This window comes from Equus asinus, chromosome 26, assembly GCF_041296235.1.
Source record: "Equus asinus isolate D_3611 breed Donkey chromosome 26, EquAss-T2T_v2, whole genome shotgun sequence".
In the NCBI taxonomy this organism is placed as follows: Eukaryota; Metazoa; Chordata; class Mammalia; order Perissodactyla; family Equidae; genus Equus; species Equus asinus.
The window spans coordinates 33400681-33521125 of NC_091815.1; the positions used below are offsets into that span (position 1 = coordinate 33400681).

General features: G+C 51.4%; 7 protein-coding genes across 13 annotated transcripts; 4 read left to right on the top strand and 3 right to left on the bottom strand.

Annotated features, from left to right (window-relative positions):
- The first annotated feature begins 1816 nt into the window (after positions 1-1816).
- SNRNP70 (small nuclear ribonucleoprotein U1 subunit 70) lies at positions 1817-17185 on the top strand. Of its 4 annotated transcripts, none has more exons than XM_014852271.3 (10): positions 1817-2289; positions 3016-3172; positions 4788-4850; positions 4961-5015; positions 9300-9364; positions 9531-9593; positions 10253-10334; positions 13499-13600; positions 16207-16294; positions 16404-17185. In XM_014852271.3, exons 2-10 carry the CDS (start codon positions 3026-3028, stop codon positions 17026-17028), a joined length of 1290 nt encoding a protein of 429 aa, XP_014707757.1. In that variant the 5' UTR covers positions 1817-2289; positions 3016-3025; the 3' UTR covers positions 17029-17185. The 4 variants fall into 4 exon arrangements, with proteins under 4 accessions (XP_014707757.1, XP_014707755.1, XP_070355614.1 ...); XM_014852269.3 differs by having other exon boundaries at positions 1998-2289; positions 16377-17185; XM_070499513.1 differs by having other exon boundaries at positions 2054-2289; positions 2983-3172.
- A 4490-nt stretch (positions 17186-21675) lies between these two features.
- LIN7B (lin-7 homolog B, crumbs cell polarity complex component) lies at positions 21676-26227 on the top strand. Its single transcript, XM_044759650.2, has 6 exons — positions 21676-22085; positions 22505-22623; positions 22900-22971; positions 24326-24535; positions 25605-25768; positions 26118-26227. Exons 1-6 carry the CDS (start codon positions 21788-21790, stop codon positions 26137-26139), a joined length of 885 nt encoding a protein of 294 aa, XP_044615585.2. The 5' UTR covers positions 21676-21787; the 3' UTR covers positions 26140-26227.
- Positions 26228-26261: 34 nt separating this feature from the next.
- C26H19orf73 (chromosome 26 C19orf73 homolog) lies at positions 26262-27067 on the bottom strand. The gene is given in 3 exon segments (XM_014852272.3): positions 26262-26520; positions 26523-26696; positions 26698-27067. Coding segments are annotated over 3 exon segments (525 nt in total). The 5' UTR covers positions 26923-27067; the 3' UTR covers positions 26262-26394.
- Positions 27068-27347: 280 nt separating this feature from the next.
- Positions 27348-48732, top strand: PPFIA3 (PTPRF interacting protein alpha 3). 2 transcript variants are annotated; one of them, XM_044759654.2, is made up of 31 exons: positions 27348-27489; positions 31061-31137; positions 31641-31895; positions 32165-32266; positions 32564-32728; positions 33094-33168; positions 33653-33727; positions 34046-34267; positions 35230-35376; positions 35467-35601; positions 36028-36111; positions 36264-36395; positions 37103-37165; positions 37303-37382; positions 37659-37803; positions 38375-38562; positions 39561-39783; positions 40438-40601; positions 40720-40847; positions 41617-41710; positions 42041-42122; positions 42869-43069; positions 44386-44448; positions 44611-44637; positions 45716-45891; positions 46300-46397; positions 46626-46801; positions 46889-46957; positions 47176-47347; positions 47777-47848; positions 47934-48732. In XM_044759654.2, the coding sequence occupies exons 3-30, from the start codon at positions 31656-31658 to the stop codon at positions 47833-47835; spliced, it is 3585 nt and encodes a 1194-aa protein (XP_044615589.1). In that variant the 5' UTR covers positions 27348-27489; positions 31061-31137; positions 31641-31655; the 3' UTR covers positions 47836-47848; positions 47934-48732. The 2 variants fall into 2 exon arrangements, with proteins under 2 accessions (XP_044615589.1, XP_070355599.1); XM_070499498.1 differs by lacking the exon at positions 44611-44637.
- A 151-nt stretch (positions 48733-48883) lies between these two features.
- On the bottom strand, positions 48884-52783 carry HRC (histidine rich calcium binding protein). Its single transcript, XM_044759656.2, has 6 exons — positions 50747-52783; positions 50598-50668; positions 49996-50064; positions 49704-49758; positions 49207-49243; positions 48884-49022 (listed from the first exon to the last, which is right to left on the bottom strand). The coding sequence occupies exons 1-6, from the start codon at positions 52536-52538 to the stop codon at positions 48986-48988; spliced, it is 2061 nt and encodes a 686-aa protein (XP_044615591.2). The 5' UTR covers positions 52539-52783; the 3' UTR covers positions 48884-48985.
- A 1363-nt stretch (positions 52784-54146) lies between these two features.
- On the top strand, positions 54147-94925 carry TRPM4 (transient receptor potential cation channel subfamily M member 4). 3 transcript variants are annotated; one of them, XM_044759651.2, is made up of 25 exons: positions 54147-54303; positions 54614-54681; positions 58731-58905; positions 59241-59421; positions 59629-59792; positions 60285-60468; positions 64769-64830; positions 64948-65139; positions 65621-65720; positions 70617-70729; positions 71028-71381; positions 71548-71682; positions 76390-76519; positions 76667-76812; positions 77795-77907; positions 78266-78343; positions 81868-82296; positions 87226-87358; positions 87674-87848; positions 88085-88262; positions 93281-93468; positions 93747-93879; positions 94057-94129; positions 94220-94325; positions 94550-94925. In XM_044759651.2, exons 1-25 carry the CDS (start codon positions 54280-54282, stop codon positions 94552-94554), a joined length of 3639 nt encoding a protein of 1212 aa, XP_044615586.1. In that variant the 5' UTR covers positions 54147-54279; the 3' UTR covers positions 94555-94925. The 3 variants fall into 3 exon arrangements, with proteins under 3 accessions (XP_044615586.1, XP_070355601.1, XP_070355600.1); XM_070499500.1 differs by lacking the exons at positions 58731-58905; positions 59241-59421 and having other exon boundaries at positions 54233-54303; XM_070499499.1 differs by lacking the exons at positions 54147-54303; positions 54614-54681; positions 59241-59421 and having other exon boundaries at positions 58767-58905.
- Positions 94926-104161: 9236 nt separating this feature from the next.
- LOC106838313 (orphan sodium- and chloride-dependent neurotransmitter transporter NTT5-like) lies at positions 104162-119366 on the bottom strand. Its single transcript, XM_070499545.1, has 12 exons — positions 119144-119366; positions 118806-118963; positions 118573-118699; positions 118271-118437; positions 116950-117060; positions 116508-116749; positions 108408-108594; positions 107820-108015; positions 107519-107678; positions 106893-107058; positions 106370-106676; positions 104162-104229 (listed from the first exon to the last, which is right to left on the bottom strand). Exons 1-12 carry the CDS (start codon positions 119364-119366, stop codon positions 104162-104164), a joined length of 2112 nt encoding a protein of 703 aa, XP_070355646.1.
- Positions 119367-120445: the final 1079 nt, after the last annotated feature.

Consider the following 120445-nt stretch of genomic DNA (forward strand, 5'->3'; position numbering starts at 1 on the left):
CCATCCCTGTAGTTTTGCTTTTTCCAGAATGTCAAATAAATGAAATCATGCAATATGTAGCCTTTTGAATCTGCCTCCTCTGCTTAGCATAATGCACTGAAGATTCACTCCTGTTGTGTGTGTTAATGGTTCTTTCCTTCTTAACACTCAGTGCTGTTCCAAAGCCTGATGTACGCCCATTTGTTTATACATTCACTGTATATGAGAGACATTTGAATTACATTTCATTTTTGGCGGTTACAAATAAAGATGCTATAAAAATCCATGTACACGCTTTTGTGTGAACATAAGTTTTCAGGTCTCTTGAATAAGTAGCTAAGAGTGGGTTTTCTGGGTTGTAGGATAAGTCCATGCTTAACTTTTTGTGTGTGTGAGGAAGATTGGCCCTGAGCTAACATCTACTGCTAATCTTCCTCTTTTTGCTTGAAGAAGATTGTCGCTAACATCTGTGCCCATCTTCCTCTATTTTGTATGTGGGATGCTGCCATAGTGTGGCTTGATGAGCAGTCCTAGGTCGGTACCTGGGATCCCAACCAGCGAACCCCAGTAATACGGTGCATATACTGCGTATTATATAAAACCTGCGTGGGAGCCAGCCCCGTGGCATTGTGGCTAAGTTTAGTCCTCTACTTCCCTGGCTTGGGGTTCGTGGCCCCCATCTTGGGCGCGGACCTATGCACCACTCATCAAGCCCCGCTGTGGCGACATCCCACATACAAGATAGAGGAAGACTGGCACAGATGTTAGCTCAGGGCCAATCTTCCTCCCAAAAACAACAACAACAAAACAACACATTATGAAGGCAGGTTTAGCTTTGTTTATTTCCTTTAAACTTTGTATTTTGAAAGAATTTTAGAATTACAGAAAAGCTCCAAAAAATAGTGGAGTTCCCACGTGTACATAAACAAAGCAAATATGTCCAAATATTTTTTAAAGTACGTGCTTTTATACCACGTTTCTTGAAACGTGAAATTAGTCATTTACATTTTGTAATAATTTCTGTAATTATTAAACAGGCAAGTGGATCTATCCGAAAAACTTAAAATACAATACTTAACTCCTGATAGGTCTGCAGAGCCCTAACTAACAGGGCTGCTGACTCTGATCTCAGGGCCAACATGGGGTTCCTGTCATCCGTCCTAAAACAGGCCCTTTGCACTTGCTGTTAACCCTGCCCGGATCTCTCTTCCATCAGGCCTCTGTTCAAATGTCACCTCTTCAGCAGAGCGTTTCATCATCTTCCTTTCCTTTTTCTTTTTTAAGATTTTATTTTTCCTTCTTCTCCCAAAGCCCCCTGGTACATAGTACATAGTGTATTTTTAGTTGTGGGTCCTTCTAGCTGTGGGCTATGTGTGACACCGCCTGAACATGGCATGATGAGCAGTGCCACGTCCGTGCCCAGGATTCGAACCTGCGAAACCCTGGGCCGCTAGAACGCGCGAACTTAACCACTCGGCCACGGGGCCAGCTCCGCCCTCCTCCTCCACCTTTGTAAAGTACCCCGCTCTCACCCTCCATCCTCTTATTCTGCCTTATTTTCCTCTACTGTGCAGACCACTATCCTAAATTATATTTATCCTTTTAAATGCCTTGTCTCCCCCAGTACAATGTGAGCTCCAAAAAAGAAAAGATTTTACTTTAGTCACGTGCTACATCCCCAGAACCCAAACAGTGCGTTCGCTGAATAGCTGTAGATTTAACACGTTAGACACCTACGTAATCACACTATTCACGGAGGGACTCTTTGCCAGCGGCGGAAGGGTATATCACAGCGCACAACGAAACACGCATGCGCGGAAGATCCGGGAAGTGTGTTAGGGAAAGGGGCGGAGCATCGAGAAGAGTCTCGCGGACAGAGGCGGTTGGAGGCCCGAGCGCGAGGCGGAGGGGGAACGCTTGGTGAGGAACGCGCGTGCGCACTGCTGCCTCTAGCCTGCCGCGGCAGAGTTTAAGGTGCCCGAAGGCGGGGGTAGTGACCTCGCGCCTGCGCAGTGTCCGCGGCGGCGCCAGGTCCCTGTGTGTGGGTTGGCCTCGACTCGCGCGGCGCGTGCGCAGTGCCGACGGCGGAGGGATTTGAGGCCGGTTCCACCCCTTGCCCCTGTCGCGAGCCGAGGCCGCGCGGGCTCGTGAGCAGCGGCCTGGTTCGCGCGCTAGGTGGGAGACGGAGGCGGACGGGCGCAGACGCCACCGGAGTCTAAGCCAGAGTACGAGTCCTTGCTGCTGAGGGGCCGCCGCAGCCGCTGCGAGCCCTCGGACCGTCGCCAGGCCGAGGAGGGCGCCGCGCGGCGGGTGAGTGTGACTGAGTGGCCTTACCGGGTGCGGGGCCGCTACCCACAAGCCCCCGCGGTGGGCCCCAGTCCCTTCCCCGCGGCCGGGCCCCCTTCCCGCGCCGCCGCCACAGCGCCTTTCTGCATCCCTTACCCCGAGTCCCCTGGGCATTCAGGCCCTCTTCCCGCAACTCCCCCGCGGTCCCTTACCCACAGGCCCTTGCGGTGTGTTGCCTTTTTTTTTTCCTTCGTTTCCGCGGCGTCCTGGACCCTTACCCACAATTCCTTTCGCCTCTGGGGGCCTAGGTCTGTTACCCACAAGCCCCTGGCTTGAGGGGTTTGTTGCTTATGACCCTCTCCCGTTGTTCGGAGACTTACTGCGACCCTTGCCTTCTAACCTGTTCCCCAAAGTCTGGGACCTCCAGCCGCCCCTGCTCTGGATGTCCCTCGTAAGGGCCCTTGATTGCCCCACCAGCCCCCAGGGAACCTCTCGCCCCACAGTTCCTTGCGCAGGACTCAGACTTTGCTCAGAAACCCTTTTTCCATCTTTGTTTCCCTTACCGGCCTTGCCCCACCCTCGCACAGCCCTCCCCGAGAACTTGCTTTCTCATTCGGGTCTGCTCCTTTCCCCCGTGACATAGGATCCCTCTGAGCCCTGTTTCCCTCTTTTCTTGGGAGTCAAGGAATGACAGGGCCTTCCTCTCTCCCCGCCCAGCCTCACCCACGGCTGTCTTGCTTCTGCTCCCAGACTTGGCAAGATGACCCAGTTCCTGCCGCCCAACCTTCTGGCCCTCTTTGCCCCCCGTGACCCCATCCCGTACCTGCCACCCCTGGAGAAGCTGCCCCATGAAAAACACCACAATCAACCTTACTGTGGCATTGCGCCCTACATCCGAGAGTTTGAGGTGAGTTCCCTACGCAGACTTGGAAGGGTTTGGGTTTTACGGGCCGGGGGGCTTGATTTGGGAGTCTAGCCTCTGGCTGTTTTCTAGCAGTGTGATTTAGGCAGGTGACGTACTCTTTGTGATTCTCAGTTTTCTTGTCTTAAATGGGATTGACAAAACATGCCTTATAGGGTTTTTGTGAAAACTCAGTAACTAGCAGTTGGGAATGCAGGCGGGCTCTGGAGTCAGGTAGTCCTTGGCGCTTGCCGTTGATCAGCTGCGTGACCTTGGGCAGGTGGTGTATACTCTTAGTGCGTCGATTTCTTCATCTTTAGCAGGGGATGGTAGAGTTTTCCTCATAACATTGATGGGGAATTAACTGCAAAATTAGTGTTGCGGGGCCTGGCCCCAGTCAGTCAGCAGATGCCCACGTGCATTACTGTATTTACTGTTTTTGTGATGTTCATGAAGGATTAGCACCGTGTGAGGGGGTGCTTAAGACCATCGGCTTGAGAATTTCTGCTCTGCTCCTGCAGGGTAAACACGAATACACGAGTTAGGCTCCAGGGCCTCAGTTTTTTCATCCGTGAAATTGTGAGAACAGCATTCATCTCCTAAGGTGCCTCCGAGCCCACCTGGGAAATGCTGGCCCACAGCCAGCAGCCAGGAGAGGGAAGTTGTGGCCTGGAGGTGGAGGGAGTCACGGAGCAGGAGTAGCAGAGAGAACAGAAGATTGGCCCTTTAGTGGGATTTGCCTTCCTCAGTGAACCATTAAACTAATTTAGCGGCTGCAGGCCGGTGGCACTCCGTGACAACGTGGTCATGGGCCAGTTACTGCTGCGGGAGCAGCTGGTGAGACGTTCCAGGACGGACGGCCCTCAGAGAGCATTCGCTTGTTTGCCTCTGAGCCCTGCGCTCTCAGCTGCTTTTGCCTCAGGCCTGATCCCGATTCCTCTCTGTGATAAAGGACAAAGCTGGTGTAGATTGTGCCTTTGGTAAACACAAAAGAAGTCATTTTATTTTCCTAGTATTTTTAAAGAAAAACTGTAAAGTTAAAAGATTGAATTTCTTTGGGGCTGACCCGGTGGTACAGCGGTTAAGTGTGCACGCTCTGCTTTGGTGGCCCGGGGTTTGCTGGTTCGGATCCCGGGTGTGGACATGGCACTGCTTGGCAAGCCATGCTGTGGCAGTATCCCACATATAAAGTAGAGGAAGATGGGCGTGGATCTTAGCTCAGGGCCAGTCTTCCTCAGCAAAAAGATGAGGATTGGCAGATGTTAGCTCAGGGCTAATCTTCCTCAAAAAAAAAAAAAAAAGATTGAATTTCTGTTATTGAATTCAGTGGGTATAAAAACTGTCAGATGTTGTACAAGTTTGTGAACACTTAGTCCTGATTTCTTTGCTTTTCTTGTCACAGACCAGTAACAGTTTTCACATAGCATCGGTCCCAGGACCACACTTTGATCTGCACCACTCCCCTGCCTCTGCTGGTGGCGGAGCTGTCCATGTTTGTTTGCTTGTGTGGGGGGTTGGGGTCGGGGGATGCATGGCTGAGGTGCCTATTATTTACGGGATGGGTGTCCCTTGCCATTTCCCCCAGTCCCTCCTACGCTGTCACCTCTCTCTCTGTTCCCAGGATCCTCGAGATGCTCCTCCCCCAACTCGAGCAGAAACCCGGGAGGAACGCATGGAGAGGAAGGTATGTATTTTTTGCCTCCTGCCTCCGAGTCTTTTTTACCTCTTTCTCCAGGATGTTCCCTGGCATCAGGGCTTCTGTCTGCATTCACTTGTCCACCTTTCTCCTGACAGAGACGGGAAAAAATTGAGCGGCGACAGCAGGAGGTGGAGACAGAGCTAAAAATGTGTAAGTCTCTCCTTCCTCCTCTCACCTGTCTTTTCCTTCAAACTCTCCTGCATTTCTTTCCCTCAACCTCAGAATCCTATTTTGGGAAAGTGAGGTTGTTAGTTCACTTTTTTAGCCCCCACTGTTTGCCAAGTGCTGTGTTTGGCATTAAGCAGGAGGACGCAGAGTAGGAGTGGGTAGAAGGGAAGCCTGGAGCCTCAGGCTGCGTCCTGCAGGGCGGTGCACTCGGAGGGGCCACCAAAGCCCGGCCGGGTCTCACAGGCTGAGGCAGTGAGGTCCGGGTTAGTGAGGCGCTTCTGGCTCCGCCTTAGCTCCCTGGCCCTTTGGCTGGGGATGTTCCATCCCTTCCAGGTACAGGAGGAATTGGAGTGCAGGACAGGTATGCTGTAGCCATTAACCAGACTTCACAAGATGGTCTCCTGTCAGCCTCAGCTGGCCCTTTCTTGTTAGAGCGGGGGCCTTGGAGTCGGAAGACTTGGCTTTTCCTCCTACCCCCAAAAGGCTGGGGTGAATCACTTCACTCTGAACCTTATTCCCGGAGTGGCGCATTTTCCCGGACTGCTTGTGCAGATGCCTGACGCCTGAATCCGGGGCATCTAGCTGAGCACACTCTTGAGCCCTGACTTTTCACCTCAGCTGCCTTCCTGTCTTGTCTCCAACTCCTCGAAGGCATCTGAGACTCGTGTCCAAACCGCAGTCAAGCCCCCCCCGCCTGGGTCTGATGTCCTTTGGGTGTTTCCTTCCTTGGGACGTGGCCATCCTGCTTTGCAAGCTGTGACCTCAGTTGTTGCCATCCAGTTTGTTTAACATTACCTTTCTTTTTTGCCCTTTCCCCAGCCTGTCGCTGATTCTCTGTCTCTGCCAAGTCCTGTGGGTCTTTTCTAAGTACCTTTCTGTGTTAACAGCTTCCTTTTGCTCTCAGCATAAAGCCCAGAGTCCCTTCCCTGCCCGCTGTTCCAGACTCGTCATGCACTGTGCTCCCTTCCCCTCCGGCCTTTGCCACACTGACCTCTTCTCATGCCTCATCCTTTCCGGATGGTCTCCTGTCATTGGGCCTTTGCCCAGGCTGATCCCCCAGTTTCTGATGGTACCTTGGTTTATGAGTAACGGCCCTTTGGATCTCTGTGCAGCTGTCACTCCTCAGGGAGGCCTTTCCTGACTTGCTTGCTCAGGTCAAGTCCCCTTGTACGCTGAGAGCCCTGAGTTCTGTGGGGTGATCGCTTCGGTCTGCAGGGGGGATTTGCTGGTAAATACCCATCTCTACGTGGGAGGGTCACGCTTGCTCTGAGAGGGCAGGTTTGGGTGGGATTTCCTCAGCACCGTGGCCCCAGCTCCTGTAGGACCTGGCACACGAAATTCTTGGTAGCACTTAACTTGGGAACTCCTTCAGCTCTGTTGCTAGGGCACAGGCCTTGTGGTCTGACCCACCTGAGTGTTAATCCTGCCTCTGCCACTTACAGCCGTGTCACCTTGGATAAGTCACTGCTCCCCTTGGATGTTGTTTTCCACACTTTAAAAATGGGATTCTGGCACGTTAAACACCGTGAGGATGCAATCAGCCAAATTCGAAGTGTGGGAAATCGTGTAGGACAGATTTGTGACGCAGTTTCTCAACATAGGACAAAGACAAAAGGACGGCAGGGAGTGGACCGTGTGTATTAAAGAGTTGAAAGACACATCAACCAAATGATAAGTGTGGAGCTTGTTTGGATCCTGATTTAAATGAGCTAACTATAGGGGCCGGCCCGGTCGCGCAGCGGTTAAGTGCGCATGCTCTGCTTCGGTGGCCCGGGGTTCACGGGTTTGGATCCCGGGTGTGGACATGGCGCTGCTTGGCAAAATCCATGCTGCGGCAGGCATCCCACGTATAAAGTAGAGGAAGATGGGCATGGATGTTAGCTCAGGGCCAGTCTTCCTCGGCAAAAAGAGAAGGATTGGCAGCAGTTAGCTCAGGACTAATCTTTCTCAAAATAAAATAAATGAGCTAACTATAAAAATCTAGTTTTGAAACAATTGAGGACTTTTGGACACTGGGTCTTGGTGAGGCTAAGGAATTAATGTTAACTTTTAAGGTGTAATAACGGGTTCTAGTTTTTTAAAAGTCCTTGTCTGTTGGAGACTAAAATGGTGCATCTGGGGTTTGATTTAGAATACTCTGGTGGGGTGGGGGTGGGTATGAAACAGATGGCCGCGCCTTGATAGTTGTAGCTGGTTCACAGGGCTTCGTCGTGCTGTCTCTACCTCTTGAAGTGTTTGAGCTTCTCCGTAATGAAAACAAGGAAGGAAGGACTGGGTCGAGTGCAGTAGTGCTCCTGTGCCTGAGAGCCTCGAGCTGCGGAAGCTTGCTGTGCCTTGTCACACTTCACAGCTGCCGTTCAGGGCCGCGCCGTTTGCCGAGTACTTGCTGTCCTTCGTGTTACTGGCTTCTCACAGCTCCCAAGTGGGGTGTGGGGCGCTACTCCCGTTTTTAACAGGAAGAAAATGGAGGTGTGTCAAGGCCGAGTCTGCTTACCCAGAGAGAGTTCTGACATGTTTTCTCCACCCCCTAAAAGCCCAGTGAGGTTTCCCAGCGCCACAGTGCAGTCCTTTGAGCTCCTGCTCTGGGCTGCCACCTAGATGATCCCTGTAACCAAGGACTTCCCGGGGGCAGGATGGAGTGTGGTGGCGGAGTGTGTGTGCTCACTGGTGAAGTGCTGACTGACTTGGGTTCTCTGCCACCCTCTTTCAGCTGATGTGTTCTTTCTTCAGATACGTAGGTACTGTTGGGTTGACTGCACCAGCTTTTAACTTGTCACACTGCTGGGCCTCTAGGGGGCAAGAGCCACAGAGACTCATGCAGCGTGCCTGAGGTGGCTTCCCCTTTGACTTGCTGGGCCGCTCCGGGCCGCCTGGCTGGAAGCTCCGCTCTCCGCTGTTTGCGCTTCATGCAGTGCCCCAGGCGGCAGTCGTGGGCCTTCTCTGGAGGCTGCAGTGTCCTGCAGTACTGTTAGACCGCCCGCTGCCTGGTGTCGGCGAGGCATGTTTCCTGTTGCTGCTGTGACACCTCCGGGTCTCCCCTTAATTTCTTATTAGATTCCCTTAATTAGTTATTCCCTTAAATTTGGGCTTAGTCTTCTGCTTTTTAAGAAATTCCCTAAAGTCATCTTGATCTTCATTTATTTGCAGCCAAACCCTCTCACAGGAAATGGATCTGTGACTTTGTCTCTGGCTTCTTGCAACACCCAGACTATCTTCCTGAGAAGCTGGTGCCTGGGGGTTTAGTGTGGGAATGTGGTAGTCGGACCACCTGGGCTGAGACCTTGGGCTGGGAGGCAAAGCCCAGCTTGGCCTCTGCTCCTCTGACACCTCCCCTCTTCCGTGCCTTGAGGCTTGGCTTTCTTTCCATTTGCAAAACAGTGGTGAATAATTCTCAGCGTCCAGCGCAGTGTGTGTGGGGGGCCTAATTATGCATTCTGTAAATTATTAATATTAGCTTTCTTATATTCTCCCGGAATGTGGCAAGTCCTCCTGAGGGTTACACTGTATTGTAGAGAAGCTGCCTCTGCGGTGCAATGGGCAGGATGCCTTTGGGGCCTGGTAGGAGACAAGGGCCGTGGTGTGTGCTGAGGCCACCACACTTGGTGACAAGGACTGCTTCCCAGGCTGGACCCATCAGAATCACCCACAGAATTGGTTTTGTAATAGATTCTGGCTCCTTTCTCTGGAGGTAGTTACTCCTCAGTGGCCTTGTGATAGTAAGGCTGGGAGTAAGAATCTGATCAGCCGCTGGCCAGCTCCAGCACCAGCCCTGGGTTCCTCCCTGAGGCCATGGGGCAGAGGAAAGAAAGCAGGGCTTGGCCCCTGCTCCCAGCCTCAGGGTTTGATCTCAGCTTTCCCTGCGGGCTGTTGTTGCAGGCCATGCCAGTGGGGGGCAGTGTGGCCCTGCAGTTGAGGGAGGAAGCTCAGCATACCCAGGGACGAGGCTGCCTCTCCAGAGATGCCTAGCTGATCACTCACACCTGGAGGGACCAAGGTCGTAGGATATGTAGGTCTGAAATGGCAGTTGGGCCAGCCCCCGTCCTGTTGCCTTAAAGTCAGCCTTATCCCCTCTTGCCAACTCTGCCTAAATGGGTCACTCAGATAGAGGCCACTGTGCTTCAGGGAACCAGAGCTCAGAGAGGGTATGCTCAAGGTCACCAGGTCAGCAACAGTTTTCTTCTAATGGGCATCTGCTTGCCTGTCTGTGTCTGTTTGGCTGCATGAGACTATGGACACCTACTTACAAATTCTCTTCTTCCTGCACAGGGGACCCTCACAATGATCCCAATGCTCAGGGTGATGCCTTCAAGACTCTCTTTGTGGCTAGAGTGGTGAGTCCCCAGCTCCCCTTCCCCGGAGCCTCAGAGGAGTCTGGAACCCTGGGCTGTGGAGAGCTTGAGTGTGGGACACAGGACAATAGGCTAGGTCCCGGGAATGTTCTGAGGGCTTTGGGATGGCTCACTTCTCCCACTTAACTTCATATCTGTCTCCTTGTAGAACTATGACACAACAGAATCTAAACTCCGGAGAGAGTTTGAAGTGTACGGACCCATCAAAAGAGTGAGTGGGTGTGGCAGGGGGTATGTGGATCGGGGGTGCGGGTAGGCAGAAGGAAGGCTGACTCCCAGCCTTGAGGACGAATCGCGTCATTTCAGAGTCCATGGCCTGGCTTTACGTCCTGACTCCACTTCCATGCAGCAGGCTTTGGGTAGCAGAAATAAAAGTAAGAAGCAGTGATTGCTCGTTGTTGATTTATTTTTAGAGCAGGGGTTGGCAGACCGAAAACTTCCTGTTTGTCAATAAAGTTTTGTTGGTATCCGGCCAGGCCCATTTGTTTAGCACTGTCTTTTTGTAAGGCAGCGTCAGGTAGTTGCGACAGACACTGTGTGGCCCTCAGAGCTGAAAGCGTCTGCTGCTGGCCCTTACAGAAAACAAACGCTGACTCCTCTTTGAGGGCAAGGCTTTATGTTAACTGAGATTGCTTCATTTGATTTAAAAGCTAGTTAAATGCTCTGGGCAGTAGCGAGGTCATCAAGCACATAAACTGCTAAGACCACTGCCATTTGAGCATCAGTCACTCTGGGCTCTTGAAGGGCACAACGAGGGTCGGAGGCCATGTGTCGCTGGCATCACCCAGCACGGGGCCTGGCACACAGGCTGTGTGATGGACGGGGTGGCATTTCTGAGTCTTAGAGCTAACCTCTGCCCGCTGCCCCCAGATACACATGGTCTACAGTAAGCGGTCAGGAAAGCCCCGGGGTTACGCCTTCATCGAGTACGAGCACGAGCGAGACATGCACTGTGAGTACCCGCCGGAGCCCTGCCTGCTGACCCTCCTCTCTGCGCCCCAGCCCCTCCCGGCGGCTGTCCCCACCCCCACCCTGCCAAACCTGACATTAGCCATGTCTCTTCTCCTCCTCCCTCTGTTTCTGATATATCTTTTTTTTTTTTATATACGTGTTTTTTAAAAAACAAAAACCAAAATCCCCTACAACGTGTGTGTGTGTGTGAACCCGGGGAGGTAAGTGTCACACGTTGAACCTTAGGGGCAAGGAGGGAACTGGGTGGGGGCTGGGGCCACTGGAGGTGGGGGAGGGGTCGGATTTTTGGGGAGCCTCTCCCCATTCCCCCCACCGGAGTTGGGGGCGGCCAGGTTGGAATGAGGACTGGCTTTTGAACCTGCCCTCTCTTACTCCCAGCAGAGCTGGGGCTGGGCCACCCGACCCTCCACCTCCCCACCCCTGGCGCCCCACCCTGTTCCTCAGCAGGCAGTGGGCTGGTAGGCGTGTTCAGCGCCTGCCCCCCTATCTCCAAAGCCCCCTTTGAGGCTGCGGCGGCGTTCACATGGGCAGGGATGGGTGGGTGGGGGCGGGCAGGGCTGCGGCGTGTCCAGGGGCCGCCGTATTAATTGACTGTTCTTATTGTCACTGCAGCCACCACGCAGCTGGCTTGCAGCTGATGCTTACGCTCCCCTTACAACACCTCAGTGTATGGTTGGTATAAGGGTTTGTATCATGGGTAAGATCACTCAGCACCGCACACCAGCCCAGCTTAGCCAGGCAGCTCAGGAGCAGCGAGGTGTCCCTCCTCCCGCCCCCAGTCACCCCTCAGTCTCCCCGCACCCAGGACCCTTTCCTTGTTTGGGTGCCCTTTGTCCCTCCTGCCCTCCGATCCATATGCTCTCTGATGATCTTACTGATCCCAGGAGGAGAGGGAGGAACCCTGATGGGAAAGGCAGCTGGCCTCTCCAGTTGGGCTCCACCCAGACCCCGACTTACCTGTCTTCATGATGTCAGCGGCAAGGTGGCGGGAATACTGAAGATGGGGTGCGCTAGGGCCAGGGCTCCATGTGGAACCCTTCACCCTTCGCTCACCTGCCCCCGTGCCTTCTGTGGGGCTGTCACTGGTGACCCTGGAGAATCTTTTTTGGTCGCTAGATTCGGGGTGCTCTGCCCCCCTTTCCGTCTGCCTTATCACGGTCGAGGCCTCCTGAGGGGCTGTGGTGCCAGCCGCTCTCCAGAGTGCATGGAATTGGGAATTGGGATGTGGGAGGGATCAAGTGACAGGCTGCAAACTGCTGAAGGTGTTGTAGAATTTACTGAAGACCCTTCCACTGTCTAGAGACCTAAGAGAGGGAGAGAGAGAGAAGCCTAGAAGTACACACGTCACATGTTTTCTTTGCTGTTACTCCCGGGTTGGGCATCTTTTGGGGTTTGGGACACTGAACCAGAGCAGGGTTCCTTTGCTTGACTGTGTTCCCGGTCCTTAAAATTCCTTTCCCCACTACCCTCCTCTGGGTTCAGGGGCCAAGTGGCCCCTCCTCTGATCATGGGCAGCACTCCATCTCCTGGACCCCCGAGGCTGTCACCTTGTGTGCCAGCCTTTGGCTGAAGCAGATGGTGGGAGGGAGCGTGGAGGTCGAGGTGGAAAAGTCACTGTCTGTACTGAGAGGGGGTGGGGCGTGTGCCTAGGTTAGCGTGGACTTTACTGGGGAAAGGTGAGGGCCGACAGGTTTGCTAAGGCCTCCCCAGCCTTCTTTTCAAATTCAAACAAGGCAGTCCCAGGGCTTTCCAGCTCCCAGACTTAATGTTGATTCTTGTCTCCCCCTTTTTCAAGGCCTCCGTGAGGTTTCTTTGGGGTCCACCACTTCCTCTGCCTGTCTCCAGGTGGTGCAGGAGATGTGGTTCCTCTCCCTGTCTGGGGCTCCCTAGGACCCCCCCATTTCCCCTCCCTGTAGCATTAGCTGACCTTACGGTGGTGGGTGTGGGGTCTGTGCGCGTGCTCAGGTAAGCTTGGGGGCTCCAGGTAAGCGGTCCCGTGTCCCCCCCCGGGAAGCCCGCCTCCTCGCCAGGCCCCCAGGAGTTGCCGAGCCCCCCCATTCCCGCTCGGTTTGGACACCCGCAAGGCCGGCATCGGTAAATGGCACCTTTTTCTCTTCCTCTGGTTGTTATTTGGGTGGGGAGTGGGCTGGGGCGGGGCAGGGTATTGTGGTTGGTCGACGACAACCCCCTAGGCCAGGGCTGGGGGTGGGAAACAGGGACTTTTTGGGCCTTCCCCACAGCCCCGTGTGAGACAGGCCAGGGGATTGGGCCTGCCCTTCGCTGTGCCCTGCCCAAGAGCAGGAACGCGCTTCTGCCCGCATCTCCCCCTCTACTCCTCCCCCTTCCCCACGCTCAGGCTGGGGTGGGCTCCCGGCCTGTGTTGCGCTGGGGGTGTGGAGGGAGAGACGGGCTAGGGGCTGGGGCTGGGTGGCAGTCAGTCATCTCAGGTAAGGCAGGCATTTTCAGTAGCACCGCACGTCTCCCAGGCCTCCCTCCACTTTCCCTCTCTCCCACCTGCTGTCGGGGGCCGCTCCAGGCCCCCTGGGAGCCCCATACCCTGCCCTTCTGCTCCCTGCCATCTCCTGAAGATGTCTCCCATCCCCTCTGGTTCATTTTCTGTTCTGATGTCTGTTCCTGCCACGCTCACCCTGCCCCCCCAAAAAACAGAAAAAGAAAACTGGTGTGAACTGGGGTGCGGAGGGGCCCAGTTGGGCCTCCTCCCCCAGCATGATGTTTTAGGGTGCATGCCTGGGGTTGTGGAGGAGCCCTCCCCCACAGCAGAGTCCAGCCTTAAGTTAACCTCCAGTTTCTTTGCAGCGACTTTGGCCGCCTTGGCGGGAGGGGGCTGCTCTATCAAACGGGTGTAGCAAGGGCCTGGAAGCCCCAGGGGATGGGGGTTGGGAGTGGTCTTGCCCCCCCAACAGTGATTGGGGGCGATAAGGAAGCAGGTGTTGAGATGGAGCAGGCCCCTCCCTGGGTTGGTCTGGCTGTCAGTTGCCTGGCTGTCTAGTGGGCGTGTGCGCGCGCGTGTGTGAGTGCACTGATGGGGACGTGGGCGTGGGGATCCTGCAGAGCTGGGCCCTGTCCTGACTAGAGGACCCTCTGGGGACTCCTCCCCCTCCCCCCTCCCCACGTCTGTTGCAGCCGCTTACAAGCACGCAGATGGCAAGAAGATTGACGGCAGGAGAGTCCTGGTGGACGTGGAGAGGGGCCGAACTGTGAAGGGCTGGAGGCCCCGGCGGCTTGGTGAGCACACCCTGCCTGGGTCGGGCCCTGGGGGTCTGTGCTTGGCGGCTTCATCCTTAGCTGTTTCTTCTACACCCTTTGCTGCTTTCTGTCTTCTCTCCCCATTAGCCAGCTGCTCACTCCCTCCGCCTCTCCAGCTCATCTTGTCATCACCATCATATTCCTGGTGTCTGTCTTCTTCTGAGTTACCGCATAGGAGCAGGAGCACTGGCCTGAAGAGGCCAGTCCGGGATCGAACGCTGGCTTGTACTTACTAGCTGATGGGTTCCCCTTTTCCTGCTTCATTTTTCTCATTGTGGAAAGTGGGAGTAACCTCAGAGTTCACTAGTCAGTGCCTCAGATGCCCCGCTTGGCTGGAGGCGTGTGGTGGGTCTTGTAAGTGTCTCCCTCTCCTCTGCTTACACTTTGCTCTTGCTCATTCCATTGGAGGTCTGTTTGATCACCAGCTGTGTACCAGGCTTGTAGGCAAGAGCAAGACATACATAGACAGCCTTTGCCCTCAGAGCCTCCTACGTTAGTCCCCCTCACTGTCTGTCTCTAATCATCATTCACCGTCCCAGTCAAGGTCAGTTTGGTTGCAGGTATCAGAAGGGTGTTCGAGCTTCCTAAAGTATAAACGGCCTTGTCGTACAGGATCCGGATGTCATTTGGAGCCCAGAGACTTGTGATGCTGATGGGCCTGGTAGCTGGATCTTAAAGCTGTCAGGAGCCACCTCTGGCATCTCTGCAGCTCCCTTCCACCTTGTGCGCTGTCTGTGCAGACTGGTCTGCTCTGTCTCCCTGCACTGGCCCTGTGTGGTGTTCCACAACTCCCCGCTTGCCACCCAATCCTGGATAAGTCTCTGCGTTTCGAGGTGGGCAGATCTGAGTGGCTCAGCATTGGGCCTGGGCCTAGGCCTGGGGCTGAGCTCCTGCCGTCCGCACACACCTGTTGAAGACCGACTCCTGCGAGGGCGAGTGACAGTTCTCAGAGAAGAGGGTCTTCCCTGGGCAGGCATCCCAGGCGGGTCCAGTGCCCTCTGCTCTTAGTCCTGCCTCTCAGCCCGCTGTTCTCACTCTTGGCTTGCCTGTGCTGGGTAGACCACACACTTACCTGCTGAGTCTCTGAACTTAGTAGACAGATTCTTATATTGCTGTCTGGTTTCCCTGGGATGGAATGAGTTCTTCAGCCTGCTATTTCCTGTTTTTATTTCCAGAATCTTGTAGTTTGATTGGCATTCAGACTTTCTGATAGTGATAGCTGGTACATCTTGACCTAGCTTGCGTGCAGAAATACATATAAGCCACACAAGTTTTAGGAAACAGTAATTACCTTTCTACAGGCAGTACATATTAGTATTTTGTATTCTGCTGCTTTCTTTCCTTTCTTAGTATATTGACGGCAACCTACAGATGGATGATGTGATTCACTGCTGGGTTGTGACCTGAAAATCGAAAACACTGGGCTATTCTGTCACATACCTGGGACATTCCAGGTGCCTCATCAGTTGCCTGGCCCTATTTGAATGTCTCTGATAGCCAAGCAGCCTGTTTTTTTTCTCTCTCTCATTGCTAAAGCTCATTATATGGAGCTCCAGCCTGCCTCTCTGAAGCTTTCTTCTAGGGAGGGAGGACAGAAGAGAGCACGAGGGGACAGGTTCTGGAGTCAGCTGGGAGTCCTGTCCCAGCTCTGCACCTTCCTTGCCGAGTCACCGTGGGCAAGTGACTGAGTTTGTTTCCCCATTTGAAGGAGACTGTCCTTGGGGTGTTCAGTCGTTTGACTGCTGCACATAGACCTTTATATCATGGATGCTGTACCACATGCTGGTCACAGTGAGCAGAGCCCCGACTTCCTTGGTGCATCACAGTCTGCTGGGAGAGGCAGGTGTTCATCAGCTCACACACAGGGATAATTTGAAACTCCACTTGAAGTTCTGGGAAGGAAATGTATGTGGTGTGTAAAGTGTATAGTGGAGACCGGCTTAATCCGGTAAGTCAGGGCAGGCATGCTGAGGAAGTGATGTTGGAGCTAGCGTGTCGATGGTGAGTAGCAGTTAACTAGATGAGGAAGATGAGATGCCAGGGGAAGAGATGAATGATCCAAAAAACTGGGGCAGGAAGGAGATGGAGAGCGTGAGGAGATTGGAAAATGCCTAGAATGGAAAGAGCTGGGGGCGCTTGGTTTGAAGGGCCGGGGCCAGCCCTCGTGGGCTCTGGGGGCCCCTTGAGGAGGAGTTGGGACTTCAGGCAGCATGAATCCCTTGAAGGCTTTGAAGCAGGTCATGTTTTCCTTTAGATCTGTGTGCTTTTGGGTTTGTGTGAGGACAAGGATGTCTCGAAAGGAGGGTCTGTGAGGAGGCTGTGTGTCACGCGTAGTGGCTAAGAACGTGAGCTTTGGAGTCTGATTACAGCTGTTTCCCAGCTCGCATGTGGGGAGGTTACCTATTCTCTGTAAAGCCCGGTTGTCATGTTGAAAGAGTGCACCCAAAATGTCCTCATGGCCCTTGGCCCCACAGACACCAACAGAAGTGGTTGGTGTCCGTCTCTTTGCTCTTGGATGCCCCTCATCTTCCTTCCTTCAGTGCCCTGCCCAGACTGACCCTCTGTTCACCTGTCCCCGCCCCCAGGAGGTGGCCTAGGTGGTACCAGGAGAGGTGGGGCCGATGTGAATATCCGGCATTCGGGCCGTGATGATACGTCCCGCTACGATGAGAGGTAAGATTGGGCAGCCAGTTTCCTGGGACGGGGCGGTCGTGTGGGGGGAGCCCTGCCACAAACCTCTGCCCACCTTATCCAGGCCCGGCCCCTCCCCGCTTCCCCACAGGGACCGGGACCGGGACCGCGAGCGGGAGCGCAGAGAGCGGAGCCGCGAGCGAGACAAGGAGCGAGAACGGCGACGCTCCCGCTCTCGGGACCGGCGGCGGCGCTCCAGGAGTCGCGACAAGGATGAGCGGCGGCGCTCCAGGGAACGCAGTAAGGACAAGGACCGGGAACGGAAGCGGCGAAGCAGCCGGAGCCGTGAGCGGGCACGACGTGAGCGGGAGCGCAAGGAGGAGCTGCGTGGTGGTGGAGGAGGTGGCGACATGGCGGAGCCCTCTGAGGCTGGTGATGCGCCTCCTGATGACGGGCCTCCTGGGGAGCTGGGTCCTGATGGCCCTGACGGTCCAGAGGAAAAGGGCCGGGATCGTGACCGGGAACGACGTCGGAGCCACCGGAGTGAGCGGGAGCGGCGCCGGGACCGTGACCGAGACCGGGATCGCGAGCACAAGCGGGGGGAGCGGGGTGGTGAACGGGGCAGGGATGAGGCCCGAGGTGGAGGTGGGGGTGGCCAGGACAACGGGCTGGAGGGTCTGGGCAACGACGGCCGAGACATGTACATGGAGTCTGAGGGAGGCGACGGGTACCTTGCTCCAGAGAACGGGTATTTGATGGAGGCTGCACCAGAGTGAAGAGGGCATCTGTTTTATTTGGACGTGTTCCTACCCACCCCCTGCTGTCAGCCTCTCCCACAACCTTGGCCGCCACCTAAGTTTGCCAGCCAAGGGTAGGAGTCTCATTTGTTCTGGTTCCTTGGATTTAAAAATAAAATTAATTTCATGTTGATAATGGGCACCTTGGTTTCTTCTTCACTGCTCTTAATATCTTCCCCAGGAGGCTGTCACCTGACTTTTGATGGCCCTGCTTTGGTGTGAGTTCCACCGCATGCCTAAACTTGAGCTTTCTGACCTAAGCCTGGGGCCTCCCCCGTACACCGGAGCTGTCTGAAATGGGGTAGATGCGAAGTCCTCCCTAAGGGTCTTTGATGCCCTTGGTGTCTCTTCCTCCTTTTCTTACCTCTCCTGCACATGCCTGTGTGGGGCTGTTCATGCCCCTGTCTTGGTGGGAGGGTGAAGCTGTAGGCGCTAGACCACTCAGTGGAAGCGGCAGCTCCGAATGTGTGGAAGGGACGCTGGTGTCTTGAGTTGGGGAACAGGAAGAAGGCTGAGGAAATGAAATGTGAGAGCAAGGTAGAAGGATAAGACGACTGGGGAGAGCAGAAAGTCCGCACAGGGCCAGGGTGGAAATGGCCTCCAGCTCACTGTGGAGTTTACTCCTAATGATGGCAGAGGAATAACAAGCAAGAAACAGAAGTTGTTCCATCAGCAGTTGGGGTTTCAACACATTTCTGGACAGAAGATTAAATCAGACGATGGTGAGAAGTCTTCAGTCTGGTGACCATTTGGGAAGGAAGCCAGTCAGCCTTGCAGAGCCCCAGAGGCTGCAGACTGCAGCTCCAGGCGTAAGGAGGCTGGGGGCCCGAGGCAGGCTACACAGAACAGTGGTCCTGTTTCAGCGCTCAGCACGTCCGGGAGCCGGGCATTGGCTGCCTAGGCAAATACAAGACCGAAATGCTTTCATCTTCTGGAAGTTTCTCAGCCTAAAGGCAAACTTGGCCTGAAAACCTAGAGGCAGTCTGTCAGTTAAATCTGCCTGACATCCATGAGGATTCTGGTATGCTGTTTGAGTCCTTAGAAGCATACCAAACCAAAGGTCACAGGAGTTTGAAAAAAATCCTGCAACAAGAGACAGCAAGATAAACAAAAACTGGTCCTGGAAGAAACAGGGAGTAGAACAGAACTTAAGACCTCTAATTAGTATACTCATTGATATCCCGGATATTGCAACTGGACTTCTGGGATTGGCTAGGGAGAATAGCCCATTTCAGACTAGCCTGACACAGACCAGTTATATAAAGACTGGACAAAATATATAAACACAACTCATGAAAGGCATTGGGGGGTGATCCTTAAGAAAAGCAGAGCACTCAGGAGAACTTCACACTCACCCTGGCCTTTTCCTTGAGGATATCTGCCAATTTAGCGTGGGGGAACAGATGCACAGTGCAGTCCCCCACTGGGCTGAGTTCACAGGGCTTGGACCAGACAGCTGGGTAAAAATTCCCAGAAGGGGCCTTGAGCCCCCAAATCTACATGGAATCTTCCATCAAGGCATTTGTCCACTCCTAAGTTGCTCGTTGTCCTTGCATAACCGCCAGGGGACTCATCAGAAAGCAGTAAGGGAGGCCAAGGAGCTGAGCAGAGGTCTCATGACGCACGCAGTTCTGGGGGAGACGGGTTTGGGTCCATGGCCTGCCAAGGTGGAGTGGCCATGCTCGAGATCTCCAGAGTGACACACTATTGGAGTAAGGCCACAAGTGACATAGACTAGGCCTAAGAAAACCTAAAACCATGGGGCCAGACCGGTGGCATAGCGGTTAACTTTGCATGCTCCACTTTGGTGGCCTGGGGTTCCCTGGGCACAGATCTACATACCCTTCATCAAGCCATGCTGTGGTGGCGTCCCCCATATAAAGTAAAGGAAAATGGGCACGGATGTTAGCTCAGGGCTAATTTTCCTTAAAAAAAAACCCCTAAAACCAGACCTCATGATTTAGGTGATCTCTCTGCCAGGAGAAAACCTAACCCCCTTTGGAGGAAGATATTCAGAGCTTCTACAATTTTTAGTACACAGTGCTCAGCAACTACTAAAAAACTATCAGACACACTAGAAAGAGGACTTGAATTACAGAAAACCAAGAGAAAAAAATAGATAATAGAAACAGACCCAGATGTGACTCTGATGTTGCAGTTATCAACACTGAAATAACGACATGTTCACAAAATAAGGGAAGGATGGAGAATTTTAACAGAGATCTGGACTCTCTAAAAAAAAACGCCCAATGCAAATTTTGGAACTGGGAAACAATAATTGAAATTAAGAATTTAGTCAGTGCATTTGGTAGTTGACTAGATACTAAATAACCTGAAATGTTCCTGTTAGAAACACAAGAAGTGCTAGAGGGAAAAAAGAACTAGACGAACTTTCTTGAAAGTAAGAGAAATCTCACAATCTTTTGGAGAGGTTAACTGAGGATATACTTCACGAAAATGAGGGATTTAAAAGAGGAAACCGGACCTAGTTTAGCAGAGCGGAAGACGGGAGTCTCAAGATGGCAGGTTCTAGAGAGTACATGCTCCAGACTGGGGTCAGTGGACTGAAGTTTCCAAGGAATTTCTAGATGAAAAGATTCAGTAAAATAACTGTTGCGATGGAGAGCTTGAAAGAAACTGAAAATGTAATGGAAGAAGCAAAAATAGACAGAAATCAGAAAAAACCAGAAGCTTGTTCGAGAAAGGAAATGTAATCACAGAACACTGCCTGGCCTCTGCAGTAGACGGTAAGGACTTAGACAGAACGTGAGCACTTTATAGATTGACCTAGAAACTAGTACCATAAAACTACTGTGGGAAGAGAGGGAAAAGGTGGGGAGAGCAGAAAACCAATATGTAATATATTACTGACATCTAACATTGATAAATTGAGGAACAGCATGTTTCTTCGATAAAGAAGCAACCAGCAGATTAAACATCTCTAAGTCGTCGCCTCTCGCGGTGGGGAGAGTTAGAAGGACAGGGGCCGGGGCTTTTCAATATTAGCCCCCCTGTATCATTTGATTTTGTTTGTAACTGTAAATATGTTATTTTTTGCTAAAATTAGAAGAGAAAAAGAAATCCTGTGAAGGAGAGGGATAGACACCTTGCTCCAGTCCTCTCACTTTGCAGAAGCCCTTTCCTGGGCTCGACGTCCCCACCCAGCGAATGGGGCAACAGCCAGACTTCCCCACAGTCCCGTCTGCATTTCCTACACTTCTTTGGCCTCTAGAGAATCTGATACCAGTGCCCACTCCCTTTTTAAAAAACACTCTCTTCTCATGGTTTCTCCTACCTGCTTATCTTTCTACCTTTCTGGCCTTTCTTTATCGTCTGAAATGCTAGGAGTGTTAAGGACTCAGTCCTAGGTCCTCTTCATTCTGCATTCTGCCCCCAGCATTCTTGTCCACTCTTACGGTTTTATTTACCACCTTTGCCCCAGTTCCCCAAACTGCTTGGATACTGCACGGGCCCCTAAATTCAAAATAGCCAGGATCCCTCCTCCAGCACAGACCATCTTAGCAAAAGGCCCCATAAGCACTGTGATACCCGCTTCTCCACTGCCCAGTGCTCAGACACCGTTAATCACCAAGACATGTCCAGACAGATCCACATCTGTCCAGCTGTCCTCTGGGCCTCTGCCCTGGTCCAAGCTCCACGGGCTTGCTGGGAAGCCTCCTGACTGGTCCCCCTGCTTCCACTCTTGCTCCCATCCAGTCCACAGTGGCCAGAGTGATCTTAAAAGACACCTTTAAGGAACCCTCATACACTGTTGGTGGGAATGCAAACTGGTACAGCCACTATGGAAAACAGTATGGAGATTTCTCAAAAAGTTAAAAATAGAAATACCCTATGACCCAGCCATCCCATTACTGGGTATCTATCCTAAGAACCTGATATCAGATATCTCAAGAGTCCGTTGCACCCCTATGTTCATCGCAGCATTATTTACAATAGCCAAGACGTGGAACCAACCTACATGCCCAGAAACTGATGATTGGATAAAGAAGATGTGGTATATATACACAATGGAATACTACTCAGCCATAAAAAAAGACAAAATTGGCCCATTCACAACAACGTGGATGGACCTCGAGGGTATTATGTTAAGCGAAATAAGCCAGTCAGAGAAAGACGAACTCTATATGACTCCACTCATAGGTGGAAGTTAGTATATTGATAAGGAGATCTGATCGGTGGTTACCAGGGAAAAGGGGGGGTGGGGGGAGGGCACAGAGGGGGAAGTGGTGTACCCACAACATGACTAACAAAAATGTACAACTGAAATCTCACAAGGTTGTAATCTATCATAACATTAATAAAAAAAAAAAAGACACCTTTAAATAATATATTTTACTCTTAAGAGTCCCCATGAAGTCCAAAATCCTCAACAAGCGTATGCCAACACACAAGGCCACGCACAAACTGTATCCTGCCAACCGTTTAAATCCTCATCATAAGCCGCTCCTATCGTTACTCTGCTGTCCAGCCAAGTGGGCTCTTTCTGCCTGGAGAGCGACCCATGCCCCACCTCATAATGATCTGATCTCCAAGGACTCTGTCAATGTCCCTCCTAGATCGTCACCTCCCCACTCCCAATTCTGACCGCAGTCCTAGTTGACTGTCTACCTCCCCTCTCCCATAGACTAAGCGCAGGGAGGGCAGTGGCTTATCTGCCCTGCTTACCACCGTGTCCATCGCCTTGGGCCCAGATGTTCAACGTACGTTTGTCCAATGAATGTGGAAAAAAGGGACAGAAAGGGGACAGACAGGCGTGGCGGGCAAGGCAGACAGAGGCCGCCATAGCAGGGGTCGCAAACCGGACAGACCGACGCTGGCTGAGGGCAGGGCGGCGGGATCCGCGGCCGCAGGTGGAGCGCCGCGCACGGCGGGCCGCGCCTCCGCAGGGGGCGCCCGTCGCCCGGGGCGTGGCCTCGCGCGGCCCCGCCCTCCTCGCCGGCGACCGGGCGGGCGGGCGGCTCGCCGCGGCGGCGCCGACATGGCTGCGCTGGTGGAGCCGCTGGGGCTGGAGCGGGGTAAGCGCGCCGGGGGCCCTGCCCGCCCGCCCGCGGCCTGCGCCCCGGACCCCGGTCCCCGCCCCTCCCCCGGCAAAGTCCGGGCGGGCGGATGAGGCGGGGGTGGGCGGGGCGGGCGCCGGGAGTCCGGAGGGCTGTGGGTGTGGGAGGGTCCCTGGGTGAGCAGGCCAGGGAGGGGGCGCCCGCCGCACACCCCCGCCTGTGCGCGCAGGGGGATGCTGGGGACGCTGGGCGCCCGGCTGGCCGTAGGCTGTCCGTTGCCACCGGCGACTCTGCGGGTGTCCGACTGGGACGCGGCTGTCCTTCCCGGGGTCTGTCTGCGCTCGCTCTTACTCGATCTCTGGCCGCATCTCTCCGCGCTTCTCTGCGTCTTCGTGTCTCTGACTGTGTGTCTGCTGCGCCCCGCCCCCGCCCCGCAGACGTGTCCCGGGCGGTGGAGCTCCTCGAGCGGCTCCAGCGCAGCGGGGAGCTGCCTCCGCAGAAGCTGCAGGCCCTCCAGCGCGTCCTGCAGAGCCGCTTCTGCTCTGCCATCCGGGAGGTGAGAGCTGCGCGGCGCTGGGGCACGAGCGGGCGGCCGCCGTCCTCCTCCTGGTCGCCCGGAGCTCGGAGACTACGCCTCCCAGCAGCGCCTGGGGCGGCCCGCCTCGGGGTGCCTGCGCTTCAGCACCGGGGTTCTCTGGGAGTTGTAGTTTCCTCGGGCTCTGGGTTGCGGGGGCGTGGCGGATCCTTGGGTGGGAGGGTCTGGGGGCCTGGATTCATGTGTCCGAGGAAGGAGGCGGGTGGCAGCTCCCTGATGCCGCTGCGTCCTCATCAGGTGTATGAGCAGCTCTATGACACGCTGGACATCACCGGCAGCGCTGAGATCCGGGCCCACGCCACTGCCAAGGTAGGCGCTGCCCGGACCCGCTCCCCATCGCTCACGGTAGTCACTGAACTGCATGGTCTAGCTCAGGAACTTTTTTTTTTCCTTAAAGATTGGCACCTGAGCTAACAACTGTTGCCAATTTTTTTTCTCCTGCTTTTTTTCTTTCCTCCCCAAATCCCCCCAGTACATAGTTGTATATTTTAGTTGTGGGTCCTTCTAGTTGTGGCATGTGGGACGCTGCCTCAACATGGCCTGAGGAGTGGTGCCATGTCCGTGCCCAGGATCCAAACCCTGGGCCGCCCAAGCAGAGTTGGGAACTTAATCACTCGGCCTCAGGGCCGGCCCCTCAGGATCTTCTTAATGTCAGTAATTTCTGTTTCCTCCTTCATGATTTTTGCCAAGTCTGTGTACCACCCTTACTATTACTTATTTATAATTTATTTTAAATAGTCTCACTTTTTTTTTAAGGTTTTATTTTTCTTTTTTCTCCCCAAAGCCCCCTGGTACATAGTTGTGTTTTTCAGTTGTGGGTCCTTCTAGTTGTGGCATGTGGGATGCCACCTCAGCATGGCTTGATGAGCAGTGCCATGTCGGAGCCCAGGATTCGAACTGGCGAAACCCTGGGCGGCCGAAGTGAAGCGAGGGAACTTAACCACTCGGCCGCGGGGCTGGCCCCCCCATTTTTAACTTAAACAAGTGTCACATAAAGGCATCTTTAGCAACTACAAATAGAAACTAGTACCACATGCCTGATTAGAAGATAACCTTAAACATCTATACAATGAAAACAAACGAACTAGCGGTAAACACTGAAATCTTAGTGAACTACAGTTCCATGCTATTTCTTGCTGCTTCCTAGAGGCGCTGAGCTCCTTGCAGGCTTTGTTTTTGTGTGTTAAAAAGCGAGTCTGAGGGGCTGGCCCCGTGGCCGAGTGGTTAAGTTCGCGTGCTTCGTTCGTTCGAATCCTGGGCGCGGACATGGCACTGCTCATCAAACCACACTGAGGCAGCGCCCCACATGCCACAACTAGAAGGACCCACAACGAAGAATACACAACTATGTACCGGGGGACTTTGGGGAGAAAAAGGAAAAATAAAATCTTTAAAAAAAAAAAAAAAAAGCGAGACTGGTAAGTGTCCAGTATTCAGGACACACGACAAATGGAGACTTTCTCTTGGACATGTCTGAAGGATCAAAGTGAACTCAAAGGGACAGATGTCATTACAGAGTGATCGTGTGATGAGCGGGGGCAGGCGCCCTGTGTGCGGGGAAGGTGATCTGGCCTCAGTCGCTTTCTGTGGCCCAGATCCTCCACCCCAGTCTGCTTGCCCACCATGGAGGGGCCCTCACCTCTGGCTGCTTTCTCTCTCCCAGGCCACGGTGGCCGCCTTCACAGCCAGTGAGGGCCATGCACATCCCAGGGTAGTGGAGCTGCCCAAGACAGATGAGGGCCTGGGCTTCAACATCATGGGGGGCAAGGAGCAGAACTCACCCATCTACATCTCCCGTGTCATCCCTGGAGGCGTGGCTGACCGCCACGGAGGCCTCAAGCGTGGGGACCAGCTGCTGTCGGTGAATGGTGTGGTGAGTAGGGGGCTGAGGTTGGGTTGGGGTCACAGTCTGTCCAAGGTAGCATGGTCCCTGTTTTTGACCTTCATTCAACACACACTGGTTGAACACTGCCTCTGTGTCCAGCCTTGTGCTGGGCACTGCCGCGGGCCCTGAGAGAAGTTGACCTCAGCTGCTATATTCAAGGACTCCCTCTCTGATGGGGGAGACAAACTCTGACTAAAGTAGTCCTGACCCAGGGAGATAATACTGAGGAAGCAGAAAGCATTGGACGAGCCCAGATGTGGCACTGGACCAGTGTAGATGAGGGAAGTTTTTGTAGAGGAAAGAACATTTGAGTTGGGTTTTGAAGAATGAGTAGGAGTTCTCCAGGCAAATAAGGTGAAGATGGGTTTTACTAGCTGAGAGTGTTGCAGGTAGAGGCTGTGGCTCTGCTTTCCTCTGGGCTGAAGAGAAAGGGCTTGATTCTGATGGAGGTCTGGGGCATCCAGGTAATCACTGTGGTTAGAGTAGGTGGAGGCATAACTGGGTGGGTGGTTGGGGCCAGCCATGCAGGGCCTGAGTGCCAGCCTGAGAAGCTGGGACTTTGTTTCAAGGGTTCTGGGGAGCCATGGGACCTGTGAGTCGTGGAGGGGTAGGCTCAGCTTGGAGGTATAGAAGGACCTCTTAGGGACTCTGTGGGGGATGGACTGAGGGGACACTGGAGGCCAGGCCAGGGAGGAGGCTACGGTGAGAACCCACAGGGGAGAGGACGAGGCCTGAGCTGGAGCCAGGGTGGTGGAGACAAAGAAGAGGGAGTCGGGGCAGGACAGATAAGGCTGGGGATTAGTGGGCTGTGGCGGGGAAGGGGACAGAGATGGGCCGGGAGGTCTGGCTCAGTGACTGAAGGCATATGGGGCTTGTCCCTGACATAGAGAACCTGGAAGGTTTTGGGGGAGGACACTGAGCCAAGAGTTATGAGGACACGAGGTCTTGGCATCTCAGGGTTGGTACCAGGCTCCCCAAGGGATGGTCCCATTTCCGGGGTGGGGGCTGTGTGAGGGCGGTGGGCCCCAGGCCCAGCTGTCTGTGTACCGCCCTGCAGAGCGTTGAGGGTGAGCAGCACGAGAAGGCAGTGGAGCTGCTGAAGGCGGCCCAGGGCTCAGTGAAGCTGGTGGTGCGTTACACCCCTCGCGTGCTGGAGGAGATGGAGGCCCGCTTTGAGAAGATGCGCTCCGCCCGCCGGCGCCAGCAACACCAGAGCTACTCGTGAGCCCTTGCTCCCACACCCCTGGGGTGTCCACTCCTGCCTTAGCTCCAGACTCCCAGACCCGGCCAGTGATTTCTGGGACCCTGATTGCCACCCCCAGCCCTGGCTCCTCTCCCCTGGGATTCTGACCCTTGACCTGACCCATGCACTCACCCCACACTGTTCTGGCTATATCCCTTGGGGACTCCTGGCTCACTCCCATCCCAAGATCTGGAACCTCCTCTCTCTGGAATCCCTCAACCCACTTCCCTGGGCCCTTGGCTCTGGAACCCCGGACCTGGCTCTCTCCCAGCCCTCCCGGGATCCCCTCCCCTGAGCCTGGCTCCCCTCTCTTCACCCTCCTTGCAGGTCCTTGGAGTCCCGAGGCTGAAACCACAAATCTGGACCCTCACCCTCACTCCTTCCCCTGTACAGTATTTATTGTCACCGGCTCCTTATTTAAAGATCTTTGACCCTCACTGAGTGTCTGTGTGTCTGTCCTGCGCCCTGGGTTAAGAGTGTCTTGACATGTTGGGGAGGGAGAGAACCTGAGGTCGAGACCAGGCCCTGAAGAAGCCCTTTTCAGAGTCTGGGAGCAGAGTTGCACACTCTTCCCCAGGTCTGAAGGCGGAGGCTGGCCGGCTTGCTAGGGACAAGTCCAAGGGCAGAGACTGGAACCCGGTCTGGGTCTGCGTGCAGAGTCAGAACTGAAAACAACGCGCCCTACCCCTAAGAGAGTCTGAGGGCGGAGGCCAAGCCCCTTCCTCCCTAGCTGGTGGGATGGTGGAGTCCCGAAACGCTGCAGGAGCCAGTGGGCGGCCTCTGTGTGGGCGGGGCGGAGCGAACCATTAGCCTCGTCCGCCGGGGGAGCCCTGCAGGCCGTACTATCCTCTGCGGGGGAGGCGGGGGTGGGGGCGCCGCGTGCAGTTCCCCAGGCGGGCGCAGGGGGTGCAGAATAAGGTGCACTCGCCGACCCGGCGCTCATCCCACCTTCCAACCCGAGCGCGCATCTCCGGGAGCCGCCCCCGCCTTAAAATCCAACCTTTCCTCTCATCTCGCCGCCGGCCCAGCCCTCCCGTCCCGTGCGGCGCCAGGGCCAGTGTGCGCCACCGCCGGGATCCAGGGTCGCGACTCGCGTTCCACGCCGAGCGCCACTCGCTCCAGGTGACATCATCCCCCTGCCAGGCTCCGCCTCCCGCCCCAGCCGCCGCACGCCTCGCGCCTATTGGCCGTCGCGCCTTGAGCCCCGCCTCCCGCTCTCCGCCCGCGCGACCCCTCCCGGCCCGCGCGGAGGCGGGGTTTAGCCGCCGGCCGGCGCCGACGCCGCTTCCCATTGGCCACTCAGGGCCGTCTGTCAGCCTCCTGTTAAAGGGGCCACGACCGCCCGGGAGCCGCGCGGGGGGGGGGGAGGGAGGAGGAATTTTTTGGGGGGGGAAGGTGGGATTTGGGGGGCGCTGGTGGGCACCCCTGGATCTGGCGGCTGCGGCCTTGCGGGGGGAGGCCGAACGGTGACTGGGGCAGGGGGCTATTTTCGGGGGTAGAGGGCTGAGACCGTGAGGGGAAGGGGGGTCCCCAGCGCCCAAGCCGGAGCAAGAGACGCGGAGCCCTCGCGAGCAGCGGAGACAGGGCTCCGGAGCCTCAGATCCGGGCCCCGGCTGCCGCCAGGGGCCCCGCCCGGTCCCCCCACCCCACCCCACGTCCCTCCTGCAGCCCAGCTCCGCCCGCAGCCGCCGCGGACCAGGTAGGTAAGAGACCCGGCCCGGCCCGCCTGGCAGCGCCCACCCCAGGGACCCCTCGCCGAGCTTCCCCCGCCTCCCAGCGATCCTGGATTCCCTTCTTCATCCCCGGGGACCCCAGAGCCCAGGTTTCCCAGCCCAACCCCAGAGACCCAGGCGTGCCCCTCCCGGCTCCTAGAGTCCCCAACCGAACCCTAGAATCCCAGGCGTACTGCCGCCTTGCGCCTCCTCCAGGGCCCAGGAGCCTGGATTTCAGTGCAGCCCCGGGAACCCCCTCTGGACCCAGGTCCTTCTCCTCAGCCCCGTCCCGGGAGCTCCAGACACCCTCCGCGGCTGTGTCAGACTCCCCCGGCGAAGGCCGGCCGTCCCCCGTCGCGTCCGCATAGTCCCCCATTCGCGCACCCCGTCTGCCCATCTCCAGCCCTCCGGCTTGAACAGCCGGCCGCGTCCCTCGGTCCAGGCCGGCTTGGCAGCCGCCCTGGCCGCAGGCCCGCTCTGGAGCTGTCCATGGTCAGCGCACTCGGCAGCCTCGCCTCCCCCACCTCCCGCTGCCGCCGCCGGAGAGGGGGCGCCGGCGGCGCGGGGATCCCCCCCGCCGCGCCTTTGACCCGGGGATACCCGGGCCCTCCCCGACCCGGGCGCCCGGGCCTCAGGGTTCCGCTGGTCAGTCTCCCGGCCCCATCCTCGGCACCCCAGGTTTCTGGGACCCTATCTCTTTCTGAGGAGTCAGGGCTTCTGAATGTTCCTGCCCGGTCCACCTTAGGGACCTTGGCATCCGGGGATCCAGCTCCCACCCAGCTCTGGGAGTGCTGTCAGCTTTAGCTGTGGGGCTAAAAGACCTAGCTGGTAGCCCTCACCCCCTCAGGACCTGGGAATAGTTTCCCAGACTTTGTCCCCTTTAGAGACCCAGTTCAACAGCCCCTGTGCCCCTCAGACAAATATACCCAGCTTCCTGGCACCCCAGCATCTGCTCCCTGAGGGATTCAGGCGCCATGACTCTCTCCCTGTCTCAGGAGTCTCGGAATGCAATTCTTAATGCATTTCTTAGGCTTCTGCCTACCCTCCACCTTGGAGACCTGGAGGCCCTGTGCCCAATCTTGCATACCCTCAGGGACCCAGGAGTTCATCTCCCAGTGTCTGTACTGCCCACCAGCCTTCGCCCAGGCTGTCTGCCCCAGCCCTGCTTCCCAACCTCCCATCCTTTACTTCCACAAGGATTCAGAAGTCCAGGTCGCCAGCTCTGCCCCACCCCCCTACCCCAGGTTTCTAGCTCCTCAGCTCTTACTCTTAGGGACCTAGGTCCCTATGGCCTCACAAGCCCCCATCAACTTGACATCTCTGGGGACCTTGATAAACCCCTGCCTCATCCCCGTACCATCTCAGGCACTGGGACCCCTGGGACTCTTTACTCTCTCCCCTGAGACCCAGCTTCTTAAGATGTTTCCAGCACCCCATTGCCTCCTGAGGCCCATATAGTGATGTCCCATCCTCTGAGTACACCCTCTCAGGCTGAGGAGCCAAACATACATCCCTTCTTCCAGATGCGCTCTGTGGCCTAGGCTCATTCTTTGATCTAGAACCTGCCCACTCTCTTCTACATTCCTGGTTAAACATGTGCCCCTGGGATGCTCCATGTTCTAGAGTCCTTCTAAATCCTAGAACGCTTCCAGTCAACATCTCTGTTCCATCTTCACCCAAGGCATGTTCTAAATTCTAGGCTAGGTGCCAAATTCCAGGCACGTCTTTCCCCAAGTGAATTCAGATGTCTAGATAATACTCCCGAACCACATTCTGATCCCACCCTCTCCTTAGACATGTTCCAAAGTTTTAGAAACCAGTCCTTGCTTGTTCCCTGCTAAAATTTCATTTTAGGTGTGTTCTAGGTTCCAGCCACGTCCTTGACATTGTTCTAGATTCCATTATCTTCCCAGGGACATTCTAAGTTCTAGAATGTGAGTGTTCCAGCTATGTGCCCTAGCCTTTCTCCAAATTGTGTTATCAATTCCAGAATGCACTTCCTAGTTTTAGGTTCCATCCAATTCTACACTCTTAAATCTAGAGGATTCCCACTGAAGTGTTCTACATTATATCTTCTTTTCTCAGATTCTAGGTTCTAGAACCATCCATGGCCACCTTCTCTGTCCATCTTTCCCCTAGTGTGACCTTAATTTAGAACTTGTCCCCTGGTGGATTGTGGGCCTCCTCCTCCATCTGCCACTTCAGCATTCCAAGCATGCTCTAGGCTCTTTCCTCTTCTGGAGTTTTCAGCCTAGAAATGTCCTCATTTCCAGAACATCCCCACCCCCCTTTGCCAGCTCAGTCCTTATGCCAGTAAATTCTCAATTCCCGGCATGCATCCTTCTGCATCTTCCCCCAGGCACTTGTAAGTTCTAGGCAAACTCCTTGCTACTTTCTAGGTTTTTCTTCACCTCCTGGGCATTCTGAATTCTAGAGCATATCTTCTGTCTTCTGAGTTCTAGCATTATCTAGACATGATAAAACCGAGAATGCAACCCCTGCTACATTTTGTGTTATACCTTCATCGCTGGGGAGATTCTGAGTTCTAGACTGTGTCTCCTGACTAGGTTTGTTAGGCATTGCATTAGGTATGTTCTTAGATATCATTATGCTCCCCTCTGTGTTTAGGGTTCTGGGGTGACCCAGATATGCTTTACATTATTGATGGCACTTGGCTGATTCCAGGTTCCAGAACTGGGTTCTAGAATATGCTCCTCTCCTTGGTCCTACGTGCGGTCTTACCCCAAGCACATTGTAAATGTGGAAGTGTATGTCTGCATTCTGTACCGTGCCTTCATGCCCGTGGCTTTCTAGAGTCTACACTGAGCATTGCTGTGTTTTATTTCCTTCTGGGTGAATTTGAAGTTCCAGAGCAAGCCTCCCTCAAGCACGCTGTGGTGCATCTCCTGAGTAGGTTCTGGGTTTTAGATACCACGTCGGTTTCTGGCCTCAGGCTGGCCTGCCCTCTTATAAAACATTTTCCTGAATCTGACCTCTGAGTCTTGGGATTCAGGTGTCTAGATTTCCAGATGCACCTCTTCAAAGACCCGGGGTACAGGAGCCCAGCCGCCTCCTCTCCCCTGTCCCAGACTTTGGACATAGTCTGCACGTTGGGTGGGGCTGGGAATTATCTACTCTCAGAACCGGTTATGCCGCTGCCCGAAGGGGGAGAAGGAAAGGAGGGAACACAGTGAAAAGTCTCTCCTGCTTTCGGCGGGGCCAGCCGGACCCGTCTGACCTGATGTGTGCAGAGGGAGGGGCTCAGGAGACCTCGCTTCATTTCTGCCCACAGCTCCTGCACTTGGACTCCTGGGTTCTGGGGGAGGGGGGGTCTGAGGCTGGGATTTCTGGGTCTAAAGTTGGAGGTTGAAAGCCCAGACTCTGGTGTCCTGGGGGAGGAGGGGGGTGTGGTCTGTGACTCCTGTGTCTGGGGAAGGAAGGGACTCAGGGACCTAGACTCTGACCTGAGGGAGGAGGGAGCTGGATCTTGGACTCCTGGGTCGGTCGTGGGAGATAGCTAGCATGGCCTCCTGCCAGGATTTTTTTTTTCTTCCCAAGTGGAGTGGGTCTTCTTCTGGAGCTGGGGTCCAGATCTCTGGGAAATTGAAGGAGGCAAGAGTTGGGCTGGATAGCAGGTGAGGACCATCACTGTGACATCGTACAGGTAACCTCGTGCCAGTGACCTAATTCTGTGACCCCAGTGCTGTGGCCTCCTGAGGGCATGGTTCTCCCCTGGGGCTCGGTTTTCTCTTGCAGTGGGTCGAGGGGAATTCTCAGAAGGGCCAGAATTGGTAGAGGCTGATTTTTCCACATTCACTCAGGCAATGCCTGGGTCACCCGGCTTCGGGTTCTCTGACTCGGCCGGACCTAGATTGGCTTCCAGTGCCTGGTGGAGTCTGACCTCGGTTTCCCCAAATGCTCTCGCCCACGTAGCCCGGCCTGGTTTCCTGAGAACAATGGGTTTCAGCGTATCCCGTGTCATAACTGGAATGGACAGGCCTCAGTTTCTTCTGTGCAGTGCCTGGGTTGCCCCGCCTCAGTTTCCCCTGCGTAGTATCTGAGTGGCGGTGCCTCAGTTTCTCTGCCTGTGCCTTGAAGAGGCCGATCTCTGCTCCCTGCCCCCTCCCCGCACCCGCAGGCCAGCACCGCCGCCATGATGTGCGAGGTGATGCCCACCATCAGCGAGGATGGCCGGCGGGGCTCGGCGCTGGGCCCGGACGAGGCAGGCGGCGAGCTGGAGCGCCTCATGGTCACCATGCTCACGGAGCGCGAGCGGCTGCTCGAGACGCTGCGCGAGGCGCAGGACGGGCTGGCTACGGCGCAGCTGCGGCTGCGCGAGCTCGGCCACGAGAAGGACTCGCTGCAGCGCCAGCTCAGCATCGCGCTGCCCCAGGTCTGGGCGGGGCCGGGGCGGGGCTGGCGGGAGGCGGGGCTTCGACCCGTGAAGGCAGGGAGTGGGCGGTCTGGAAGGGGCGGGGCTTGACACTTGGAAGGGCGGAGTCGGGGGTGGGGTGGGCTGTCGGTGATGGGCGGGGCCTGGGCCGCTAGAAGGGGCGGGGCATAGCGGGCGGGGGCGGGGCCTTCAAACTCTCAGGCCTGTGGAATGAGGGAGACGGGGAAAGGACTGATCTGATTGTCCCGATCCTGTCCGCATCTGGACAGGAGTTTGCCGCTCTGACGAAGGAACTGAATTTATGTCGGGAGCAGTTGCTGGAGCGTGAGGAAGAGATTGCAGAGCTGAAAGCGGAGCGGAACAACACGCGGGTGAGGGGTGTTGGGGGCGGGGCCAAAGTGGGATGGGCAGGACCTCCAGGTGTTGCAGCCTGACCCATCTTTTTTCTCCATCTCGCCTTCCTGTCCTCTCCTCTCCGCTCCCACTGCCTGGCCGGTCTCCTCTGGTCCTCTCCTTCCTTCATGTCCCCTCCCCTATCTTCATAACCGTTCTCGTTTCCTGTGCCACTCTTTCCTTACCGTGTTCCCACCTGTCTGAACCATTCTCTTCCTCAACGCTGCTTCTCTTCCCTTGCCTCTTTTCCTTGGACTGACGCCCTATCCGTGTAGCTTCTCCTGGAACACCTGGAATGCCTGGTGTCCAGGCACGAGAGATCACTGCGCATGACCGTGGTGAAGCGCCAGGCCCAGTCCCCGGGCGGGGTTTCTTCCGAGGTGGAGGTGCTCAAGGCTCTAAAATCCCTCTTCGAACACCACAAGGCCCTGGATGAGAAGGTATGAGAATCAGAGGAGCCTGGATGCAGAATGGAAATCCGTGGATGGCTGGGGCTGTCCTGAATGGGAGAGATTCTGGCTGGGATTGGTTGGGGATGTCCTAAGTGGGAAGAATGTTGACCGTGATTGGGACAGGCTACGCCCATTGGGACCTGACTGGTTGATAACAGAAAAATGAACTGGGGCGGGGGGTGGCTACCAGGGGATGGGGCTATCTTGGTAGCTGGCTGAGGCTGTACACCTATTACAGATAGAGGAATCTTAATGTTCCCTATCAGGCCCGTCCCAGGGGTGTTCTGCGTCATGGTCAAACGTCCTAGATTGGGTTTGATCTCCATCTCACTCCATCCTGCCCCCATCTCCAGGTCCGGGAGCGGCTGCGGATGGCGCTGGAGCGGGTGGCAGTGCTAGAGGAGGAGTTGGAGCTGAGCAATCAGGAGGTGGGGGGGCGTGGCCAAGAAAGGGAGGGCTGGACTAAGGAGCCCCTCAGTGGGGTGGAGCTGATTGGGTGGGTTCCGAATCTGTTGGGGGCAAGACTAGGGCAGAGGGCCAATGGGGTTGGACTATGGAGAGGAGTAGTGGGGTTGCTAAGGAGGAACTCATCGTCAGGGCTAAGGGGAACACTGCTCAGTGAGAGTGAGACTAAGGTGAGAAACAGGGGCTGGGGCTGAGGGAAACTGACTACAGAGGAAATGGTTGGATGAACAAAGTCAGGGCTAAAGAGGACACGGCCACAAGGAGGCCAGGCCAAGAGTAAGGGTGGACTTCCTCTCTAGTGGGCGGCTAAGGAGAGATATAATGAGGGCGCAGGGTCTAAGGGTGGACTGTGAAGTGGGGGTGGCCCCAGCAGGGCGGGGGCCAGTGGGAAGTAGATCGGGGGCTTCTGGGACTCCCTTTGCCCTGATCTCCCTTTCCCGTTCCCAGACTCTGAACCTTCGAGAGCAGCTGTCCAGGCGCCGGTCGGGGCTGGAGGAGCCTGGCAAGGATGGGGATGGGCAGGTAAGAGGTAGAAATCCTTTGCTCCCTTGCTCTTCATTGGTCCCCAGCCCTGTGACCTCGATTCAGCTCCCTAACTTTGTGATGGTCCTTTTAATGTTTGGTATGATCCTCACTGACCCTAGGACATCTGAACCTGTAAGACCTTTACTGGCCTTTGACCTCTGATTCAGGTCACCTAGCTAATTTCTGTGACCTCCATGACCCTACAGATCTGTGATTTCCCCTATCCCCCATTAACTTTCTCCTTGCATTCTCTCTATATCTCTGTGTTTCCCACTCTGAGTTCTGTCCCTTCTTCCCTCACTGTCCCCCTTCCAGACCCTTGCCAATGGCCTTGGTCCTGGCGGCGATTCAAACCGGCGCACGGCAGAGCTGGAGGAGGCCCTGGAGCGGCAGCGGGCGGAGGTGTGCCAGCTGCGGGAGCGCCTGGCGGTGTTGTGCCGCCAGATGAGCCAGCTGGAGGAGGAGCTGGGCACCGCCCACCGCGAGCTGGGTAAGGCCGAGGAAGCTAACGCCAAGCTCCAGCGCGACCTCAAGGAGGTGAGGCCGGAGCCCCTGGTGGGCTGCCCTCTGTCCCTCCCCCAACCCTCCCCCTTTGCCCAAAGTCACAGAGCTCATGAATGGTGGAACCTGGATTCAGTCCACAAGCCGTGTGGATTCTCCTCTCTGGCCTCAGTTTCCTCACCTGTAAAATGGGATTTATGATCCTTGTGAGAGGGTTGGCATGTGGCACGTACATGGTAGGCATTCTGTAACTGGCCGCAGTTATTACGTTATCATTGGGAAATTCTCTTGTGCCTCTAAATTGAATTCCTTTGTCTGCATTTCACCCCTTCCTCGCTTAGGCCCCTTGATCCCAACTCTCATACCCCAGGGACTGCTGGGAAATGTAGGCTCTGGATTCTTGAAGGCAGTGGATGAGAAAGAAGAGTGAGCACTCTACTCTGGGGCCTTCACCTCGGATTTTAAGCCTGGATGGCCCCGGGGCCTCTTGGGAAGTGTAGTCCCCCTGTGTGGGCTCCGAGGTGGGAGTCCATCTCCCATGAAACCCTGGAGCACCTTCTCTGGCCGCCTAAGCCTGCGCTACGCTGGAAGGGAACTTCGTTTCCCATGAGACCCTACGGCACTTGCTCTGTGGTTCTAAGCCTGGGCTATGCCGGAAGTTGCTGAAAAATCTAAGGCCTGGATTTCTGAGGCGAGTGGGCCAAGAAGAGTGGGGAGTTCCCATCCCACAGGCCTTAGGTCATCCATACTAGGAGAGTCTAACCCTAGATGCTCATAGGAAGTGTGGTACCACCCTTTAACTCTCAGGTGGCAGGGGACCCAATATTGGCTATTGCTGGGAACTCTTGGAAGGTGTGGTTCCACCATTCTGACGCTCCGATGGCGGAGGACTTGATTTCCCAGGATACCCTAGGGTGCTTGACCTGAGATTCTAAGCCTAGGCTACCACAGGGCCTTCTGGGAGCTGTAGTCCATGCGGCCGTTTGCCACCTCTGCAGGCGCTGGCTCAGCGGGAGGATATGGAGGAGCGGATCACGACCCTGGAGAAGCGCTACCTGAGTGCCCAGCGCGAGGCCACGTCTCTGCACGATGCCAACGACAAGCTGGAGAACGAGTTGGCCAGCAAGGAGTCGCTGTATCGGCAGGTGGGGGCGTGGCCGGGGAGCAGCGATGGGGGAGAGGCCGTGGCCCGCTTGATCTAGCTTCTCCCCTCCTCCATCTCTGTCATTCTGCAGAGTGAAGAAAAGAGCCGTCAGCTGGCCGAGTGGCTGGACGATGCCAAGCAGAAGCTGCAGCAGACTCTGCAGAAAGCGGAGACCTTGCCCGAGATAGAGGCGCAGCTGGCCCAGCGCGTGGCGGCCCTCAACAAGGTCGGGGGACGCCTGGGGCGGGGCCTTGAGTCTCTGGGGGAAGGGGCGGAGCCTGGAGGAGGCAGGGCTTGAGTCTGGACAGGTCGTAGATCTTCAACCTGGATTCTGGGGGAAAAGGGCGGGCCCTGGGGTGTAGGAAAGGGATGGGACTTGGAATGGGGGAGGGCCTGGAGGTTTGGGGGGCTGTTCTCTAATCTGGAACGAAAGGATGGGTGGCCTGTAACATGAACTGAGAAAGGGACAGGGCCTGTAGACTATACAGACCGGGGCGGGGCCTGAATCGCAAGTGCAGGGTCTGAAGTCCTGCGGGGGAGGAGCCTGGAGCTCTGGGGGCGGAGCCTGGCACTCAGCCTTGGAGGAGGCGCGGCTGGAGCCTGACTGGGTCACAGTGGGACAAAGTCAGATGCCTTGGGTTCCATCCACTAGGCTGAGGAACGTCATGGAAATTTTGAGGAGCGGCTTCGGCAGTTGGAGGCCCAGTTGGAGGAGAAGAATCAGGAGCTACAGCGGGTGAGGGGGCGGACAATTGCAGAGAGGGCGGGGCCTTGAGGCTGGGGGAGGAGCTTAGGTAGGGGGCTGGCTTGGGGGCGGGAGCTTAAAGCAGGGGCTGCGGTCTGGGCCAGGTGGGCTTGAGCGCCTCTGTCCGGCTCTACTTCGGGCAGGCCCGGCAGCGGGAGAAGATGAACGATGACCATAATAAGCGGCTGTCCGAGACCGTGGACAAGCTGCTGAGCGAGTCCAACGAACGGTTACAGCTTCACCTCAAGGAGCGCATGGGGGCGCTGGAGGAGAAGGTGCGCCCCAACCTAGGGCTCTGATAAGCTGGAATTCTGGACTGCCTTTTGCCAGAATCCTGGAATCCCAGACATTTGCCCGGGATCGCTTACCTGAGGTCTCCCCAAATCTGGGCATCCCGAATTCAACAGACTTCTCTACTCTATTGCTGGGACCACTCTCTCACCTAGTCCTTTTTTTTTTTTTCTGCTTTTTCTCCCCAAATCCCCCAGTACATTCTAGTGTATTCTAGTTGTGGGTCCTTCTAGTTGTGGCATGTGGGACGCCGCCTCAGCATGGCCTAATGAGTGGTGCCATGTCCGCACCCAGGATCCAAACCGGTGAAACCCTGGGCCGCCAAAGCGGAGCAGGCGAACTTAACCACTCGGCCACAGGCCGGCCCTTTCACCTGGTCTTAATACCCCAAGAGCTGAATTCTGGGCCACCCGTACCCTGAGTTCTTGGTTTTTTTCCCCAAGTCTCTAACCCTGTGGGCCCTCAAACTCTGAATCCACGGAGATTATACAGGAGGCCAAATATTGGGACTCCCAGGGACTGCCCTCTGCAGATGCATCTTTGGCCCCACAACCCTCACTCCTTGCAGCTTACCATTCACGCCCACTTCATCCCCCCTAGGGTCCCCTCAGGCCTGTCTCTGGACACTTACAGCCCCCAGGGCCTGCCCCTTCCAGGCTCCACCCTCACTCTGCACCCCTGTCCCCCACAGAACTCATTGAGTGAGGAAATTGCCAACATGAAGAAGCTTCAGGACGAGTTGCTGCTCAACAAGGTATGGAGGCGCCTGGAGGGCGAGGACCAGGGAAATGGCGCTGTCATTACTGGGGTTGGAATCAGCCGGGCTGGAAGGGGCTGTTCCTCAGGGGCAGAGAGGATTCTGACCCGACACCTCCAACCCCCTCCCTCCAGGAGCAGCTCTTGGCGGAGATGGAACGGATGCAGATGGAGATCGACCAGCTTCGGGGGAGGCCACCATCCTCCTACTCCAGGTGACAGTCATCTTCCTGCTCCACCTCTCCCCAGGGAGCCCCCTTGGCCGGGGTCATCCTTTCTGATCCCCAGATCTCCCCAATGCCCACTCCCTGTCCTCCTGGGATTTCCCCTCACTTTTGATCTCTGACTTCATGACCCCTGACCCCAAACTCCTTTTCCTGATCTTTGACTTCAGATCCCTCTTCCAGTCCCCTGACACCAGACCCTTCCCTGTGACCCTTGACTTCTCTTTCCTGACCCCTTTGTCCCTGACTGTCTCCCCATGCCCACAGGTCTCTCCCTGGCAGTGCCCTGGAGCTCCGTTACTCCCAGGCACCCACATTACCTTCTGGCGCCCACCTGGACCCCTATGGGGCTGGCAGTGGCCGGGCAGGCAAGAGGGGCCGCTGGTCGGGGGTCAAGGATGAGCCCTCCAAGGTCAGCAGCCACTTTTGGGGCCCGGACTGAGCAGGGCTTGGGCGGGCAGCAGTGGGAAGTGGAGCCCAATAGCCGGGTTCTGAAAGGGGGCTGGGTGGAGAAGCAGGCTCTCCCGGACTCACGCTGTCTTCTCTTCTCCTACAACTAACTCCATCATCCCCACTTGCCTGGATGTCTCTGCACATGGATGTCCTGCTGCCTGGTGAGAACCTTACAGGAATGATGGGGTGGAAAGAGGGGTGGGGCCTGGGGGACCGTGGGCAGGGTGAAGAATCCTAGAATGGGTGGGGCCAGGTGAAGAAAGGAAGCAGGCAGGTTGAGGGAAACAGTAGAATCAGGGGAGGGGTGGAGGCATGGGTGGTGGGGGTGGTCCAGAAAATGGGCCTGTCAGGAGAGAAACCTGGGCTGAGAAAAGTGTGGGGGAACTGGGTCAACATGGTGAAGCTAGTCAGTATCAGGGAACATGGACTGGGTCATGGAGGGTGCGCAGAGTCGGGAGAGGTGAGGGAAGATCCAGCATCTACCTTGGCCCCCGCCCACCTTGCATCCCTCTGTCCCCACACAGAGACAGGAGTGGGAACGGTCTGCTCCTGCGGGGTCCATGCCGCCCCCATTCCCTGGGGAGCTGGATGGCTCAGACGAGGAGGAAGCGGAGGGAATGTTTGGGGCTGAGCTGCTCTCCCCCAGTGGGCAGGCTGACGTGCAGACGCTGGCCATCATGCTTCAGGAGCAGCTGGAGGCCATCAACAAGGAGATCAAGTGAGCGCTGGCCCGGTCCGGCTCCACTCTGCCCCCATCTCCTCTCCCACCATCTTCAAGGGTTTCTCCCAGCCCAACACCCCCTCCAGGATCCAGGGATCCCCCAGGATACACCTAGAAGTCTCTGATGTGCTATCTCTGTCTCTATATCCCCCAGCCAGGACTCACGATTTCCCAATACACCAAAGACTGCATCCCCAAATACCAAAATTCTCAAAACAATACATCAAAAATCCTCTAGTACACCATGGATTTCATGGCATCACACAACCAGTATCCAGAGTCTCACAGTACCCAAAGAATCTCGACATAACACAAGATACCCAGCCCAAAATACCGAGGATCTCATCCTAACACCTCAAGAAGGTCAAATCTAGATACCAAGAGCTTCTGCCTAATATAACAAGAATCTTCGATTTATTAAGAATCCCTCACACCATCATGTCTACACTGATTCCCCAGCAATTGCCCTATTTAGCAATTCTCTGATAACACACTCTCCCTGGGCCCCAGCAAATATGCCAACGTGACCATCACCTTCGATTCAAACTCTTTCTGATGAGAGGCATCGACTCTCACCTACTGAATGACCTCATGACCTTTCCCAGGTCCTAGGTTGACCTCAGAGTCCCCGATCTCATCCTGATCTTATTACGACCTTGCTCTTGCTGCCCTCCTTGGAACTTGACCTCTTGCCCAGAGTAATCCCTTTGTGATCTTCCAGAACCAGTTGGTTATCGTCAGGGTTGCCCTGATGCAGACCCCTCATCATTCATCCTCCCCGATTCCTCCATGACCTCCTGAGCCTATGGTGACCCCTGACTCCCCTTAAACCCGTGAGACCGTCATGAATCCGCCAAGACCCTCTAACTTCATCCTGCCTTCCCCAGGATTGTTTTTGCCCCATTGAACTTTCCTGGCCACTTGGGATCCCCAGGCTCCCTCTCCCATTGTCTGCCTAAGTCCTCTCACGCGGTCTCCTCCGTTTCCCTCCTCAGGCTAATCCAAGAGGAGAAGGAGACAACAGAACAAAGGGCAGAGGAGCTGGAGAGCCGAGTGTCTGGCTCCGGCCTGGACTCGCTGGGCCGCTACCGCAGCAGCTGCTCCCTGCCCCCCTCCCTCACCACCTCTACCCTTGCCAGCCCCTCCCCTCCCAGCTCTGGCCACTCGACACCCCGCCTGGCACCCCCTAGCCCTGCCCGTGAGGGCACCGACAAAGCAGTGAGTGTTCTGAAGCCTCCTCAGCTTGGTGGGGTGGCAGGGGGGTCAGAAACAGGGCTCCCCAACAAACAGCAACAATAATCCCTCACACCAGTCGTTTTCAAAAGCAACTGTAGCTTTCCCTAAAAGTTCCAATTCAAAGGGCGAAGGGTAGGTTGAGTCACTGGATTCCTGAACCCTAATTTGTCCTTTAGTCAGATCTGGCCCACTTTTACCTGTTTTATGCATTCATTTTTTAAGTAGGATTTTTTTTTTTAATGTTTCTGTGACTAAGCATACATTTGAGAACTATCATTAGATCCTCAAAATTGACCTCTAGGGAGGCATAAGAGATATTAGTCCTATTTTATTTCCTTAAACTCAGCTTTCCTGCTTCCAGAACCTGTGACTCATTAGCTTTCCTTGAGGCTGAGCAGATCCCACTCCTGACACCAGAAGCCAAGAGACTATAAACATGGGCTCATCAAGCTCCAGGGGGACTGCGCTCATTGCCTTTATGTTCCTGCAGCTAACCCCGACTTGTTCTAGGCTACCTTCAGAAATGGTGCCCCAAACCAGGGGCATCCCAGACACCCCCTAGTAGACATCCCAACGAATGAGCCCCCAACATGACCCCTCCAACTCAATCCAGCATCTCTGCCTGTCTGTCCCCAGAATCATGTCCCCAAAGAGGAAGCTGGGGTTCCACGAGGGGAAGGGCCAGCCATCCCAGGAGACACCCCACCTCCCACTCCCCGCTCTGCTCGCCTTGAGAGAATGACCCAGGCCTTGGCACTCCAGGCAGGATCCTTGGAAGATGGGGGGCCCTCACGGGGAAGGTCAGCAGGGACGAGGGATGGGGCTTGGTCGGGAGGTTGAGAGGGGAGTGGACAAAGACTTGGGCTGAGAAGAGGCGTCCTAGATGGGGTCTGCCCTCACTCTGTCCTTCTCACCTAGTGAGGGCACCCCAGATTCCCTGCACAAAGCCCCTAAGAAGAAGAGCATCAAGTCATCCATAGGCCGTCTCTTCGGCAAGAAGGAGAAGGGGCGAATGGGACCACCAGGCCGGGACAGCTCTTCTCTGGGTGAGTACCCTGATTCTAACTCTCCTTTCCTTCCCTCCTTCCGTCTTTCCCTTCCTCCCTCCCTTCCTTCCTCCCTTCATCTCTTTCTTCTTTCTTCTTTATATATTCACTTGACATTCATTCGTATCTTCATTCATTTGATAATTCATTTAGAATATGGAAGGGACCAGACTTGGCAGAGGTACAGGGGAGGAAGAGGGACAAGGAAAGGGCCTTCTGAGGCATGCCCAGGGGACTGGGAGTGGTGGTGGTAAATGAATTTGTTATTTCATTCATTTATTTTTTAAATAGAGAAAGAAGGAGGAGCATCCTAAAGGCAGAGCCCCTGGTATGCTGGAACCTGCTTGTTCTGGCTTGCGAGAGCCAATAGTTAAATTTTCTGGAATTTGTGGGCTGCTTGCCATCATATTGGTAGCTTGAAATTGGCATGGTGGGAGAATTTACACCATGGAAACTGGCAAATGCCACAAAGCAGGGATATTCCCTTCCTCCCCAGGGAGCCAGTTGTTAAACATTTACCAGCACACCACTGCCACTTTGACACAGCCAGCCCACTAAGTCCAGCCCTATTTTGGAGATGTCGGATGTCTCCAATTTATTGCCTGGGAGGTGACATTGATCCCTGTCTGGCTTTATCACTCTCACTATGTGGCCTCATTTACTACTCCCTTGGGGCCTCTGCTTTCCTGGGATCCTTCTCACCCACCTTGGCATGAAAGATTCTGCTTCCCCATTGAGACTCCGAATTTTGGCCCCTCCTTGTCTCCAGCTGGAACACCCTCAGATGAGACATTGGCCACTGACCCTCTGGGGTTAGCCAAGTTGACGGGTCCAGGAGACAAGGACCGAAGGAACAAGAGGAAGTGAGTGTGTGTGGGTTGGGGGGAGGGCTGGTGGTCCTAAGTGAAAAGAAAATGCTGGGAGAGGGGGTGTCCAGGATCCTGACTTGCTTGCCTGGAAACTTGGGAACTCCTAGAATTTTTCCTTATTTTTTCTCTTCTCTGTCGATGGAGGTGGGGAGGGGAGGATGACATACAGAGATTCACATGCATTTTTTTTTTAACTTTCTGCCACATTTTCTACATTCCTAAAAACTGCCTGTGGTGGGGGAGGTGTTGTAGTGAAGGGAGCTATCCAAGAGGGCTGGGGGTCTCTACCCCCTGAGAGCTCATGCCCTGGCCCCCTCTCCCCAGGCATGAACTTCTGGAAGAGGCCTGCCGCCAGGGGCTGCCCTTTGCTGCCTGGGATGGGCCCACCGTGGTCTCCTGGCTGGAGGTACTGGGGCCCAGAAATGGCCTGACTCTTGATCCCACCTCTGTGACAGCCCCACCATGAGAAGCTGGCCAGATCCACCCAGCACCATCCTCCTAACCCAGAGGTGGGGGAGGGGGGAGGGGAGGAGGCCCTGAGAGGGGTCAGGCTTCTTGTTGATCTTGCTGTTGCCCTTTCTCCTTCTCCCCCCTACCCCTGCCCGTCTGGCCATGCCTGCCTTGGTCCTGTTCTCCTGTTGTCTTTCCCCATGTCTCTCCCTGTCTCTCCCTCTGTGGGGTTCTCTGTCTCTGTTTTTCTGCCTCTCTCCTCTTCTCTGTGTTTTTGTCACTCCCCATACTTCTTCTTATGTCTCTGGGTCTTCCCATGTCTCTCTCCCAATGTCTATTGCTCCTTTCTCTTTCCATGTCTGCCTTGTCTCTGTGTCTCTTCACATCTCTGACTCTCCCCATTTCTCTCTTTCCCCTTTGACTCTGGCATTCCTCTTCTCTGTCTCTCTTCATTTGTCTCCCTGTGACTCTCACATCTCTTTGCCTCGCCCTATATGTTTCTTGTCTAACTTTCTCGCGTCTTTCTGTTTCTCCCCCACTTGCCTTTCCCCATCTCTCTGTCTCCCTCTCTTTCCTTCTCCCTCCCATCCCTCCTGTTTCTCCTCCGATATCTTCTCTGTCTCTCCTCTGTCTCTGTCTCTCTCTCCCCTTCTCTGTCTTTCCTTTCCTTCCTCCCTCCTTCTCTCCCTCCCTCTGGTCCAGCTGTGGGTAGGCATGCCTGCGTGGTATGTGGCCGCCTGCCGGGCCAATGTCAAGAGTGGGGCCATCATGGCCAACTTGTCAGACACAGAGATCCAGCGCGAGATCGGCATCAGCAACCCGCTGCACCGGCTCAAGCTGCGCCTCGCCATCCAGGAGATGGTCTCGCTCACCTCCCCCTCGGCTCCCGCCTCCTCCCGCACGGTGAGTGTCCAGCGGCCAATCCCAGCCCTGGCTGCCTCAGGGCCCCGCCCCTTGTCCTCAGACTAGCCAATCCTGGGCCGGCTCACTCCCCCGCTGACTGGTAGACTCTGCTGCTCTCTGTTGTCTCTCACCTGGTTATCCCTGATGGGGAGTCTCCCCTCAGGTCTTCCTGACCCCCGTTTATCCCTAACCCTCAGTCTGTGTTCCACGCTGCAGCCAGAGGGACCTCATCCCAGAAATAAAGCCAAATTCGTGTGGTTCCCTGTAAGGCCCTTGATGAGGGGCCCTTCCCTGCTCCTTCCCTGACTCCGCCCCCCGGCACTTGCTTCTCCCTTTTCTTGGAGACCCCCTCCCCCCACCAGCTGTTTTCCCCAAGGCTGGCTCCTTCTCATCCTTCTGGTCTCAGCTCAAATGTCACCACCTCAAGAGGCCTCCCTAACTCAACAGCTAAACTAGTCGCCCGCCCCATCAACCCAGTACACGAACACCTAATTTTTTACCGTAAAATTTATTGCTTTCTAATAGTTTATCGTTTTGGTCCATACAGAAAATTATGTGCACCCATGCCTAATTCAACAATTGTGATTGTTAACCCCTTGCCGTGATTGCTCTTTACCTGTGTGTGTGTGTGTGTGTGTATCTGAAGCACTTAAATGTAATTTGTGGACATCATAACAGGTTAGCCGGAAAAATTACTTCAGTGTGCATCTTCTAAAAATAAACATTCTCCTATGTAGCCACCATGCCGTTATCACACCTAAGAATAGCGACACTATCGCTAATTTCATCTACCGTTCAGTCTTTATTCAAATTTCCCCTTGTGTATCCCAGACACTACAGCTGTGCCTGGCACTCATGAGGAGCTATATAAGTGTGTGAATTCTCACTTCGTGGGGTTGTTGGGAGCAGGTGCTCAATAAATGTGAATACACGGCCCCCTCTCCCCCAAACATTTGCCCCGTTGCTGTATCTGCCACCTCATTCTGCATCCTCGCTCTGTACATCTGCGTGAGGTTGGCGAGGTGACACCATTTGCACAGGGCCACGCAGCAAAACGTCTAGCAGAATCCCAATTCAAACCTCACTTTGTCCAACCCCAAAGCTCGTGTTCCTTTGCCTGGTACACAGCAGGTGCTCAATAAATGATCATTCTTTTTCTTTGTCACGGCGTGGCCCAGAGCAGGGACTGGCCTTACTGAGCCAGAAAGCAGACTGTATATAAATATGCATGGCCTGGGCCTCCAGGAGGAGGACTTTCTTCCCCTCCCCTATCCGGAAGCCCTCTCTCAACCCTCCTAACACTGCCGGCCCCTCAGTCCACAGGAAACGTGTGGATGACACACGAGGAGATGGAGTCCCTTACGGCCACGACCAAGCCTGTGAGTGCCCCCTGCCGGCAGCCTTGGGGGTGGCACTAACTCTCCCTGGGGAGGGACAGGGGGCGAGTCTGTAGCTGTCTGTCTGTCTGTTCGTCCCTCCTGCCCTCCTCCGCCTGCCCCTTAACCCACCCCTTCTCTCCCCTCTTCCCACTAACGGGTCAGGAGACCAAGGAGATCAGCTGGGAGCAGGTAGGGGGCGCGGGGCGGGACGTGGGCGCATGTCCAGGCTGTGCACGCTGCATGGACGCCCCTCCTTCTCCGAGCCCCGCCCTTACCCTTGCCGGAGCATTCCATCATCACCGCGGGGGGGTGCTGCGCGAGCTCGGCTCTGGGCTGTCTCACTGTGGCTTGGTGGGGGTGGGTGCAGAAGCCCGGACTGTTCCGTTGTTAGCGTGGTGCACGGGCCATTCCATTATCGTGGGTTGCAGGGGCTCCAGGGACTGTTCCATTGCTGTAAACTTGAGAGACGCTAAGCAGCAGGTTTCCCTCTCGTTGAGGGGGCAGTGGGACTGTTCCAGCGTACGGGTCAAAGGGGGAAGCATTTGGGGAGGACTGGCTGCATGTTAGGCTGAGAAGTTGGGGAGGAGCTACGCTTTGTTCTCAAGAAGGGGGAGGCAAGAACTCACGTGAGGTGGAGGAACTGTGTTGGACTGGGGTCTTTGTGTCCAGTCAGGGGGAGGTGTGGGCTGTTTCCTATGCCAAAGGGAGTGAAGGACTTCGGGCTCATCCAGAATATTATCCTGGGTGAGATACAGCCTTAGACCAGTATTTTTGGGACAGTGAAAGAGTGATGGCTCCATTATCCTTTGTTGGAGGGAGAGCTCCTTTGGAAGAACCCACTGTCCTGGCTTGAGGGAGCGGTGGTGTTGTACTGATCCGTTGTTCTGAGTTGGGACAGAGCTCGGCTAGAGCTTCTCAAACTTGAATGTACAGTTCAGATCACCTGCGGGTCTTGTGAGAATGCAGGTTCTTATTCAGTAGCCTGGGGTGGGGTCTGAGATTCTGCAATTCCAGCAAGTTCACAGGTGATGGCGATGCCGCGGGTCTAAAGACCACGCTTTGAATAGACAAGAGTTTGTTCTGTCATTTTGAAGGGGTGGAAGACCACTTTGGACGGGTCCATTGTCCTGAGCGGAGATTGGCCATTGGCCTGCTATGGGATGGAGAAAGAACAATCTTGGATTGGGGGGTTGGACTATACCCTTTCATACGTACGTGGGAAGGGGTCAGAGGGCCTGACCCTTCCCCCACCTGCCCATGGCCCCAGATCCTGGCATACGGCGACATGAACCACGAGTGGGTGGGAAACGACTGGCTGCCCAGCCTGGGGCTGCCCCAATACCGAAGCTACTTCATGGAGTCGCTGGTGGATGCCCGCATGTTAGATCATCTTAACAAGAAGGAGCTCCGGGGCCAACTCAAGATGGTGGACAGCTTCCACAGGTGGGGGCTGCTTGGCCAGTGGGGACTGTCCAAGGGGAAGCCCTACTTCTCGAGTCTCTGGGACTGGTGATGGGAAATTCCTTGGACTATCGATGGCCCTTTAGCCTGGATCCTCAGGAACTCCTGACCGCTGTGCCTCTTCCACCAATAAGGTGGTCCACTAGGAAAAGTCCAAATCCTGAGACAGCCTGGCTAGTTGACCCCACACCCCTTCCAGGTTAGCCCATAGGAACTGCCTGTTTCAAGAACCCCGGCTTCTGGGGAGGTCAGCAGTTGATAGAACTGACGCAATGGGACAACTCCCCGAGCTCTCCCAGAAGACCACAGCCAATGGGGAGGGCCCAACAGGAGCAGCCGTCACTGGGGTTGTGAATGCTCATCTGTGACTCCATTTCCCCTGCTGCTCAGGGTGAGTCTGCATTATGGGATCATGTGCCTGAAGCGGCTCAACTATGACCGGAAGGACTTGGAGCGGAGGCGGGAAGAAAGTCAGACCCAGATCCGAGGTGAGCAGAAGAGTCTGAGAGTCCGGCCCCCCGGAGCCAGCTGGAGGGTTTGGGGTTGGGCTGGAGGAGGGGTGGTTAGGGAAGCGGAGGGAGGCCAGGGAAGAGGAGCCTTATGGTAAACTAGGGGGTGGAGCCAGCACAGGGGGCGTGGCCAGGAAAAGACAAAATGGGGCGTAGGTATGGGCTAAGTTGGATGGGCCTGCAGCTGAGGGTCCCTTCCGTCCCCAGACGTGATGGTGTGGTCCAATGAGCGGGTCATGGGTTGGGTGTCCGGGCTGGGTCTGAAGGAGTTCGCCACGAACCTCACGGAGAGCGGGGTGCACGGGGCGCTGCTCGCCCTGGACGAGACCTTCGACTACTCCGACCTGGCCTTGCTCCTGCAGATCCCCACGCAGAATGCGCAGGTGAGCTGCCGCTTGGCCCGGGGCCTACTGGGTATCCCCACCTCACAGACTGCACGCTGCAACCCCTCCTCCACCTCTCCTCCCCAGGCCCGGCAGCTCCTGGAGAAGGAATTCAGCAACCTCATTTCCTTAGGCACAGACAGGCGGCTGGACGAGGTAGGCGCAGCAGCAGCTCAGAAGGCTGGGCTCCCAGCTGCACTTGGAGGGTCGGAGCTGAAGGCTTGACTTTGCCAACCAGCGGTGGTTGGAGGCGGGGCCAGAAGGGAGGCGGGGTTAAAGGAGAGCTGAAAGCCGGGGAGGGGTGGAGTCGAAGGAAGGGGCGGGGTCAGAACGGGGCCCTGGTCCCTCACCGGCTGCCCGGCCCCTATACCTAGGACAGCGCTAAGTCCTTCAGCCGCTCCCCATCCTGGCGGAAGATGTTTCGAGAGAAGGACCTCCGAGGCGTAACCCCCGACTCAGCTGAGATGTTGCCCCCCAATTTTCGTTCGGCCGCCGCAGGGGCCCTGGGCTCGCCGGGGCTCCCTCTCCGCAAGCTGCAGCCGGAAGGTGGGCGGCTCCCAAATGCGACAGCCTCTCCCGCCCCCTTTCCTCGGGATAGGAAAAGGACCAACTTAACATTCCAGAAGCCTCCCTCTCCAGATTCCGAAATGGCCTAGCCCTTTCTCCCCCACCCATGACAAATGGACCACTCCAGTATGCCAGCTCCCTCCTTAGGGTGCGGAATGGATTCATCTTACACCCCCTTTGCAGTGTGGGAAATGAACTCGCCCAGTGCCACCTAGGGCACCTTGGATGAATCCAAGGATGTAGGAAACGGAGGGAAACCGGCGGAGAGCCAGGCGGTTGTTGTCACCCCGGGAGGGGAAATCCGAGGGAGGACGCTTGGGGTTGAACCTCGGAGAAACCCTGGGGAGGATCTGGACGGAGTGGGGTGTGTGATGCTCCAGGCTGAACCGCTGCTCGCTCTCCCTCCAGGCCAGAGTGCTGGGAGCTCCCGGGCAGACGGCGTCTCCGTCCGGACCTACTCCTGCTAATGTAGGCCTCCAGGTGAGGACTGTCCTGGGCGATCTTGGGGGTTCGGGGCGGCCCAATGGATCTTCACTGCTGCACGTACTGCCCGGCGTCCATACAGGTGACCTCACTCGGATGGAAGAATCTTCCAGAGGCTGGGCTTTTCCCCCTCCCGCCCAGAGTATGGTCTCGCCGGGGAGAGCGGGCGGGGGCGCTCGCGCCGCGGACCGGACCATCTGTACAGACAAGCGGGAAGCGCGCGTCCCCGCCTCACAAATGGACTGGGCCTGGACCAAACCACAGGAACTGGACTGAGAGGGGGAAAGAAGCGGGCGGGAAGAAATCCCGCCCCGAACTTCCGCCTCCGTTTTCTCTACTTTGTAATTTATTGATCGGTTTCCGACGGGAGATGGAGGCCCTTTCCCCGCGGGGAGGGGGCGGGGCTTCCCTCCCGGGCCGCATGCGGGGAGAGGCTGCCCCCTCTCTTTTCTCCTCCCCAGTCGCGGGGCCCAAGTCTTCCTTCTCCGTCCGAAAGGAGGGGAGGGGGGACTCGCTGCTACAAGCCTCGCCCCCTGTGCCACTCAGCCCCGCCCCGCCGCGTCCGGTCGCCGGTGCCTGGGGTCAGCGGCGGCCGGCGTCCCTTCTCCCTCCCCAGTGTCTCGTGTCCCCGGGGCCCCTCCGCCCCCCGTGCTGTGGCCGTGTCCGTGCCCCGCGGGTAGGGGGTGCAGAAGTGCGCTCCCCGCTCCCCTCCGGCTCTGGGGTTTGCATGGGAGAATCCTCTTTCCACGATGCCACTGGGCGACGTGGCGTGAGGGGAGGGAGGACGGTGGGGGAGCCCTCGCCCCCGACTCTTGGTCGGCCTCCCTGCCCCAGGCGTCACTCAGTGATCACGGGTAAAGAGAACTGTTTCAAAAAGCTCCCATGTTGACTGATTTATTTGTCAGGACCCTAGGAAAGCAAACCAACCACCTCGGGGACCAGGCTCTGCCTCCCTCAGACCCACGAGTTCAAGTCCCCAGTCCCCACCCGCGTTCCCCGGTGCCCTGACTATCCAGACCCCACACCTGACAGTGTGGCTTTAGGGAAGCACGTTTATTCAGAGAAATAAATATGGCTCGTGAAGGGGGTTTGGAGGGCTGGGGAGGTATGTCTGCGCGCAGCCACGCGGCCAGGTCAGGGTTCCGGAGTTTCCAGCATGTCCGCCAGGGCTCTGGAGAGAAGGACGCAAAGGTCAGTCTCTGTCCGAAGCTCACCCCAGGGCGCTTACAGATCGTTAACTTGCTCATTTCACCGACAGGGAAATGGAGTCCCAGGGTGCTCCAATAACTCATGGTGGGATAGCGCCACTCTAAACAGGGCCCTTAAAGTCCTCCCCCCCCCCCCCCCCCACTTACTGGTACAGGGACGAGGAGAAATAGTCGACGTAGCTTCCTGTGGGACAGAGGAGAGAAGAGGCTTTAGGGATCCTCCACGGGCGAAATTAGGGGGCCGCTTTTCACTCAGTCCGGGATCAGGACTAGCTCTGCCCCCTTTTTCCTAATTCCTTCTACAAACTAGATTCCTTCTATTGGAACTCCTTTGAAAGCCCCTCTCCTTCCTCCTTGCTCTGGGTGTCCCCATTCTCCAGTATTCTGCTTGCTCTGACCCTGCCCACTGGGTTCTAGGCGCACCCCTCAACCCTCCACCCACTCTTGCCTCTTAGGCTTCGGAATCCATGCCCATCCTTCCCTGCGTCCAGACCCTGCCCCTCCGTGCTGGCCCTGCTCCACCCATAGACTCAGCTCTGGCCACGCCTCCCCGCTTAGCCCCGCCCCAAGCCTTATGGGCCCGCCCCTCCGACTTGGCTCCGCCCCCGCCAGGGTTGGCCTCTCTGGGCCCCGCCCACGCTCACCTGGACTGCAGACCGTTTCGCAGACCAGCGGGCAGAGGTAGCAGAACTGGCAGTGCTGGGGGCGGGGATGGGGAGAGAGTGAGCGCTGGGATGGGGTTAGGGGCGGAGTCGGGAGGGAGGCGGCGGCTGTACAGCGGCCAGAGGTGGAGGGTCAGGTCAGGGGCAGGATGGGCTGTGGAGTCAGGGCTGCATCAGCGGTGAGGGCAGAGGCCAGGCTTTGGGACCAGGGATGTTCCGATGGTTCTGGGACATCCTGGGGCCTGGTGGAGCCTGGCGTCGGGGGAAGTCTCACCTGGCACTGGTCACAGTGCTCTCCCATGTTCTCCTCGTCGCAGTGACAGTTCTCACATTCCGTGCACCGCTGGGGACCGGAGGGGGCTGATTAGGTGGAAACCCTAATCCCTCCTGCTAGTCGACTGCCCCGCCCCCTGGAAAATTCCCCAACTCCTCATCCTCGTACCTCCAACACTGACTTCAGGATCTTCCCCCAAACCCGCTTTCCTCCTCCCTCATTTCCCTATTGCAGGGTGACCCTATGTCCCCTGTCACTGTGGGCTGGACCTGCGCTCTCTTCACCCCCTATCTCCTATTCTCCCCACAGCCTTTCAGTCCCCAGTCCTGTCCCACATGCCCCCGACTCTGCCACGGACCCTCCTCTTGGTCCCCACATCCGCAGGTGCAGCTCAGGCCTCACTGTCTCTTTCCTGGATCATTGCCCCACCCTCCTCCCTGGTCTCCTGGCCTCCAGTCTGTCCCCCACATTGCCCCAGAAGTATCTTTGTTCCCTCAGAACTGCCCCTGCCCCTCCTTTACTCAGCGTCCCCTAAGGTACCCCTGAGCCCTGGGCCAGATTCCAGGGACTGGTTGGTAGATGGATCTGGGCTAGGGACGTACATTGCAGAAGGTGCAGTAGCCACACAGGGACCCTGGCTGGTAGTTCCCGTACTCCTGGGCATCCTGTGGACCTGTGGGGACAGGAGGGCAGCAGTGACCCAGGCTGACTCTGCCCCCCCCCGCCCCCCCCCCCCAGCCAGATGGCTTACCAGTGTCTTCCTCACTCTCCTCACTGGAGGCACCTCCAGCCACCTCCTTCCTGGCCCGTGGGTTGGGGATGATGGTGAAGGGGAGCTCATCTTCCTCGTCTTCTTCCTCCCGGTGCTCTTGGCTCAGTGGAGCCCGAAGCTCAGCCCTCTCTCCCCTCCTCTCCTCCTCCTCCTCCTCCTCCTGGCTCAGGCTGACACCATGACCTTCCTCTTCCTCTTCCTCATCCTCCTGACCCAGGCTGCCATGATGGGTGCCTTCTCCCAGCTCTAAGCCTTCATCATCTTCCTCCTGGGAGCTGTGGTCCTCTTCCTTCTCCTCTTCCTCTTCCTCCTCAGAGTCTCCGCCCCTGAAATGGCTTCTATCCTTGACCCCCGTGTGCCCTGGGGGCTGGTGGCTACTTTCCTCTTTGATGGACCCTCTGTGGCCAGTCCCTTCATCTCTGTGGCCTTCTTGCCCATGGCTGGGAGCCTGGTGGCCAAGCTTGGCAGAAATGTCCTCATCTTCCTCCTTGGGGACTCCGTGGTGGTGATGGCCAGGGACTGCTGTTTCATACTCATCTGGGAAGTCCTCTTCCTCAGAGCTCTTGTGGCCTTCGGGTTGGTGGCTCGCAACATGGTGGCTGAACTTGACTGTGATCTCCTCCTCTTCCTCCTCGTCCTCATCTCCAAGGCCATGGTGGGTATGTCTGGCAACTTTGTGCCAATGTTCAGTGGACTCATCCTCATCTTCCTCATCTCCATGGTCTCGGTGCCCATGGCTGGGGACATGATGGTGATGTTCATCTGAGGCATCTTCATCCTCTTCCTTCCCATGGCCTTGGTACCTGTGGGCCTGGCGTCTGTACTCAGTAGCGACGTCATCATCATCATCATCATCTTCATCATCATCTTCTTCTTCTCCTTCCTGGCCTTGGTGTCTGTGGCCAGGGACATGATGGTGATGTTCATCTGAGGCATCTTCATCCTCTTCCTTCCCATGGCCTTGGTGCCTGTGGGCCTGGCGTCTGTACTCAGTAGCGACGTCATCATCATCATCATCATCATCATCATCATCTTCATCATCTTCTTCTTCTCCTTCCTGGCCTTGGTGTCTGTGGCCAGGGACATGATGGTGATGTTCATCTGAGGCATCTTCATCCTCTTCCTTCCCGTGGCCTTGGTGTCTGTGGGCCTGGTGTCCGTACTCAGTGGAGACACCCCCCTCCTCCTCATCTTCCCCATCATCCTCTTCTCCTCTGTGGCCTTGGTGTACATGCCTGATGATACGATGATGACGCTCACTGGACACAACTTCGTCCTCATCCTCATCTTGGTGGCCATGACTCCTGTGGCTGGGGAAGTGGTGCCCATGCTCGGCCGAATCATCCAGGTCTTTGTTCCCATGGTCTCTGTGCCCATGGGCCTGCTGAGCATGCTCTGTGAAGACCTCCTCCTCAGAGACATTCTCATCCCCAGCCTCATCGCCTTGGTACCTGTGGCCTTGGACTCGGTGACCGTGTTCCCTGGAGACATATTCATCCGCTTCTTTGTGGTCTCTGTGGCTCTGGAATTGATGCCCACTCTCTTTGGAAACATCCTTGTTCTCATGTCCATGGCCTCTCTGGCTGTGGATGGGATGGCCAAACTCAGCAGACCCGTCCTCTGAGGGCCCTGAGACTCCTGCATGGTCGTCCCAGTTGCTGGGGCCCGGCCCAGCCCCTCTCAGCTGCTGGGTCATGGCAGGGGGGAGGAGCAGGCTGGCCACGGCAGCCCAGAGGAGAGAGGTGTGCAGCCATGGCACACGGTGGCCCATGGGGACCAACAGGGAGCAGAGCTTCTCCCAGGGCTGGCTCCAGCTGCTGCTGCGGCTGCGTGGATGAATGTTGGGGTCCTTGTCCCTTTTGGGGTCCTCCTCTTTCTCTCTTTCCGTGGCTTTCCTTTGCTGTGTCTCTCACCACCTCTGCCTGTCTGCCTTCCCCTGGCCCTCACTGCCAGGCTCTGGACAGCCCTCTGAGGCAGAGTCAGGAGCCCCCTGACCCCCCTCTCAGGCCCTCCCTCCCACTTCCCAGCCAATAGGGTCTCTCCCCGCCCCTCTCTGTGGCTAAATTTACTCTGAGCCCTGAGTTATTCTGGGCCAGTCCCCGCCTGCCCCTCCCCCCTGCTGGGGAGGGGGTGTGTGAAGGGGTCTCCTTGGCCAGGAGAGGAGGACCAAGGGACTTAACTTTAGACCGCCAACAAGTTCATGTCTGGCAGCTGCAAAGACAACACCTAGACTTCTAGCTGGCCAAGTTGGGGCAGCCTGAGGCACCTGGGGTGTCAGGGGGGACCCTCTGAGGGAGAGACCCCTGACATGGAAGGATTGGGATTAGATTTGGGGCCAGAGTTTCCGGCCAGAATGGGACCCATTGCTGAGAGAATGGATGCCAGTATGGAGGCCCTGGAGGTGGGGAAAGGAACGCTGCTCCCAGCCCCGGTACTCATGACCTCCTGTCCCTGGAACTCAGATCCCAGGGCAGGGGACCCGGCCAGGCCAGGGCTATAAATACAGCAAGGAGGGTGGGGGGCTCAGGTTACCCAGTGGCCGCAGCTGTCCCTGTCAGAGAGAGCCAGCAGGACACATGTGGCCCTGGCTGCCTGTTGTCACTATCTCCCACTCCTCATCCTGTCACTGTCGCCCTTGCTCTTGTGTCCCCATCCCTCTTTACGGGTCTCTCTCTCTCGTGGTTCCTTCACCCACTCTCTCAGGGTCCCCATCCCCTCTCCCCTTCTCACTCTGAGTGTCTGCCCCTCACCCAAGTCTTTGTTTCTTTCTCTCTCTCTGGTCAGTATACCACCCCCCAAATCTCTGTTCCCTCCTCTTTCTAATTCTCTGCCTCCTACCTAAGTCTTTGTGCCCCCATCTAGGGTCAATGTGCCACCTTCCCCCATCTCTGTCATCCCCCTGGGGAGCTGTCCCTCTGTCTCTGGGTCTCTGTCCCCACCTCTGAGTCTCTGCACTTCATCTAAGTCTTTCTCTCTCTTTTGGTCAATGTACCTCTCTCCTCTGGATCTCTGGGCCTCTCTTTCTGATTCTCTGCTTCTCACCTAAGCTTTTGTGTGCTCTCCTCCTCTAGGTCTGTCCCCCTCTCCCTGGGTCTCCATCTCCATATCTCTGGGTCCCTGTCCCCCTCTCTCTGGGTCCCCATCACACCCTCTCTCTGGGTCCCTGTCCCTCTCTCTGGGTCCCTGTCCCCCTCTCTCTGGGTCCCCATCACCCCTCTCTCTGGGTCCCCATCACCCCTCTCTCTGGGTCCCCGTCCCCCTCTCTCTGGGTCCCCGTCCCCCTCTCTCTGGGTCCCCGTCCCCCTCTCTCTGGGTCTCTGTCTCGAAGTCCCGTCCGGCCCTCTGCCCCGCCTCCCGCTCTGCGTGTCTCCGAGACTCCCGCCCCCCCCAGACTTTGCCCCGCCCCAGGCAGGGCTGGAAAGTGGCGGATCCGGTTTGTCCGGGGCGGGTCTGGAACCCGGGTTCATAGACGGGATGTAAGGAACCGGATAGGTTGCGGCGGCTGCGGCAGCATGGTGGGCTCAGAGAAGGAACAGGTACAGCAACTGGACCCCCGGGACGGAGGGAACAGGGAGCTGGGGGCCTGGTCTCCTCGTTCCCAGAGAGGAGGGCGCTGGACACCCAGATTCTTGGGTCAGATGAAGGAGGGTGGGGGGGCCCGGACTCCTGGGTCTTTGTGGAGGGGTAGGAAGGGAGCTGGGAGGGGGTCGAGACTCCTGAGTCTGGGGGAGGAGGGCGCTGGGTCCCAGATTCCTGGGTCCCAGGGCGGGGCGCGGGGTGGGTGCCTCCGTGCCCCATAGGACTGAATGGGAGCCCCCCATTCCCACCCCTTGTTCCTGGCCCCAGAGCTGGATCCCCAAGATCTTCAGAAAGAAGACGTGCACGACGTTCATCGTTGACTCCACAGACCCGGGGTGAGGAGTTCGCCCCGGGACCGACCCCTGAGTGTCCCCGGCCCGCTAGCCCCGCCCACCTCAGACCCCGCCCTTCGGCCCCTCCCCCATGCCAGTCTCTGCGGACACTCCCAAGGGCGTTCCCTGGTGGTCCTCTCCCTCGGGCGGGTTTGGGTCTGTGCAGACACTTCCAAGTTCCCATTCTCTCGTTCAGGTTCAGTGTTAAGGGTCCGGGACTCGGTTCTGTTCTTTCCTTCCCCGTGTCTCTCCTATGCGTCTTTGTCTCCTTGTGCCACTTTCTCTTTTTCTTTTGGGTGTTTCTGTTGCATTCATTCATTCATTCATCCAGGAAACTTCACCGAGCGCTCCCGAGGGGGCATAATTTTCAGGAGCACAAGCCCGACCAAAGTTCAGATCTCCCCTGGGACACGTGCTGTGTGGCTTTGCGCAAACCGTTTCACCTCTCTGGGCCTCATCTGGGCATAAAAACAGGCCCTGTCTCCAGGGATTATTGGGAGAATGAAACAAGTTAATGCTTGTGATATTTATGGAACAATGCCCAGCACATAGTAAGCCCTGGAAAATATCAGCAATTCTCACTCTGGGGTAGCAGTTACGACTGTGGACAGGCCCCGTTGTTTGTGCTGGATGGCTGGGGACACCGAGTGAGTCAGTCGGGTATTTGCCCCCTTAAGGAGCTCCCTGCCTTCAGCGAAGGTCTCCCGATGGTTCTGAGTTTCTAGTTCTTTTTTAAAGATTTTATTTTTCCTTTTTCTCCCAAAGCCCCCCGAATACATAGTTGTATATTTTTAGATGTGGGTCCTTCTAGCTGTGGCATGTGGGACGCTGCCTCAGCATGGCCTGATGAGCGGTGCCATGTCCATACCCAGGATTCGAACCGGCGAAACCCTGGGCCGCCGCAGCGGAGCACGCGAACTTAACCACTCAGCCACGGGGCCGGTCCCTCTAGTTGTTCTTAAGACAATCTTTAGGGTGTAGGAAATGTCAACATTCCTAATTTAGTGTGTGTTTTGTTAGAAACATATTAGTGCAGTGTGGCTTGCAATCGTGTAGATAAACAGATATACATTGCTGCCGGCGAGTGCCCAAAACCTTTTTGTCCCTGGAAGTGTGGTCAAGAAAGCTTAGGGACCTCTTGTCTGGCGGGAGGCGGACGATTGTAAGGCAAGGGGATGGGAACTGCAACGGATGCGCCACTGGACCCCAGGGGTGCAGAGAGGAGGCATCTGGCTAAGACTGGGGAGGGGTCACGGGGTGTCACTAATGGCTTCTGGAGGAGGATGGGCCCGTGAGGTGACATTTGAAGGACAAGTTGGAGCTTGACAGTTGAAGGTGGGCTAGAGAGGAGTGTGGACAGTGATCCCAGGGGCAGGAAGATCATGTGCAAATTGGCAATGTGGTGTGGCTTGAAAATGGAGCAGAGTTCAGGGAGCAAGGAGCGCTGTCGCGAGAGAGGAGGCCACAGACGAGGGCAGGGCCTCAAATGCCACCCTGCGGGGCTGGGACCTTGTGCTGGGGCACTGGGGAGCCACAGGAAGGGCAGGGTCAACTCTGGGTGTGGAAAGGCTCTCTAAGGGCTGTATGAGGATGAATAGGAGTTCAGGAAGCCAGGGAAGAGGCTGGGCGAGGGTCCGGGTGGGAGAGGAAGAGGCCTGAGTCAGGCCAGGACTGGGGGACACAGAGAGGAGGGGCAAGGGCAGGAGTGATGGATTTAGAGAGTGACGGGGGAAGGAAGGAGGATGGTATCTGGTTTGGGGTCTGGGAGACAGTGAGGTTGTCCCCGAGATGTGAGAACCCAGAAGGATGAGCAGGCTTGGCATATGTCGCCGAGCTCAGAGTGGGACTTCGTGCACAGGAGGGGCCTGGGGGGAACTGGGGGCGTTGCAGACCTGGGTCTGGGATTCAGGGAAAGATCTGAGACTTGAGAAGTCTTAGCCGTAGATGGCAAAGAAACTGGGGAAGGAGGGGATACGCCACAGGGGAAAAAATGTGAGAAGTCAGGGAGGTTGCAAACTGGCAGTTCTGTGGCCCAATGTTTTTGCATAGAAGAGCAGTTTTAACAACCTGTCTCTGAATGCCTCAAGACAAACATACCTGCCTGACATGATGGTGTCACATGGATGGTGACACATCCACTTGTCTGGAGCTTCTTTCTGTTAATGACTTGCCTGGCCCCTGGAGGCATCGATTTTGAGACCCGTGTAGGGAAGCTGGTGGGCCTTGCTCCCAGGAACACCTGTACTCAAGGGAGACAGAGGAAGAGAAAGGCACAGATAAGGTGGGCACAGAGCACCAGGGATGGGGCGCAGGTGTCCCCTGCCAAGGAGGAGGTTTTCTGGAATTGGAGCCCTCTAGCTGTGACCAGCTGCTTTGTGATAAAGTCAAATGAGACCTCAATACAGGCCATTGTATTTGGGGACACGCAGGTAATCACGGATCTTACAGAGAACAATTTCAGTTTGGGTGGCCGCACTGAGGAAGGGGAGGGTAGGACGTGAGGAATGCAGAGGGGGAGTCTGCCAGTGCTGTCCACCAGAACTTTCTGCGATGGTGGCAATGTTCTATATCCATGTCCAATATGGCAGCCACTGGCCACGTGTGGCTCCCGAGCACGTGAAATCTGGCCTGAGTGACTGAGGAACTGAATTTTTAATTGTATTGAATTTTAATTTATTTGGATATAAAGACTCCCATGTGGCTAGGGGCAACTGTATTGGACAGCACAGGTTCTAGAACATTCCATGAAGGAGTTTGGCCAGGCAAGGCTAGTGGGAAGTAGATGGAAGGGACCGAGGGGGTCCAGGGATGGGATTGAGATGGGTGAAAGGATCAAGTGGGTAAACTGAGGCATGACAGGACCCTGGAGGTAGACTCAGAAAGGAGGGGTGTGTCCCTCATTGTGGTTGGCCATTCTGTTAGTGTCTTGACAACTTCTGCCAAATCCATGTACCACCTGTGCTATTCTTTCCACAAAACTGGCCCTTCACTCACAGCTCACTCTGTTTACGTAATTGCGGGCAGGTCTCCCCCGATATCTGAATCCTTTCCAGAATTAGGGACCAAGGAGATCTAGATACGTTTTCAAATAAACCCCTCATTCCCCAAACTCATGTCACTTGCTCTTTAAGACTCAGGTGCCAATCCCATTTGGATGGCAAGGATACTTGTACATTTTTTTAGGGGGAAAAAAAGTTTCACATGTAATCACCATAAATGGAAAATCTGTTCCATTTGCCACAAAAAGAAAAAAAAAAAAAACCAAGCCATCAAAGACAATTACAATGCAAAGCAAAGGAAGGTATGTACCTTCTGGCTAGATGCTATTGCCAGCCCCATTTTCTGAGGCTGAGGCCAGCTCTTCTCTGTCAAAGAGTAGCGATGGGTTTGCCCTTAGAGATATTCCAGCACCGGCGGAGCCTCTCTCCTTGACTATAATCAGAGCTGAGAAAGGAATGACTTTCTCGCTGTGTTACTCACGGTTATTTAAAGCTCTGTGTGCAGTTCTGCAGAGGCCGCTCTCCCACTGGGTCTGGTATGCAGTTCTCATTTCAGGAATATTGCGTGATTTCATTGGCTCCTCATAGTTCCATGGAGTAGGCTGTGTTCTTACTGTCTTTCCGTTTGAGGAGGAAATTTAGTCTTAGAGAGGTGAAGCCACTTGCCCAAAGTCACACAGCACAGCCACTTGCGCGTGTGCACTTTCTGAACCACTCTCTGGATTTTCCTTTTTGTGGGGAATATCATCTGTTTCGACTAGGGGCAGCGGGGACCCCCCTCCCCCACCCCCTGCACTGCTCCATTTTGGGCCCTGCAGGCAACAGCGAGGGTGGGCCACAGCGGTGTCCTTCTGGTGGGCACTGTGACTGTGGCTGCCCTCCCGCGCCAGTCTGTCCCTCAGGCTGGTCGGAGCCAAGGAGGGGCAATGCCAGGGGCAGCTTGGACTGTGACTGCCTCTGGGGGCATGCAGAAATATGGAGACTTGTACGGGATTCTGGGGGTCGGTGGGGACAACCCTGGGGTTCATGCTCCCCCTCCCTCTTCCCCCTCAGGGGGACCTTGTGCCAGTGTGGGCGTCCCCGGAGTGCCCACCCGTCAGTGGCTGTGGAGGATGCTTTTGGGGCAGCTGTGGTGACTGTGTGGGACAGTGACTTGCACACCACGGAAAAGCCCACCGATGCCTACGGGGACCTGGACTTCCAGGGCGCCGGCCGCAAGGCCAGCAATGTGAGGCCTGCATGTGTGGGCAGGGCCAGGGTGGACCAGCGGGGTGGCACGCCTCAGGGGCTCCCAGAGCCAGGGTCTGGGGGTGCCCCAGCTGACTGCTGTGCCTCCCCATTTGCCCATCTCTGTCTTCACCTCTCTCTGGGTCTCTGTCCCCCTCTCTCTGGGTCTCTGTCCCTCTCTCTCTGGGTCTCTGTCTCCCTCTCTCTGGGTCTCTGTCCCCCTCTCTGTGGGTCTCTGTCCCTCTCTCTCTGGATCTCTGTCCTTCTCTCTCTGTCTCTGTCCCTTTCTGTGTCTCTGTCCTCCTCCCTGTGTCCCCTCCTCCTGTGTGTCCACAGTTCCTCCGGCTGTCTGACCGAACGGATCCAGCTACAATTTATAGTCTGGTCACTCGCACATGGGGCTTCCGGGTCCCGAACCTGGTGGTGTCAGTGTTGGGGGGATCGGTGGGCCCCACCCTCCAGACCTGGCTGCAGGACCTGCTGCGACGCGGGCTGGTGCGGGCTGCCCAGAGCACAGGTGACTGAGGGTGGGCGGGGGCTGAGGCCTCCTGGGCTGGGGCTGACTGCTCATCTCCCCCAGTTCTCTGGGATGCTGTCTCCCCACCATCTCTGTGTGTGGGTTTTTGTCTCACTCTCTATTCTCTCTCTTTCTCTCTCTCTCTCTCTGTGTCTACATACCTGTGTGTCTTTGGACCTCACCATCACTCTCTGTGTCTCTGTGTAGGGGCCTGGATTGTCACCGGGGGGCTGCACACAGGCATTGGCCGGCATGTTGGTGTGGCTGTGCGGGACCACCAGACAGCCAGTACTGGGGACAGCAAGGTGGTGGCCATGGGCGTGGCCCCCTGGGGTGTGGTTCGGAATAGAGAGAACCTCGTCAACCCCAAGGTTGGACTCAGGATCTTGGAAAAGGCGGGGCTGGGGACCCGGACTCCCGGGTGTGGGGGAGGCGGGGCAGGGGGATGGACTTCCGGGTCTGAGGGAGGAGGGGCTGGGGGCCTGGACTCCTGGGTCTGAGGGAGGAGGGGCTGGGGGATGGACCCCTGGGTCTGAGGGAGGAGGGGCTGGGGGCTGGACTCCTGGGTCTGAGGGAGGAGGGGCTGGGGGCCTGGACTCCAGGGTCTGAGGGAGGAGGGGCTGGGGTCCCGGACTCCTGGGTCTGAGGGAGGAGAGGCTGGGGCCTGGACCCCTGGGTCTGAGGGAGGAGGGGCTGGGGCCCGGACTCCTGGGTCTGAGGGAGGAGGGGCTGGGGCCCGGACTCCAGGGTCTGAGGGAAGAGGGAGTGGGGGCCTAGACTCCCAGGTCTGAGGGAGGAGGGGCTGGGGTCTGTCCTCCCGGCCCTGATGGAAAGACTCCCTGGTCTGGCCACTTGTCCCCCAGGGGTCGTTCCCTGCAAGGTACCAGTGGCACGGCGACCCTGAGGATGGGGTCCAGTTTCCCCTCGACTACAACTACTCGGCCTTCTTCCTGGTGGACGACGGCACCCACGGCCGCCTGGGTGGGGAGAACCGCTTCCGCCTGCGCTTCGAGTCCTACATCGCCCAGCAGAAGACGGGCTTGGGAGGTGAGTGGCTTCTTCCCCTCGCGACCCAAAGCTCAGGATCCTAGTGGTCCCGTCTGGTCGAAATTTGGGGGTTGCAGCAAGGAATTTCCTATGGTCAAGCGTCTTCGTCCAACATTTGCTGTCTTAAAAAAATCTTTATCTCGAAGTCTAAAATACACAAAAGTGGATGGCTTGATGAGTTTTTAACAAGCTGAACCCGCTTATGCAGCCAGCACCCAGATCAAGAAATAGATTATTTCCAGCCTCCAGAAGCCTTCTCCTCCTGCACCCAAGGGTCACCCCTATCCTTCTTCTAACAGCATGGAATGGTTCTGACCACGTTTCTGCTTCATATAAATGGAATTCTGCCCTCAGCACAGTTTTATCTGGCTTCTTGTATCCGATGTTATTTCTGTGAGATTCGTCATTGCATGAGTCGTAGTTTGTAAATAACCCACGGGCCAAAGAAGAAAGAAAAAGAAGCTAGAAAATGTTTTGAATCGAATGATAACGAATATATGACATACCATCACTTTTGGAATGCAGCTAATGCAATACTTAGAGGGAAATTCGTAGATTTAAATGCATAGATCAAAAAAGAAAAGAAGAAAGACTAAAAGTCAATGATTGAAGTTTTTTTTTTTTTTAAACCTAGCAACAGAACAGCAAATCAAATCTAGGGAAAGTAAAAACAAGGAAATAATCAAGACAAGGCAGCAACTGATAAAATAGAAACAAATGTGCCGTGCAGAAAATCAACTCAAACAAAAGCTGCTTCTTTGTAAACATTTCCTGTATTTAAAAAAGCGTCCACTTAATTCTTAAACTTTACTTAGCTTTTTGGCAACTTTAATCTTATTTTTAAAATTATCATACACTAAAACCAACTTTTGGGAGTGTATGGTTTTGTGAGTTTTCGCACATTTAGTGATCTATGTGAGCATTTCCACAATCAGGACACAGACCAGTTACCATGAATGCATTCCTTTTGTACCCGACCCCTGGCAGTCACTGATCTGTTCTCCATCACTCTAGTTTTCTCTTTTCCGGAAGGTCCTATAAATGGAATAATATAATACACGACCTTTTGAGACTAGCTTCTTTCACTCAACATAATGTATTATGGCAGCTTTAATATAGGCTCATTGGAACAAATCAAAACAAACGAAGATGTATCAAGAAAAAGTTAATGATCTTCCTTTCTCAGCTCCAACCCCCTCTACTGGGGTAATCAGTGTTATATAGTTTTGAGTTTATCCTTTTGTACCTTTCTCTATGCTTATAAAATCCTATGTAATTATATTTCCACCTGTATAGTGTTTCTTTCTTTTTTGTATTATACATATACATCTTACACTTTCTTATGACCATCTCTTTTTTTTCCCCTTTTTCTCCCCAAAGCCCCCCAGTACATAGTTGTATATTTTTAGTTGTGGGTCCTTCTTAGCTGTGGCATGTGGGATGCTGCCTCAGCGTGGCTTGATGAACAGTGCCATGTCTGCGCCCAGGATCTGAACCAGCAAAACCCTGGGCTGCTGAAGTGGAGTGTAGGAACTTAACCACTCGGCCACAGGGCTGGCCCCTATGACCATCTCTTTAGGTCCAAACTTCTCTATCTTGCATCTCCTTCTAATAGTTGCATCATATTCCTTGGTAACAGATGTGGCACCTGTTATGTAAAATTTTCTCAGTTGATGGATACTTAAAGTTCTACCAGCGTTTGGCACTACAAACAATGCTGAATAACTATCTTTGTGTGGACATCTGTAATTACATACGGGTGTTTTAAATTATGTACAGTAGATTCCCGCAGTGAGATTGCTGTGTATCTGTATTAACAGATAGTACTAGAAAACTTTCTAAAAATTTGTAGCAATTTTCATGCCCATCAAGAATGTGTGAGGGTTCCTTTTCTGCCTAGTCTCAACCAGGTCTGGATATTCTTTTTTTTTTTCTTTTAGAAAGCAAACATTTCTCATGCTGATTCCCCATTTTCATTCTTGACCATTTTTAAAAAAAATTCCTTCTTCTTTTTTTTTCAGGGAAAGATTTTCTCTGAGCCAACATCTGTTGCCAGTCTTCCTCTTTTTTCTTCTCTTTTTTCCTCCCCAAAGCCCCAGTATGTAATTGTATATTCTAGTTGTAAGTCCTTCTGGTTCTTCCATGTGAGCTGCTGCCAAAACATGGCTACTGACAGACAAGTGGTGTGGTTCTGCCTGGGATCCAAACCCACGCTGCCGAAGTGGAGACGATGATCTTAACCACGAGGCCATCAGAGCTGGCTCAGCTCTGGATATTCTTGCTTTAGGTTTTTTTTTTTTTTGCCAATCTGATGGGTGAAAAGTGACGTCTCGCTTTCAATTTGATTTTTTTAACTTATTCAGCCACTGTTAAAAGATATAAACCTATATTTTGTCAGCCAATCGGATTTCCTTGATTATGAACTGTCTATTGATATCCTTTGCACACTTTCGAGTTGGGTTATTTCTTTCTCATCTTTTTGTGGGAATTCTTTGTCTCCTGTCGATAGCTATGCTTTGACTGTTAGATGTATTGTAACATTTTTAAAACATACTTTAATTATGCTATTTCCGTAAAAATTCTACCATTTTTAAGAGGTTAGACATTTTTGTTGTTTCTTTTAGAGCCTCTCGGTTTCCTGTCTTTTTAGAAAAGTCCATCCCACTCCAACACTATACAAATATTATCTGTAGGTCTTCTTTTTAATATCTTATGTTTAGACCATTAATCCATCTGGAAATGATTTTTACATGTTTTGAGGTAGGGAATCTGCATTTCTTTTCTTCCAGATGGGAAGCCATGTTTTCTTCATGACTATTTAATAAATAAACCATCTTTTTCTGGCTGAATTGAAGTGCCACTTTTTTTTTTTTGAGGAAGATTAGCCCTGAGCCAGCATCTGCCACCAATACCCCTCTTTTTTCTGAGGAAGACTGGCCCTGACTAACATCCGTGCTCATGTTCCTCTACTTTATATGTGGGACGCCTACCACAGCATGGCTTGCCAAGTGGTGCCATGTCCGCACCCAGGATCCGAACCGGTGAACCCTGGGCCACCAAAGTGGAATGTGTGCACTTAACCGTTGCGCCACTGGGCCAGCCCTGAAGTGCCACTTTTATATATTGAGTTCCTGTATATGTTAAAATCCGCTTCTGAAACTTTTTCTCTTCTACCTCTCTGTCTATTCCTGTGCCAAAACTATGTTTTGATTACAGCAGTTTAATCTGTTTGAATATATATTAGGGAACATTCTCCCTCACTGTCCTTTTTCAAAAATTTCTTGGCTCTTCTCTGGTATTTATTTTTCCATATGAATTTTAAAATTATCTTATTCTATTAAAAAAAAAAAGAAAAAGAAAAACACCTCCAAACTCCTCCTACTCCCCCTTCCCCCAAACTGTATTGAATTTATGTTACTTTGTAACAGGTCGACATGGTATTAGTTTTTCCATTTATTCAGACCTTGTCCTTAAATAAAGTTTATCCAATTTCTTCATAAAAATCTCATGCCTTTCTGGATGAATTAAGTCCCAAATATTTTATCAAAACATGAATGGGATACATATTATTACTAGTTTGGAGAAAAATTTTTTATTTTTGTATATTTTTCTTGTGTCAATCCTCTTACCAAATTCTTTTTATTAATATTTATTTATTTTGAGTGGAGTCTCTCCAGTTTTCTGAGAATATAAATCATGTTTTCTTCACATAGATACCTTTGTCTCTTCCAGCTTAAAAAAAAAACACCAGTTTTCATTCCAATGATTTCATTTTCTTGCTTTATTACATTAGGTCAAAACTCCCAGATGAGTGTGAACAGTAGTAATGTTGTCACGTTTCTTTTTTTTTGTTGTTTCTTATTTTAATGGGAATAGAGTTAGTATAAAACTATCTTATATCCTTTTGCTATTGGCCTTTGATAAATATCTTTATTGTGTTTGGATGGTCCTTTTTAGTCCTTATTTCCTTCATTTTCTCTTTGAACTTTCATCCTCTCCTGGTTCCCGGGTGGTTAATCAATTACAGGATTGACTCACACCAGAAATACCTGCCTCATTTGGAAGCCCAGGAGCTCGGGCCCCCAGCCCGCTACCTCCCTTGGGAAGTGGGGCATTACTGTCTTCAAAATCTGGCCCCTCCAATGTGCTCGAAGACATGACAATTCCCATAAACCTCAGGACGGAGGGTTAGGCAGAAGCCAACATTTGCCCCAGGGACTCCTGGGAAATGTAGTTCTCTCCCATCCTTGGCAAAGGCTGATGGGAGATGACCAAGCCCCCGGATCTCTTCTTTCCTCAGGGACTGGAATTGACATCCCTGTCTTCCTCCTCCTGATCAACGGTGATGAGAAGATGCTGGAGGTATAGGGGTCTGGACTCCTGGGTCCTGAGTCTTTGGGGAGGAGGGTCTGTAAGTCTGGACTCCAGGTGGGGTGAATACCTGCCTTCCGTGACCTGACTCCCCGCTTTATCCTGTAGCGGATAGAGAATGCCACACAGGCTCAGCTCCCCTGCCTCCTGGTGGCTGGGTCTGGGGGAGCTGCAGACTGCCTGGCAGAGATCCTGGAAGACACTCTGGCTCCAGGGAGTGGAGGGGGCAGGCGACGTGAAGTTCGAGATTGGATTAAGCGTTTCTTCCCCAAAGGGGACCCTGAGGTTCTGGAGGCCCAGGTATGACATTAGGGGCCAAACCCTGGATCCTGAGATGGGAGGGAGCTGGGGACCTGGGCCCCAGGGTTTTGAGAGATGGGGGTGCTGACGACTTGGAGTCCTGGATCCAAGGGAAGGGGGGAATGGGGGCCCAGACTTGTGGATTTGAGGGAGGAGGGGCTGGGGACCTGGACTCCCAGGTCAGAGGGAGGAGGGGCTGGGGGCCTGGACTCCTGGGTGTGAGGGAGGAGGGGCTGGGGGCCTGGACTCCTGGGTCTGAGGGAGGAGGGGCTGGGGCTGGACCCCTGGGTCTGAGGGAGGAGGGGCTGGGGCTGGACTCCCAGGTCTGAGGGAGGAGGGGCTGGGCCCAGACTCCTGGGTCTGAGGGAGGAGGGGCTGGGGGCCTGGACTCCTGTGCCCTGGAGGGGAATGGTCTCCTGTGTCTCTGTGGACAGGGCTCTGGAGGAGTTGGGCTGGGGATGCAGACTTTGGTGTTTTGCAGGTGGAGAAAATCATGACCCGGAAGGAGCTGCTGACAGTCTACTCAGCCGAAGACGGCCCTGAGGAGTTTGAGACCATCGTTCTGAAGGCCCTTGTCAAGGGTAAGACGCCCAAATCCTTCCCCTCTTTCAGCTCAATTTTGGACTCCTTTCCTGGCCTGGCCACTTTATCCATCTTCTCTAAGCTAAGGTCTGTGCCCCTTTTTATCTCTTTTCTATTATCTTTCCCCTTTTCAGTGTTTCTTGGGGCTTTGCACGATGCTATTTGGACAGTTTTCCCAGGATACTGTCATTATGTTCCAACACTGCTTTCCTTCTGTTTGATCCATCCATCCATATGTACATTGATCTCTCTGTCTTTCCATCTACGCATTATTTCATTCATTCTTCATTCTTCCATCCATCTATCCATCGATCTTGCCATCCCCCATCCATTGATAATTCCATCCACTCATAATCCATCCATCCATCCATTCTTCCATCTATTCATTCACCCACCCACCCTTTCTTCCTTTCTATATGTGTTAAGCACTGAGGGATAGGGGAGTTAGAGATGAACCAAAGCACTGCCTCCCAGTGGGGAACTCCTGACATTTCATTAGAAATGGTAAACTCAGGGGTCGGCCCGGTGGTGTAGTGGTTAAGTTCACGCACTCTGCTTCGGTGGCCCAGGGTTCTCAGGTTCGGATCTCGGGCGCAGACCTACACACAGCTCATCAAGCCATGCTGTGGCAGTGTCCCATATACAAAATAGAGGAAGATTGGCACAGATGTTAGTTCAAAGACAATCTTCCTCACCAAAAAAAAAAAAAAAAGAGAGAGAGAGAGAAAAAAAGGAATGGCAACTGAGAGGAAGGAAGGATGAAAACCAAGGTATGGAGCATAATGGCTACATGGTAGAGGCTGGAGATGGGGCTCATTTATTCACTCAACAGACACCATCCCAGGCTCCAGAGACTGAGGCAGACCCATTTCCTGCTCTCAAGGACCCCAGATCCTACTGGGGTTGTTTGGACACAACCTTAAGTAAAATTAAGACCAAAGCGTGAGGGAGGAATCACTGTCAGTAAGGGGAGAAAATTCAAGGAGGAGCTGGGATTTAAATTGGGCCTTGAAAAGTCAGTAGAATTTGGACTCAGTGAGACGGGGCGGTGGGGTAGATGAGTGGTGAGGAGGATTCCTGGGGGTCTGTGGGAATGTGGGTGGGAAAGGTTATTTTCGGTGTCAGAATAGTTTTACAGGGAAAACACCCACTTAGATAAAATTTCCCAAGAGTCACAGTGTCCATTTATATAATGTGTCCTCAGCCCCAGGCCCCCACCCCAATTGTATCCACCATGTTCTGTGGTGTGGCAGAAAGAGCAGTTACTTTCGACTTTGGAGTCAGATAAAGCTGAATTTGAGTAACAGCTTGGCCCCTTCCTTGCTGTGTGACCTTGAGAAAGAGACTTCCCCTCTCTGAGCCTTAGTTTCTCTCTCTGAACAATAGAAATAATACCTTGGAGGAGTGTTGAGAGCCTCACAGGCAACTTATGAGCAGTGCCTGGTCCCCCCGGTGTGGGGGAGAGCAATAAATGGGAGCTCTTAATATCATTCCATTTCCTATGGGGACATAACCTGAAACAGAGGCTGACCCTCAGTGGGCAAATCGGATTCATTTTACAGAAATTAACTCACCAGCCTCCTAGGAGAAAACACAGCAGCTCTCTAAGATGTGGTTTGAAGGGATGGTGTTATAAGTCCATTGCCCGCAGAAGTGGAAGTGATCACGCTCTGCCGGGGAAATCGGAGATAGCTGGACGGGCTGTGATCGCAGAGCTGAACGGATGGGGTTTCAGCAGGCAAGGAGGGAAGGTGGAAGGGAAGGAATGCTCCGTAAGTGTCTAGTATGAGCCAGGCACTGTGCTGAGCAGTCGGCAGATATTTATGCCCAGATCCTCCATTCCTGCCTGCAAGGATCGTCTCCCCGATGGTGGCATGAAGCATGTGGCATGAAAGGAAGGTTGGAGACAAGGCCAGTGACGTGGGCAGGGCCAGACCACCCAGCACCCCAATTTTGTCTTGAGAGGCACAGGAGGGCCAGCATCAGTTCTATGTAGAGAAGGACCCTCTGGGACCAGGCAGAGGCAGAGCAGAGAGGAGAAGAGAGACCATGATGAAAAGGAAGAGATTGCTGTCATGGTGGGGGAACGGGATGAAGCTGGGACCAGGCAGAGGCAGAGCAGAGAGGAGAAGAGAGACCATGATGAAAAGGAAGAGATTGCTGTCATGGTGGGGGAACGGGATGAAGCTGGGACCAGGCAGAGGCAGAGCAGAGAGGAGAAGAGAGACCATGATGAAAAGGAAGAGATTGCTGTCATGGTGGGGGAACGGGATGAAGCTGGGACCAGGCAGAGGCAGAGTAGAGAGGAGAAGAGAGACCATGATGAAAAGGAAGAGATTGCTGTCATGGTGGGGGAACGGGATGAAGCTGGGGCCGGAGCTGGGCCATGGGGACAGTAAGGGGGGCTGGAAGGGACAATGGCAGCACCTGGGGGTCTGCCTCATTGGGTGGACAAAGGGCCCGCCCCTGAGATGGGGAAAGATTGGTTTTAGGGAAGGATGCTGAGCTCACTGTGGGACGTGGTGAGCAAGAAGGACCTGGGGGAGGTCAGGGTGATAAATGATGTGTCAAGGCAGAATATAAAGCAAGATGTTATAAGTAATTTTTTTCCCTTTTCTTGAAACTGAAGAAAGTAGGGGAGATTCACAGAAATCCCACTCTGAATTTGCTTCTGGGTTTTGAAAAGAAATATAAGCTTAGGGCCGGTCCGGTAGTGCAGTGGTTAAGTTCACACGCTCTGCTTCAGTGGCCGGAGTTCATGGGTTCGGATCCCGGGTGCAGACCTACGTGCTGCTTATCAAGCCATGCTGCGGCAGGCGTCCCACATATAAAGTAGAGGAAGATGGGCACGGATGTTAGCTCAGGGCTAATCTTCCTCAAAAAAAAAAGAAGGAAGGAAGAAATATAAGATTGTGTGAGCCGAGGCATATTACCACCCCTCTCTGGGCCTCTTGTTTCTTAACTATTAGCCTCAGAGGTTACGCTCATCAAGCTACAAATTCCTCCCAGTTTGGAACTTCTTCCTACAGTTCTTATTGATAACAATGCTACAAAGTGGGCACCATTATCATTCCCATCTTTTGTGTCTGTGTGTGAGGAAGATGGTCCCTGAGCTAACATCTGTGCCAGTCTTCCTCTACTTTGTATATGGGATGCCACCGCACCGTGGCTTGATGAGCTGTGTGTAGGTCTGTGCCCAGGATCCAAACCAGAGAACACCAGGCCACTGGAGTGGAGTATGCGAACCTAACCACTATGCCACCAGGCCCACCCCTATCATTCCCATTTTATAGATGAGGAAACTGAGGCTCCCAAGGTTCAGTGGCTTGCCTGAAGTCATTCAGTTGGTCTTGGTGGAGCTGGGATTGGAACCCAGGCCTGCCTGCCTCAGAGCCCATCGCTCCTCTCTGCTCCAGTAGATTACCTAGTTTTGCAACACCAATTTTTGGAACAACCAAAATGAGATGAAAGTCCCTCCTGAGCTCTGGAGCTAGATGTGGAGCAAGTGGAGACAGAAGGAAAAACTCTCTCCACAGCACAAGGGCTCTGAGACCCAGCAGGGTCTGGACTTCGCTTCACTTCTCCTGGGATCCACTGCGTACTTCAGACTCTTCAGGCCCTTGTTGACTGCACACGTTTGGATCCAATCAATTGTCGGATCAAAGTTTTAGAGGTCTCTTGTTCTTCCTTGCTGTTTTTTCTTCTCCCTCCCCAAAGCCCCAGTACATAGTCATCTATTCTGGTTGTAGGTCCTTCCGGTTCTTCCATGTGAGATGCTGCCACAGCACGGCTACTGACAGATGAGCGGTGTGGTTCCACGCCCGGGAACCGAACCTGGGCTGCTGAAGTGGAGCATGCCGGACTTTAACCACTAAGCCATCAGCCGTCAGGGCTGGCTCAATCCTTTTCTCTTTTTAACAACCTCCAGAGTCTTCTGGAATCCCTCTAATGTTTGGATCTTTTCCAACCTCATTTTCTCCTACTGTCAACTCTTTCTTCGCACAAGTGCCCCCAAGTTTCAAGAAATCAGAGTGACTCACACTTGCCATCATATCCTACTTTCCCGCACGTGGGCCTTGGCTCAGGCTGCTCTTGCTGCCTTGAAGGGTTTTTCCTCACTTTGGATGCACACCTCCCATTCCTACCACTCTTTCAACAGCCCCACTTCAACGCCCATCTTCCAGGAGGCTCCTTTGGGTCACTCCCTACCTCTGTGATCGTCACCTCCCCTGGGCCCTAATCACATCCTGTGTTCGCCTCTGAGGGCACCAGTCACTCTAGTTATGGGGTTCTGGGACATATTTCCCCAGGATGAGCTCCTTCAGGGCAGGGACTGTATCTCCATCCCTCCCACTGCCTGGTCCGTAACCGACCTCAACAAATGTTAAATGAATAAATGATTCCTTTTCCTTCTTCTCGGGGGCTCTAAACCACCGGTCTGCCCTCTGCTCCTGAGTCAAATGACCTTTTACTTGTAATAGCCTGACTTCTTAAAAACCCCAGACTCTGCCCAACAATACCCCCTTGATATGGCATTTAAATGTCAGGCATCCGGGGGCCGGCCTGGTGGCGCAGCGGTGAAGTTTGCACATTCGCTTCGGCAGCCCGAGGTCCGCCAGTTCGGATCCCGGGTGTGGACATGGCACCGCTTGGCAAGCAATGCTGTGGTAGGCATCCCACATATAAAGTAGAGGAAGATGGGCACGGATGTTAGCTCAGGGCCAGTCTTCCTCAGCAAAAAGAGGAGGATTGGCGGCAGATGTTAGCTCAGGGCTAATCTTCCTCAAAAAAAAAAAAAAAATGTAAGGTATCCGAAATAGAAGCAAAACAGACCTCCATCAGCTGTTGCCACGCTCCCCCTGACTTCTTGCCCCCTCTTCCTCTCACCCTTTCAGCCTGTGGGAGCTCTGAGGCCTCAGCTTACCTGGATGAGTTGCGTTTGGCTGTGGCTTGGAACCGCGTGGACATTGCCCAGAGTGAACTCTTCCGGGGTGACATCCAATGGCGGGTGAGAGGTTGGGGCCAGGAGGTTGGGGATCCTGACACGGGGGATGAACTCTCCTTCTTCCCTGACATTTAGCCGTGCCTTCCATTATGGCCTGTCCAGCTTTCTCTTAATTGTCCATCCATCTCTGATTGTCCATCTGTCCCCATCTTGTTCCCTGTCTCCCCATCCCTCCATCCATCCATGCATCGATCGTCACTTACAGCTCTGTTTCCTCATCTCTTGTCCTTAACCTCTGACCTCAGCTGGACTTCTGTCTGCCTCTGCTCATCTCTTCCCACTTTCATCCCATCCCTGCCAGTCCTTCCACCTGGAGGCCTCCCTCATGGACGCCCTCCTGAATGACCAGCCGGAGTTCGTGCGCTTGCTCATCTCCCATGGCCTTAGCCTGGGCCGCTTCCTGACTCCGACGCGCCTGGCTCAGCTCTACAGTGCGGCGCCCTCCAGCTCGCTCATCCGCAGCCTTCTGGACCAAGCGTCCCACTCCCACGGCGGGAGCACCAAAACCTCAGCCCCTAAACCCTCTGGGGAGCCCCAACCCCCTAACGTGGGGCAGGTGCTTCGGATGCTGCTGGGGGAGACGTGGGCGCCGAGGTACCACGTCGGGGACGCCGGGGATCCCCACCCGGGCTGTGGCTACGGGGAGAGCGAAAGCGTAAGAACCGTGCGAAGCTGGGGTGGGGAAGCGCGGAAGGGCCTGGGGGCGTGGCTATGTCAGTCGGGGGCGTGGCCAGAGTGCGGAGGTGGGGCTGGTGGTTGGGGCGGGGCCAGGCAGGGGCGGGGGCGGGGCCCATCCTGACCACGCCTCCCCCTCCCTGCAGAGTGGCCTGCTTTCGGACTTGGTCACCCCGGGGCGCAGGCTGAGCGCTGTCGTCGGGCAGGCCCCGTGGAACGACCTGCTCCTCTGGGCACTGCTCCTGAACAGGGCTCAGATGGCCGTGTACTTCTGGGAGATGGTGAGTGCTGCCTTGCTCTCTGGTTCTACCCTCTCCTACGTCTCTGTCCTTTATTTCTGCGCCACTCCAATGCCCCGGCTCTCCGACTCCCTGACTTCTGACGTCACCCCGACCCCCACCCCCATCCTCCATTCCTGAAACGACTCCAACTTCTGCTTCTTTTTTTCCCCGCCCAAATCATGCTTTTGTTGTAACTTGCCTTTTCTGTTGGCGATGTCTCTTGGGCGTTTTTTCTTGTTCATCCATTTGAATTGATCTCATTTCGTTCAAAAGGGTTGCCTGCGTGAGGAAGTCAGGCGTCACCCTGTGGCTGACGGGACGTCATTTAAACATAGTTACACTTGCTGTACATCGCTGTAGTTGCAACCTAGATGGGAACAAAACTAGAGGCAAGGATGCTACGCAACAAGGTAAAGCTGGGCTCCTCCAGGCAGCCGAGATGAGGGCCTGCACAGAAGCAGATGAGATGGAGGTGTTGAGACCTTGGAGAAGTTTGAAAAATTTTAAAAAAAGAAAAAGAAAAGAAGAGTCTTGGGGTTTGAATAGGATCTAAGCTAGAGCCTATTTTTATGCCCTAGAAATATCTTCTTTTTTTTAGATTTTATTTTTTTCCTTTTTTCTCCCAAAGCCCTCTGGTACATAGTTGTGTATTTCTTCTTAGTTGGGGGTCCTTCTAATTGTGGCATGTGGGACGCCGCCTCAGCATGGCCCGGTGAGCGGTGCCGTGTCCGCGCCCAGGATTCGAAGTGGTGAAACCCTGGGCCGCCGAAGCAGAGCGCGCAACCTTAACCACTGGGCCACAGGGCCGGCCCCCATATGCCATAGAAATATCTTGACAGGACTTCTTCAGCCTTGGGTTGTTTTCAGCCCATCAGGTCATGGGTTAAATATAGACCTTTTTTTCATCGAGATAAAATTCACCATTTAAACCATTTAAAACTGTACAGTTCAGCAGCCTCTGATACACTCACAGTGTTGTGCAGCCACCAGAACATTTAGTTCCAGAACATTTTCATCAGCCCCAAAGGGAGCCTGGTACCCATGAAGGGGCCAGTCCCCATTCCCTCTTCCCTCCAGCCCCTGGCAACCACCCCTCAGCCCTCTGTCTCCCTGGATTTACCTGTTCTGGATATTTTATATAAATAGAATCATATAATATGTGGTCTTCTGCATCTGACTTCTTTCACTTAGCGTGTGTTTCCGTCATTCATCCACGTGGTCGCCTCTGTCCGTCCTTCATTCTGTTTTGTTGCTGAACGTTCTGTTGTGTGCATAGACCACATTTTTTCATCCATTCATCCACTGATGGACACTTGAGTTGTTTCTGCTTTTCGGCTATCGTGACTAGTGCTTCTGTGAATATTTGTGTCCAAGTGTTTGTTTGAATACCTGTTTTCAGTTCTTCTGGATAAACAGCTCCGAATGGGATTCCTGCGTCATGTGGTAACTACATTTAACTTTTTGACGAGCAGCCAGACTGTTTTCCACAGTGGCTGCGCCGCTTGACGTTCTCACCAGCAGTGTATGGGGGTTCCATTTTGTCCACGTCCTCAACAACACTTGTTATTTTCTGTTTTTTTTTTATTGTGGTAAAATACAGATAATATAAAATTTACCATTTTAACCATTTTTAAGTATGTAATTCACTGGCGTTAAGTACATTCACATTGTTGTGCAACCATCGTCATCATCCATCTCTAGAACCTTTCATCATGGCAAACTGAAACTCGGTACCCATCAGACAATAACTCCCCGTTCCCACCAGCCGCTGGCAACACCATTCCACTTTCTATCTCCGTGAATTTGCCTCCTCCAGGTACCTCATAGAGATGGGATCATACAATATTTGTCCTTTTGTGTCTGGCTTATTTCACTTAGTATTATATTTTCAAGGTTCGTCCATGTTGTAGCATGTGTCAGAGCATCCTTCCTTTTTTAGGGTTGAGTAATATTTTACGGTGTGGATATACTGCGTTTTGTTTATCCGTTCATGTGTTGACGGGCACATGGGTTGTTTTGACTTTTTGGCTATTGTGAATAACACCGCTATGAACACTGGCATACAGATACCTGTTTGAGTCCCTGCTCTCAGTTGTTTTGAGTACGTATCCAGGAGTGGAATTGCTGGATCTTATGGTAATTCTAGGGTTAGTTTTGTGAGGAACCACCATACTATTTTCCACAGTGGCTGTGCCGTCGTACATTTCTACCGGCAATGCACAAGGGTTCCAGTTTCTCCCCATCTTCATCAGCGCTTGTTATTTTCTGTGGGTTTTTTTTTTTACTTTTGATAATTGCCATCCTAATGGGTGTGAAGTGGCATGCTGTGGCAACTGTGGTTTTGGTTTACATTTCCTTAATGATGAGTGATGTTGAGCATCTTTTCACAGGCTTATTGGCCATTTATATATCTTTGGAGAAATCTCTATTCAAGTTCTTTGCCTATTTTTTAATTGACTTGTTTGTCTTTTTTGTTGTTGAATTATGAGTTCTTTATATGTTCTGGATATGAATCCCTTATCAGATATACGAATTGCAAATATGTTCTCCCTTTCTGTGGGTTGTCTTTTCGCTCTGTTGGTAGTGTTTTCTGATGCACAAAAGTTTTAGATTTTTTTTTTTTGAGGAAGATTAGCCCTGAGCTAACATCCACCGCCAATCCTCCTCTTCTTTGCTGAGGAAGACTGGCCATGAGCTAACATCTGTGCCCATCTTCTTCTACTTTATATGTGGGACGCCTGCCACAGCATGGCTTGCCAAGCAGTGCCATGTCCACACCCGGGATCCACCCCGGTGAACCCCAGGCCGCCGAAGTGGAACGTGTGAACTTAACTGCTGCACCACCGGGCCGGCCACAAAAGTTTTAAATTTGGATGAAGTCCAATTTGTCTAATTTTTCTTTGGTCACTTGTGCTTTTGGTCTCATATCTAAGTAACCATTGCCAAATCCAGGGTCATAAAATTTTATCCCTATGTTTACTTATAAGAGTTTTATAGTTTTATAATTATTGTATATATTATAATTATTTAAGCCTACATGTTAGTCTTTTTTTAATTTATTTTTTAATTGAGGTAACATTGGTTTATAACATTATATAAATTTCAGGCGTAAATCATTATATTATACGTGTTAATCTTTTTTTTTTTTTCTTTTTTCTCCCCAAAGCCCCATGGTACATAGTTGTATATTCTTAGTTGTGGGTCCCTTTAGCTGTGGCATGTGGGATGGCGCGTCAGCATGACTTGATGAGTGGTGCCATGTCCGCGCCCAGGATCCGAACCGGTGAAACCCTGGGCTGCCAAAGCGGAGCGTGAGAACTTAACCACTCGGCCACAGGGCCGGCCCTGAGAATAGTTTCTATTAATTTCTTTTTTCCTGCTTTTTGAGGGTTGTTTGTTTAGTGACTTTTATAAGCTGTTTTCGTAAAGTTTGTATTCTTTGTCAGGTGTGGCCACTGAAGTCTGTTACCAAGATGACCGAAGCTTCAGAGATGTTATCTACAAGGAACCTAGTGGGAGTGATGTGTGTTTACCTATATGACGTTTAAGAATAATCATTAGTGGCTGTCTGACCCTTGGTCTCAAGTCCTCCTGTTAGTTAAGCATTCAGTTAGTGACTTGACAGAGACTGCCTTGAATGCCTGGGGCGGGGGGCGGGGGGGACAGACAAAACTCTGGCAGCTTGGAGCTGGGGTCCGTGTCGGAGCTGTCAGCCTGTTTACAGTTCTGCCTTAGCCTTCCCTTCCTGCTTTTGCTGAGCCTCCAGGTCAGCCAGAGGTGAAAGCTTCGGATTTTCTCTCGTCTTTTGTGAGCATGCCTCCAGTCTCGGTCATGCGTGTAATCTTCTAGATTCCTTGATACACGTAGGAGCTTTTCAAACCCATTATTCTCCAAAGTACCTCTCTGCCCAGCCGCCTCCCTCCCAAGCCGTTCAGTGTATCCGTTGCTTGCCTTGACTGTTATTCTTTGCCTCAGGCAGCTGAGGCTAATATATTTGTCTTGAAATGCTTTCAAAGACCACCTGGGAAGCCGCTTCTGCTCTGGGAAGCTCCAAGACCAGTGAAACAAAGGCAAGCCCTTCAGCTGTTCCTTCAAGGAGCCACCAGCTAGGTCATAGGCCCAACCACAATTATTTAAGAGTAAGATCTGAATCGCCCCCTCTGGTAGCAACAGCCTGCGCCAGGAACGCGGGCCGTTGCCTTCAAGGCCGCCACTGAGCTGGGGGGCAGGTTAGTTAAAATGTCACAGTGCTCTTTTCCTGAAATTTAGCATTTTCTTTCTTCATTAAGCATTCTCTTGTTTGTTGTAAGTTTTCTATTAGATTCCAGAATTCTCAAAAAGTTGATTCTGACAGCTTTTGCCAGCTTATTTGTTGCTTTTGTGGACGGACGAAGTTTTGAAGTTCTCTGCTCTGCCATGATAGGTGACATCGCCAGTTGCCTTTTGACCTGTGACCTCTGACGTTAATGTCACTCCAGCCCAGTTCCGGTCTCTGAACCGCCTGACGTCTGTCATTTTCACCTGATGTCCAGTTTCTTCCAGATCCGTCTGCAAACATTGCTTTATCCTTGGCCTCTGGTGTCCCTGGTTAATTTCTGACATCCGGCTCCGTCTCTCCCTCCATCACAGGCTTCCACCCTCCTTCATCCCTGTAGGAAGCTCATTCCACACCCTGACCCTATCCGTGACCCGTCTCTGTTTCTCCAGGGCTCCAACGCTGTGGCCTCAGCTCTTGGGGCCTGTTTGTTGCTGCGAGTGCTGGCGCGCCTCGAGACCGAGGCCCAGGAGGCGGCACGGAGGAAGGAACTGGCGGCCAAGTTTGAGGGGCTGGGTGTCGGTGCGTGGGGCATGGGTGCTGGGGGCACGGACAGTGCTGCATGAAGTCCATCTCCCCACTCCCCCTCTCAGGACCTTGCTCCCCACCCTTCCATGCCCTTATTTCTCCCCTCATTCTGTCTTCCCACCCCTTTCCCCCTGCCCCCAGACCTCTTTGGCGAGTGCTACCACAGCAGCGAGGAACGGGCCTCCCGGCTGCTCCTCCGGCGCTGCCCGCTCTGGGGGGATGCCACCTGCTTCCAGCTTGCCATGCAGGCTGACGCCCGTGCCTTCTTTGCCCAGGACGGGATACAGGTGAGCATCTGAAACCCCAACATCCCAGACAGTTCCCAACTGGACTCTGGGAAGCGTGGAGGATAAGCCCCTGCCATTGCGGGCAGTCTGTCGTCTTGACCAGCCCCTCCCCCTGGAGACCACCGCTCCTCTAGAAAGTCTCAGGCCTCTCCCAGAAAGGCTGCTCTTCCCCTAAGAAGCTCCTCCCTCTGCCACAGGAAAGCCAGCCTTCCCCCAGCAAAGCCCACCCTCCTAAAAGTTCTAGTCCGGATAACAGGAATTCCTGGTGACTTTACTAGGAAGTCCTTCCCACTTCCTTACGAGGTCCCCACTCCTAAGTTTCAACTAGAGTGACGTCACCGGACAATTACCTATTGTTCTGGACAAAGACAAACTCTGCTTCAGGAAATCCCACCCTTCCTATAGGAAATCCTGTCCTTCGGGAAGCCCTGCCTGCCCCCACAGTCCCTCCCATCCTGCCAATCCTGACATTTTGAAAACTTTCTCAGTCTCCTTAATCTAAATTTGACAGGGGCTCAGAGAGTCCCACCCTCAGGACAGGACGTTCTGCCTACCTGACGGGAAGTCCCATCCTCACCTGTTGGAATGATTTGGTGGGGATTTCAAAGAATTACCCAGAGTGCTTTGCTTTGAAGAGTGGTTGAACTCATGGCTTCCAGCTTGCGCCCCTTCCTGAACCTCCCTGTGCCCCATCTGTGAGCAGGGAGAAAGTACTGGTACCTGTCCTCCTGGGGGTGTGGTGAGGGTTAATTGAAGTGCTTAGCCCAGCATCTGCCATATTGGGTTAATAAATGTTAGCTGTCTGCCTCTCTTAGCTAAAACCTGGGACATGTGGCCCTCGCCTTCCCCCACCTCCCACAGTTATGGTCCTGGCATTGAGCGCTTGCTCTGGGCCTTAGAGCTGTGGCCCAGTCCTTGCCTGGGGTCTTCAGGAGGGGGCTGTGAGTAGATTCAGACTGCTGATTCTCCCCACACCCCACAGTCTCTGCTGACACAGAAGTGGTGGGGGGAGATGGACAGCACCACGCCCATCTGGGCCCTGGTTCTTGCCTTCTTTTGCCCCCCACTCATCTACACCGACCTCATCACCTTCAGGTCAGTCCCTCGGGGTTAGATGGGCAGGAGGGGGCGCTCAGTGTCTCCTGCCTGCTCACTTCTGGCTGCCTTTCTACTTGGTCTGTCCGGTGCCCCGCCTCTTGTTCATTCTCTTTGCCTTCTCAAACTGGGGGCGTGTTCTGGGAGCTGAGATTTTGGGGGGCTCTCTGTGGTATCGCTAGGGGCCGTTCCTCTGCCCTCTGGCCATGGCTCTGGGGGAAGGTCCCTTTGGGGTGACTCTGGGGAGGCACCTCGCCATCTCCCTGCCATGTTGCTGGGTGAAGAATTTGGGGTCTTTCTGGAGGATTCCTCTCCCACTCTCGCCTGCCCCCATTTCTCCCTCTGTGCGTCCCTCCAGGAAGTCAGAGGAGGAGTCCGCACAGAAGGACCTGATGTTTGACATGGATACAGACATCAATGGGGAAGGGCCTGCCGGGTGAGTGAGACACCAGCACCCTGTGAGCTGGGGCACCCTGGGCGGCTTCAGGAGCATGGGGCACTGGGAGCAAGGCCAGAGGGGAGACGTGGGGCTTCAGGAGATGGTGGTTTCTTGAAGCCACTGAAGCTACCGAGGAAGTTTCCCAAATGCCATGCTCCAGGCTTGGTTCTGCCACCAAGGAGTTCCTCAGTGGAAATCAACTTGCTTCATGCTACAGGTACTTCTGTTCCATGTCGCAAGTGGAATTGCATGGATTTGGTTCATTTGGGGATCTTTGGCCTACTTTTTTTTCCTGACTCCAGGGCCTTTGTTCTTTGGTGCCCATGAAGGTCTTTTCAAAATCAGGCCTAAATAAATGAAATAAAATATTTATCCATCTTCTGATAATCCTGCAGCGTGGAGGTGCTGAGGGACGTGGCTCTGAGTCAAGCAGACCTAAGTTCAAATCCTGACTTCGACTTGGGCGGTGACTTCACCCCTGAGCCTCAGCTTTCTTTTCTGTAAAGAGAAGGCACATGGAAGGTTGTCCCTGTGCTAGTCAGGCTGGGGTGGGTAATGCTGCGATGACAAGACATCCCAGACTCTCCGTGGCTGGCAGCAGCGAAGCTTTAGCTCTCCCTCTCACTCCAGTCGCGGGTGGACCGTGGCTCTGCTCCATGTGGTCTCCACTTTGGGATGAGCAGGCACCTCCGAGCTGAGATGTTGCTGGTCTCACGGCAGAGGGAAAGGAGACGTGGTGAACCAGCTACTGGCTCTTAAAGGGAAGTGACGGGTGTCACTCTTGCCCATATTTCATTGGTAAAGCAAGTCGTATGGGGATTCCTCAGCTCCTAATTCTCCCATTGGGAGAGAACCAAAATATCTGGTGCATCGTCATACAGGGTATCGTGATGCCTGATGGAGTGGGAGCGAGGATTCATGGAGATAATGTGGAGAAAATGCATAGCGTAGTGCTTGGCACGTGGTCAGTGCTCAGTTAATGGGGATTATCATTACTACTGCTATTATTAATACATTTATTATTTATTTTGTTGAATGGCGTGTGTGTGTGTGTGTGTGTGTAGGTATAAGGGTCTTAATCTATAGTAAGAGAGAAATAGGAAGAGGCCCACATTTATACCCATCTTTGCATCCTCCATCTCTACTTTAGCCATATAAATGGGGAAAGGATGGACCACACCCTCCAATATCCCAGAAGAAGAAATGTTTCTGATAACCAGACTGCCAATAGTCTGTAAAACCCACTACATACCTCATGAAATGTCAAATTTAAATGTGTGTGTATATATATATATATATATTTTTTTTTTTTTTCTGAGACAATGCACAAAGAATGCAAAATATTTGTCAAGATAGAAGAGAAAACTAGGAAAAAAAAAATTTGGACCACTGCAAAAGGTTGGCTAGAAGGCCCCAGTGTCAGGATCAATAATGGTGCCCTTGCCTAGTGATTTCCCAACTTTTGCACCATGTGATGAGGATGATGACGATGACAATGGCTGCTGTCACAGAATACTTACAGTGGGCAGCCATCGTGCTAAATCCTTTTGAAGATAAGTTCATTTAATTCTCTGAACAGCCCTATGCCGTAAGGTGTATTATTATCCCCATTTTACAGATGAAATAACTGAGGCATTAAGTTACTCTCCTCAGATCATGTGCTTGGTGACAGAGGTGGGATTTGAACCCAGATCCTCTTGTGCCTGAATCTGTGCTCTTAGCCACTGTGGAGAGCCAGTGATCTCCAGGGAGCAAGATCTCCAGGGAGATCTTTGTAAAAGGACAGATCCCTGGCTCCTGTCCCCGGGAAGCTTGCGGTTGGGCCCAGGGATCTGCGTGTGGCCCGGCTGCCGGTGAGTCAAGATGGCAGACGTTGGGAAGCGTTCTGACCTGCCACGTTCTTGCCGTCAGGACCCTGCGGAGGGTGAAATGGGAAACCCCAGGACTGTACTCCTTGTCATTAGGGAGCTGCTCTCTCTGCATCTGACCCCTTTTCCCCAATACTTCTCACTTCCTTTAGCTTTTACCGTACCGTTCTTTCTACTTATTTTCTTTAGAACAGCTTAATTGAGATATAATTCACAGACTATTTAGCTTGGCCATTTAAGGTGTACCATTCAATGGTTTTTCACAGAGTATATTCACAGAGTTGTAAAGTTATCACCACAATTTGAAAACATTTTCATCACTGCAAGGAGAAACTTTGCACCCATTAACAGTCACTTCCCTCCCCCCACTTCCCCCTGAGCCTCAGGGCAACCACCCGTCTAGTTTCTGTCTGTGCGTTTGCCTATTCTGGACGTTTTATATAAGTGGAGGCACGCCCTGTGTGGTCTTTTACCATTGGCTTTGTTCACTTAGCATCATGTTTTCAAGATTTATCCACGATGTAGCATGGATCAGTGCTTCATTCCTTTTCATTCCTGAATAATATTCCATTGTCTGGATAACCACTTTTGATTTATCCATTCATCAATTGATGGCCGTTTGGGTTGTTTCCACTTTTGGGTTATTATCTTTCTGCTTGGTTTATAAAGAGAGGACACTTCTTCAAGCCAGTTTGGTTTTCCTGTTAGCTTTTTGAATTTATTATTATTAGTATGACTCATTTTAGCCTTTCTTATTTGAGGTCAGAATTAAGAGTCAGGATGAGGGGCTGGCCCCGTGGCCGAGCGGTTAAGTTCGCGCGCTCCGCTGCAGGCGGCCCAGTGTTTCGTTGGTTCGAATCCTGGGCGCGGACATGGCACTGCTCATCAGACCACGCTGAGGCAGCGTCCCACATGCCACAACTAGAAGGATCCACAACGAAGAATATACAACTATGTACCGGGGGGCTTTGGGGAGAAAAAGGAAAAAATAAAATCTTAAAAAAAAAAAAAAAAAAAAAAGAGTCAGGATGAAATTGGGATACAGGATCAGAACTCAGATGAGAAGGGTCAGCGATATGAGTGGACCAAGAAGGTCAGGATTCAGAAGCCAGCTAGGACTGTGTGGTCAGAGATCAGACATGGGGAAGGAAGAGTCATATGAGAAAACTGGGCTGGATAAGCTGATATCAGAATCTGTGGTCAGAGGTTAATATTCAGGGACTGAGTTGTCAAACCTGGGGAGCCGAGGTCATAAAAGTGAGGAGTCAGAGGTCATATTTCAGGGCCAGAGGTCAGGTAGATGGTCTAAGGTCAGACACAGAGTCAGAGATGGTGAAGGTGAAAGTAGAGGGACTTGGAGTCAAAAGGCAAACAAGAGGCAGAGGTCATCCCAGGGGTGAGAGGCCAGAAGGGTGGAGGAAGTCCGAGGTGGCAGGCCAGCAGTGTTGATGCTAGGAGATTTCAGAGGTCAAAGGTTAGCTACAGGAGTCAAAAGTCAAGGAGGTGGTGGACATCAGACTTCATTTCAGGACAGGCAGGGCCAGAAGTGGTGAAGACGGAAGAGGTCAGAGGTGAAGGGTTAGGGGTCTTGCTAATGGTCAAGGTTCGGAGGTCAGACTGAGCCCTCATCCCTTGTCTTCTTCTCTCCTCCAGGCTGGCAGAGCCCCCCGAGAAGACGCCCGAGGTGTTGATGCAGCCCGGCCGCAGGGGCTGCTGCAGGGGGTGCCCCCCACGCCTGCGCCGGTGGCCCCAGTTCTGGGGGGCGCCGGTGACGGCCTTCGTGGGCAACGTGGTCAGCTACCTCCTCTTCCTGCTGCTCTTCGCGCGCGTGCTGCTCATCGAGTTCCGGCCCGAGCCGCCCGGGCTGCTGGAGCTCCTGCTCTACTTCTGGGTCTTCACCCTGCTGTGCGAGGAGCTGCGGCAGGGCCTGGGCAGCAGCTGGGCCAGCCTGGCCACCGGGGGCTCCAGGCCTGACTCCCGCCACGCCCCGCTGCGCTGGCGCCTGGAGCTCTACCTCCTGGACACCTGGAACAAGATCGACCTGCTGGCCCTCACCTGCTTCCTCCTGGGCGTGGGCTGCCGGTGAGTGGCCCTGTGACCTTCATCTTGGCTGTGGCCGGCCCCGTGGCCGAGCGGTTAAAGTTCTGTGTGCTCTGCTTCGGCAGCTCGGCTTTGGGTGTTTGGATCCCCAGCCGGAACCTACTCCACTCATCAGCCATGCTGTGGAGGCATCTCACATACAAAATAGAGGAAGTTTGGCACCAATGATGGCTCAGGGCCAATCTTCCTCAAGCAAAAAAAAAAAAAAAAAGAAAGAGGAAGATTGGCGACAGATGTTAGCTCAGGGTGAATCTTCCTCACCAAAAAAAAAAAAAAATCCATTCTTGATCAAAAGTACTGCATAAAGATGGTCTAGAAGCAGTTTGATCACATATGAATATCTGGCTTTAGGGGGCATAGGATTAAAACGAGAACTCCACTGCTTGTGCTGCCATTGATTCTAGATTTGGAGATTACCAGATGTTTCTCTGAGCCCCCAAACCTGGCCCTGCAACTGCATCACTGTCCCCGGTGAGCTCAGTATCTTCCCCCAGACACCAGGCCAGATGCTGGGTGCCACCCTCACGTCCTGCCTCCTCTTCCTCCACAGGCTGGCAGTCCCAGGCCCTGTCCTCATGCCCCCGACTCTCTGTTCCATCCCCATCTCCATCTCCATGGCCGCCTCTCCCTCCTGGACTCCAGTCTCTTCCCTCCAGTCCATCCCCCAGAGGGCCCCACGAGGGTCTTCCTAGACCCAGAGCTGACCTGTCCCTTCCTGCTTCCTGTGGCTCCCCAGGACCCCTGGACAGAGCCTGCGCCCCTGGCCCTGGCACTGGAGGCCCCGCTGGGTGCAGGCCGCCCGTCTCTGCAGGGCTGTCTCCCCTTTTCTTTCTCTTTCCTTTGTCTACACTCCAGCCTCTCTAAGAGCTACTTGCATTTCCTTCATCACAGGGACAAAGGGCTTTGACCTTGATCCTAGATATTTCCAATCTGAAAAATTATATAATTGTCATCAGAATTTTCCTGATGAATTCTTATCCATGAAGTATTTTCTAGTGAAACTTCCTTGATCCCTTTTATATGCAGGGCAGTTAAACTAGCTTCAATTATTTTCATCTTCTGTTTCTGAAATTATTTCGATTTGGTTAGTTATTATTGGGTTAAGGGTTATGACACATATTTGGTTCATCGTTCGTGTTTTTGTCTGTATTGAATTTTGCCAAAATCCGGGGTCTGTGTTTGTGAATTTTGCTTTGTGGCTTTTATTTCTTGCATGGCCAGTTTTCCTGGGTCAAAAGTAATAGGTTCAGATCTCATCAGAGAGGTTTGAATGTTCTGTCAGCTTTTTAGTCCATAAAAACTGTGACTGTTTCTGCTTATTTCTTAGCTAACTTGTAAAAAACAAATTGCGAGGAATTACCCTCAGATATTTTCTCTTGCCCAGACTGGGCTGTGTAATGTTAGTTCATTTCTTCCGTAGTTTCCAGATCAAACTGTGTGGTGCCCAGAGAGAGGGCAAAGGGCAAGTCAAAACATCCTTGGGAATAAATGGTTTTGTCTTTGGGTCTTGGCACATGCTGTTCCCCTTCCTGAAACACTTTGTCCTCCCCTCCTTGGCCAAGCCGACTTCTGCACTTCCTTTAGGCCTCAGCTTTGCTGTCTCTGTCTCTGCAAACTTCCTTTATCCTGCCTAACTCTGGGTCCTTCCTTCGTGTTCCCCTGATGTCCTGAGATCACCCCCAAATAGTGCTCTGTGTATGGCTTGTGCTTTCTCCTCACACAAGATTGTAAACTCTTCAAGCCACATCTATCTCATCTCCCAGCAACTTAAAATATCTTTGAAATACAGTCTGTCATCAAAGAAATGCAGAAATATGTCCTCACCGAACGAGATTAAACAAATGAAGAAAGACATAAAACAGAAACCAGTGATTTTCCTTGATCATTTCAAGCGTCCTCCCTTTCTCAGCAGTTACCTCCATCAACAGTTTGGTGTACATCCTGCCTGTTCTTTTTCTATGCATTTACATGGACAGTTACACATACTTCTTTCATACACAAATGACATTATATTTTCTGTTCTGCAACTTTTTCTTTTTGTCTACAGTATGTCCTGACATTCTTTACACATCAATATTTGCAAATATACCTTATTCTTTGAAAATGCCACATCAGAATCCAGAACGGGTTTTAGCTATGGTTGGCTAAAGATCAGACGAGACAGGCTCCTCCTTGCCAGAGTTTAATGAGTGAATGAATTCTTTTCATAAGGCAGTGAGACAAAAATTCTGAATTTCAAGAGAGAGAAATCAGGCCAAAAGTTTCTCCACAAGGTCTCTTTCATTTTCTACTCAAGATAACGTGAAGTTGTAATCAGATATTAGCTGCTCTGGGTCCAATATTCTGCTCATAAAGTTTCTTTTTTATAACGTCCTATCAGTGAGGATGCCACTCGTTTTGAGGAGGGCAGACAAAGAGCTCTGTGGACACAACCTAGTAACTGTTTACAAGGGACGAAGGGCCTTGGCATCCCCTTTCATAAGCTGGATGGTTTGACAGCAATGACACCCCATTTTCTCAGTGGACACAGGGAGAGGCGTGCTCCTCTGTACTGTTAGAAATGCCACACGGTAATTTGGGATGAGTAATTTATTCAAACAGCAAGATGAGAGTTTTGCAGAAATCTTTGCTTCTGTTTATCTTCATATTTTGTGTGAAGTATCTTTTGAGATGAAAGGACCAAGGCCGTGTGCTACCATGCTCAGGAATACCAGTGAGATTTTAGATATTTTGTCAAACTCTGTATTTTCTAGTGAGGAAATAATTATTGCGTGGGGAAAAAAAAATCCAAAGATCTTGGCTTACACGGGCGAAATTTCCAATGATCTCCAGAACTGAATGGATGACTCATTTTATTTGCCAATCCCTTCCGGATTGACATTTCGATTGTTTCTAATTTTTTATTATTCCAAAGTAATAAAAGTTTACATCCCGGATTAAACTTTGTAGGTCAAAGGGTACAGATATTCTTGACTTATTTCAGAGTAATAAAAGTTTACCTCCCGGATGTAAACCTTGTGGGTCAAAGGGTACATACAGTCTTGACGTGAATCCATTTCCTTGTTAAAATAGCTTCATCCGTTTACAGGCCCACCATCAGGGTAAGAGAGTGCCCCCTTGAGGACATGCCTGAAAATACCTGATGTTTTCAATCTAAAGTTTTGTAGCTGTCTGTTTAACCGTTACCGTTTTTGGCAATTGGATGGGTCAAAATGACCTCGCCTTGTTTTAATTTATGCATCCCTGACTGCTGGTTAAGTTGGGCATCTTTCATGCCTATGACCGCTTGTACTTAAGTCAACTGTCTTTTCACATCCTTTGCCCCAGTTTTTAAATTTTATTTTATTGTGTTCATTGATCTCTTGCATATATATATATATACATAAACTGGTAAGTGCTCTCCCTAATTTCAAAATCGTAATCCTTGGTGATTTTATTCTAAATATCTTCTCACAGTCTGCTGCTTGTCTTTTCACTTTTGTATGTTATCTTAAACATTCTTTTATTCTTTTACTTTTCAGTTTTAAATAACCTGAAACTTATAAGCTTGTTGCAAAAAACAGTTTAAAGAGAGCCAGCCCTGATGGCCCAGTGGTTGAAGTTCAGCATGCTCTGCTTCAGTGACCCGGGTTCGGTTCCCAGGCACAGAACCACAGCACTCATCTGTCAGTAGCCGTGCTGTGGTGGGGGCTCACATGGAGGAACTAGAAGGACTCACCACTGGAATACACAACTGTGTGCTGGGGCTTTGGAGAGGGGGAAAAAAAAAGAAAAAAAGAGAGGAAGATTGGCAACAGATGTTAGTTTAGGACGAATCTTTCCCAGAAAAAAAAAATTAAAATATTTAAAAAAGAAAGCACAAAGAATTCCCATACACATTTGACTGAGGTCCCCCAAGTGTTAACATCTTACATGATCAAATCCAGGAAATCTTATTCAAATTTCACCAATTATCCCACTGATGTCCTTTTTCTGGGCCAGGTTCCCAAGTTGCCTTTAGTTCTCATGTCTCCTTAATCTTCTCTAATCCACACAGTTCTTCAGTCCTTCTCTGACTTTTTTTCTGCTTTTCACATAATTATGTCTTTTTTTTCCCCCTTTCTCTTACTTTTATGACCATAACACTGTTGAACAGGCCAGGCCAGTTATTTTGTAGAATTTGCCTTGATTTGGGTTTGTCTGATGTTCCCGCAAATTGAGGCTATGCATTTTTGGCAGAAATTTTCGCTTGTCTCAGTCCATCATCTTTACGTTATTTTTTGATGCACAGAAGTTTTGTATTTCAAAGTAGTCGAATTATTCACTCTTTTCCTTTGTGATTTCATGTCTTACCTATAAGGCTTTTTTTCGTATATGACATCTTATCCTATCTCAAGCTCTTGAAGAAATTCTACATTTTCTTCTAAAGATTTTAATATTTTTGCCTTTTACTCTAGGTTTTTAATCCATCCAAAGGTTAAGTACATGATGATGCAAAATAGGGATATAAGTTTCAATTTCCCCGTAAGGATTGCTGATGTTATCGGCCTTTTGACTTTCCTCTGTGAATTGTGCGTTATTCTTTATCCGCTTCCCTGTCAGGTCGTTTGTCTTCTGCTTATTCATTTGCTGGAACTCTATATTTTGCCTTTTATGGGTTGGACAAATATTCCAGCAGTTTTTCAAGCTCGATTGTTCCAGGGACCTCCCAGCTTTTTGCTCAGCCCTCCGTTCGTGCAGCCACTGTTTAATGGGTGCCTGCGCCCTGGGAGGCCCAGCTCGGCTGGGAAATCTGAGGAAACCCGGGGAACTCCGAGGCTCCTGATTCTGGCCGGGGAGAGGCCGCAGCCTCCCCTGAAGCCTGGTGTTGGGAAGGTTTCCTTTGCGCCCTGTGACCCTTGAGTGACCCCTGCGCGTCTCCCCACACCCTAGGCTGACCCCAGGCCTGTATGACCTGGGCCGCACTGTCCTCTGCCTCGACTACATGGTCTTCACGCTGCGGCTGCTGCACATCTTCACGGTCAACAAACAGCTGGGGCCCAAGATCGTCATTGTGAACAAGATGGTGAGGGGGCGGGGCCCTGAGGGGGCGGGGCCAGGAGTGGGAAGGGCGTGGCCCTAGGAGAGAAGGGTGGGGCCAGGGGAGGGAGGGGCGTGGCCAGAGAGGAGGGGTGGGGCCAGGAGGGGGAAGGGTGTGGCCAGGGAAGGGAAAGGTGTGGCCAGGGGAGAGAAGGGCGTGGCCAGAGCAAAATACGGGAAGGGCGTGGCCAGAGGCCTGGGGGCGGGGCCAGGGTAGGGAAAGGCTGGGCAAATCTCGGGAACGGCGGAGCCAGGGTAGGAGGGTGGGGGCCAGGTTTGATCACATCTTTCTTTCCTGCAGATGAAGGATGTCTTCTTCTTCCTCTTCTTCCTCTGCGTGTGGCTGGTTGCCTATGGGGTGGCCACAGAGGGGCTCCTTAGGCCCCAGGATCATGACCTCCCGGGCATCCTGCGCCGCATCTTCTACCGGCCCTACCTCCAGATCTTCGGGCAGATCCCCCAAGAGGACATGGACGGTGAGGAGGGATGAGAGGGACTGCCACCCTCCCTCTGAGTCTCCCCTCTCTTCCCCCGTCTCCGGATCTCTATACTCCTCTCTCAAAGTCTCTATCTTTCTCTCTCTGGGTTTCTGACTCCTTCTCTTTCTGGTATTCAGCCTCCCTGTCTCTGGGTCTCTGCTCCCCCACACCCTTCTGAATGTCTGTCTTCCTTAGGTCTCTGTCTCTGGCCCCATCTCTCTCTCCCTTCACAGTGGCCCTCATGAACCACGTCAACTGCTCCTCGGAGGAGGGATTCTGGGCGCACCCCCCGGGACCCCAGGCGGGCTCCTGCGTCAGGGTTTATGCCAACTGGCTGGTAGTGCTTCTCCTCATCGTCTTCCTGCTCGTGGCCAACATCCTGCTGGTCAATTTGCTCATCGCCATGTTCAGGTGAGGCCCAACTGCTCTCTGATCTGACCTCACTCAGCATGGCCCTTGACCCCAGCATGACTCTTGATCCCAGCTTGACCCTTGACCCCAGCCTAATCAATTCTATCTTTAGTCCCTGAACTCTGACTCAGACCTAACTATGGCTTGTCCCCAAACCCAGCCAGACTCTGCTCCTGACCTGGACTTTGGATTCTAATCGTCTCCCTGAGCCCAGGTTGAATATTTAAAACAATTTTTTTTTTTTTTTTTAAAGCTAATACATTTTTTTTTTTTTAAGATTTTATTTTTTTCCTTTTTCTCCCCAAAGCCCCCCAGTACATAGTTGTGTATTCTTCGGTGTGGGTTCTTCTAGTTGTGGCATGTGGGACGCTGCCTCAGCGTGGTCTGATGAGCAGTGCCATGTCCGCGCCCAGGACTCGAACCAACGAAACACTGGGCCGCCTGCAGCGGAGCGCGCGAACTTAACCACTCGGCCACGGGGTCAGCCCCTAAAACAATTTTTTATTGTGCCAAAATAGATATAACATAAAATTTGCCATTTTAAAGTGTAGAATTCAGTGATATTAATTACATCGATAATATAATCACCGCTATTTCCAAAACGTTGTCATTACTCCAAACAGAAAGTGTGTACTCATTAAGCAGGCAGTAGCGCCCCATTTTTCCCTCCCTCTAGTCGCTGGTAACCTGTAATCTACATTGTGTCTCTATGAATTTGTCTTTCCTAGATGTTTCATATAAATAGAATCATGCAATATTTGTCCTTTTGTGTCTGGTTTATTTCACTCAGCATAATGTTTTTGATGTTCATCCATATTGTAGCATCTATCAGCTCTCCATTCCTTTTTACAGCTGAATAATATTTCATTGTATTGATCTAAGACATTTTGTTTATCCATTCATATGTTGATGGAAACTTGGGTGGTTTCCATCTTTTGGCTATTGTGAACAATGCTCCAATGAATATTGGTGTCCATGTGTCTGTTTGAGTCTCTGTTTTTATTTCTTTTGGGTATCTTTCTAAAATAGAATGCTGGGTCATATGGTAATTCTATGTTTAGCGTTTTGAGGAACCACCAAACTGTTTTCTACAACAGCTGCATCATTTTACATTCCCACTAGCAATCCATGAGGGTTCCAATTTCTCCACGTCCTTGCCAACAGTTGTTATTTCCCTTTTAAAAAAATTATAGCCATCCGAGTGGGTATGAACTGGCATTTCATTGTTGTTTTGATTTGCGTTTCCCTAATGACTAATGATGTTGAGCATCTTTTCATGTGCTTATTGCCCATTTGTACATCTTTGGAGAAATGTCTATTCAAGTCCTTTGCCCATTTTTTAGTTAGGTTGTTTGTCTTTTTGTTGTTGAGTTGTAGCACTTCTTTATGTATTCTGGATATTAAACTCCTATCAGATATATAATTTGCAAATATTTTCTCCCATTCTGTTAGTTGTCTTTTTCTTTTCTTTTCTTTTCTTTTTTTTGAGGAAGATTATCCCTGAGCTAACTACTGCCAATCCTCCTCTTTTTGCTTGAGGAAGGCTGGCCCTGAGCTAACATGCGTGCCTATCTTCCTCTACTTTATACGTGGGACGCCTACCACAGCATGGCTTGCCAAGCGGTGCCATGTCCGCACCTGGGATCCGCACCAGTGAACCCCAGGCCGCCAAAGCGGAACGTGTGCACTTAACCACTGTGCCACCAGGCCAGCCCCGTCTTTTTTTTTTCTTAATGATATATTTTGATGCACAAAAGTTTTAAATTTTGATAAAGTCCAATTTATCTATTTTTTGTTTTTTTGCTAGTACTTTTGGTGTCATATCTAAAGACCCATCATCAAGTCCAAGGTCATGAAGATTTACTCCTATATTTTATGGTTTTAGTTCTTGAATTCAGGTTGTTGGTCCATTTTGACCTTATTTTTGCGTATGGCATGAGGTAGGGGTCCCACTTCATTCTTTTTGCATGCAGAAATCCAGTTATTCCAGGTCTATATGTTGAGGAACCTGTTTTTCCCCCACTGAATGGACTGGGCACCCTTGTTAAAAATCAGTTGGCCATTGTATTAGTTTCCTAGGGCTCCACTAACAAAGTACCAAACAGTAGGTAGCTTTAAACTACAGAAATTTATTGTCTCATGGTTCTGAAGCTAGAAATTCAAAATCAAGATATGGACAGGGTTGGTTCCTTCTGAGGGCTATGAGGGAGAATCTGTTCCATGCCTCTCACCCAGCTTCTGAAAGTTTCCTGGCAATTTTGGTCTGCAGATGCATCATTGCAATCTCTGCCTTCATCTTCAGGTGGTGTTTTCCCTGTGCACATGTCTTCATCCAAATTTCCCCTTTTTATAAGGACAGCAGTCATATTGAATTAGGGACCAACCCTAATGACCTCATTTTAACTTGATCACCTTTGTAAAGACCCTGTTTCCAAATAAGGTCAGATTCTGAGGTCCTGGGGTTAGGATTTCAACATATCTTTTTTGAGGGGGCATAATTCAAGCCATAACACTCATAGGTGTATGGGTTTATTTCTGGACTCTCAATTCTGTTCCATTGGTTGATATGTCTATCCTTATGCCAGTACCACACTTTTTTGATTGTGTAGCAAATTTTGAAATTGGGAAGGGTGGGTCCTCAGGCTTTGATCTTTTTCAAGATTGTTTTGCCTGTTCAGGGCCTCTTGCAATTCCCTATGAATCTGAGGATCAGCTTTTCCATTTCTACAAACAAGGCTGTTGAAATTTTGATAGGAATTGCATTGAATCTGTAGATTGCTTTGGGTGGTATTGATATCTTAACAATATTAAATCTTCATATTCATAAACACAGGCTGTCTTTCCATTTATTTAGATGTTCTTTTACATTTCTTTCAGCATTGGAAAAATTGGATTGTGATTTTTAGTGTATAAATCTTTCACCTTCTTGGCTAAATTTATTCCTAGGTGCTTCATTCTTTTAAAAGTTCTATTACAAATGGAATTGCTTTCTTAACTTCCTTTCTGGATTGTTCATTGAAGGTATATAGAAACACAATTGATTTTTGTTTGTTGATCTTTTACCCTGCAACTTTGCTGAGTTCATTTATTAGCTTTGGTAGATTTCTTGTGATTCTCTGGGATTTTCTATATATAGGATTGTGTCATCTGTGAATAGAGAGTTTTACTTCTTCCTTTCCAATTTGGATGCCTTTTATTTCCTGTTTAAGCGCTCTGGCTAGAACTTCCAGTACGATGATGAATAGCAGTGGTGAAAGTGGGGATCGTTATCTTGTTTCTAATCTTGGGGAAAAGGTTTCCATCTTTCTTCATTGAGTGTGATGTGTTGACTTGAAAAGCCTCAAAATGAGTTTATTTGGGAATAGCCAAAAGAATTGCAACTTGGCATGTGCATGCTATGGCAAACCATAGGCAAATGCAGCAAACAACGAAGGGGAGCTGCCTTTATAGACCAAAAGCAGGAGTAGGGAGGGGCTGTGCTAAAGGAAAGTCCATCGGGGGAAAGGAACAGTTCAGGGTGGCAACGGCTTCTCATTGGCTGAGCTGTGGCGTTTCTCATTGGCTGAACTGTGGTATTTCTCGTTGGCTGAGCTGTGGCATTTCTCATTGGCTGAGCTGTGGTGTTTCTCATTGGCTGGGCTGTGGTGTTTCTCATTGGCTGAGCTGTGGCATTTCTCATTGGCTGGGCTGAGGTGTTTCTCATTGGCTGAGCTGTGGCATTTCTCATTGGCTGAGCTGTGGTGTTTCTCATTGGCTGGGCTGTTGCCAGGTGGGGAGAGAAATCTTCCTTCAGTAGTAGCTTTACTTCGCGTCCAAGATGCGAGCTCCGTCTCTTCCTGTTTGGTATAATTGTTGATGTGTGATAGGGCATGAGAGCTCCCCCCGCAGGCCTTCTGACTCCAATTCAGATAAGGTTTATTTTATTAATTTTGTTTTTTATTTTTATTAATTTATTATTATTTTTAATTATATGTAATTAATAATTATTTTAAGTATTGTTAATTATTTTTATTAATTTATTTTTATTTTATTAATTTATTAATTAATTTTTTTGGTAAGTACTCTTTGTCATGCTGAGGAAGTTTCTTTTCTATTCCTACTTTTCTGAGTTTCCCTTTTTAATCATGAAAGGGTATTGGATTTTGTTAAATACCTTTCTGTGTTGTGTCAGTTGAGATGATCATGTTTTTTTCCCTTGTTCTAGTAAAGTGGTGTATTATATTGATTAATTTTTGTATGTTGAACCACGCTTGCATTCCTGGGATAAATCCCATTTGATCATGTTGTATAATTCTTCTAATATGCTTCTGAATTAGGTTTGTTAGTATTTTGTTGAGAATTTTTGCATGTATATTTGTAAAGGATATTGGTCTGTAATTTTCTTTTCTTGCGATATCTTTGTCTGGCTGATATATACTGGCCTCATGGAATAAGCCTGGAAGTGTTCTCTCCTCTTTAATTTTTTGGAGTAATTTGAGAAGGATTGATGTTAATTCTTTTTTAAATGTTTGATAGAATTCACCATTGAAGGGTTTTTTTTGTTGGAACACTTTTGATTAGTGATTTAATCTTTTTACTTGTTATAGGTCTTTTGAGATTTTCTATTTCTTCTTGAGTCAGTTTAGGTAATTTGTGTGTTTCTAGGAATTTGTCCATTTCATCTAGGTTATCTAACTTGGCATACATTTGTTGATATTCTATTATAATCCTTTTTATTTGTGTAAGATTGATAGCAATGTCCCCATTTTCATTTCTGATTTTAGTTATTTGTGTCCAGGCTGACTTCTGAACCTGACTCAAACCTCTATCCTAATTCATGACAGCATCCCCAACCTGACCCCTGACAGCTGACCCTTGGCCCTCTTGATCCACCTTATGTAATATCCTCTGACTTTATTGACCCCAACATCTGCCTGCTGCCTTGGACTTCAAACAGATATTGCCCGACATCTAACCCTGATCCCCTACTCCTGACTGGGCCTTGACCTCAGGTGACCCTTGGCCTCTGTTTTCCACAGCCACACCTTTGGCAAAGTACAGGGCAACAGCGACCTCTACTGGAAGGCGCAGCGTTACAGCCTCATCCGGGAATTTCACTCTCGGCCTGCGTTGGCCCCACCCCTCATCATCATCTCGCACGTGCGCCTCCTCCTCCGGCGATTCTGCAAGCGCCGCGCCCATTTGCCATCCTCCCCAGTCTTCGAGCGTGAGAGCCGGGCTTGGCCCCAAAGAGTGACACACCGGGGGCAGGACCTAGAGAGAAAGAAGAGCGTAGCCAGGGTCTGGGGGATGCCTAGAAGCACTAGTGGGCGGGGCTTAGACTGACAGGGGGCGTGGCTGGCGCACTGGGGGCGTGGCCTGGAACCGCACGGGGGCGTTGCCTTGGGAGAGCGCTCGGAGGGTTTGGAGTTGGGTGGCTGGGTGGAGAGGGAGAGGTCCGATCATGGGTGGGCCCCTTGACTCGGTCCTGACCCCTCCCTCCAGGGCTCCTCCTCTCGGAGGAAGCTGAGCGGAGGCTGTTGACGTGGGAATCGGTGCAGAAGGAGAATTTCCTGCTGGCGCGCGCGCGGGACAAGCGGGAGAGCGACTCTGAGCGTCTGAAGCGCACGTCGCAAAAGTGAGGGGGGAGGCTTCCGGCCTCGTGGGTGGACCCCCTGAGTTGAGTTGAGCGAAGGGAGCTGCGGCTTCAGAGAGCAGAGCTAGAGGCGGGGTCCTGGGATGCTATAGAGGAAGGCGGAGCTCTGGGGCGGGGCTGGAGGGATGCTGGCACCTGCCTGAAGCCTTGTGTCCCCAGGGTGGACACAGCGTTGAAGAAGCTGAGGCAGATCTGCGAATACGAGCAGCGGCTAAAAGGGCTGGAACAGGAGGTGAGAACCCTGGGCCGGTCTGAGGGAGTGTGGCTGAGGTGGGGGCAGTGGGGTTGCAGTTGGTGTCCTGATGTCCCCCCTGATTCCCAGGTCCAGTACTGTAGCCGTGTCCTGGGCTGGGTGGCCGAGGCCCTGAGCCGCTCTGCGTTGCTTCCCCCGGGGGGGCCGCCACCCCCGTCCCCGCCTGTGCCCAAAGGTCAGTGTGGAGCATCTACCTGTGGATCTCTGGCCTCTGTCACTACCTACTTTTCGGGTCTCTGCTCCCGTATCTCTGAGTGTTTTCTCTTTTGCTGCCCTTCCTTTGTCCCTGTTTCACTCTCTCTGTCTCTTTTGTTTTTTTCCTTCTTTTTGCCAGTCTCCCATTTTTTCTGTCTTCCTCTCCGTGCTCACCACCTGTTCTCTTTTCTCTCTTCCCCCTAGACTGAGTCCTGCTGGCGGACTTCAAGGAGTAGCCCTCGTAGGGAGCTTTTGCTCCCGGAGTAAGGCCTAGCTGGTCCTCGACTCCTGCACCTCGCGGCCTTTCCCTTGAGGTGGGGCCCCGTGCCCATGGACCACCACCTGGGCTGCTGTCGGGACCACTGCAGGGAGTGTCATCCGTGCCTCCCAGGGCAGGCCGGCTCCTCCCGGAACCAGCCCCACGCTGGCAAGATCAGCCTCTGGAGCCCAGGCGCTGCCCCTCTGAAAGCCCTGCCACAGCCTGCTGGGCGGGAGAAGGCTGCAGGGCCTTGGGGGCGCAGGGACCATAGACCCCACTCACACCTCCCCACACTGGGGAAATAAAGCCATTTGAGAGGAGTAGGGCCTGGATGCTTGATTCTTGGGGAACTGGTGCCTGTCTAGATCCTTTGGGGTTGGGGGCTCGAGCTGGGGGAGGGTTTGCTTGGTCAGTTTGCTGCTCTGTTTCACATATCTCGAGGTCTGTTCCCTCTTAGCGTGACTCTTCCTGTGCCTCAGGCCCAGCACCTCTGGTCTGCACTGTTTTGATGGCTCTCGCTTCAGTCGGACAAGAACCCCAGCCATCTGCAACCCCCTCTAGTTTCTACTTTCCAGTGGAAAAAGAGCTCAGTGATAAAAAGCAAATTACTTCCTGAAGTGGGGGTGGGTGGGCACTCTCTACATCTGCTCTGGCAATCGGGGAACAGATGATGCAAATTTGAGGCGATAACTGCATATGTGTCTTTAAAAAGTCTAATTAGTGGGAAATTGCAGGCCACGCACGCACAGAATTGAGGCAAATATGCATGATTATACATGCAGTTTGACTAAACAACCCAAAACAAACTAAACTGGTAATGAGAAGGCTGAACTGACAGCGATTATTAGGTAAATAGCAAGACAACCACCAACACATCCAAAAATCAAAACCAAAACATCCTTTCTCCAAATTGGAGGAATTCCAACTCTCTGCCACTGTGGGTGCAGAGTAGCTTTGAAACATTGCCAAGTGTTACGTGGCAGCCCGACTTCTCTGGGAGACGCTGAATTGGTTCTCGCTAACCCAAGTGGTAATAATAATGGTAATGCCAGTGGTGCCAATAATAACAAAACAGTGAACTTGGAGTGCTCTCTCTGTGTCTGGCCTTGAGTTCTGGAAAGTGCTTCACAAGTCCTAAATCAATGAATTCCGATGACAACCATATAAGGTAGGTCCTAGTGTCTCCATTTTGCAGATAAAACTGAGGCACAGATAAGTGACACACACGAGGTCACACAGCTGGAAAGTGGCTGCGTTTGAATAGAAACCTGGGCAATCTGGATCCAGAGCCTTGGTAAAGCATCAAGTTGTATTTAGAAATGTCAGATGCTACAAAGTCCTAGGAACTCACTCAGTCGGCGTGCTGGCTTTTTAAGTTATTGTCTCAGCTCCAAATCCGCCGTTCTATACTCCACTCTGTGATGCTGGGGCTGGAATCCTGCAAGCCACGTTTTTTGCCTTGTCAGCTGGGTTCCTATTAGGCTCTGCCTAAAGGGGGCGCTAGAAGGAGCCCAGCGGCTGGCGGAGGAAGAAGGGACTTGCTCCTTTCTCTTTGCTTCCAGTTCCTAGGCGTCCCCCCAGAACTCTGCTTCCTCTGACAGCAGTAGTGGGTTGTAGCTTTTAGCTTTCCCCCCCCAGCACTCCCAGAATCAGTTTCATTGTCTGCCTTCAGTTACACCAGCTCCATCCAGGCAGCTCCCCCTGCAACGTTTTTCTTTTTTTTAAGTAAATGAAACCTTTCTTTTTTGTCATAATTGTTGTGGGGAAAGATTCCACCCTGAGCTAACATGTTACCAATCTTCCTCTTCTTTTCCTCCCCAAAGCCCCAGTGCATAGTTGTATATTCTAGTTGTAAGTCCTTCTAGTTCTATGTGAGCTGCCACCCCAGCAGGGCTACTGACAGGTGTTGTATTTTCACACCTAGGAAATGAACCCAGCCTGCTGAAGTGGTGAGAGCGCTGAACTTTCTGAACTTTAACTACTAGGCCTTCAGGGCAGCTCCAGGCAGCCCCTTTTCTAGTCTGGGTTTCAGTTCCACAGGGAGCACTTCTCGGACAGTTTAGGTTCTGATAACTATTCTCTTCCCTTTATCTCCCCAGTCCTGGGGGTGATATCTGTTTCGTGCAGTAAATAGGTCTGTGCTAACTCTGTGTTTCTTTCTACTCCTTTCCCAGTTTCCTGAAACCCACTTAATTTATCTGAGACCTTTGTATTAATTTATCTCTGTCGAACTGTGTATGGTCAACTTAAAAGGCAAATTTGCCTGTTATTTTATCTTAAAATGAGTTTATTAGAGTATAGCCAAAAGAAGTGCAATTCAGGATGCATATGCTAGGCAAACCATAGGCAAATCCAGTAAACAGAGAAGGGGAGGGGCCTTTATAGGGAAAAAGGGGGAGAGGGAGGGGCAGTTCTAAAGCAAAGTCCATTGGGGGAAAATAACAGTTCAGGGCAACGCTGGCTGCTTGTTTGCTGAGCTGCCACTTTCTCATTGGCTGAGCTGTGGTGTTTCTCATTGGCTGAGCTGTGGTGTTTCTCATTGGCTGAGCTGTGGCGTTTCTCATTGGCTGAGCTGTGGTGTTTCTCATTGGCTGAGCTGTGGTGTTTCTCATTGGCTGAGCTGTGGCGTTTCTCATTGGCTGGGCTGTGGTGTTTCTCATTGGCTGAGCTGTGGCATTTCTCATTGGCTGGGCTGTTGCTGGGTGGGGAGAGAAATCTTCCTTCAATAGTAAAGTAGTTTAGTTAAGTTTTACAACTTCTCACTTCATTTACATGCATAAACCCGTTTGGAAACCGAAAGTCCCTTAGTTGAAAAGGAATCTTGACTCTTGAGAAATTACCCTAAAATACTGCTATAAGTTTATGTTTTATTTAATTAATTAATTAATTATTTTTTGGGGTGAGGAAGATGGGCCCTGGGCTAACATCTGTTGCCAATCTTCCTCTTTTTGCTTGAGGAAGATCGTTGGTGAGCTAACATCTGTGTCCATCTTCCTCTGTTTTATGTGGGACGCTGCCACAGCTTGGCTTGATGAGTGGTACTAGGTCCATGCCTGGGATCCAAGCCTGCGAACTCCAGGCTGCCGAAGTGGAGCATGCAAACTTAACCACTACCCCACCAGGCCGGCCCTATAAGTTTACGTTTTAAATTCTCCCTACTTATATGTTTTCCTTCAATGAACATATTTCAAGAAACTTCTCCATTGCATAGCCTGAGTGGTGGATATCCTGACTCCTTTGCATGGTAGTTGGTGACCACAAAGGAGAAGTCTCCATCTGTGCTGGTGCTGTCTTTTTGGAAGCCTTGCAGAGTTTAACTGGGCCATCATGAAGGTGGAAGGTATTCCCTCTTAGGAGTGATGGTAGGTCACCAGCAAGGCCAGTAAGTGACTGGGCGTCCATTAACCAAGAGTGAGCAGTGTAGTCATGATCTACTAGTCTAGGGTCCTCTGGAGGGGCAGCTGAGGGCATGGGACAGCTCTGGCATCCACTAGCCTAGGATCCAGCAGGGCCCCCCAAGCTGTCTGCTCCAGATCTCAGATGTCGGGGAGGGAGAGTGACCATCAGTAGAAGAATATGTAAGCCACTAAACCCCCAAGCCAGCAGGTCATTTGAAAGAGGGGTGCATTTTATACAAAAAAGAAAACTCCAGATAGAGAGGCTGCAGGTCGTCAGAGAAAAGGGGCAACAGACTGCAGCAAGGACTCAAGAATGCATGTACTTTACGACTGAAGGCTGAGGACCTGAGATATTAAAGGGACAGCGCGGCTGCTCAAACCTGAAGCCAAGACCTGGAATGGATTTAGTTGCTCCTATGGAGTAAAGACTTCGACAAGCCAAGGGGCTGTTACAAAACCTGGATTGGATTTGAGAAAACTGTGGGTATTGGACATATGTTTTTGTTTCTTTTGGGTAAGACCTAAGATTGGGGTGTTTGGGTTGTATAATAAGCGTCTGTATAACTTTGTATGAAAGTGCCCCTCTTTCCCTAAGTGGTTGCACCTTTTGCATTTTGCATTTCCACCAGCAACGTAGAAGCGAGTTTCAGTAGCTCTGCACCCTTACTAGCACTTGCTCTTATCAGTGTTTTCAATTAGCCATTCTAACAGGTTTGTAGTGGTATCTCATTGTGCTTTTAATTTGCATTTCCCTAATAACTAATGATCTTGAGCATCTTCTCATGTGCTTATTGCCATCAGTGTAGCTTCTTTGGCCAAGTGTCAGTTCAAATCTTTTATCCATTTAAAAAATGAGTTATTTGTTTTCTTATCATTGAATTGTAAAAGTTAATATGTTCTGGATACTCCTTTACCAGATATGTGTTTTGCAAATATTTTCGCTCAGTATGTGGCTTACCTTTTCATTTTCTTAATGGTGTCTTTTGGAAAGCAGAATTTTCAAATTAACAAAGAAATTTTGTCAACATTCTCTTTTATGTTTCATACTTCTGTTGTCCTGAGAGACAACTAACCCAAGGTCACAAAGATTTTCTCCTCAAACTTTTATAGTCTAGGGTTTTACATTTAGGTCTTCAATCTATTTGGAGTTCATTTTTATAGAGAGAGTAATGTTAGAGTCAACGTTATTTATTTTTTTTGCATATGGGTTGCCTAGTTGTTTTGGCACTGTGGGTTGAAAAGACTGTTTTTTTTCTCCACTGAATTATTTGGTACCTTTGTTGAACATCAATTGACCACATATGTGTGGGTCCATTTCTAGGCTCTCTATTCTGTTCACTACATCTATATGTCTGTCTTTTCACCAATATCATACTGTTTCGAAACCATAGCTTTATACGAAATCTTGAAGCCAGGTAGCGTGAGTCCTCCAACTTTGCTTTCCCTTTTCTAAATCGTTTTAGTTATTCCTGTTCCTTTGATTTTTGACATAGATTTTGGAATCTGATTGTCAGTTTCTTCCAACAACCTGCTGGGATTTTGTTTGAAATTGTATTGAATCTACAGATCAGCTTAATGTGATTGACATCTTAATGGTATTGCATCTTCTGATCCATGAACATTGCATATCTCTTAATTTAATTAGGTCTTTTTTAAAAAAAAAAGATTTTATTTTTGCCTTTATTTTATTTTATTTTATTTTGCTGTGGAAGATTTGTCCTGAGCTAACATCCATGCCAATCTTCCTCTATTTTGTATGTGGGTGGCTGCTGACAAGTGGTGTAGGTCCGTGCCTGGGATCCAAACCTGGGCTGCCAATGTGGAGTCCACTGAACTTAACTGCTAGGCCACGGGGCTGGCCCCAGTTAGATTTTCTTTGACTTCTGTCTGGACTCTTTGTGATTTTCAGCATACAAATCATGCACATATTTTGTTAGATGTATTCCTATACAATATACTGTTGTATAAGCTACTATTCAATAATTTTAAATTTCTCATTGCTTATTGCTAGTATACAGAAATACTGATTTTTTTGTATATTCATCTTGTATTCTATGACCTTGCTGAATTCTCTTTGTTAGTTCTAGTATCATTTTTGCAGATTCTTTAGGATTTTCTGTGTATACAGTCATGCTGTCTGTAAATAGAGGCGATTTTATTTTGTTGTTTCCAATTTGTATTTTATTATTGTGGCAAAATACATATAATATAAAATTTACCATTTTGTCCCTTTTTAAGTGCACACTTCAGTGGCATTTGGTACATTTACAATGTTATACAGTCATTATCACTAGCTATTCCAGAAGTTTTCATCACTCCAAGCAATAGCCTTGCACCCATTAAGAACTCACTTCTCATTCTCCTCTCCCCCGGCCCCTGGCAGCCACCCACGTGCTCTCTGTCTCTGTGGCTTTGCCTGTTTTGGACATTTCATATAAATGGAATCATAAAATATGTGGTCTTTTGTGTCTGACTTCTTTCACTTAGTGCAGCGTTTTCAAGATTTGTCCATGTTGTATCTTCATTCCTTTCTACGGCTGAATAAGATCCATCATATGGATATATCACTTTTATTTTATCCATGCATCCATTGACAGACATTTGTGTGGCTTCTGCATTTTGGCGATTGTGAATAATGCTGCTATGAACGTTCACAGACAGGTTTTTGTTTGGGCACCTGTTTTCAGTTCTTTTGAGTAGACACTTAGGAGTGGAATTGCTGATATTTCTATATTTAACTTTTTTAAGGAACTGCCAACTTGATTTTCCCGGGGGCTGCACCGTTTTACATTCCCTCCGGCAATGTATGAGGTTCCAGTTTCTTCAAATCCACACCAACACTTGTTACTTGCCATTTTTTTTGGTTATTGACATTCTGGTGGGTGCAAAGTGGTATCTCATTATGGGTTTGACTTATATTTCCCTAATGAGTGATGACGTTGAACTTCTGTTCACGTGCTTGTTGGCCGTTTGTACATCTCTGGAAGGAATGACACTTTTTGGTAGTGACCTCCACTACCTGTGTTGCATTGCCTGCCACCCCATCACTAACTAAGGATGGATGGGCCTTGGATGAAGACAAAATGAAGGCCGTCATCTTGAGGACTGTCTGAGCTCAAATGGATATTTCATAGCTTAGAAAAGACAAACTGTTGGTCCTGCAGCCCCTAACTGCAAAGGAGGTCCAACAAGGATCAGCCTTTACGGAAGCCGGAGACACCATATCCCACAGGCAGAGATTTCTCTTAAGCTGATGCTGTGGTCCCTGACTCACGCATGTTAGACTCCTTGGTCCACGTTCCCCAAGGAGGAAAATGCACCTGAATTCAACTGATAAGGTTCACAGTGGGGAAAAGGAAGCTGAAGTCACTTTGTGGGGTCAGGACTTTGGGCCAATTCAATGTGCTGTTGTGGCTTCCACTATCGAACTTATAATTGGTATTGATGTTTTGCGTGTTCATACTGTGAATGTCCCATAAGTGTCAGATGATTCTCCCATCCAGGGACTGTAGCACGTGTGGTCCTCTGCATGGTAGGCTACAGAAACGAGGCAGAATTCCAAAAGGAGAAAGGAAAATCGCAACTTTAATGACTTAGTGGTCTCCGGAGTGCTCGCAGAGGCCGTTTCCCTGGACAACAGCGCCACCTGCCTGATGCAGCCGCTAGGTACACCCCTTTTAAGAAAAGGCGGCTATGAATTGTTATTAAGCTCGCCTTGAAGGGAAGGCCTGACTCCTGGAGACCTTGTGATGTCCTAACCTTACACCTCCATTTTGGTGTAGGTCAGCTTGAACTTGACAACTAGTAAGGTCCAAAATGCTTAAATGTAAATGGTAATTCAAGAACACAGCCGGCCTGGTCCTCCTGTCATCTCAGTTTTGCGATGGAAAAGTAGCAGCTACCCCTTTGAGGGGAACTTTATCCCCTACTCCACTGCCTGAAACCAAGCCGCTGGCTCAGTGGCGCCTTGATCTACAGATATTCCCATAAGTGGCCGGGCCTGGTTCGCTGCTGGTTGGCTAAGTTAAAATCTGGTGGGGCCGGCCCTGTGGCCAAGTGGTTAAGTTCGCGCGCTCTGCTTCGGCGGCCCAGGGTTCGGATCCTGGACGTGGACATGGCACCACTCATTAGGCCATGTTGAGGCGGAGTCCCACATGCCACAACTAGAAGCACCTACAACTATGTACTGGGGGGATTTGGGGAGAAAAAAGCAGGAAAAAAAAAAAGGAAGATTGGCAATAGTTGTTAGCTCAGATGCCAATCTTTAAAAAAAAAAAAATCTGGTGGTGTCCACTAGGGTCCAGCAGCCGTTCAACCCCAAAGCCAATCGCAGAAGCCAGATTGCAGGCAGTTGATGGTTAAGGTATTGGCTGGGACTTTCTCCTTTCCCTCCGTACACTGGGATCTGGTATTATTGATTGTTAGAACAGTTTCCTCAAAAATCTGTTCAAGAATATATTCCTGATTCTACATTCCTCACCTCCTTCTGGTCCACACACCTGAGGCAGTTTGGTCCCTGAATGTGGGTGTTTCCAGAGAGGCTTCCTCTCTTCTTGGTTGCCTCCTGGATAGTGACTGAGACCAAAATTGTAGGGATTCATACAGACCTGTTTTGAAAATTAAGGATTCTGCCCCATGACTATTCTTGGGTCATCTTTCTTTCTTTCTTTCTTTCTTTTTTGTTTTTTGGTGAGGAAGGTTTGCCCTGAGCTAACATCTGTGCCCATCTTCCTCTATTTCGTATGTGGGACGCTGCCACAGCATGGCTTGATGAGTGGTGTGTGATCCGAACCACGTGAACTTAGCCACCATGCCACCGGGCCAGCCCCTTGGGTCACCTTTCTTTCTTCTTGCTGGACAGCCTGGTGGTTACATCCTCCAGGTGGCAGCCTGGCCCAAAGTGGGCTAACTAAGAAGTTCAAACTAAATTCTGGTATAGCCACCAGCATTCCCTTTGTGGCTTGACATGGCCCTAGGTCAGGGGTTGGCAAACTACGGTCTGTGGGATAAATCTGGCCTGTGAGCTAAGAACAGTTTTTACATTTTTAAAGAGGTGTGAAAAATAAGTAACAAAGAAGAATATGCAACAGAGACCACATGTCCTGCAAAGCCACAAATATTTATTATCCAGTTCTTTGTAGGAAAAATTTGCTGACTCCTGTTTTGGTTGAAACTACTTGCTGACACCACCCATGTGGCTTCACCAAGTCAATGGAATGGTCATCCAAATCAAAGACAACAACCAAACTCATGCTGCAGGACTGTCCAGCAGAGATAGCTCACCCACTGCAGCCCAGTGCAGGGGGCTGGAGGCTTCCACCCCACATCCACCAAGACCACCAACCTCCCCTGCGGAAATTAATAAAAGAAACCTTAATGAAATTGGAGTCAGGAAGGCCTGTAGGGGGAGCTCTCACGCCCTATCACACATCAGTCAATTACACCAAACAAGAAGAGAGGGACAGTTGCATCTTGGACTGGAAGTAAAACTACTTTACTACTGAAGGAAGATTTCTCTCCCCACCGGGCAACAGCTCAGCCAATGAGAAACACCACAGCTCAGCCAATAAGAAATACCACAGCTCAGCCAATGAGAAACGCCACAGCTCAGCCAATGAGAAACACCACAGCTCAGCCAATAAGAAATACCACAGCTCAGCCAATGAGAAACATCACAGCTCAGCCAATGAGAAACACCACAGCTCAGCCAATGAGAAACGCCACAGCTCAGCCAATGAGAAGCCCCGTTGCCTCCCTGAACTGTTCCTTTCCCCCAATAGACTTTCCTTAGAGCAGCCCCTCACCCTCCCCCTTTTTCTCTATAAAAACAGCTCCCCTCCTTTGTTCTCTGGATTAGCCTATGGTTTGCCACAGCATGCACATCTTGAATTGCAATTCTTTTGGCTTTTCCAAAATAAATTCATTTTGAGGGTAAAATGCCAGGCAAATTTGCTTTTTAAGTTGACACCTCATACAGAGAGGTCACCTCGCATGTCTTTGCTTTCCCCTCCAAGCTTGTGGGAATGCCTTAGAGTGGGGAATGTAGGTCACATGACAGCACTCCAGCTGTAAGGGTCAAGAAGCATTTAGCCTGGTAGGGACATAAAAAATGAAAGGACCCCAGACTAGGAGCCAGAAGACTTTGATCCTCTTGTCGCCTCAATCACTGAAGGCTTGCTTGACCTCAGGGCAGTTTTCTTCTCTGAGCCTCCTGCAGTATCCACTTCCTGAAAGGAGAGGTGGGTGGAGGAACCCAGCAAAGGGCCTGTCTGTTGCCCTGTCCAAGTATTAACAAGAGCACAGGGACTTCTCGCAGCACCTGGAACAGTGTCCTCTGTGCCAGGACTTCTCATCCCCCAACTTCTCACAAAAACAAACTTAGAGCTGGATCTCTACCTGACTTAGATGCATCACTTATGCTGGCTTTTATCTTACTCCCACCAGACGCTTGGTGATACCTGGTTCATGGTGGCCCGTCCTGGCTCTGAGAGGTGAAGAAAGACATAGATGTGAGGGTGAGGGTGGAAGGGGGACCAGGCCTACTCTGCTCAGCTCCAGTTTCCCGAGCTGGGTCACCTCAGACCCAGGGTCCCTGGAGAGCAAGGGAGGAGGAAGGAGGTGAGAGGCTCGGGTGTGGGGAGGCCGTGGGGCCTTTTGCCTCTGACCCTTTCAGGGCTCTCCAAATGAGGCTGTAGAAGCCATTACATTGGGGATGCACGAAGAAAAATTTAGAATTTCTACTTATATCTATTTTTTTAACCAAAACAAGCAAAACAAGTTAAGCTTTATTGATATTAAGTATGTAGAATGACAGTATTTCACATGTAAATTTTCTACATATGTTGGGGATATTTTCTCAAATTGTCGTCACTGATAGGGGAGTGTGATAAAGAATGTTTAGAGATCTCCCAGGTAAACAAAAGGTGTGAAGGGCAGGCGAAGACTTGGGAAGTGATTGGGAACCAGAGTGAGTGGTGATGGGAGCTGGCACTTATCCCCAAGGTCAGGACCTTTGGGGGTGGGGAGTAGGGAAGAGTTTTTGCCCGGGAAATCACTAGGGGGTGTGCCTTCTAGAAGGCGCCTCCACTCCCTAAGCTGCCTTAACTCCGTGTGACATTTGAAGAGGCTGGGTAGTGTTAACTATTCTCGTAGACAACCTAATAAGCTCCAAGTTCTCCAAGACTCCTTGGTCCCTAGCCCACGGAAACCATGTGACCCACCTCCCAGGGCCCAAGTGGCTGAGAGACTCTGCCGGAAGTAGGAACGAAGCATAATAGCCAGCTGGAGAGGACCTCCACGCCGGTGCTGTTCCAGCATGCTAGCCTCTTGATAGCAGGAGTGAGATGACAGTCATGGGACACATTGGTCACCAATTACCAAGTTAGATTTAGGGATTAACACACCTTCTGGATTGAGTGATAGTGACGGTTGCAAAGTTACCCCACAGTTTGGCTCAACTCCAGGACAAGGAGGGATCTAGAAACTCCGTATCTGTGTCCCGAAGGCAGAGAGAGATTGGGGTCACCACGCTGGATACTCAGTTCACCAGAGGTTGGCGATTTGGTGGATGTGTGTGTGGGAGGAGGCTGACATCTGAGCTGCTCACAAAAAGAACGCTATGCCCACAGCCTGTGCTTGGGGTCCCAGTGGACCAATTTATTGGCCCACAGAATTGTTGCTCCAGATCCATTCTGAGAGGACAGTCCTCGAGAAGTTAGCCAGCCCACTGATCTAGGTTGGTTGGGAAGTGGGGGGTTGGAGAGAACACTGTCTATCTCCATGACAACTAGGGAGGTTGGGTCCTAGAAAGTGCTGTGATGCCCATCACCGTTATGCCAAAATGGTGCCCCCACTTCACAGGAAGAAAGGGGGCACTGGGTCCAACCCTGTGAGCAGTTCAGTTGATTTCTTCTGAGGTCTCCAATCCCAGAGCAGAGTGGTCCACTTAGCAGAACTGATACTATTCCAGGAGAGGGAAGAGCTCCCGAGTTGTCCATTTCCTTCCAAGGCCAAATAAGTGATGTCACCGGTTGCTAGGAAAGTTGTCCACGTGCCCCTCCCCCTCCTTTCTGGTAGAACCAGTTATTCCTGTAGCAAAATGGGCAGTAATGTGGACAGTTATGGGGTGGATTTGCTGCCTTGGAAAAAGGGGTGGTGTCAGCAGTTACTGAACAGATTTCTTGTGATTTTCTTTGGTCTCCCCGTGCTTGTCACTGTTGTCTATTTCTGTTGAGATTGGGCTCAGCTGCCTCGAAGGGACTAGGCTGGCACTCCTTATGGACAACATGGAAGTCAGGGAGGAAATGCGAGGCAGGCTGAGCCAGGAAGAGTCCTGACTGGTCACACTGGAGGGCAGGTTGGACTGACGTAAGGGGACCACGTCCGGCCCCTTGTCCAAGGTCAGGCTGAACACTTTCAATGAGCTCTCGCTGTTTCCCTCCTGCATCTTGAAGTTGGACTTCACCAAGCGGTGCTTAGGCCATGCGAAGTGCTTGATGGGCGCCAAGGGCATCTTTTTGGACAGTGGCTTTTCAAAGCGTTCAGAGGCAATGTGGTCCTGGAGGTGCCACCACTGGTAAAGTGGGTGGACTGGGATTGGCAGAAGCGTGAGGATGCTGAGGAAGGTGACCCAGCCCAGGGTGTTCTGTGGGTAGGGCTGTTTTACCTCCTGGGTCTGGGGGCAGAGAGAGCCAGGGGCAGGCGGGGAGGAAGAGGCAATGGTGGCAGGGTTTCAGTTCATGTGCTCCTGGGGATTGGATTCCCCAGGGGCTGAGAAGCTGGCTAAAGGGTCCCTGGGGACGGTAGGAGCCCAGACCTAGGATCCTGTGGGGGGAGATCTGATAAGGGGTCCCCAGAGTGAGAGTGGCAGGCCAGGGTGGGGGAACCTCACCACGCTGCTGTTCCAGGCAATGTAGTAGGGGGGTACCCTCTGGTAGAGCTGGATGAGGCAGATGATGAGGAGGGCCAGCAGCCCGGGCAGGGTCACGTAGCACAACAGGAAAGTGAAGAAGGACCACAGAAAGTGGCCCAGCTCACTCGATATTTCTTCCCTGAACCTGGGGTGGAGGCGATGAGCAGGGACGTCTGGAAAGGAGCTCTCCTCCAGCCACCAGGGCCTGGAGCGCTTGGGAGGGTTGGCTCACCAGCCCTCTGGTTCTCTCATAGGTGTTCAATGCTTTGGGCCTGCCGAGGGCTGCCAGGTCCTCCCTGAGGCTGGGTACTGCCTCTTTTCTCCGCTTGGGAATCCCCTGATCCAGGGGGGCACACCCCTCCAGCCCTCTGCCTTCAGATTAGCTCATGTGGCCAATGGTGGGGGAACCTGAGTCCCCTGAGTCCTGACTGCTCCTTCCATCAGGACCACCTGGCTGCCCTCTGATCACTCCCGCCTGCACTGTCGTGCTCTGAGCTGGACCTCCCTGCTGTGGGACGGACAGAGGGGGCGGATCACCCCCCAACTCTTCTCAGAGACCTCGGATGGGGTTCCTGGCTGGGCAGACCCCGGGGCTTGGACATCACCTTTTAGCTCCATAGATCCAGGCCAGGGCCACATTCTGGAAGGCCACAATGGTGATGAGGGTCAGCGGGACCAGGCGGTCATCAAACAAGGACATTATGTAGCTGCCGGGGCGACTGGTGAAGACGAAGCTGCCCAGGAAACCTCCCAAGCAGACGACTGCTAAGGCAGAGGCAGGTTTGGCCACACTGAGGTGTATGTGTAGGGCTGGGTCAGGGGTCGAACGAGCCCTGGAGATTGGGGGTGGCCTGGGGACTGGGGGCAGCAGGGCAGGGTTTTCACTGGGGTGGGAATCCGTGGTACCTGAGAGCAGCTGGGGATAATTCCTGAAGATGGAGTTCTGGCTGGGAACGACAATGCCTTCCAGGATTCTTATCAAGGTGCTCAGCTCCGTGACGGCAAGCATCAGGAAGAAGAGGATGGCCCAGAGGGAAGAGGCAGGGAATAACGAGACGACTTGGGAGAAGGCTGCGAATGCCAGGCCAGGGCCCTCCATGAACTGTGGGGGAGAAGGCTCAGAGGCAGTGGCGGGTCTGGAGCAGGGGGAGTGGTGCCGTGATGGAGTAGCGGTGGCAGAGGAAAGAGGCACAGAGCGGGGGGTGGGTGGCGGAGGGCCGAGCGTTTCCCTTTCTCGGTTTTGTAAGGCGTGTGAGCGCCAGCTCCTGGGGCCTCAGTTTCCTCCTCTGACAAATAGGGATCCTAAAGTTGAAGTGAGAATTGAAGTAGATAACTTAGCAAAGGCCCTGGCACATACGAGATGGTGATGGAGACGTGACGATCACTGTTACTTCCTTCAGAAGATGCTGAGGTGGCCCACAGGCTCCTGGGAAATACATTTCCCAGTGTCCTCTGGGGCCTGTGGGAAGCACCCTCCTGCCCGCACAAACACACCTTTTCCTTCTGCTCTTTGATGCTGCAGGACGGGGAGAAGTGGACGACCTGGTCCTGGAGGTGTCGAGGGAGGCTGCTGATCCAGTCTAAGTAATCCAGAGGGGGCTGGAGCAGGATGTTTTCTGGGGGCTTAGCATCCTGAGGCAGCACCCCTTTGTCTATCAGCTTCATCAGCTTTGAGACGCCCCTGAAGGGGAAGCAGAGGAATGGAAAGGGGATGGAGAAAATAACATTAAACATGAGCATTTCTTTGTGGAAAAATATGTTGTTTTGTGTGTATCATCATTTACATGTCATGGTGCTATAAAGAGTTTCGTTATTTTTTTCCCTCAATTTTTTGGCCATATCTCCATGTTGCTGAACGTAGAATGAGTTTCTTGTTTCTGACTACTGCACTGGACTGCGTAATCCATATTTACGATCCATGTTTTATATGTGATTCCCCAAACAACGAGGCCGCCTCCCATGATCACAAACATCGCCACGATGACCACCCGTTGGCGGGGCTGTGTGAGACTTTCTCTGGGGTATATACTTGGGAATGGGGTCACTGGGCCATACATACCAGGCTTACTTAATTTAAATGCTGCCCAACACTCAGCTCTCTTCTATTCTCCTGGTTAGAAAGCTTCTCTGACAATCTACAGCTCCACGTTTCCTTATCTAGCCTTGCGACTCAAAGCGGGCTCTGTGGAGCCGCAGCGCCACCTGGGAACTTGTTAGAAACGCAGAATCCTGAGCCTCCCCAGGAGATTCCTAAGGCCCATTATGGTTTGCGAAGCTCTATTTGACAAAGGACAGGGGGCTCCGGTGGCAGTTCTTCTAGGACCACCCTGTCCAATATGATAGCCATTAGACACGCAGGGCTAAGCAAAAATTACTTACAATTATATAAAATTAAAAGTTCGGTTCCTCAGTCTCATTTGCCATATTTGGTCACATTCGCCACCTTTCAAGTGCTCAACAGCCACACCTGGCTGGTGGCTACCGTACTGGACAGTGCAGGTGTAGAGGGTTTCCGTCAAAAAGAGCTATTTGTGACACTATCTATTGGACAGCACCGCCCTAGGATACAGTGGCTCTCAGTCTAGGCTGCTCATTGGAATCACCTGGGAGCCTTTTTAAAAAAAAAACAAAAAACAACCGTTTTTATTGAGCTATAATTTACAGACACTAAAAAGCACAGATATTAAATGTACACTTCAATGAGTTTTGACAAATGACCCATGCAACCAACACCACAATCAAGACACACAATATTTCCACCACTCCAGAGAGCTCCTTTGGGCTTCTTCCCAGGCTATTCCCTCCACTCCAGAGGCAACTACTGACTTCCTTCACTACATATTCGTTTTGTGTTCTTGGATTTCCTATAAATAGATTCATACAATGTGTAGTCTTTTGTGTCTGGCTTGTTGCATTCAATAAGATGTCTGAAATTCATCCATGTTGTTGCACATGTCCATAGTTCATTCCTTTTTAATGACGAATAGTATTCTGTTGGTTGAATGAATTTACTAAGATTTATCTGTTCACTTTTTTTTTTTTCTTTTTTGCTGAGGAAGATTGGCCCTGAACTAACATCTGTGCCAATCCTCCTCCACCAGCATGGCTGGTGAGTGGAGCAGGTCTGCACTCGGGATCCAAACTCGAGACCCCAGGACACTGAAGCTGAGTGCATGGAACTTTAACCACTCAGCCATGGGGCTGGGCCCCTGTTCACTTCTTTTTGTTTTGTTTTGTTTGTGTTTTTTGGGTTTTTTTTTTAAGGAAGACTGGCCCTGAGCTAACATCCATGCCCATCTTCCTCTACTTTATACGTGGGACGCCTGCCACAGTATGGCTTGATGGGCAGTGCGTAGGTCTGCACCGGGGATCCCAACCGGCAAACCCTGGGTCGCCGAAGCAGAACATGCGAACTTGACTGCTGCGCCACTGGGCCAGCCCCCTGTCGTTCACTTCTTGACGAACATTTGAGTTGTGTACAGTTTGGGTCATTATGAATAATGCTGAAGCCAAAATGTCTACAGATGGGCTGAATGTTCATTTCTATACGTCTTTTTGTGGCGTGATTTTCATTTCCCTGGGGTAAGTAGGAGGGGAGGGATAATGAGTTACATGGGAAGTGTATATTTATAAGAACCGCTAAACAGTTTCCAAAAACGGTCATATCATTTTACACTCCCACCAACAACGCATGAAACTTCCAGTTGCTTTACACGCTCACAAACACTTTACAGTTTGTCTTTTTAATTTTAATGATTCTGGTGGGTATTAAAGTGGGATCTCATTACGGTTTTACTTTGAATTTCTGATGATTTTCAACACCAATGATATCGAACCCTTTTTAATAAGCTTACTGGCCATTTGCATATGTCCTTTTGAGTGCAAGACTTGCCCATTTTCTAATTGTTTGGTTTTGTCTTGAGTTGTGGGAGTTCTTAAAATATTCTGGATAAAAGTGATTTATCATATACATACATACGTGTGTGTGTGTGTGTGTTAGTTATTTTCTCTCGGTCTGTGGCTTTCCTATTCATTTTCAGAGTGGTGCCTTTTGCTGACCAGAAGTTTTAAATTTTGATGAATCCGTCTTGGCACCTTTTTCTTTTATGGTTCTTGCTTTTTGTATCCTAGTTAAAAAAAAATCTTTGTTAAGCCCAAGGTCATAAAGATATTCTAAGTTTTCTTCTAGAAGCTTCATAGTTTTAGTTTTTACATTTAGATCTTTGGTTCATCTTGAATTAACTTTGGAGTTTGGTGTGTGGTAGCGACCAAAGTTTATTCTTGTCCAGGTGGTTATCCAGCTCTTCCAGCACTGTGTATTGAAAAGACTTCCCTTTACCACGGGATTGCTTTTGGCATCGTCAGTGAAAATCAGCTGATCACACATGTGTGTTGGTTTATTTTATTTTGTTCTGTTGATCTGTTGGTCTGTCCTTAAGCCAATGTAACACTGTCTTGATTACTGTAATTTTATAGTAAGTCTTGAAATCCAGTAGTATGAGTCTCCCACTTGTTCTCTCAAGATTGTTCTGACTATCCTAGGGCTTTCGCATTTCCATATGCATATTTTAGAATCAGCTCATCGATTCTATGCTAAAGTTTGCTGGGATGTGAATTGCCATTGTGCTGGAGCTATTGATCAGTTTGAAGAAAACTGATATCTGAACACCAATGACTCTTCAAATCCATGAACGTAACATAGCTCCTCGTTTGTTTAGGTCTTTAATTTCCCTTAGCAATGCCTTATAGTCTTCACTATGGAGATCTTGCACATCTTTTATGAAATTTAGCCATACTATTTGATGAGTTTTGACGCTATTGTAAGTGGGTTTGTTTTTTAAATTCCATTTAACTATTATTTGTTGTTAGCTCGTAGAAATATGATTATTTTTGTATGTTGACTTTTCTTGTGTGACTTTCCTAAACGCACAGGAATCCTAAATGTTGATTCCTTTGGGTTTCCTAAGTACGGGCTTATGCCGTTTATGAATAAAGAGAGTTTTACTTCTTTCTATCCAGTCTCTGTGCTTTTTATGTTTTCTTCTTGCCTTTTCTTCACTGGTTGGGAACTTCACTATGATGTTGAACAGAGATGATGGAAAGGTATCCTTGCCTCGTTTTCAATATTAGGGGAAAGTGTTCAACATTCCACCGTTAGGAATAATGGTAGCTGTGTTTTCGTTGTTGTTGTTGATATTCTTTACACAATGGTTCTCAGCTAATGGTGATTCCCTCCAGCCTCCCTCCTCAGGGACATTTTTGGTCGTCGCAGTTGAAGTGGGGGGTTGACACTGGCATCTAGTGGGTTGAGGCTGGGGATGCCGCTCAACATTCTACAACGCACCAGACAGCCCACCCCCCGACAAGGAATTATCTGGCACAAAATTCCGATAGTGTCGAAATAGAGAAACTCTGCCTTAGCTGATGGAGTAAGTTCTGTTCTACTTCTAGTTTCTTTGTTTTTTTTTTTTTTTCACGAATAGGTGTTGAATTCTGTCAAATCGTTCTTCTTCTTAATCTGTTAATGTAGTGGATTACACTAGATGGTTAATTTCTGGGATAAACTCTCTCACTCATAATGTGTATTATTTGTTTTATATAATATGGACTAAATTTGCTAAGACTTTGTTAAGAATTTTTTCATCTGTGTTGATGAAGGGTGTTGTTCTGTAATTTTCTTTTCTTATAATGTCCTTTAGGTGTCTTGGTATCAGGGTTATGCTGGCCTCAAAAAGAGAGGTGGGAAGTGTTTCAGCTTCCTTTCTTACCTGAAAGATTTTGTGTTGGGTTGGTATTATATCCTCCTTGAATGTTAGATAGACTTCACCAGTGAAGTCATATAGGTCTAGGATTTTCTTTGTGAGAAGGTTTTAAACTATAAATGTAAATTTTAAGCCCAGAAATGGGGGCCATTTAGATTTCTATTTCTTCTTCTGTCAATCTCGATAATTGGTGCCTTTCAAGGAGTTTGTCCATTTCCTTTAAGTTACTGAATTTATCAGTATAAATTTGATCGCAACATTTCCTTATTATCCATTTACTGTCTACAGGATCCATAATGATGCTCCCTTTTTTTATTCCTAATATTTTAAGTCTGTATTTTCTTTCTTTCTTTTCTATCAGTTGCTGAGAGGGAACTGTGGAAATCTCCAACAATGATTATGGATTTATCTGTTTTTTTCTTTAGTTCCTAAAATTTTTTATTTTGAAACTCTGTTATGGGTGCATAAACATTTATATAATTTGGTCTTCCTGCTGAATTGACCCTTCTATCATTATGAAATGCTCTTCTTAATCTCCGGTATTACTTTTTTTGACTTTGTTTGATATTCATATAGCCACACTAGCTTTCTTACGATTATGTGTTTGCATGGTATGTTTTTCCATTCTCTTACTCTAAGCCTAACTGTGTCTTCATACAGGAGATCTCTTGTAAACAGGATATATTTGAGTCTCTCATTATCTAGTCTGACCATCACTGCCTTTTAAGTGGGGTGATTAATGTAATTATCGATATGGTTTGGTTTACGTCTACCTTCTTGCTATTTGTTTCTCTTTGTCTCCTCTACTCCTTTGTCCTCCTTTTCTGCCTCTTTTTTGGTACTTATCAGATAATTTTTTGCTTTCATTTTATCTTCTTATTGCCTTTTGAGTTGTGCCTCTTATTATTTTGTTTTTTGATGATTACTCTAGAGCTGTGCTGTCTAATACGGTGGCCACTAACAAGATGTGGCTATGAGTACTTGAAACAGGGCGAACATGACTGAGGAATTTAATTTTAAATTTAATTTTAATTAATTTAAATTTTAAAAGATAGGTTATTCGGTTATTGGAAAACTTTTAAGTATGTTCGGAACAATAGGGTTTCTGAAAGTACTTTTTCAACTGTATGCTTTTAGGAAATCTATATACAAACCCTTCAGTCAAGAATTTTCTTAAAAAAAAAAAAGGGCTGGCCCGGTGGTGCAGCGGTTAAGTGCGCACGTTCCACGTTGGTGGCCTGGGGTTCGCCAGTTTGGATCCCGGGTGCGGACATGGCACCACTTGGCAAGCCACGCTGTAGCAGGCATCCCACGTGTAAAGTACAGGAAGATGGGCATGGATGTTAGCTCAGGGCCAGTCTTCCTCAGCAAAAAGAGGAGGACTGGCAGTAGTTAGCTCAGGGCTAATCTTCCTCAAAAAAAAAAAAAAAAAGAATTTTCTTTAGTGTTCTCTTGGTATAGATTTTCTGGTGATGAATTCTCTCAACTTTATCTGAAAATGTCTTCATTTCACTTTCATTGTTTAAGGATACCTTTAATGAATATAGAACTCTAGGCTGAGATCCTTTCAGCATTCTAAAATATTTAATTCTATTGTCTTCTAATTTCTCGTTTCTAACAAGAAGTTAGCTATCGTTCTTATTGTTGTTCCACTGTATGCAAGGAACTTTTTAATTTTTTGATTTCTTTAAACATTTTCTACTTCTATGTGGCTTCCAGAAATTTCACCACAATGTGCCAAGGTGTGATCTTCTTTGTGTTTATCCTGCTCAGGATTTTCTAAGCTTTTGAGATTTGTGGGCTGATGTTTTTAATAAAATCTGGAAAAAATCTGCCCATTACTTAAAAAATTTTTTGCCCCAATTCTCTCTCCAGTTATATGTATATTAGTCTTACAGGTCACTAATGTTCTTTTTCAGTTTTCCTCATTTTTTTTTCTGTCTGTTCTTCACTTTGTGTAACTTCTATTTAGCTGTCTTCAAGTTCACTGACCCTTTCTTCTGCTGCTTCCAAGCCATATTAAACACATCCAGTGAAACTTTCATTTCATTTACTTTTTAAGTTCTAGAACTTCTACTGGGTTCTTTTTTAGACTTTTCTTATCTTTCCTAAAATATCTGCATTATCTTCACATACGTCATTCCTCTTTTCTATTCAATTTCTTAACATATTTATAACGGTTGTTTTAAAGATTTTATTTTTTCTTTTTTATCCCCAAAGCCCCCTGGTACATAGTTGTATATTTTTAGTTGTGGGTCCTTCTAGTTGTGGCATGTGGGATGCCACCTCAGCGTGGCTCGATGAGCGGTGCCGTGTCTGGCCTGGGATCTGAACTGGTGAAACGCTGGGCCACCGAAGTGGAGCCTGTGAACTTAAGCACTTGGCCACAAGGCCAGCCCCAACATAACGGTCGTTTTAAAGTACTTGTTTGTTAATTCTAATGTCTAGATGATCTTTGGGTCTTCTTTTTTCTCTTGGCTATGGGTTACATTTTCCTGGTTTTTGGAATGTTTTGATATTTTTAATTTTATGCTGGACATCTTATATAGAGGAACAAAGGATAAAAGTATATTATTTGTTTTATTTTGTTTAGTCTCAATAAATGTAAGCCTTCTAGGCAACTAGGATGAGGGCTAATAATTTATATTTTTCTAAGAGTTGAGTTGAACTGGGGCTGGGTGACAGTTTTAGTTAAGTTTTTCTCTGCCTTCATATGGGATTAAGGAAAGCTCACTTTGCCCTTGAGCCATGCCCCTAACTTTCTGCACCCCCCAGCAGGGACTAATTCCTTTGATGTTGTCATAATTTGAGTTGGAATGGTTAGATCATAGCTTTCGATGTTTTTGGTTTATCTTTGTGTTCAACTCTGGCGGGGCCATAAATCTGAGCCCCATAAGACTGTACACATTCCCTCTGCTTGCTGGCCCTGACTCCACGGCAGCTTCTGCCACTTCCTCAACGCAATTCGTGGGAATAGAGTGAAGGAAATTGTTAGGCCAAGCAATTGATTTGTGTTTTGGGGTCTCTTTGAGATTTCAATCTCTTGGCAGCCCAAGCTGTAGTTAAATCCTTGGGTGGTCTCTTCTTGTCTATGCAAAGTCTCTCCACCCATAACAGACCTGCTTCTCCACCCACCTGCACCCAGATTAGGCGCTCACCCCCAGATAGACAGGCACTCGGGACTCTCTGCTCACTTACGATGGGCTCATTACTCTCTAGGATTTAATTCATTATGGCTTCTTTGTGTCCACTGCTCTTCAATAACTTTATAGGAAAGTAAGATTCTTATTTTATCCATTTGAAAAATTGCTGCTACCATGAGAGCACGGACTTTTGGATCCTTCAACATCCCAACTGAAGAAGAATTCTGCCTTAGAGCTTTTAAAAATCCCAATGCATGAATGCACCCCAGATCAAGTAAATCAGCATCTCTGGGGGTGAGACTCAGACATAAACATTTTTCTAAGGCTGCAAATGATTCCAATATGCAGCCCAGGCCAATAACCACTGAATGTGGCTCAGAACGCTCTAACAGCCTTCTTTGTGAGTTAAATAACTGATTTTGAAATGTTCTTTACACCTTTTGCAATTTATGGAAATCTTTGGACAGTCATGTCTCTGAGACTATTATCTATAAAGTGGTGGATGTTAGAATATTTCCTTTTTGGCTATTTTCTCTGAGAACAAATGTGATATTATTATTATTATTATTATTGTTGTTGTTGTTGTTGTTGTTGGAGAGGTTTGAGTTTGAAGGTCCATGAGGCTGGGGGGTTGCTAAGGTAGAGGGAGGGGGATCTCTTCTTGGATCTGCAAGGCTCTGATTACTCACTTCTCAACACAGGCGTGGCCACTGGTGGCGGCCCAGAATCCCAGCACTATAAAGATGATGGATGTGGCCAGCAATGAGGTCACCAGGTTGACCAGGGCCATCAAGGAGGCCACCTGGGCATAGTTGCTGCCTCCAGTCTTGCAGGAGGACAAGTTGATGATGGTGCCCATGCCCAGGCCCAGGGAATAGAGCACATGGCTTCCTGCCTGACGCCACAGGTCCAGCGAGGCCCAGGCAGAGAGCTGTGGATAGGGGTGGGTGAGAGAGTTGGAGAGTGGGCTTAGATGGTGGAACCACCAGTGAGCTGGCAGAAGGGCAGGCTGGGTGGAGAGCAGAGGAATGAGAGGAAGGCTGGGGGCAGAAGGAAAGATGTAGGGGAAGGAGACTCAGGGAAGGCCTGGGGGGCTGAGGGAGGGAGAAGGGTTGGAGTCCCCGGCCTCACCTCTATGGTCACCATACGTCTGAGGCTGGCGATGGCACCTTCCAGGAAAAGACTTCGGATGAAGAGGCAGAGGAGGAGGATGTAGAGGAGGAATACTGAGAAAATCAGCATCTGGTCGGGTGGGTCATGACAAAAACCAGAAGTCAGGAGAAGTGGGGAGGAGGGGAAGACAGAGGCAAGCATCAGCAGGGGACTGCAGGTCAGCGGGAATAGAGAGATGGAGGTGAGCAGTGTTAAGGTGGCCCAGAGGTAACAAGAGGGGGCTATGGGAGGACTATTCTAGGGAGGCGACAATGTTGTTTGGGGAAAAAAAATCCACCCATTAATTGCTCAGGAGTAAGGGGTGAGGCCCCAAGTAAAGATGGCTTTTAAGTGGTGGTGCAGTTGGACACTGCTAATTCATGGGTCTTGGTTTTATTGCCTCTGTGTGAGCTTAGGGACAGAAAGTACCAAGGGGAGAGGAGCCAGTGAGGCTGAAGGCTGCATGGAACTTCATAGGTGAAGGAGGGGAGAAAGAAACTGAGAAGAGACTTTAGGAGAAAGGAACACGGTTAATAGGAATTTTAACGTTTTTCTGCTCTGGGATGGGTGAGGGAAGCCCCCCAGCTCCCACCCCAGTGCGCTCTCCTAAGCCTTTAGTAAAGTCTGCTTTTGTGTGAGTGGTTTATTCTGGAGGCCGTGAAGAGATGGTGAGTTGAGTTTCAGGGATGCGTGGGGTGAAAGTTAATGGCTTGCATAGACGCAGGTGAAGTTAACAAAAAGGATCTACACACTGAAATAAATTTTCCATGTAAGGAGATTATCCAGGTGCCAAGGGGATGGATTGGAAGTATGGATTGGGATAAAATTCTCTAAATGGGAAACTCTGGAAAGGAATCAGTGCCAATTGGCTCCTTTAGGGGTTAACAGGCACTGTCAAACTGCTGGAAGGTGGTGGATGCAAGGCTCAGGGGGTGAGGCTATGGTCTCATCTCAAAGGCTGCCTGTAGGTCTCCACAAGCAGTGACACAGGGATGAGGGATGGTGAAGAGGGAGTTGGGTCGATACAAGGCATTCCTTCATGTCATGGATGAGAGAAGAGCAGTTCCTTGGGAGAACAGTGGTTGACACAGCTGCCTGGGGAAAGGACACCTCCCTGAGGATCCCTGATGGAGATGCTGGGTGGCCACATCTGAGCTTGTCCTCTGGGTGGGTGGAGGGTCATGGGGCTTGGAGAAGAGAGTTGGAGGGTGCCGGGGAAAAGAGCCTGAGGATCTTTGGATTTGCAAAGGTGAAGTGGCAGCGGGATCAGTGGTCAGGGGTGGCTTACTGGTATTGATACCTTTAGCCCCGTAATCATGATTAAGAAGAGGAGGAACCAGGCTGCGAAGATGCCCAGGGTGAGGTGCAGGACGAGGGCCTTGACCCCTTCCTCAATGTGGCCTGAGGCACTCAGGGTGGTGTGATACCAGAAGTACTGGTGGGACACAGTCCGAAGGCAAGAGAGGTCTGGAGGGACCCAGGTGCTTAGGCACCACCTCACCTGGTGCCTGTCCCTGCTCTTCATTTCCTCCCCTTTGCCTCTCACTCCTTGGCGCCCCTGCCTCCCTTGGCCCTGCTGGCCCTCTCTCTCCCTCTCCTCACCGGTGACATTGATGTTCTTCACTAGTGGGCACTCGTTCCAGGGCAGAGGGTGATCAAAGGAGTGGCTCAGGTAGGAGAGGCTCCAGACAATGATGACACTGTTATACAAGCTCACCAAGATGCACACCTAGGGATGGATACAGTGGGCCTGACGGGCAGGATGGGCGGAGACAGGGGACCTGGAGACCACACGGGGTGAGCTGGAATGCCTCTTGGCTGGGCCCCTCATTCACCATTATGCTAGCGTAGCCTATGCCGCCCAGCCAGGGGACGAGCTGCTTCCAGATCCGGACGTTGTCCACACGAAGCCATTGCTCCATGATCATCTCAATGTACAAGAGGGGAATTCCAAACAAGAGGAGCATGAAGAAGTACACCAGGATAAAGCTGCCTGAAGAAGGGAGCCAGGAGCTGTGCTCAGGCAGCTAGGAGTCCTGGCCCCCCTCCTCTTTATCATTTAGGAGTCTGGGTACCCTCCCCTGAGTTCTCTCCTTCCCCAGGATGCAAGAGTCTAGGTTCCCAGCCTTCAAACTTCTTCCTTAAAACTCAGGATCCAGGTCCCTGGCCTTGCCTCCTCCATTCCGATGACACAGGTAAGGGAAACGCCATATGCTGTCTAATCCGATGGAGAAGGCAATCTGGATCATGGTGATCTCGGTTCTTTTAGTCTGAGTGAAGCAGTTTTGTGTCTTGGTGGCCAGAATCTCCCTGGTCAGGTGCCTCAACGATTGGGACACGTAAATTCGGGGTTCTTTGGGGACCTCTTCATCTGCTATTTCTTCAAACGACTCCATGACTTTCTTCTTACAGGCCCACTAACTTCTGAAGGAATCTTGGGGTCACCAAGAATAGGAGACTTTAAGGGACATGTCTCAGATGCCAGACTGCAAAATTCCATGACAACTAGGGCTTTAGAACAACGGAGGCCAGAGTTTAAATCTTGGCGCTTCTCCTCACTAGTTACTTACTTTGGGCAAGTAACTTCATCCCTCAGAGACTCAGTTTTTTGCTTACATCTATCTTACAGGCATAAATGAATTTAAAAATATTTACTAACTGTTATAGCATGAGCACTGGCCAATCAGAATACATGCCAGCTATAAACACCACAGTATCAGCATAACATCAGCCCTTCCTGAAAGGACTAAAAATGATCTACTGGATACTGAGGGGCCGGCCTGGTGGCGTCGTGGTTAGGTTCACAAACTTCGCTTTGGCGGCCCAGGGTTCACAGGTTTGGATCCCAGGCGCGGACCTACACATGGCTCATCAAGCCATGCTGAGGTGGCATCATACACACAAGATAGAGGAAGACTGGCACAGATGTTAGCTCAGCAACGATCATCCTCAAGCAAAAAGAGGAAGATTGGCAACAGATGTTAGCTCAGGGCCAATCTTCTTCCACACACAAAAAGATATACTGGATGATATTGAATGCACGTAGATGGGAAGAATGAACATAGTTAAAATGTCCATACTACTTAAAGCTATTGACAGATTCAATGCAATCATAATCAGAATCCCAATGACATTCTTCACAGAAAGAGAACAAAGAATCTTAAAATTCATATGGGGTAACAAAAGACCCTGAATAGCCAAAGCAATCCTGAGAAACAAGAACAAAGCTCGTGGTATCGCCATCCCAGACTTCAAAATATACCACAAAGCTATAGTAATCAAAACAGCATGGTACTGGTACAAAAACAGGCACACAGATCAACAGAACAGAATTGAAAGCCCAGAAATAAAACCACACATCTACGGAGAGCTAATCTTCGACAAAGGAACCAAGAACATCCAATGGAGAAAGGAAACCCTCTTCAATAAATAGTGCTGGGAAAACTAGACAGCCACATGCAAAAGAATGAAACTT

Excerpts from the sequence above, each read along its gene's own strand:
- SNRNP70 (XM_014852269.3), top strand. The coding sequence starts at position 3,026 with ATGACCCAGTTCCTGCCGCCCAACCTTCTGGCCCTCTTTGCCCCCCGT. Across the intron at positions 4,851-4,960 it reads AGGAACGCATGGAGAGGAAG|AGACGGGAAAAAATTGAGCG; the intron begins GTATGTATTTTT and ends TTCTCCTGACAG. Across the intron at positions 5,016-9,299 it reads GGAGACAGAGCTAAAAATGT|GGGACCCTCACAATGATCCC; the intron begins GTAAGTCTCTCC and ends CTTCCTGCACAG.
- TRPM4 (XM_044759651.2), top strand. The coding sequence starts at position 54,280 with ATGGTGGGCTCAGAGAAGGAACAG. Across the intron at positions 77,908-78,265 it reads ACCGACCTCATCACCTTCAG|GAAGTCAGAGGAGGAGTCCG; the intron begins GTCAGTCCCTCG and ends GCGTCCCTCCAG. Across the intron at positions 87,359-87,673 it reads TCGTCATTGTGAACAAGATG|ATGAAGGATGTCTTCTTCTT; the intron begins GTGAGGGGGCGG and ends TCTTTCCTGCAG.
- HRC (XM_044759656.2), bottom strand. The coding sequence starts at position 52,538 with ATGGGCCACCGTGTGCCATGGCTGCACACCTCTCTCCTCTGGGCTGCC. Across the intron at positions 49,759-49,995 it reads AGCACTGTGACCAGTGCCAG|CACTGCCAGTTCTGCTACCT; the intron begins GTGAGACTTCCC and ends CCCCGCCCCCAG. Across the intron at positions 49,244-49,703 it reads CGAAACGGTCTGCAGTCCAG|GAAGCTACGTCGACTATTTC; the intron begins GTGAGCGTGGGC and ends TCTGTCCCACAG.
- LIN7B (XM_044759650.2), top strand. The coding sequence starts at position 21,788 with ATGTGGAAAAAAGGGACAGAAAGGGGACAGACAGGCGTGGCGGGCAAG. Across the intron at positions 22,624-22,899 it reads TCTGCTCTGCCATCCGGGAG|GTGTATGAGCAGCTCTATGA; the intron begins GTGAGAGCTGCG and ends CGTCCTCATCAG. Across the intron at positions 25,769-26,117 it reads CAGCAACACCAGAGCTACTC|GTCCTTGGAGTCCCGAGGCT; the intron begins GTGAGCCCTTGC and ends CCCTCCTTGCAG.
- LOC106838313 (XM_070499545.1), bottom strand. The coding sequence starts at position 119,366 with ATGGAGTCGTTTGAAGAAATAGCAGATGAAGAGGTCCCCAAAGAACCC. Across the intron at positions 108,016-108,407 it reads TCAAAGAGCAGAAGGAAAAG|TTCATGGAGGGCCCTGGCCT; the intron begins GTGTGTTTGTGC and ends TCTCCCCCACAG. Across the intron at positions 106,677-106,892 it reads TTGCCTGGAACAGCAGCGTG|ACCCAGGAGGTAAAACAGCC; the intron begins GTGAGGTTCCCC and ends CTCTGCCCCCAG.
- PPFIA3 (XM_044759654.2), top strand. The coding sequence starts at position 31,656 with ATGATGTGCGAGGTGATGCCCACCATCAGCGAGGATGGCCGGCGGGGC. Across the intron at positions 36,112-36,263 it reads AGAATCAGGAGCTACAGCGG|GCCCGGCAGCGGGAGAAGAT; the intron begins GTGAGGGGGCGG and ends TACTTCGGGCAG. Across the intron at positions 40,602-40,719 it reads GGGGGGCCCTCACGGGGAAG|TGAGGGCACCCCAGATTCCC; the intron begins GTCAGCAGGGAC and ends CTTCTCACCTAG.